Source organism: Eretmochelys imbricata, chromosome 20 (assembly GCF_965152235.1).
Source record: "Eretmochelys imbricata isolate rEreImb1 chromosome 20, rEreImb1.hap1, whole genome shotgun sequence".
NCBI lineage: Eukaryota > Metazoa > Chordata > Testudines > Cheloniidae > Eretmochelys > Eretmochelys imbricata.
The window spans coordinates 2,601,695-2,735,795 of record NC_135591.1 but is presented as its reverse complement, the minus strand read 5'-3'; the positions used below and the strand labels follow the sequence as shown (position 1 = coordinate 2,735,795).

The following is a 134,101-nucleotide window of genomic DNA, read 5'->3' as shown; positions in this document are numbered from 1 at the left end:
GGGCCAGGGCTGGGCTTGTGTGCAAGACTCTGTCCCACTCCTTTGCTATCTTGGTGCACCTGGCACAGAGGGGCAGGGCCCCGTGGGGGGTGTCAAGGCCAGGTGCAGCCTCACCACTGAGTCCATGTGTGTGCGTGGGGGGGACTATAGGGTGATTTGCCACCTCTGTGCAGCCAGTGGCCCTTCTCCTTGCACACTCATCTCCTCTTGCACACTTACCTACCACTGCCACACGGGAGGCTCCACATTTATTTATTGATAAATAAAATATGCAGAATTGTAAACTATTGTGCCCTGCATTTTAATTTTTTTTGGTGCAGAATTCCCGCAGGTGTAAACCTCACCCCTCCTGGCAAACTCTCCTTGCACACTTATCTCCCACAGCACATTCTCCCTTCACAGTCAAACCCCTTGCACTCACATCCTCCTCATTGCACACACATATCTCCTGGCACACACACATCTCCTAGGACACAACACTTGCACACTCATCTCCTCTTATACAATTGCCTATCACAGCACATACCCCTTGCACGGTCATCTTTCCTAGTAAAAAAACCTTGCACACACCCCACCGTTCTCCTTGCACGCTCACCTCCCCTTGCACACTCACCTCTCCCAGCACGCACACACACACAGCCCTTGCCCAGGCACGCTCATCCTTGCACGCCCCACGCGCTTTACTCTGCCTAGGGCTCTGGAGCAGTCCATTCCTGGGGTAGGGGTGTGCATTCACACACCCCCCTTCAAGGTGGTTCGCTCCATAATCCTGGGCCTCAGGAGGGAGGGGACTGGCCGGCTCTGTGCGGCTCTTAAAAGGGGCAGTGGCGTTATCCCGCTTTGTGGTCCCCACAGAAAGGGAGACCCTGATGGGGACATCCAGAGCGACCTCCCCTCCCGGGCCGGGGAGGGCAGGACTCCTGGGTTGTGATCCCAGCTCCGGGAGGGGAGTGGGAGCTAGTGGTTAGAGCAGGAGGGGGAGCCAGTACTCCTGGGTTCTTCTATCCCCGGCTCTAAGATGCGGCCCCTTCCCTTGTCCGTGCCTCAGTTTCCCCCCCTCCGGGGGAAACTCGCTGCTTTGCCCAGCCGGGCGGAACTCGCAGCTCCGATTTGCACATGCCAAGCGGGAGGGGGGCGGCTGTTGTTGCCCTTTTAAGGCCTGGCCGGGTTTCGGCGCCATCCGAGGCTCGGTGCCGCCGCGGGAGCCCCGGGCCGGGTAGGGGAGCGCGGGGGGCACCGGGCTTGGGGGGGCTGAGCCCGGGGTTTGGGGGGGTTCCCGGGGAGGGGGGCTGAGCCGGGGTTGGGGGGGGCACCGGGATGGGAGGGCTGAGCCGGGGTCCGGGGGGGGGGCTGAGCCGGGGTTTGTGCAGAGATTTTGGGGGGTAGATTTCTGGGGGGGTTGAACCAGGGTCTGTGCATTCAGAGCACGAGGCGCTGGTGGCAAGAACTGGTCCGTATTTTTCCTCCCGGCCTGGTCATCAGCTGCCCTCCTCCCCCCCAGAGGTGGCTGCCGTCTGGTGGGTGCCCCCGTGCGCGCCTAGCAATGGACAGTGTTGTGGGGGTGGGGGTCAGCCTGGGAGCCAGACCCTGCAGCTGCCGAGGGCTTTTGCCTGGTGTCCAGCGCCCTGCGGGGAGGCGGGGACGATTTAGGGTCCCCAGCAAGAGCGGACACCTCGGTAACGATTTCCAGCCAGTCCCTGGTTTTTCCAGCGCTGGGTCGGGGTGGGGAGACCCTCCCCATAAAACCTGAACCCCAAGTTCTCCGGCTGCTGGATGAGAGCAGGAGTTTCCCAGCCGCCTCCCGGGGCCCTCGAGCGGCGCTGGGCTCTCTGGGGCCCAGGGCTTGGAGCCCAGAGCACGTGTCCCCAGCACGTGCTGGGTCGGGTTCCCTTGACGCTCCCTGGGTGTCCCCCCGCGCCGGCCCGCTGACGCTCACCACGGCTCGAAGCGGGCTGGGGGGGCCGTGGCCCCAGCAGAAGGTGGCTTAGCCTTAGCGCCGGGCCCTGTGCAGCGGGGGTCTCTGTGAGGCTCATCTAAACCGGAGCATTGCCGAGGCGAAGTCTGGGAGAGAGCGATTGGTTTCACGGCCCGTGGCCCTGCGTGGCAGAAGGAATCCACGTAACCAGACAGGTCCCCCCCCATCCCAAGTGGGGATTGTTTGCATCCTTTATTATTTCATAATTTACTGGAGCGTCATCAAAACGCGGCTTTCCTCCCGGCTCTGGGGGGCAATCTGGCTCCGCCGGGCTCCCACAACCAGTCTGTGCCCTCCCTCCCTCCCTCCTGGGCAAAGGATCCCCCTTCCCCGTGCCCTAAAGACCAATCAATTCTGGGCCCCTTGACCAGTCGGGGCAGCAAATTCCAGAGGCTGGGAAGCATGCGAGGAAGCGGGGGGATAAATCTGGCAGTGCTGGTTCTGTCGTTGGGCCTGGTTCTGGTTCTGTCTGGGCTGGCAGCTGGCCAGCTGTGGGTCCCCTGGGTGTCTGGGGCCCTGGCTCCTTGCTCTCCAGGCCTGTTTGCAGATGCTGCTCCCCCCCCCCCCCCCCCGCCTTTGCTGGCAACAGCTCTGCCCTGCAGGGAGGGGAGTGAATACATGGAGCTAATTTAAACACCCCCCTATGACGAAGTGGGACTGTTCTTAATGTTTCCTCTGAATATTGTGGGGGTGCCTCAGTTTCCCCTAGCAGTTCATAAGTATCTAGGTGGTGGGGTAAGTGTGTATGATCATTGCAGAGCCCTAGAGGGGAGGTGTGTGCAGGGGTCTGGACACAGAGAATGGCCAACGCCCTGTTTCCTGGCAACTGATGGCCTGGGCCTTCCCCCCTGCAAGGGTTGGAGAACAAAGGAATCGGGTGACCTCCTGGCTATGGAAAGGGACAAAGCCCCGAGGCGGGGGGGGGGGGTGATGGAGAGTGAGTTAGTTGGGGGCTAGCTGGGGACGAGGAGTGAAGTGCAGTTATCTGGCTCACTGCCCCCCAATATGGAACAGCTGTGGGGTCCTGTTCTCTGCACCTACAGGCTCTGTGTTAGACCATGTCCCTGTCGTCTAATAAACCTTCTGTGTTACTGGCAGGCTGAGAGTCACGTCTGACTGCGGAGTTGGGGGGCAGGACCCTCTGGCTTCCCCAGGAGCCCGCCTGGGCGGACTCGCTGTGGGAAGCGCAGGGAGGGGCAGAGGAGGCTGAATGCTCCGAGGTCAGACCCAGGAAGGTGGAAGCCGTGAGAGCTGTTTGAGCAGCCTGTCTGCAGGGCAGAGAGGAGACTTCCCCAGAGTCCCTGCAGCTTCATAGGGAGCAGTTCCAGAGCATCGCCCAGGGACTCCGTGACACCCCCCGCCTCCTCAATTCAGCCCCCCAAGGCTGGTCTGGCCTCTGGATAGTCAAGGAGCCAGTGCCATGAGCTGCTGCAAGGGAGCCACTAGTGGACAGCCCCAGTGGACTGCTGGGGGCAGTTTCTTCCTGACCACCAGTTTGCTGCGTGCCCTGGAGCTGCCAGGTTGCTGGGCCTCCGAGAATGGGAATTTCTCCTCTCTTTGTCCTCAGGAGTGGCTCCCCCTGGCTCGCCGCTGCCCCGTGGGCACGGGGTCCCGGCTGCATGGGGAAGCTGCCCCAGTGTAAACCCGTCTTTTTAAAAACCGGTTCCGTTTCAGCGGCTTGAGGGCCCTCTGATCTCGGTTCCGCTGAAGCGTGTCCCCAGAGGGTTTGGACGGAACTGGTGCCGGAAGCGGCTCTTGGACCGGAACCAGAGCATCCTTCCAGGGGCTGGCGCCCGTTTACCTAACCTGCTTCGAGGCAGTGCAAGGTTTTCTCGTGGCAAAGGGAACTGGCCGGGGAGGCAGCTGGGTGGGGAGGCAGCGGAGATGGGGTCCAGATAGGAGCTGTCTCCCGTGGCCAGGGGCGGGGAGGGGGCTGCTGAGCAGGCTGGCTGCCGTGGAGCTGGGCCCATGTGCAGCGATGACGTCCGTGGCTCCGGTGCCTCGTGACCCATTTATTTCAGCCTCCTTGCTCAGCCTTTGTTAACGGAGCCGGGCTGGGGATGTGAGGCGGGGCGGGCGGCATGTGAGGAGAGCATCCAGCCCAGCTAGGTCCCTTACACAGCACCACATCGCTGAGAGGTGCTGTCTGTCACGATCATTCCCCCCCTCGCTGCTCCCCCAAGGCAGCAGAGGGCTGATTGTGGGGGGCTGGGAGCCTCTGGTGGGCTGAGGGGTAATTGACAAAGCAGGGAAGTGGAAACTGAGGCCAGCTAGATGTTAGAGGGCACCCCCCCCGCATCCAACTTTGCTTTTCCCCACTAGAAATGTTGGGTCAGGTCCCTAGGAATTGCCCTCACCCCAGCTGGAGCAGCCCACTAGGGGAAACTGAGGCTGGCTTTCTCAACAGGGGGATTGGTGAGGCTCCCTGGGAAAGGGGTGGGGCCCTGGCACCAGCCCAACCCTTCTACATGGGGGTTGGAAGAGGTGGAGGCCCTAGGGGAGGCAGGATGCCACGGCTTTCCGGGGCTACCTCTGAAACCCCCAGCCTTGAGCTGGAGGAGGCTCTGGGCCAGGGGAGCACCCGGGGCAGGCTGGTGTCTCAGCTGCTCTCCGGGGCTCAGACTGAAGTAGGAGGTAGGTGACCATCACCCAGCTGTTGTCTGTCTCGCTGCCTCATGGGGTGATTTAATTGGGGAGGAGGGGCTGGTCTAGTAGCTAGAGTGTGGGGGGGGCTGAGAGTCAGGACTCCTGGGTTCTCTTCCCACCTGTGTTCTGCTGAACTTTCCACAAATCCCTGCAGCTCCCTAAAGCGGGCGTAAATCCCCTCGCTGGGGGGGGTCGGCTGGTCTGTCCCCTTCCCAAAGCTCTCCAGGCTGGCACCGGTGCCTTTTGCCTGACTCCCCGGGCGCTGGGTGCCGCGGGCCGGCCCTGGCACGGGGCATCAGGCTGTGGTGTGCGCAGCCAGTGGGTGAAATACCAATCGTCTGGCCATGGGGAGGGGATGTCTCTGCTCCCTGACACAGTGACCCGGTTTAGCGTGGCCGGCCCCGCCCCGCTAGGACAGCGGCTGGGAAATGGGTTCGCGCTCGGGGGAAGTGGAGCAGTTGCATAAGTGAGTTAGGTGATGTGCGAGCTCCCGGGGGCGATGCCGGCGCACTGGGGAAGCGGGGGGCAGGGAGGGAGGGGACGCAATGGCTTTTTTAGGGCGGGCGCCAGCAGCAGAGAGTTAATCTGCCAGGATCCGTAGGACAGGTAGGGGTGTGGGCCAGTGCGGACTGGCGGAGCGTCAGCCCCGGGGCGGAGGAACCAGCTGGGCTGGAAGCAGAAAGGGGGTTGCAGGGAAAGGAGGCATGGCCCCCGGGGGCGGGGAGGATCCTGGAGCAAACGCTGCTCCAGACTGTGCAGCTTTTCTGCTGGTCCCTCGGCCCAGCCTGGCTCTGGCGGTCAAGGGCTCCGGTTGCTTCCCTCCTGGGCCCTTAGGGGTGCACACCTGTACTGGAGAGAAGGGGGGCTGTTCCCCTGGGGGGGGGTGTTGCTGCTGTTTGGGCCACCTACCTCCCCTGCCCGTTGTCGGGGGGCTGCCTTGGGTTGGAGCTCAGCAAAGGGAGGTGATGATGGGTATAAACCAGCCCTGGCCAGGCTGCATCAGCCAGGGAGCCATCCGGCTCGGTATCCCGTCTCCGCTGAGGGCAGGGGCAAAGGGCCCTGCAGGGGCAGCTGCCCCAGGGGCCGTTTCCTTCTGACCCTGGTAGTTAGTGGGTGGATTGTGTCCTGGAGCATGAATGTTTCTAGCCTGGCCAAAGCTCTTGGCTGTTTTTTAATGCCCGGTCCCGCTCCGTGCGTGACCTCGGTGATCTCCTGTGGCTGAGAGTTCCACAGGCTCGCAGTGCTTTGGGGATGGGGTAGGGAATAAATAGCCTTTCCTGTTCGCAAGTTTGAATTTCCCTGTTTGAAGGACAGCCAGGTTGTGACACACATAGCTAACAGCTAGGCCCCCAGCTCTGGGCAGGGAGTGAGGGGGTTGAGTGGGCAGAGTGCGGGACTGGGAGCCAGGACTCCTGGGTTCTTCCCTGGACTCCTTGTGTGATCTCAGGCAAGTCGCTTCCTCTCTCGGGGCACTGTGTCACAGTAGCACCTGGCTGGGGATGGGGAAGCATCCTGCCCCCGAACCACTGGACTGTGGGAACTGGCGGGTACCATGCTCTGGGCCTGTCGCGTCTGTGGGGACGCTTCTAACTTGGGGCGGGGGGTTGTTCTGCTGCTGGGCCCCAGCGTGGGGGAGGATAGGGGAAGCTGGAGGGGCTAGTGGGGCAGGTGAGAGGCTGGGTGTGGCATGGCACGAGCTGCAAGTGCCTTGTGCCCCCAGGCTGCAGCTTTCTGAGTGGGAAACTGAAGAAGCCTTGATGTTTGGGGAGGGGCCCTGTCCTGGTCTCCCCCACAGCCTTCTCCCTGCCAGCTGCCACGTGTCTCCATCTGCCAGGGAGCTGGCTCCGCGTTGCTTAGCGAGCCACCTGAGCCTGCTGCTTTCGTCCTGGTCTCTAGGGCACCGGGCGCTGCTTCCATAGCAATTCCCCCGCCGGCAGCTGGGCCGTGGCGGGAGGGCTCTGCCCCAGAGACGGGTGCCGTGGGCTGGTCCCCCAGGCTCCTGCTCGCTACTCATTCCAGTGCTCGGCAGCTCCCCAGTGCCTGCCTGTGCGACCATGTCCCATTCTCAGCTGGGTCTTCGCTTGCTGCTGGCTTCACAGGGAGCGGGGTCTAGTGGTTAGAGCAGGGGGGCTGTCAGCCAGGACTCCTGGGATCCGTCCCTGGCTCTGGGAGGGGAGTGGGGTCTAGTGGTTGGTGTAGGGGTTAGGAGTTGGGATTCTTGAGTTCTACACCCTAGCTGTGCTCCTGGATTGCTGCATGACCCTTGATATGTCACTTAATCTTGCTTTGCCTCAGTTTCCCCACTTGGTCATGGAGGGAGAGTGATTCCCCCCCCGCCCCAACCCCTCATGACTGCTGGCGAAGGGCTCGGAGACCCTGGGGCGGCTGGCGCTGTCGATGTGCGAAGTGCTGGAGTGAGGGATGGGACTGGCGGCTCCCGGCCTGGGGTGTGCGGGAGGCCTCACTGGCTCTGTCCTTGCAGATTTCGCTCTCTGTCCGCTTCCTCTTCTGGCCGGGCCGGGATTTATGGACTTGTACATGATGAATTGCGAGCTCCTGGCAACGTGCAGCGCTCTGGGCTACTTGGAGGGGGACGTCTACCACAAGGAGCCCGACTGCTTGGGTACACCGGCGAGGGGCCAGCCTGGAATGGGGGGCTGACTGTCGCTGAGGCTGTGGGGGGGCCAGTCCCTGGGTGGGAAGATCCTTGGCTCACGAGGCCGACCCGGGAGGGGATGGGTGGGTTCCTGATTTGGAGCTGCCCCCCCAGGACTCCTGGGTTCCAGTCCCCTCTCCTCTCCGTGCCTTGCTTTCACCAGTAAGGGGGTGCTGACCGACCCTTCCCCACATTTCCCCCCAGCATCACTGGGTGCTTGAGATCCTTCTTAAAAAGGTAGTGACCCCCAGCTCTACCCTTCCCCAGACCTCGAAGGGAGAAGCGCCCCGCCTGAAGGGTGTTTCAAAGCGGCTTTCGTCCCAGCCACTGTGTGGTCCCTTTCGATGCGCCCAGTTCTGGGGGGAGGAGACCGGCTGCTTGAGTGGGCAGGGCTGGGACTCTGCGTGCATGGGACAGAGAAGCCAGGCTGGGTGCTTGTGTGGGTCACGCCCTCTGCTCCCCCCCACAGAGAGCGTGAAGGATTTGATCCGCTATCTGCGCTACGAGGATGAGACACGGGATGTTCGCCAGCAGCTGGGCGCGGCCCAGATCCTGCAGAATGACCTGCTGCCCCTCATCGCCCAGTACCCGCAGGACAAGCTGCTCTTTGACGCTGTCGTCAGGTATGGCTCCACGGTGTCCACTCCCTGCCTGCGGGCTTCTCCGCCCGGCCCAGCATCAAGTCCCGTGGCTAGCGTCCTTCCAGGGGGTGGGGTTTTATAGCTACAGTGTCCACGCTGCTCTGGGCTCATATCCGAGGAGGCAGATGCAGGAAGCTGTAGGATCCTGTGGCGGGTAGTTCCGCAGCCTGGGACAACCTGTCTCCCCCACGTGGGAGCCTTGCCTGGGTCCCGAGGAGCAGAACTGTCTGCCCCAGTCCCAATTGTGGAGCTCCGGGGATGGGGAGGCGGCGGCGGTGTGGAGGGCTGGGCTGGGAGAGGAAGTCACACCCCTGGGTGCGTGAGCTGGGATTGAACCTGGGACCTCAGTCTAAATGGGTGCTAGCGGCCCAAGGCTGCAGCAAGCTTGTTGGCCTCGAGGGGAAGGGTCTGCCGGAGGCTCCTGCCATGTCTGTGTCCCTGTCCCCGCCCCCGTCTCCCCCGCACAGGCTAATGGTGAATTTGACCCAGCCGGCCCTGCTCTGCTTCGGCAAAGTCCCGCACGACCCCGGCTCCCGGCACTGCTTCCTGCAGGTTGTGTCCTACCTGCAGGCCTACAAAGAGGTGAGGCTGCCTGCCCTCTTTCCCCCCCGCCTCCCCTGGGATAACAGGGCTGTGGGGAAGGGGGGCAGCTGCCCCCATCCCAGTGAGGGGGTGAGCCAAGATCACCCTGTTAATTAAAAGTAGCCACCTGTCCCAGTCTGACGCAGGGCTGAGTGGGTGGGGGACGGTCACAGAGATCCATGGGTATTTCCAGTCCTGGATGCCCCCTTTGTGCCACCAGGTAGAGCGGGGCGGGGCCTCTGGGATTTGGAATGACTGGGAAATCCGTGTCCAGGTGCCCGGAGCTAAAATTGCCCTTCTCCGCCCCGTGGCTGGCTGCTTCCCCCCAGAGCTGGCCGCCTTTTCCCGGGGCTGCCTGCGCCCTGGAGCTGGAGGGGTGGGTGCAAGGCCTGTCTGCTCTTAGGCTTCCCCTGCTGGCTCCGCATCAGCCACCATCCCCCCGGCATCCCGGGGCCATACCCCTCCCGCCCCATGCCACGGGGGCCATTCTTCTCCCGGCGCCAGCCCCTTGCCCTAATGCCGGGTTCTCCCCGCCAGGCTTTCGCCAGTGAGAAGGTGTTTGGGGTGCTGAGCGAGAAGCTCTATGACCTGCTGCAGCTGGTAAGAGTGGCCCCGGCCTGCGGGGCCAGGGGTGGGCTGGGCTGGGGGTGGCAAGGGGATTTTCCCAGCCAGTTGCCATGGGAGTCAAGTGCCAATCCAAGCCGTGTAGCTTGGGCCCCAAACCTGCCTCCGGGGGCCGGGATGAGCTGGGAGGCAGCAGGTTTCGGGGGGCCCCTGTCACGTTCCGTCAGTTGCTTTCTCACTGGTCCCCGCCAGGACTGGGAACAGAGGCAGGAAGAGGACAACCTGCTGGTCGAGAGAATTCTGCTGCTGGTGCGGAACGTGCTTCATATCCCCGCGGACCCCGAGGAGGAGAAGGTATTGGGGGGGCTGTGGGGAGGCTGATCCCCCTGGTGGGCAGGGGAGGGGTCTCCGTCTCCTTGCCACGTGCGGCTGGCGAATGGCCAGGAGCCCTGGTGTGAGGAAGAGGCCTGGGGGGAGCTGCCCCCACGGGAGGCAGGGCGGAGGGGACTTGTCATCTCTTGCACCCGGTTCTCATCCCCCGGAGCCGCGTGGGGGGTGGGTCGCGAATTCCGGGATCTCCCCGCTAGAACGCCGTGCCCCCGGGGAAGGGTGTGGGGTGAAGCCAGGCTCCGCTCTTGTGCGGCGTGAGCTCCCCCCCCCAGAGGGCCGGGTGGCAGCCAGGGGAGGCTGGACCCTGGGGCCGAGCCCCCACGCTCAGCCCCACACCCTTCCCTGCGTGCCAGAGTGTGGATGACGACGCCAGCACCCACGACCGGGTGCTCTGGGCCATGCACGTCAGCGGCATGGACGACCTGCTCAAGTTCCTGGCCAGCTCCTCGGCCGAGCAGCAGTGGGCCCTGCACGTGCTGGAGATCGTCTCTCTGATGTTCCGGGACCAGGTGAGCCCGGGCGGGGAGCAGGGGGCCCGAGACAGGAAGGCGACCCCCCCCGCTGCCCCCCTGGGTTGGGAGCTGGCTGGATTAATCCACTTCCGGGGGGTGGGGGTGGGAAGCGATGTATATTTTGCAGGGGAGGGCCATACGGCAGCCAGCTGTGCCAAGGGGCTGGGGGACAACCCCTTCGTGCATGGGGGTGTTGGCGTCTCCCCAAGAGGCTCAGCATGGAGCCCCTGGCTTCTGGCCTCACCACCCCACCTGCAAGGGCTCTCAGCAGGGCCTGGTGCCTTCACCCTAACCCCCACCACGCCCCCCCAGGCCGGTGCAGCAGTGCCCGCTGGGATATGTAGTCCCCCAGGCCGGTCCCCATGGTAGGATGGGGAGGTCACCAGCCTGCTGTCCCAGCAGGATCCGGAGCAGCTGGCGGCCACGGGGCAGGCCCGCCCGGCCAAGGAGCAGGCGGCAGACGTGAGGGACCTGGAGCTGCTGCGGCAGAGGGAGCTGGCGGAGAGGAAGAGCCGGGTCTTCCAACGAGGGAGCAGGTGAGCTGGGGGCTGCGGCTGCCCTCGGAGGAGTGGGCTCGACACCGGCCTGGCCACATGGGTTTGGGGCTCCACACGCCATCTAGATCTCCATGGCGTGCTGTTTGTCCGATGGGCAGCCGCTAGCAGGGGGCTGCGGGTCAGGTTTAGGGGGGAGCCCAGGGCTGGGGTAGGAGGGGGCTGCAGGTCAGGGTTGAGGGGCGTGAGCAGAGCTGTTGGGAGGGGGGAGCCCAGGGCTGGCCTAGCCGGGGGCTGTGGGTCGGGGTTGAGGGGCACCAAGTTTTGCTGAAGCTGCTCAGGCCCACCCTTCTCATGCCCCTCAGGTGGGAGGGCACCACGCTCCTGTGGGCCAGAGGCTGCTGCCTTCTGGGGGCCGCTGCAGCTCACCTCCTTCCCGCTCACCCCAACCCCTCTCCCCCCAGGCACTCCCGGTTCGGCGGCTCCTATGTGGTCCAGGGGCTGAAATCCATCGGCGACAGGGACCTCGTGTTCCACAAGGGGCTGCACAACGTAGGTGCCTCCCCTCGACGCCTGGCCGGCCTTACCGGGGAGAGGGGAGCTGTGTGTATATTGGGGCGGGGAGGGCGGTGACAGATCGGGGAGCTCTCCCTTGGGGGCTGAGGAAGTAGCAGGGCCGGAGGAAGGCAGCAGAGACTGTTCCAAGGCTGTTTGGATCCCACGTGCCCCACGGCTGGGACATAGGCCGGACCCTGTGGATCTGTGACAGAGCGATCGGGCTGGGTGGGGGGGATGGTCCTCTCCTCACTCTTCTCCCCCTCCGCAGCTGAAGGACCATAGCCACGACCTGGGCAAGGAGCCACGGCGGGTCCCCAAGCGCAGGCAGCCGGCCCGGGAGGCAGAGCCATGCCGGCGCTCGGCCCTCAACGTCCGCCTCTTCCTGCAGGAGTTCTGCGGGGACTTCCTGGAGAGCTGCTACAACCCCCTCATGCACCTGGTCAAGGTGAGCCCGGACGGCGGTCGCAGCAGCACCGGGCACCCCCCGGCCCCGCCTGCCGGACGGGCGCAGCTGGGAGCCTCTGACCCCAGGCTGAGCAGCGTCCCCTGGCTTCTGGGGGGGCAGGGATGCAGGGGGCGAGGGGGGCAGCTCCGGGGTTGGCGATTCAGCATCACTAGCTCCAATCCCGTCAGCGCCCCTGAAGCAGCATGGGAGGGTCTCTTGGTGGGGGGGCTGGACAGGAGGGTCCCTGCTGGCCCCCCACCAACCTGTATGCGCTCCCAGGACCAGCTGCTCCGGGAGAAGAGCCAGCAACACGACGAGACCTATTACCTGTGGGCCATGGCCTTCTTCATGGCCTTCAACCGCGGCCGGCACTTCCGGCCCGAGCTGGTGTCCGAGACGGTCAGCGTCCGCGCCTTCCACTTCATCGAGCAGAATCTCACCGCCTATTATGAGGCCATGCTCCTGGACAAGAAGGAGGCCACGTCGTGGGCCAGGCGGTGAGCAGGGGGCCCGGCTGCCCCTCTCCACCAGGCCTGGGGGGCGCTGAATGGGACCGGAAAGGCCCTGTGCAGGGAGGGAGGGCGGTTTAGTGGTTAGAGCTGGGGGCTGGGAGCCAGGACTCCTGCATTCTATCCCTCGTTCTGGGAGGGGGCGTATAGTGGGTTAGAGAAGAGGGAAGGGCTAGGAGCCAGGACGCCTGGGTTCTTTCCCCAGCTCTCAACTCCGGGAGTCCTTGGTTGACTCCCTTCACCCTCTGCCTGCCACATTACCCTCCCCTGGGGGGCTAGGGATGCTGTGTCCTGCCACCCCCCACCTGAGCTAGGTGCCAAGTGCTGCTGGCCAAGGGGGGGGTGGGGAGGGCACTCTCCTGACCAGCCTCTGCTCCGTGCCCAGAATGCACCTGGCCCTGAAGGCCTACCGGGAGCTCCTGACGACGGTTCAGGAGATGGATCGCTCCCCAGACGAGGCCGTGCGGGACAGCAGCAGGATCATTAAGAGTGAGTGCAAGGCTGCTCATCCCCCCAGGGGCCAGTCCGCACCCCCCCCAGGGCACTCAGCGCTGCTCCCACATCGCAGGCCTGGGCCTTGGAGCCAGCTGGGGGGGGGGGGTTGCTCTCAACTGGGGCTCCCCAGCTATGATATGGGGCGACACGGTCATGGTGGCCCTGGGGCCGGATCGGGGCCAGTCCTGGCCCTGGGGCCGGATCGGAGCTGGCACCCCCTAGAGGAGAAAGGCCCGGTGCCCCATCTCCTACCCCCCTGAGCCAGCCAGTCCCCTGCCCTGCAACCAGATCGGGGACAGTGCCCTCTAGAGGGAACCCCCCCCTTCCCCTAGGCTGCCCAGCCCCACCAGTCCTGTGTCATCCCACTTGCCTGGTGGGCACTGCTCTCTCGCTCTTCCTTGCTGTGACAAGTGTTTCCCCCCCTGCCCCCCTCAGATAACATCTTCTACCTGATGGAGTACCGGGAGCTCTTCCTCGCTCTCTTCCGCAAGTTCGAGGAGAGCCGCCAGCCCCGCTCCTTCCTGCGGGACCTGGTGGAGACCACCCACCTCTTCCTCAAGATGCTGGAGGCCTTCTGCCGGGGCAGGAACAACCTGGTGGTGCAGGTAGCCGGTGGGGTGGGGCCAGGCTGGGCTGGGGGGAGGTGCTTCGGGGGTGTTTGTTTACCAGATTTGCCTGTTACTTTGGGGTACGCTCATTTATTAGGGTCACTCTTTTTGGGGGGGAGGGGTCTGTAATTTGTGTTCTCATATGGAGCTCCTCTTCTCCCTTCTGCAAGCCCCCTCCCAATGGCGCTATCCTACAGGACCGAGATCACACCCCCCCCACCCCACCCCGAGTGGACCGGGTCCATCAGCACTCACATGCTGACCCCCTTATATGTCCCTGGACTCGGTGGGCTGGGCCGAGCAGCACTTCCAAGCTGCCACCCTCGTATGCCCCAGGTTCAGCACGTCCCTATCCCCACTTTCACGTCACGATTGTTCTGGTAGTGACCCACTTGATGAGCAAACCCCACACTCTTTTTGGGCGTTACAAAGATCTTTAGCTTAGGTAAGAGAAGCGTGGCTTCAGAGTAAATGGGGAAGCTAAAAACACAAAAGAGTAAAGCTCTGAGAGAGAGAGAGGGGAAACAACCAGCTTAACCATAAAAGTTATTTATTGAATAATAGTGATAACCACACAAGGAGAGCCTAAACCAACATAACCGTTACATTATTAGTGATTACAAATGTCAGATACAGAAAACTATACCTGATCACACAAGTCAGGGTTAAAAAGTTATACCTGAGGTAGAAAAGAAAACGGAAAGAGAGAGAGCTGGGGTCTCACCACCCCATGAGGCTTGAACTGGTCGTGGTTCCCAGGTGATGGTGGTAGGTCAGGGTCCTGAGTGCTGGAGACAGGCAGGGCCCCCAGTACGATCAGTCCGGAGACAATGAAGTCCCAGTGGAACTGATGCAGAGTTTGGATCCAGGCATGAGAAAACTGACTGGAGTGTGCGTCGGGGTTTTTGTAGGGAAACAACCATGGTTCAAGGGAGAACAGAGATTTGTCTATAGGTAAACTCATGACTCAAGGGCTTTCTCTAGGCTAGACAATAGGGGCTGATCACTGGCTCTGAGTGGTGGTCCTTCCACGGAGCTCCCAATGCAATTAGGCTGCTTCAGTATTTTGGATATCAGTCAAGGATTCATGTCTAGAATTGGTCTGATAACTGCTGAGCTGGGTGTGTGCAGGCGTGGGTTCGTTCACATCTGGGGCAGAGATCCCCCATCATGCCGTGCTTCCCTGCTTTTCTGGTCCCAGAGTTCAGTGCGGTTCTTGCCTTGGAATCTCTGTTCTCCGTTCTGTCTGCTAAGGGAGATGCCTCCCTGTCCCATCTTCCATGCAGATGAGGCTAGGGCAGTTGCCTTAATCCTGTCACGAGGGGTCTAGGTGTGTCTCCCAGCGCCCTTCACTGCTCTCTGCAAGTCTTTTCCCTGATCGGTTTTGGCTCAAGCAGACACTTTGGGGCGGGGGGTGTCCTTCCTGAGTCACAGGCTGGATACTGCGCCCTGGTTCCCCAAGAACACAGAGCTGACTGGTATCGGGGCAGCTGCTTATTTGCCCCCCTTGGACAGGGGGAGGTGCCCCTGATCTGACACAGGGCCATGCTAACCCCTCTCTCCCGCCCGGGTGGGTACAGGGGGAGCGGGGCTGGCCCCTGGTTTGGCCCACGGCTCCCCATTTCCCGCCCAGCTGTGGCCAGTTTTCCCTTACCTCACGTGGCCAGCAGGGGGCGCTAGAAGCTCGGCTTCCTGTGTGCCTCGGGCAGGGGGTTCGGGTTCGTGCAGCCTGGGGTCTGCCAGCCGTTTTGGGGGGAGCATTGGGGGGGGGCTCTCACCATGCCGTCTCCTCCCTGCAGAGCAAAAGAGTGAGGAGGAAGAAGCAGCCCCGGGCCGGCCGGGCGGCCCCCCCAGCACAGCCCCGCGCCCCCCAGGAGCTGGAGGAGCTGTGGCCCAGCCTGGTGGAGCAGCTCGGCGCCTGTGCCCAGGTAGGAGGGGGCAGCAGCTGGGGTCCCTGCAGGGTCTGGGTCGGGGCTGCCCTGCGGGACCGGGCCCAGCGTGGCTTGGGCATCACCGGGAGCGTGGCCTTGTGGGCCTGTCGCATGCACAGGCCACGCCCTCAGGGGCCACGCTAGGTGGCAGGGGAGTCTGTGGGGACCCCCCCCCGGCGTGGGCATCTGGGGCAACCCTGAAAGGGCAGCTGTATCCTCATCGTGTTTGGGGGCAGGACGGGCCCCCAGGGGCCACGGTTGGCTGAATCCGTGGGGCAGGAGCGCTGCTTTGGTGGAGGGGGTGCCGCTCTGGGGGCCCAAGCCCAGTGGGGGTGGGGGGCCTGGTTCAGTGGAGGCAGGTGGCATTCTGGGGGGGCTGGGCTCAGGGGGCAGATGCCCCCCTGAATGGGGCCAGCCCCCCAGTGGGACATGGTGCTGTTCTGTGGCACTTCCCTGGGCAGGCTGGATCTGGCCCCTCCCTGCCAGGCGCTGAGTCACCCCAGCCTCCCCCCCACTTCCCTGCCAGGGGGCTGAGCCCCTCCCGGAAGATGTGGTCCCCTTCGACGCCGCCTCGGAGACCCCGGTGGAGGAGCAGCGAGCGGAGGCCATGGTGCGCATCCAGGACAGCCTGCTGGGCCACCAGGCGCCGGCCGCCCTGACCCTGCTCCGCTCCGCCAGGTACGGCGCCGGCCCCAGTGGGCGTGGCGGGCTGGGGTGGGGTGGGGACCCCATGCCCTGGCCGGGGGGAGCCCTGGCCGACGGGGCGTGCGGGGGGGGCCTCTCACTTCCCCGGCGCCCCGGCTTGACCTGCCTGTGTCCCTTTCCCAGGGAGGTGTGGCCCGAACAGGACGTGTTCGGCTCCCCGCAGGCGGCCCTGGAGGAGGAGATCCAGCTGCTGAGACAGATTCTCTTCGCTCCTCTTCCTCGTGAGTATCCTTGCCTGGGGGCGGGGGTCGTTTGGTGGGGGCTCCTCTCCCATCACCCCAATGCCCCGCACCCCACACACACACAGTCTGACGGCTCCAGCCTGGCCCCCAGCTGCAGTTCGCGTTTCCCTCCGGACGCAGCTGGCTGGCTCTGTCCAGCCATTCCGCCCCGGCCCCTCCCCGCTCAGCTGGGAGCCCCGTGTCCGCTTAACCTCCGAGTGCCTAGGCTGGGTGTGGGCAGGGGTGGTGATGGGTGGGCAGCCCCAGGGTAAGGAGCCGGCTGCGTGTGCTGTCATCGACTCCCTGGGAGGCCTCCCGTGTCTGGTGGCGCCGCGTCCCCGTCATCCCGGGGTGTCTGGACATCGCAGGGCAAGCGGCGCCTGAGGTCGAGGAGCCGGGGGAGGAGGAGGAGGAGGAGGAAGAGGAGGTGGAGGAAGAACTAGCTTCTGTCCAGGTGTCAGAAAAAGAGTTCAACTTCCTGGATTATCTGAAACGGTGAGGGGGGCGCGGGGGGGAGGTCGGGTCAGGGCTGCAGGGCTGGGACACGCTCTCTCACGAGCCCCCCGCCATGGAGGTCGAGGTGCCCTGGATCCGAACGCTGGGCGCACTGAGCCCCCAGGCTGGGCAGAACGTCTCCGGGCTGGCAGATGCTGTCACCGTGCGGGGTGACTCTTGAGCATGTGGAGGGACCTGGGGGGCAGGCAGGACTCCTGGCTTCTATTCCTGGCTCTGTGTGGCATTGAGCAAGTCGTTTCCCTGCTCTGTGCCTTGGTTTCCCCATTGGGTACAGGGAGGCTGAGCCCTGCTGCTTGTGTGTGGGGAAGGGGTGTCAAAGGGGCCCCGTCCCTCGGCTGAGCCGTCCCACCTGTATGTCGGGGGCTGGGGGGGCCAGGTTTGCCAGCGCCAGCGTGGTCAAGGCCTACGTCCTGCTGCTCCGCGGCTACCGGCAGAACAGCGCCCACACCAACCACTGCGTGGCCAAGATGCTTCATCGCATCGCCTACGACCTCAAGATGGAGGCACTGCTCTTCCAGCTCTCCGTCTTCTGCATCTTCAACCGCCTGCTCAGCGACCCCTCGGCCACGGCCTACAAGGTGAGGGGCCCCGGGGCAGGGCCCGCCCTTTGCCAGGCTACGCCTGCGTCGCCAACCTGCCAGCAGGGAACGGCCAAGGCCGAGAAGAGGGGCCTCGAACCTCCACGCTCCCGTGTCAGTTAGAGCAGCCTTGGGGCTGCTCTGAGCTAGGCCCTGCTCCCTGCAGGCCCAGGGAAGCAGAGAATACCCGTGTTGCGGTGCATAATCTTCCTCTCCCCTCTGTCACGTGCTCTGTGCTAGCCCATTGCGCTCCAGCTATGGAGATAACAGACCTACTACTGCTGCCCCCTAAGGGAGCTCCTCTGTTGGCTCAAGCGGTCCAGGCCCATGCGTTCAGTCCAGAAGGTTCCCAGTTTGGTGCTGGGGAAAGGGGGGGTGTTTATGGCGCCGTGAGGCCTCTAACCTTCCCCTGCCTCCCCAGGAGCTGGTGACCTTTGCCAAGTACGTCCTGGGCAAGTTCTTTGCCCTGGCAGCGACCAACAAGAAAGTCTATGTGGAGTTGCTGTTCTGGAAGAGCACGGCCACCGTGCGAGAGATGACCGAGGGCTACGGCTCTCTGCAGGAAGGAGAGGAGTGAGTCTGGGTTGGGGGCTGCCAGCCGGAAGGAGGCCCTGGGACAGGGTGGCGGTGAAGGGTCTAAGCCCCCTCTTCGTTACCTGTATTCTTGGCCTGGACCTGCTGCTACTTAGAGCAGCCTTGGGGCTGCTCTAGCTTATGCTCTGCTTCCCCTGGTGCAGTGCACGCTGTGCTAGGGCAGGGGAAGTGCTGACACCGGCTGCACACAGTCCCCAGGAAGCCCTGCGCACGGGGGTGGCTCTCAGGGGAGGGACATTGGCACCCCATTTAAGGCCAGATTGCAGGACGGTGACCCTATGGCCGGGCGTCCCTCCTTCCCCACCCCACGTGCTGCAGGTGGCTAAAGCCCTGGGGTCCCAGCTGGGGATGGCAGGGTCTCCGACTCCAGCAGCACCTCACCGGGTCTCTGCTTCCCCCAGCTCTGGTGCCCGGAGGGCCCCCAAGTGGACACTGCAGGAGGAGGAGGAGCTGCGGGAGCTGTACCTGAAATACAAGGGAGTGGAAGGTACCAGCTGTCTTGTTAATGACCTGCCAGGGCCTCTGGGTTCTGGGGAGTTGCCCAAGACTCACTGGGCCAAGCCAGGACTCCTGGGTTCTGTCCCAGCTCTGAGAGGGGAGTGGGGGCTAGTGGTTGGAACAGTGGGGCCTGGAACTCAGAACTCCCAGGTTCTATCCCTGGCTTTGCCACGTTGACCGTGAACTACTTTACCCTTCCCTGTGCCTCAGTTTCCCCCATCTGTACAGCAAGGGCTCTGTGACGTACCGGGGCACAGTCCAGACTAATGTGGGGGCGCTATCACCCCTGCCCTGCAACCTGGGGTGCCTCACAACGCCTTGCTCTCACAAACCTCCAGGGTACCAGCCGCCCCGTGTCTGCCTGTAACTGCAGCCTGCCAGTCACATGCCAAGGCAGCCCATGTACGAGGTGGATGATGGGGGGGGCGGGGTGACTAAAGGGGTCCCAGGCTCCCAGCCCTGCTCCGGGGTTGGGGGACAGGGAGTTGGGGGGCAGGGGGTGCCGTTTCTCGTAATCGCGCCCTGGCCTCTCCCCAGGTGCGGACGTCATCGGCAGCATCCTCGCACACCTGCGGGCTCCCAGCCGGACCCGGAAACAGGTCATCAAGCAGCTGGTGCGGCTGGGGCTGGCCGAGAGCGTGAAAGATTTCCCGCGGGAGAGGTGGGTGCCCCCCGCACCTCTCGGGAGCTGAACGGCAGGGCTTGGGGGGGGGGGGGGGCAAGTGGGAGCCCCGAGCCAGTCACAAAGTGAAAAGAACCCCGGAGTCCGTGCACAACCCAGACCTTGATTCGGGGACTCTGTGTGGCAGGGACAGTAAATCCCCTGCTCTCTGCATGGGGGGCAGGGGGGTATCCAAGGGGAGGTGGGCACTGTGGGGCTGGGGGGGGACTCGGAGCCAGGACTCCTGGGTTCTGGTCCTGCCTCTGGGAGGGGCGAGGGGTCTAGTAGTGGGGGGGGTGGAGGGCTGGGAGCCAGGACTCCTGGGTTCCATTCTCGGCTGATCCCCTGTGACCGTAGGGGAGTCCCTCCCTGTCCCAGCGCGGTGTGATCCGCGGTTGGGGGGCGCGGGGGCGGGGAGTCCCTCCTGCCCCTGAGTGCTCGTGTTCTGGCCCAGGAAGGGGACGCGCCTCGTGCTGTGGACGGAGGAGCAGGAGCTGGAGTTGCAGCGGCTCTTCGAGGAGTCCCAGGGCGCAGAGGGTGAGCGGGGACCGCAGGGGGCTGCCCCGGGGGGCAGAACAGGGGGTGGGAGCAGATTGATTTTGGGGGGGGGGGGGCCTCTGATCAGCTGGGGCTCATTAACCTCCTCACCCCCTCATATCTCTGCGCCCAGTGTGATAAAGGGGCTCTCCAGCCTGATGCAGAATCTCTCCCCCCCCCCCCCCCCCGGCAGATATCCTGGGTAACATCATGAAGCACCTCACGGCCAAGCGCTCCAAAGCCCGCGTCGTGGAGAAGCTGCTGAGCCTGGGGCTGGTGGCAGAGCGCAAGGAGCTGTACAAAAAACGCAAGAGGAAGCCTGGCTTGCCTGGCATGGTATGGCACTGTGTGTGTGTGTGGGGGGGGGGGGTTGCCCCGGCAGGGAGGGGCGGTCAGTGGGTTCCACCTTGCACCCAGGTCTTTGTGCTCACCTGGCTGTGTAGAACCATTCCCCTCCCGTTTGTGTGGGATGTGTTTCCGTGGGGCTGAGGCCCATGGGGGGGGGGGCTCTGAGAGCACCCCCCTGCCCTGGGGATCCCTTCCCCAATGGGTGAGGTTGCTCATTCCTCAGCCGAGAAGATAGCTCCCTGCTCAGCAGCCTTCTCTGGCTTCTCTGGAGGGTCCCCGAGCACTTTATAGACCTGCTCCCCGAGGGCGGGCTCCGAATTGTACGCACAGGGAAACTGAGGCACAGAGCTGGGGGTGTGACTCACATGTTGAGTCGGTTGCAGATCTGGGGATAGAACCCAGGAGTCCTAGCTCCCAAGGCCGTGCCCCGCCCCTCCCCCCGGCTCTAGCCCAGTGGACCCTACTCCTTTGTGATCAGATGCAGCTGAGTCTGGGCCGGACACCTTCTCATACCCAGCTCTCCCCCTCCTCCCCCTGATGGAGCCTGGGCAGGACCCCCCACCCTTTCCATATGACTTTACCGTCGCTCCCATCCCTTCCAGAGCGAGGACAGATCCCCATGGGGTGCGGCTGGCCGGGAGGACCCTGCGGAGGAGGAAGAGGAGGAGAGCGACAGTGAGGAGGAGGAGGCCTGGGAGGAAGGGGGCGCAGGCAACAGGGCCACGGAAGGGCCCAGGGAGCAGGGCACTGAGAACCAGGCGGCGCCGGAGCAGGACGTGCAGGGCCTGGCGCGCCACCTGAGGCAGGGAGGTGAGGAGAGCGCTGGCTCCCCCAGTGGCGGCAGGGGGGACTGCACTTGTGAGTGCCTCCTGCTGGCTTGGGGGGCATGTGGGCCGCTGCTTGGCTTGAGCGGATGGGGGCCACTGGGCCTCTGTTGGGGGTGGGATGGGGGGCAGTGAATGCTGGCTGCCTCGGCTCCCCAGCCCAGACACATAGGGGTTAAGGCCTCTGCCCGCACTGGCCCCCCAACTCCAGAGAGTGCAGCCCTACAGCTCCTTAAAGGGCCCCGTCCGCGTTCAGCCTGACCCCGTCTCCCCCGGGAGCTCTGGGCCAGGGCTGACCTGGCCCCACTGCCCGCTGGGAACCCTGGCTTGTGAATCTCCAGCTCGGTGCGGCGTTGTGTGTCTCCCCCCCCCCCCCCACCGCCCCTTTCCTGGGGGCCATCTCTCACCCCCGCCCTCCCTTGTGCCCGCAGGCCTGGCGGGCTCCTTGCTGTGGCTTCAGAACTGCCTGAACCGAGCGGCCGAGGACCGGGAGGAAGACGGTTAGTGGCAGGGGGGCAGGATCGGTGCTGGGAGGGCGGCGCTGGGCATGGCCCTGCTGCACTCGGGAGGTGCTGGCGGTTTCTCCCCGGACTCCGCACGGAAGGTCCTGGGGGGACGGCTGGTGAATGGGATCTGTTCCCTCCTGGGGGTGAAATGCGGCACCCCAATACCGGCTGGAGTGAGAGGCTCCTTGGGGCCAGCCCGGGGCATCGGGAGGGGATCCATGTGCATCTCTCCCCTACACTGCGCCTACGTGGGCCCCCCGAACCCCCCCCGGCACTAGCGCCCCCACTTGGCGTTGCCCAGTTTCGAAGGATCCCGCAGCTGTAGCCCCAAACCCCCATGTGTGGGGCGGGTTCATCCTCACGGCGCCCCCTGTCCCCAGGCACCACCCAGCCCGTGCCCTTGGTGCCACTCTTGGAGGAGAACGAGGACGCCATGGAGAACCAGGGGTTCCAGAAGCTGCTGCGGAAGGTCGGGGTTCGGGCCCCAGCTAACGAGCAGGTAATTACCTCCCCCCCAACACACACAAGGCGTTGTGAGGGGGGCTGGCTTGTGCCCTGGAGGGAGGGGAAAGGATTTTTTGTGGGGGGGTCCAATCCAAGTAGTGGCGAGAGAGGGACATGGGCGTAAGCACTGGGACGCCCCCCCAACCTGAGTGCCCCCTTCAGGCTGTGCTTGGCACTAATGCCCCACCCTCGCCCCCTGCAGGAATCCTTCTGGCGCATCCCGGCCAAGCTGAGCCCCGAGCAGCTCCGGCGCCTGGCTGCCTCTGTTGCGCAGGAGGAGCCTGAGGGGGAGGAAGGCTCCCCGGGGGGGCCGGACGCCGGCCCGGAGCAGAGAGCCCAGGCCCTGCAGACCTTGCGGCTGGCCAGGAGGAAGAGAGGGGCCCCAGCCTTGCCAGGTGAGCGATGAGTGCGGGGGTTGGCCTTGGAGGCTGCCCCAGGAGGCAGGGGACCGGCTGGGCAGTGGGGTGGGGGTACAGGTGTGTTGCTCAGTCCACACTCTCTCTCTCTCTCTGATGCTTTCACTTTCTTGTCCCGTTTCAGAGGAGGAAACACCTGGCCCCGAGCAGCCACCAGTTTCCCCAGGGTCTGATCTGCAGAGGTGAGAGTCAGGGGTGGTAACCTAACCCCCTTCCCGGGCTCTATGCCTACACAGGACTCCTGGGTTCTGTCCCTGGCTCTGGGAGGGCAAGTGGGGCCTGGTGGGTTGGAGCGAGTGGGAACTGGGAGCCAGGACTCCTGGGTTCTGTTTGTGTCTCTGCCTCTGACTTCTTATTGCGGGGCAGGGACATCCTAAGGCAGCGCCTCAGTTTCCCTATCTCTAACAGGTAATGATGTCCTATCCAGGGGGGTTGAAGTCTAGTGTTCACAAAGCACTGGGCTGGGTTGGAGCGGAGAGCTGGGGGTGGGAGGTGCTGGAGTTGCCCCTAATCCTTTCCCTGTCATTGCAGGGTCCGTACCGTCCAGTCGCAGCTGGGCCCCAAGCGGAGCCGTGTGATCCACAGCGACGACGACGAGGACCCCGAAATCCAAGGTCTCCGAGCGCCTCCCTCTGCCCATCCCTGCAGCCTGGCTGGCCCTGGGTGCAAGAGGCCCCCCTGCTCCCCATGCACACAGGATGGGGGATGAGTACTGGTGGCAGCTGCCATCCTGGGGCAACCCAGGGGCAGAGCCAAGTGGGGCCCCAGGTGCCTCCTGCTCTGGCAGGGGCAGGAGGGGGAGGAATAGCCCCTGGCTGAGTAAGATGGGCCACTCCTGGGGGGCTGATGGGCTGAGGGAGAGGGGGGTCGCCCTGAGGGGCAGAGAGAGGGGGGTTCAGCTGAGGGGGCTGAGCTGGGAGGGGTGTGGGGGACTCAGCCCTGAGGTCCCTTGTCTGCTCTTCCTTTCAGCTGAGGCACCAGCTCAGCCGGACCCCACCTCGGACAGGGAGGGGACATGGCCCCCCCGCCGGAGGAAGCGCCTGCGGATTGAGGAGGAGGAGGAAGATTAAAGGACCCTGGCCGGACCCGTGTCCCCCCCCCACCCCCCACCCCCCAGGCGAATGCTCCTCCAGGCTGCTCTCGAGGCGCCCGGCTATGCTTCAGACACTCCCCTCCACCCGTTGCTTATTGGCCGCACACAGACTGGGCTAGGCCGTGTCCGGCTGGGTGGGCCCTGGGTCCCTGTGCTCCTGTCCAGAAGAGCCAGAGCGAGCCAGCCAGGGAGGGCCTGTGTGCGGTGTCTGGTACGGGGGTCTGGATCTGCTGGGCCAGCATCTTGGCAGCCTGGCAGGGTGGGGCCTCTGGCAGATCAGTGGGGCTGGACCAGCCATCACCCCGGCTCGCTCAGGGGAGGGGCTGGTGTAGTGGGGGGTGTCCCATCTTCTCCCCCGGCTCATTAGCCAGCTCCCAGCCCCTGCTGCCACCTGCTTTCATGCTTTTCGGCTGCCTGCTGGGTACCCAGGGGCATTAACTCCCCTTGCCCCCCGCCCCCGGCTCCGGGAGCTCTCCCCATCTCATTCCTATTCCCCAGCCCCCTTTGTCGTTTGACTTCCAGCAGGAGTTAGCAAACAAACCAGGGGCTGGGTGTTGTGTCATTGCGAATGGGCAAAGGCCAAAATAAAACGGGCTCAACCTTCCCTCTTGTCTCCCTGCTGCAGTGGTGGGGGGTGGGCCAGGGCTGCTGGGGGTGGAGGGGACAGGGTATCAGGACTCCTGGGTTCTGGCCCCATATGCGGGAGGGGAGCAGAGCCCTGTTATTCTCACCCCGGCTCAGATCTCCCCTCCCTACACTGTCCTCAGACCCTAGGATGGTTCTCCTCTCCCCCCCATGCCTGCAGTGTCTGCTACCCTAGAGCCGGCTGGGAGGGGCCCTGGCCCAGCCTGGTGACATTGCACAGGGGGGAGGGGTCTTTGACTTTTTACCAACAGCTACAAAAACAAGGTGAACAGAGGCCCTGGCGTGAGCTCAGCCAGGGCAGGGACAACACCCGCGCCAGCCTCACCCAGCCCCATGGTCCCTGCTGCCCTCCCCTCCCAGCCCCATGGTCCCTGCCTGCCCAGCGGTCACCCTGCCAGGGCAGGGTCACCCTGCTGCAGAGAGAGCATGTGGGGGCTGCAGCGGGGAAGGCTGTCACGCCTGCCCCTGGGAGGGGGGAGCAGGGGCCCGAGGCTGTTGCAATCAGCTGCCTGATAAGGGATCACCTGGCCTGGAGACCTCCCCCAGGTGGCCTATAAAAGGGGCCAGGCAGGCTCTGGGCCAGGCATCCTGCCATCCCTCCCGGCGCCCAGGAGCTCCTGATCTCGTCTGTGCCCAGGTGAGCGGAGGCTGTAACTACCCCCCTGCCTCAGAGGTTTGTCCCCACTGCTCTCGCTGCCTGAGGCTGCTGAGGCCTGGGGGGGGCTGCACGTTTACACGAGGTTTTTGCACCAGGGTTGGTTGCCAAACCCCAGCAGGGACCGGTGGGGAGCAGCTCTGTCATTGGGGGCTGGGGGGGACTGCTATCGGTGTGCAAATCCATGCCACTGAGCTGGGCGTGGGGGGAAATGCCCTGTTTGCCCATAGGGGCGGAGGACTGGAGGCTGCCTGTGTCAATCAGACATGTTGAGCTGGAGGGGGCCTGTGTGGCTGAGCTTGGGGTGGGGGGGGCATTTTCCCGTTGCCCTGGGCTGCTGATGGTGGGGGCTCTTCTCCAATCTCAGGCAGCTCAGTGGGAATGGCCAAATTGGTGCCCACCAGCTTCACTGTTTCCTGGGGCGGGAAGAGAATTCCTCCCTGGTGCATTGTCCGTCCCACCCCCCCAGTTTAGTGCAGCTGCTGCAACACTGGGAAATGAGGACCTGCTTTGCTGTCTGAAGCCCCCCCCGTGCTTGGCTCCCGGGGCTCGGCCTATGGGCACCCTTGGGAATTCAAAGGGACTGCGGGTGCTCCTCAATCCCAAACTCCAGCCACCTGCTCTCCCAGGACTGGACTCCCCCTGTGATAATGATGCCTGATTCTTCGCTTGCATGTCCCACTGCAGATCTCAAAGTGCTTTTCAGTGGGGAAACTGAGGCCCAGGCCCAGGCAGAGCTGGAAATAGAAGCCAGGCCTCCCAAGTTCCAGGCCAGCGCTGTGTCTACCAGGCCATGCTGCCCCCCCACAGCTCTGCGGTCACCCTGACCCGCAGTCTCCTATCCCAGCCAGGCACTGCACATTTGAACCCTGGTCTCCAGAAGCCAAAGGCTGGTCCCTCGAGCCCAGTTGTGGGAGTAGCTGGCATCCCCTGCCAGAAGATCCCCTGCTGCAGGGAGGGGCTCCGGAGTCTTGTGTCTGTGACGTGTCCTCTTCAGCAGGGTCTGTGCTGCGCCCCCGAAAGACCGGCCCGCCATGCAACAGCCAGTTCTCCACTTCTGCCTGCTCCTGCTGTGCCATGAGCTGCCCGCCACACCGGGAGGCGCTGCTGGGACCGTCAAGCCCCCAGGGATAGAAGTGGCCCCCCTCCCCGCTTCTCCCAGTGCACCCAGCTCCCATCAGGCTGCTGCCAGGGTGCTGCTTGACTCCCTCCCAGGGCGGCTTCCCCAGCCAGGGCTCCCACGGGTGGGGGTCTCCTGCCAGGATTTGCTGCCCGAGGCCCTGGAGGGTTTCCCCCAGCTCCCGCCGCTGCCCCAGACCCTCATCATCGGGGCCTTAGCCCTCTCCCTTCAAGGGGCCGGCTGCCCCCGCCAGGCCAAGGGGCTGGTGCTGCGGCTCTATGGGACGGTGGGGGTGGATGATGCCAACGCACTGCTGCTGGGGATAGCAGGACTCCCGGGACCCCCCAGGAGAGGCGGGACCCCCCTGCTCTTCAACAGGGATCAGCTGGCAGGTGCGGGCCCCTGGCGTTGCTCGGGCCTGGCCCGGCTTGACAGCTCCCTGCTGTTGGGCCCGGTGGTCAGCACCCACGGCGCCTTCCCAGCTGCCGCCGTGGCCTGCCACAGGCTGGGGTCTGCCTGCGCCGGCGTGACCTCCAACGGGACCACCTCCTTCTCGGTGATCGGACAGCCTGGCGCCTACTCCCGGCCAGGCCACGGGGCCCAGGCCTGGCTCCACCGGTGCCGCTGGGCAGGAAGGAACCGGCGCGGGAGCCCGGAGGCCTGCAGCAGCAAGCAGGAGCGGAAGGTGCATGGCTTGCTGGAGTGGGTGCCCCTGGTCAGCACTTACTACAACATGGGCACCAGCATCTACTACGCCTTCCAGAACTGCACGGAGCTGGCCAAGGAGCGGGGCCTCGAGGCGGCCCTGGACCTGAGCTACGACGTCCTCCTGGGGCTCGTGGGCGGGCCAGCGGGTAGCTTGGGCCTCGGCATAGGCATGGGTCTGAAGCCGGCCATCAAAGTGGGGGTGCGGTCTCTGATCAGCTACTTCCGGCAGGTGGAGCCGTCCGAGGCCCTGCCCATGAGCTCTTCCAGCCCCGTCACCAGGGCCAGCTCCTTCGTGCCGCCATCGGTCTGGGTGTGAATAAAGCGGGGCGCTGCCCATTCCTTGAGCCCAGTGCTGGTGTCCATGATGGGGGGGTTCCGGGGAGGGGAGCTGGCTCACAGCCAGCCCAGCTTCATGCCCAGCTGTGGCCTCCATGTGCAATGAGTTTGGTGGGTCTCAGCCCCGGCCCTGGTGGCTGGCTCTCTCAGCCACAGTGGGCACGGGGGCTGGAGTCTCTCCGGCCAATTTCCAGCTCCCTGGGCGGTGCTCTGGGGAGGAGGGAAGGACCCCGTCCGCCACTTGCCAACTCAGCATGAGCACCTGTGCGTGACCTTGATAAGGGGCATGTGATCTCCGGCCAGGGTTTGCCTGACCCAGGGCAGCCAGCTGCCACGAGTTGAGTCTAAAGATCAGCAGGTCTCAAAGGTGCTGGGTGGCCAAATTTCTCCCAGATATCATATCACATAGAAGATTAGGGTTGGAAGAGACCTCAGGAGGTCATCTAGTCCAACCCCCTGCTCAAAGCAGGACCAATCCCCAACTAAATCATCTCAGCCAGGGTTTTGTCAAGCCGGGCCTTAGAAACCTCTAAGGAAGGAGATTCCAGCACCTCCCCAGGTGACCCATTCCACTGCTTCACCACCCTCCTAGTGAAATAGTGTTTCCTGATATCCAGCCTAAACCTCCCCCACTGCAACTTGAGTCATGAAGGACCCTGGGGTCAAATCGCCTCCTGCAGCCTGCCCAGTCCAGCCTCGGCCTGGCTAATGCAGCTCGGCATTCGCAGGGTTTTGTTACCAGCCAGGAAAGTGCAGGCTAGTAATTACAGCGGGGCAGTCGGAGCCAGGACTTCTGGGTTCTGGCCCTAACTTGGGCCCGTTTGTCAAGTGCTTTGAGATCCATGGCTGACCAGCACTAGGTACGCAAGGGCAGGGCTTGAAAGCAGTCGGCTGCCAGATCCCCCCCACCAGCAGGCAGGTGAACTCTGGCTGCAGGCGAGCAGGGGAAGGTCCTGGCCCCTTGATTTGGTGCCTGGGCCCGGTGCAGTGCATGGGCTCTGGGCACCCCTGCTGCTGCTGCTCCTCCTCCTCCTCCTCCTCCTCCTCCCCCCCTTCCCACCTCCACCCTTCCTCTCCCTGCTCCCCCTTCCCCTCCCTGCTCCCCCCCTCCACCCTTCCCCTCTTTCCTCTCCCTGCTCCTGCTCCCCCTTCCCTCCCCTCCCTGCTCCCCACCTCCACCCTTCCCCTCTTTCCCCTCTCTGCTCCCCCCACCCCTTCTTCTCTAGGCCACGCCCCCTATCCCAGTCCCCGCCTCCCGGGTGACGTGATTTCTGGGAAGTCGGTCGGCCTGCTCCTGCTTCGGGCTCGGCTTTTCCGCCCGGCGCCTCCCCTCCCACCGCTGCCGTCTCCACCAACCAGCGCCGGGCAGGGGCGGGGTCTCCTCCCAGACACGGAAGCGGGGCTCCCTGGGCGGCGGGAGGGCAGCGTGGTGCCCGGCACTGCAACCTGTAGGGACCTGGGAGCTGGTCCGGCGAGGTGAGGGGGGCGGGGCTGGCTCTGGGGGGCCCCGGCACTGGGGAGCTTGGGGGAGGGGTATCTGGGGGGCACTGGGGAGCTTGGGGGAGGGGTATCTGGGGGGCACTGGGGAGTTTGGGGGCGGGGCAGGGGAGCAGAGGGGAGGGGTTTCTGGGGGGCACTGCAGCGTTAGGGGGCAGGGGAGGGGTTTCTGGGGGGCACTGGGGAGTTTGGGGGTGGGGGGACAGGGGAGGGGTTTCTGGGGGGCACTGGGGAGTTTGGGGGCGGGGGGACAGGGGAGAGGTTTCTGGGGGCACTGCGGCGTTAGGGGGCAGGGGAGGGGTTTCTGGGGGGCACTGGGGAGTTTGGGGGCGGGGGGGCAGGGGAGGGGTTTCTTGGGGGCACTGGGGAGTTTGGGGGTGGGGGGACAGGGGAGGGGTTTCTGGGGGGCACTGGGGAGTTTGGGGGCGGGGGGACAGGGGAGAGGTTTCTGGGGGCACTGCGGCGTTAGGGGGCAGGGGAGGGGTTTCTGGGGGGCACTGGGGAGTTTGGGGGCGGGGGGGCAGGGGAGGGGTTTCTTGGGGGCACTGGGGAGTTTGGGGGCAGGGAGGGGTTTCTGGGGGGCACTGGGGAGTTTGGGGGCAGGGGAGCGGGGGGCAGGGGAGGGGTTTCTGGGGGGCGCAGGGGAGCTTGGGTGTTTCTGGGGCCACGGGGGAGCTGGGGAGGGTTCTGGGGGCACTGGGGAGTTTGGGGGCAGGGGAGCTGGGGGCACTGGGGAGTTTGGGGGCAGGGGAGGGGTTTCTGGGGGGCACTGGGGAGTTTGGGGGGTTTCTGGGGGGCACGGGGGAGCTGGGGAGGGTTCTGGGGGGCACGGGGGAGTTTGAGGCAGTGCAGTGGAGGGCTGCTCTCAGTGCCAGCTGATGAGTCTTTCAGCACCAGCGAAAGCCCACCCCATGGAGGGGGGGCAGGGCTGGCTGTCATGGTGCCCTCCCCCATGGGGCAGGAGCCTCCTGGCCAATGTTACCCCCCACCCTCACTTCCCTTCCCCAGGTCCCCCCACCTGTTTTGAGCCCCTGTGGGGAAGGGGGCGGGACGAGGCTGCCATGGCGGGTAGGGGTGTCATGGCATGGCCAGGGCAAGATGGCGCCGCTCTGGGCAGCGGCTGGCACCCGCCACCCCCTGGTGCGTAAGGCCCTGAGCAGAGCAGAAGTCCCCAGTGGGGCAGAGATAAGAAAAGTGCCCCTGGGGGATCAGGGAACTGAGTCTAGTTCAGTTTCCTTCTCCCCCAGGCTTCGGGTGATGCAGGTGGCAGCTGGCGACGCTGCCCGGCTCTGGCTGTGCACGGTGAGATCCCACCCATGGTGGGCAGCTGGGTGCCCCCCGCAGGGCCCCTCCCTACCAGCCCCCGGCTTCCCTTTGGGGAGCTCGCTGGGGAATCCCAAACGCCAATAAATGAGCCCCATTTCGCGGCCGGGTAGCTGGGACGGTCTGTCACAAAGCCGGCTCTGAACTCCTCGCCCGAGCCCCTAGGTGGGGGCAGAAATCCGCCTGGCGCTGCCCGGCTGCACCGAATCCCTCCTCTGCCCACCCCAAAGGGTTTAACCCCACGGGAGCCAAGCCCGGAGGGGAGCCGGCTGCGGGGGGAGCCAGTCTGGGGGGGTCCGAGGAGGAGAGGACGGGGCTTGTGCTCAGGCCCGGGGGGCCTGGGGTGACAGAGTCTTGGAGGCCAGAAAGTCCCATGGGGTCATCAACTGGGCTCGTGTCTAGTCAGGCCCAGGCCTGTCCCCTCCCTGGCGGATTGGCATAGAGGAACAAGGCACTTCAGGGCTCTGAACACGATTTGGGTCTTGCTAGGCAGGGTGTGTGGGGGGTGTGTGTTGGGAAATGGCTGCAAGTGCTGCGGGTGCCAAGCTGCCGGGAGCCAGGCCAGCGGAAGGAGGCTGGCACAGAAGTTAGTAACGGAACTAGGGGACATTTAGTGAGTTGCCCTTGACCCGGCCTGTTTCCTGCAGCCCCTGCTAGCCGAACCCTGGGCTCCCCCACAGTTCCAGTGAGCCGCTTCTGGCTGAAAGCCCCCAAGACTCCCAAGGATTTGTGCTGTTCATGCCTTTAAAGAGACAAACGTTTTCCAGCTCCACGGGGGCCCCAAAGTGAGCGTCTGGCTTTGCAGAGGGCCCGCAGACCCCTCTGAGTCAGGGCCAGTTGCGGGTGCTTTGCCGTAACTGGAGCACTCATTTCCCCGGCTCCCCCAAGACGTCCCAGCGTTAGGCCCCGGCACTCGGGGGCATAGGGCCTGTTGGGTCCCGGGGCTGCGGCTGGGGGCACATGGTTTGTTTTGGTACCATCTGCACCTGAGTCTTCTCTCCTAGTTTCACATCCACATGCTGCTGTTCGGTCGAGTTCTTGAACGCCCACGTGAACGAACCCAGGCTGGGGGTGGGGGTGGCAGCCCCTGCTGGCAGCGGTGGGGCGTCCCGGCCTCCAGGCCCCTACGGGCAAAGTGACAGGGAGACTGGAACGACCTGGGGGGCATCGGGTGCCCTCTGCCAACTACGCCAAATCACGCTGCGGCTTTGAATCCACCTGGGGGTTCCTTTTATGCTGGGCTGGCATCCAGGGCTGGGCTAGCAGGGGGCTGTGGGTCGGGAGTGAGGGGCACTGGTAGACCTGCAGGTGGGAGGAGCCCGGGCTGGATTCTTGCCCCTAAAGGAAACTAGTGTCTGTTTTGAGCTGGGAGTGCTGGGGGGGATGTCTCCAGCACCCCCTTTCCGTACAGAGCTGAGTCTGGTTCAGTGGCATCGTGGGGTCAGGGCCTGCGGGGGGAGCTGGGTTAGAGCCACCGGGCCAGCGTCTGATCCTGGCAAGGCAACAGCGGCTGTTTCCCATGGTGGCTGCGGAGCCGGGAACGGTGGAGGCGCCAGGCATGGTCCTCCCCGTGAGTCAGGGACATGGGGCCTTTCCCCTGTAGGGGGCGCTGGCTCTGATCTGGCCCCAGGGCGGGGACTGGCAGGTGGGGGAGGGGAATGGGGACACAGGGCCTTTCCCTTGTAGGGGGCGCTGGCTCCGATCTGGCCCCAGGGCAGGGACTGGCTTGCTGGGGGGGCGGAATGGGGCATGGGGCCTTTCCCCTCTAGGGGGCCCTGGCTCCGATCCGGCCCCAGGGCGGGGACTGGGGACACGGGGCCTTTCCCCTCTAGGGGGCACTGGCTCCGATCCGGCCCCAGGGTGGGGGCGGGGCGGGGGCTGGCTGGCTGGGGGTGGGGGGGATGGGAATGCCAACCACCAGAATAAAGCAGCACTAAAGTAGCGGCATCCACCAGCCAGGAGCAGCGGCCCCAGATGTGGTGAGCGGGGGAGGGTTCTGCCACATCTGGGCCTCTCTGTGGTTCTAAGAACAGCGGGTGTGGGGGGCTCAGCAGCCCCATGCCCCCAGCAGCTCGGGCAGCAGGCTCCAGGGAGGCAGGGGTTCAGCAGTGGCACAAAGGCATTTGCAGGTTTGTCCCTGGAGGGGAGCCAGGCCCTGACCCCTGGGGAGCCCGCATGCCAGTCCCCACCCTGGGGCTGGATCGGAGCCGGCACCCCTGAGAGGGGAAGGGCCCCGTGTCCCAGCCCCTGGCTCTGTTTCTGTGGCCCGGGGTCCTCCTCTTGCTGTTTCCTGGGCTGGGTGTGAAGGCCCTCCCCCCAGCTCACCTGCTGCCCTGGTTTGCCTTCCCAGAGGAGGGGCTGAGACGCCACGGAGGGCCCCACCATGGCCCAGTGGCAGGAGGTCCAGCTGCTGGAGAAGGCCTACCTGGAGAAGGTGCACGAGCTGTACTCGGAGGACCACCTGCCCATGGAAGTACGGCAATACCTGGCCCCCTGGCTCGAAGACCAGAACTGGTAACTGCGGGGCTGGGGAGGGAAGGGTTAACCGGGGGGGGAGTCGGCAGCTGGGATCCCCAGGCACAGGGGTTGTCTCAGCTCTAAGTGGGGGGGGTCTGATTTGGGGGCTCGGGGGTAGGGGAAAGATTCCCCCCCCCCCCCCGATATGAGGGAAGGGAGAGCAGGAGAAGGCAGGTGGGTCTCCAGGAATTGGCTCAGCTGTGGGCTCCCCCAGAGCATGCAGTCAACGACCCCTGGGTGCCTCTCCTGGCGTGGCCCCATGGGTCCCCCATTGGACTTGTGGGGAACAGGCAGGAAAGGGACAGCGCCCCCCACCCCTCCTGGGTCAGTGTGGGATCGTCTGGGAGCTGGCCGTGGCTGGGGCTCTGCAGTGCGCCCCCTTGTTCCTGCCCCAGGAGCCGGGCGGCCGAGCCCCACTCTGCCGAAGCCCACATGCTCTTCCACACCCTGCTGGCCCTGCTGGACGACCAGTACAGCCGCTTCGGGACCCGCACGGAGGACTTCGTGCTCAAGCACAACCTCCGCAAGTCCAAGCTCAACTTGCAGGTAAGGAGCGGGGCGCTGGGGCGGGGGGGGGTGTGTGCTGGCCTGCGGGGGGGGGGCAGGGTGCTTTACCCGGCCCCACTGACCCACCCCCCCCACGTTCTCTTCCAGGCCAAGTATCAGGAGTGCCCGGAGCAGCTGGCCAATGTCATTGCCAACCTGCTGCGGGAGGAAAAGGCCATTCTGAACCGGGGGCTCGCGGCCCAGCAGGCAAGCCGGGGGCGGGGTTTATGGTATCCCCCCCCCACCTGGCTTCCCGCAGCACAGCGCCCCCTAGTGCCATGTGAGGGCATCGGGGTCAGCACTGACTGCAAGGGGAGAGCGCACCCAACTTGGCTTGGCGCCCCCTGGCACCGCAAATGGGGAGAGCCTCCTCCCCGGCTCACTGCCATGAGGCCCTCTTCTCCCCCCGGCATGGGCCTGCAGCTGGCTCTGTCTGGGGGGGTGGGGTGGGGATCCCAGCCTGGGGCATGGCGCCTGTGAGGCTAAAAGGGGCCTGTCCCTTGTACGCCCCCCTGCAGGCTGCAGCTCAGCCGACCTCCGGTGCCCCGATGGAGACAGACCGGCAGCAGAAGATCGAGCGGCGCCTGGTGGAGACCAGGGCAGCGGTGCAGGTGGGTACGGCCCGACTATCACGTATGGGGCGTGGTGTGCTGCCCCCTTCCCTGCCCGGAGCTGGGGTTGAACCTGCGACCAGGTGGCTCCATCCCCCTAGGGCCCAGATGCTGTCCCAGTGCCCGGGCCCTAGGCGCTCCCTGCCCCTGAACCGGTTCCCTTGGCGCCCCCCCGCAGGAGCTGGATCGCGAAGTGCGGCACCTGGAGGAGCTGCAGGACACCTTCGACTTCCGCTATAAGATGCACCGAATGGTTGGTGAGGAGCTGAGCCTGGCAGGGCCTGGAGGCCGCAGAGTGGCAGGACCTGGCTGGCTGATGGAGAGGGGTGTAATGGGGCTGAGCAGCACTGGGGGCTAGGGGTAGTCAGGGGGGTGGGGGATCCCCTCTGCCTGCTGTACCCCAGCGTGCTGGAGCGGCCAGGCTGGGGGCGCTGGAGAGCACGACGGGTGAAGAGCTTTGATTTTCCCTTTAAATAAGGGCAGAGCCGGGCCCCGGGAGGGGCTGGGGGGTGACTCAGAGAGGAGAGCTCCTCCCCAGAGCCAGCGCTGCCCTGCCTGCCCCAGGGCCGCGTGAGTGGGCTGAGGCCTCCTGTTCTGCGGGCTGGGGTTCAGCAGGGGGCGCTCTCTCCTTGGAGTCAGCGCTGCCCCTGTTCCAGCTAGGGGGCCCGGGGCTCAGCAGGGGGCGCTGTGCGGCGCTAGGGGGCAGGTTCTGACCCCATGGCTGCCGTTCCTGTCCCCCCCCGACCCTCACTGCGCCCTGTCGCCATCTCCCCAGCAAACGGCGCTCCCGCCAGCCCCGAGCTGGCCCGCCAGACGGAGCAGCTGCAGGCCATGCTGAACAACCTGGACCGGAGCCGCAAGGTGAGGCTCCACACGGGGCCAGCCCCTTGCTTGGGGGGCAGTCCTAGCGGGGCTCCGTGGGTCCCTGGAGCAGCTGGGTCAAGGTGGCAGTCATCCCTTCCCCCACACACACACCTTCTCTGGGGGCTGGTTTCCTGGGTCCCTTCCCCACTGGGTCTTGTCCGGCTGTGCCTCAGTTTCCCAGGAGCTGCCTCCTAGCCGGCCTGGGCTCAATGTTGAGCTGGGAGCTGTGCACAGCCAGTCGCCCCAGGGGGGCTGGTATCTTCCCCATGGGGTTCTCCCTGTCGTCCTTCCCCCCCCCCCCCCACTGCACCCCCATTGTACTTAAAGTACTGCACAGGGTCTGTTCAGGGGGAATAAGGCAAAGTGTCACATTTCTTGATAATACATGTATCCATCAGCCCTGTGTGGTACGCAAATGATAGATATCTCTCACACACTCACTCACTCTGTCTTGTTGTTGTTACCAATGACTTGCTCCCCTTAACTTCACTGGCCAGGTGAGTTAGATGGGGGCGGGGTGGAGCTGGGCGACCGGATCAATGCTCCCATGTTGACAAGACGAGACCCGGGGTCCTCTCGAAGACACTTCACATTTATAGCAGCTTCCCCCTCCTGCAAATCTGACCCAGATGCAAAATCTGTGTCCGTGTCCCTTGGTCCTTTGTGCTGCTCCCTTCTGGGCCTCGTCCCGATGCTGTTCAAAGAGGGTGTCTTCAAAAGAAGGAGCTGGCTTCTAACCCCCCAAGGCCGTCACTATGTCGGCTGTTCTTTAGTGAGTCCACTTGACAAGTTGTGTTGGCCTGGGGTCTGGCTTCCATCCCCGCTCCAACCGTTGCAGCTGTCTGGAGGTGCTGCCTTCCACGCCTGGGTCATTCAACAGGGCAATTGATTAAAAAGCGGGGGGGGATCTTATTCTACTCCGAGCAAAAAGACCTTTTTTTAACATTATACCAGGGCTCAATTTAAAGTTTGCTCTATAAGGATCTGATACAAAGTTGTAGGAAAATAGAGACATAACACAAAGTCATATGAAAGTTATGTGAAGATGCTTAATGCAGAGATTTATCTCACCCCCCTGCCCTCCCCCGGCTGAGCTAGCAGGAGCCGGTGGGGCAGGGCCTGGGGCCCCTCGTGGGTCGCCCGGGGTCACAACGGACACAGTCTTTCTGGCAGGACGTGCTGGCCCGGGCGCAGGAGCTGCTGGGCCGTTGTGAGACGCTGCGGGATTTCCTGCTGGAGGAGCTGGCCGAGTGGAAGGAGCGGCAACGGAGGGCCTGCCTCGGGGCAGCCTGCGACACCAGCCTGAGCCGCCTGCAGACCTGGTAGGGGGCGATTGGGGGATGCTGCACCCCCCCTTGGGAGTCTGGGACCCTTCCACCAGCTGAGCGCAAACCCCCAGCTGGCTGTACGGTCTGTAATTCGAGGTCCCCAAGCCAGAGACAAAGGTGAACCCCCCGGTGTCCCAGCCAGCCCCTGGGGCTCTGCAGCCTGTCTCCCCACCTGGGCGAGCCTCCCTCTGCACAGATGGTCCGTGATTGCCCCAATATTCAGGTGACTCCCCGTCCCAAAGGACGAGGCACGTCCCCCACATCCATCGGCCCCTAGATCCGGTCCCAGCGCCGGCGGTTTTAGCCAGTCCTGTCCGAAAGGATCCTGCCGTTGATTAGGGAAGAGAAACGAGCGAGTGATTGCCTGGGGGGACGCGGGCCACGCGGGCGGACACAGACACAGCCGTCCCCTTAGTCCCCTGGGCCGGCTCACCGGGGGTCTCTCGGCCGCCTTGTGCGTATCCCGCTGGGTGACGCGGCTCCCCGGCCGGCCACGCGTCCCAGAGGGTCCCCCCACCCCGGGCTGACCCGGCTCCTCTCCGCCTGCAGGTTCACGGCGGCGGCCGAGGTGCTGTTCCAGCTCTGGCGCCTCCTACGGGCCCTGGGTGACCAGCACGCCAAGCTCACCTACCTGCACGACCCGCTGGAGACACAGCGGCCCCTGCTGGAGAGCCGGCTGCAGGAGCTCCTCTCCTGCCTCTTGAGGAGGTGCTGGGGGCTGTGCCCAGGGGAGGGGAGGTGGGGGGCCTGCCCCATAGGAACCTGGGGGGGGGGGGCTGGCGCATGGAGGAGCAGGGGCTGCCCTTAGGAGCCAGGGAGGGGGTGGGATGATGCGTGGAGGAGTGGGGGGCTGCCCCTAGGAGCATGGGGGTGCATGGGTGGCTGGTACACGGGGGTGTGGGGCTGCCCCTAGGAGCGAGGGACGGGGTGGGATGACGTGTGGAGGGGCCATGGGGCTGCCCCTAGGAGCGAGGAGGGTGGGTGGGGGGGCGGCCCCACAGATGCATGGGGGAGGGGCTCCTTGGTGCAGAGACCTGGCCTGCTCAGGCCAGAGGAGAGGGGGGTTATTGGGCTATGTGGTATTTGGTGGGGGGGCGGAATTGAAGCGAGTTGGGGGGCACCTTGCGGAGCTAACGCCTCTCCCACCCCCCAGTGCCTTCGTGGTGGAAATCCAGCCCATCATGCCTTTCCCCAACCAGAGGCCCCTGGTTCTGAAAACTGGCAGCAAGTTCTCCGTCCGCGCCAGGTGAGCCCCCCCCACCCCAGCCCGTGGTGCCCCGCCGGTCCCCAACCATCCTGCGTGGGGGGGCTGGCGCTTACTCCACAGCCTTCCCCCCAGGGGCGGGTCCCTGCTTCTGGCCCTGGCAGGATGGGCCCTGTTGGGAGCAGGTGCTAGAGGCTGAGGGGAGCTGAGCCCTGGGGGCAGCGTGCCCCCCCTTCCCCCATGCAGGCCATGTGCCCTGCTAGTCCAGTGGCCAGGGCGACAGGCTCTTCTTCCCCGCAGGCTCCTGGTCAAGCTGCAGGATCGAAGCCATCGGCTGGAGGCGAAAATCATCCTTGACCAGTGAGTCAAGTCCGCCCCCCCCATTCCCCCCCGTGAGGGCCTTAACCCCCTTCCCCCGGGGCCTGGAGGCCAGCCCAGTCGCAAGGCAGGGGGTGGGGGCCAGGGGTACAGGGAGCTCTGGCTGGGGGAGGGGGACAAGGAAACCCTGGTTGGGGCTGGGGGAGCCCGGGGTGGGGCAGGGTCCCCGGTGAACCAGTTGATTACTGATGGTGTCCTGTCTTTCCTCCTGCAGGCATCCCCCCGATGTGAAAGGGTGAGAACCAGGCCAGAACCTAGGAGAAACCTGGGGGGATGGACCGACTGGGACATGGGGCCTTTCCCCTCTAGGGGGTGCTGGCTCCCATCTGGCCGCAGGGCAGGGACTGGCTGGCTTGGGGGCAGGTGGGGGAACGGGGCCTTTCCTTTCTAGGGGGCACCAGCCCTGATCTGGCCCCAAGGCAAGAGGCAGGGATCCAGTTTGTTCCCGGCACCAGCTCTGCTCCAGCCGAAGTGCCTGGGGCTGAGAGCTGCCCTCTGGCCAGCAGTGCCCCCCATACGCTTGGCCTAGGGCTCTTACCCAAGAGAGCCTGGAGAGAGAGCATTTACTGGGCGTCCACCATCGGGGTCTCTGGCCCTGCCCCGCCCAGCGCCTTACTCCCATATGACGGCCAGGACTCGAACCCGGGTCTCTGAGCCAGCGTGGCACGACTGCCCTCACGGCCCCGCCCCTCTCGCTTCTCCCCGCAGGTTCCGGAAGTTCAACATCTTGACATCCACCAGCAAGACGCTGGTCCAGGACGATCCGCAGATGGAGGGGCTGGTCTGCGACTTCCGATACATAGTATGGGCCAAGCGTGGGGGCCCAGACACCGGAGTTCCCAGCTTGGGGAGGGGGTGGGATGGGGAGCCCGGACGCCTGGGTTCTCAGTGGACTGGGGAGCAGAGGGCGGGTGGGGTGCGGAGCTTGGAATCCTGGGTTCTCAGCTTGGGGAGTGGGAGTGGGGAGCCAGGACTCTGAGGTGGGGGAGCCTTTGGCCCCGTGGCCCCCCTGCTGCGGGCTGGGCTGGGTGGGCAGGGGCCAAGAGCTGACTCCCCCCCCCTCTCCTTTGCAGTCACTGAAGGACCAGAGGGCCGGGGCCTTGGGCAAAGGCAGCAAAGGTGCCAGCGAGGTGGGTTTCCTGCATGTGCCCTGCTGGCCAGTGGCGGCCCTGGCACCTACAGAGCCACGCCTGGCTCTGTGGATGAGGGGAAAGCGGTGGACGTGTTGTTCCTTGACTTTAGCAAAGCTTTTGACACAGTCTCCCACAGTATTCTTGTCAGCAAGTTAAAGAAGTCTGGGCTGGATGAATGGACTATAAAGGTGGATAGAAAGTTGGCTAGATTGTCGGGCTCAACGGGTAGTGATCAATGGCTCCATGTCTAGTTGGCAGCCGGTGTCAAGTGGAGTGCCCCAAGGGTCTGTCCTCGGGCCGGTTTTGTTCACTATCTTCATAAATGATCTGGAGGATGGTGTGGATTGCACCCTCAGCAAGTTTGCAGATGACACTAAACTGGGAGGAGAGGTAGATACGCTGGAGGGGAGGGATAGGATACAGAGGGACCTAGACAAATTAGAGGATTGGGCCAAAAGAAATCTGATGAGGTTCAACAAGGACAAGTGCAGAGTCCTGCACTTAGGACGGAAGAATCCAATGCACCACTACAGACTAGGGACCGAATGGCTCGGCAGCAGTTCTGCAGAAAAGGACCTAGGGGTGGCAGTGGACGAGAAGCTGGATATGAGTCAGCAGTGTGCCCTTGCTGCCAAGAAGGCCAATGGCATTTTGGGATGTATACGTAGGGGCATTGCCAGCAGATCGAGGGACATGATCGTTCCCCTCTATTCGGCACTGGTGAGGCCTCATCTGGAGTACTGTGTCCAGTTTTGGGCCCCACACTACAAGAAGGACGTAGAAAAATTGGAAAATGTCCGGCGGAGGGCAACAAAAGTGATTAGGGGACTGGAACACATGACTTATGAGGAGAGGCTGAGGGACCTGGGATTGTTTAGTCTGCGGAAGAGAAGAGTGATGGGGGATTTGATAACTGCTTTCAACTACCTGAAAGGGGGTTCCAAAGAGGATGGATCTAGACTGTTCTCAGTGGTAGCAATGACAGAACGAGGAGTAATGGTCTCAAGTTGCAGAGGGGGAGGTTTAGGTTGGATATTAGGAAAAACTTTTTTCACCTAGGAGGGTGGTGAAGCACTGGAATGCGTTACCTAGGGAGGTGGTGGAATCTCCTTCCTTAGAGGTGTTTAAGGCCCGGCTTGACAAAGCCCTGGCTGGGATGATTTAGTCGGGGATCGGTCCTGCTTTGAGCAGGGGGTTGGACTAGATGACCTCCTGAGGTCCCTTCCAACCCTGATATTCTATGATTCTGTGACCAGCCCCAGGGCAGAGCTGGGTGCGGGAGGAGAGCTGGCCCTGGGTTTATTGGTGACCGCCCCCCCCCCTATGCTGCCCCCTAAGGGCTGCCGCCCCACATGGGTCTCACTGCTGCCCCTGGAGGTGCCCAGCCCCACTTCAGACCCTCTGGGTTATGACTTCCCTTAACAAACCTGGACCCAGTGCGGTCACCCCTCTGCGGGGACCCCCTGGGAGGCACTGAAACGCCGGGGGGGCCAAACCCCCGCGGGGCCAGGGGCAGGCCATCCCGTGTGGCCAAGAGGGGTCTGGGGCCGGGTGGGGTTGGGACCCTGGCTGACCCCCCCCCCCCCCCCGTCTCTGTTGCAGGGCCTGCCGGCTGTCACGGAGGAGCTGCACCTCATCACATTCACACTGGACTATAAGTACCAGGATCTGGTGCTGGAGCTGCAGGTGGGCGAGGGGAGGGCCTGAGTGGGGGCGGAGGGGGCATGGGGAGGGTGGTCTTGTTCCCTCTCCCGCTGACGGCTCTCCTCTTCCCCCACACAGACATCGACCCTGCCTGTGGTGATCATCTCCAGCAACAACCAGTTCTCCAGCGCCTGGGCCTCTGTGCTCTGGTTCAACATGCTCAGCCCAGACCCTAAGGTGAGGGGCTCTCCCCCTCACACCCCAGCAGGCCAGCGGCACAGCTGCTCTGCGCAGTTGGGGACTGTGGGGGGCCGGGGTCAGGACACCACAGTGGGAGGAGGGCCTCTCTTCCCCACACGCGGTTCGGCCCAGGTGTGGGGATCCCCTGGCAGCCACGTCCCTGTGGCCCATATGCCCCCCCCATGCCGCTCCAGCAGCGGGGCCCCAATCTGGTTACGGGGCGCCCCAGCCCCTCCCCCTCTAAACCCCGCTCTCTCCCCACAGAACCAGCTGTTCTTCTCCGCGCCGCCGGCTGCCTCCTGGGCCCAGCTGGCCCAGGTGCTGAGCTGGCAGTTCTCAGTCGCCACCAAACGCGGGCTGGATGAGGACCAGCTGCACATGCTGGCGGAAAAGCTCTTTGGTAATGGCCCCCCCGAGCGACAATGGGGAGAGGGGGGAGTCAGCACCTGGCTAGCACCCCTATCGGCTACAAAGCAGACTCCCCTGGGCGGGAAAGGCCCAGGCCTGTCCCAGCCGTAGCCCATCACCGGGGTCTCTGGGCAGCGCTGAGGGGAGGGTGAGCCTAAAGGGAAGACCCCCAAGTCCATGGGGCTCAGAGCAGCTGGGCCAGATCCCCTGGCCTCTGTGCTGCCCCCTCCCACATGTGTGGAGCGTGCAGCGAGGGTGGGAGGAATGGCACAGGGCGGGCAAGGACACCTGGGTTCTCTCCCAGGTCTGACCTTGGGGGACTCGCTTCTCCTTCCTGTACCCCACTTTCCCCTCTGCAGTGTCGGGGGGGCAATTTTGACGGGATCCCCGGGGTGCAGCCTGGGACTGTGGGACCCCAGATTAGTGAGTTCAGGGGTTCAGGGGTATCTCCCACAATGCCTTGCTGGTGACAAGCAGCAAACCCCTCCAGGCGCTCAGCACAACGGCACGTGGGGCCCCCCCACCCAGCTAGACTGTGTGGCTGCTCCCAGAGCCCCTCGTGAATCACACAGGGAGAGGCACCAGCCGAATCCGCCCAGCTCCCAGCCTTGCACCCCAGGAATATATCGTCCTGCTCTGCTCAAGACAAGCTGTGCCAATTTATTTATTGGCTCCCCACTTCATCGATGGAAAGTGGGCGTACGCCAGCCTTTGCAAACCCCCTACCAAACACCCCAGGCAAACTCACTGGTAAAGATAAACAGTTAAACAAGTTTATTGACGACAAAAGAGATCTTAAGTGATAGGCAAAAAGTCAGGGTTCGTTACCAAGAGAAAATCAAACGCTGGCTATAGCCGTTCATAGTATGCAGATTTCACCCCTGAAACCTGGGCCAGTCTCCTCTGCTGGAGTCTTCAGTCTTCTGAGCATCCTTGTTGCTGGCAGCGTAGGTGGGGGCAGGAGAAAGGCCCAGCATGGCCCCCCCCTTCTGTTTTGTACCCTTAGTCCAGGTGCTTGGAGAACGCAAGTCCAGCCATGTCTGGGGGGCGTTGCTGAGTCCCCAGGTGAAGCAGTACCCGAGTGTCTCCCCTGTGCTGAGTCACTGAATTGTAACTTCTCTGCTGGACAATGGCTGGTGATGTCCCTTCAGCACCCACCCGGGTGTTCGTTCCCCCCCTTGTCGTTGTCTCTGGGGAGTTGGTATCTCCCACAGCATGTCCTAGTGACAACCCCACAACACAACTCTGATTTCCTAGGCACTGATGATACACACATGTTTAACTCGAACAGTGGCTTTCTGCAGCTCGTAACCTTGCCCCGATCCCTCCCACGGCCTGCTTTCTACACAATATCCCCATTCAGTGTCGATGCGGAATATGGGGGTTACAGGGTGCTCCCCTGAGTATAGAAAGTCACAGCGATGGTCCCTGCTGGGGGGGGGGATGAGGACCCCACAGAAGCTGTGTTAATTCACCCTGCAAATATCTCCCCCCATTTTCTTCCCCCACCCCCATCTTATAGGGCTGGAAGCCACCCCCGCCAGCACTCTGACCTGGGCCAGGTTCGCCAAGGTAAGCGGCTGCTGAGTGACTGACTGGTCCCCCCCCCCGCCCCGCCCCCGGAATCCCCCTCCCCTCAGCCTTTCGCCTCCTCTCTGCTGCAGGACAACCCACCCGTCTTCTCCTTCTGGACCTGGTTGGACGGGATCCTGAGCCTGATCCAAGAACACCTGGCTCAGCTCTGGAAGGACGGGTAGGGGCTGGCTGGGAGGGGATGGGGATGGGGAGGGGGATGATCTGAGCAGCGCGTGGGGTGCCTACTCCCCTGTGTGGTCAGACCCAGAACTGCAGCCCCCCCCCGCCCCCGGTTTTCCCCAGACCCTGAACCTGGGGCCAGCGCAGCCCATTATGGGGGTTTGAGTGGAAGGGGCAGAGGAGGGTTTAAGGGAGCAGCTTCCCCCCCGCCCTGGTAAAGGGGACAGGGGCTGTGCAGCCCTGGCGGAGCGAGGACCCCAGATGCTGAGCGTGGTGGGGAGGGGGCGCCGGGGGGCCTCCGCTGGGGGCCCTGCCAGCGGCTGACCCGGGCTCCGCTCCCCTCCAGGCACATCATGGGCTTCGTGAGCCGCAAGCGGGAGCGGCAGCTGCTGAAGAGGAAGCAGATGGGCACCTTCCTGCTGCGTTTCAGTGAGAGCAGCCGCGATGGCGGCATCACCTGCAGCTGGGTGGAGCCCGGGGAGAAAGGTGGGTCTGCCCCAGGGCGCGGCCCCCTGCTCTCCAGGTCTGGAGCCAGGCTCTTCTGGCACCAGGCACTTGCTCTAGGGAAGAGAACCCAGGAGTCCGGGCTCCCAGCCCCCCTTCCTCAAACCCCTGGACTCGACTCCCATCCCACAGCTGGGAAGAGAACCCAGGAGTCTGGGCTCCCAGGCCCCTGCACCTCTCACTGGGTGCCAGTTATCGTGGGGCAGGGGCAGTGTTACCTAATGGTTGGATTGGAGCATTGTGAAGCATTGGAGCATTGTGAATCTGGACTCCTGGGTTCTCCTCCCGGCCCTGGGAGACCTTGGTGCAGCCTGTCCTGTCTCTGGGGCTCTCCCTTGCAGTGACACACCCCTCCCCTCGCTGAGCTGACCCCCCCCCCCCCCAGGTCAGCCCAAGGTCCGTTCCGTGGAGCCCTACACCAAGGTGGAGCTGAAGTCGCTGGAGCTGCCGGACATCATCCATGACTACCAGCTGGTGGCCGCCGAGAACATCCCCGAGAACCCCCTCAAGTTCCTGTACCCCAGCACGCCGCGGGACGAGGCCTTCGGGAAGTACTACACCGAGAGGAGGGAAGGTACCGGCCGGTCGCCTCCCCCCGCGGGCCCTGCTAGCCCAGCCCTGGGTTCCCCCCGCCCCACCCACAGCTGTTCCAGTGCCCCTCACTCCTCCCAGCCCCGGTACAACACTCCTCACCTAGGCCACAGATAGAATAGGTAGAATTGGTGACCAGCTGGTTTGGTAGCGGGGGTTGGGAGGGTCTTTCGGGGGGGGGCAGGGGCATGTTTCTGCCTGGCTCCCCTCTCTCTGACCCCTCTGTTCTCCTTTCTCCCACCAGTGGACCTGCTGGAGCAGAAGAAATACCTGAACCAGCGTCTGATCAGAGTGTCCTCCAGGTGAGGGAGCCGGACGCCGGAGTCCCTGTGTGCTGGCCTGCCCCAGCCCTTCACAGGAAGTACCTGATTTCTCCCCCACCCCATCCAAGGACCCAGCCCCTCTCCCTGGCCGGGCTGCCCCGCTGACCGCAGGAGCTCCCCTGGGGCACTCCCAGCTACACCCTCTCCCCTCCCTAGTCTCGGCTACGCAGCCCTTCAAATCCCCCCACCCGCACCCCTGCAGAGCGGCTCGAGATGGGCCTGGGTCTTGGGGGCTGGGTGGGGTTGCCCCATTCCTGAGAGCTCCCCACCACACACTCACTAAGCCAGGTGCCCCCTCTCTTCCTAGGCAGCCCAGTGAGCCGTGGCTCCCGGAGGGCATGGTGGAGGCCTCCCCTGCAGCTGTGGGGCCGGGGCCCGATCAGCTGGAGGTGCTGGAGCTGGGGACCGATCAGCTGGAGCTTGGAGCCAGTGGGCTGGAGGTGCTGGAGCCGGGGGCCAGTACTCAAGAGGTGCTGGAGGCTCTGGAGCAGGAACTGGACCTGATGAGGTTTGATTCGGCTGGTGAGTCTCCAGTTCCCGCCCTGGGGGAGGGCACTTGGCACCAAGAGGGTGGGGGGAGTAAAGAGGCCAAACCCCTCCCCCCAGCTCTGCCGGTGCCCCTCACTCCCGACCCGCGGGCCCCTACGCTCCCAGCCCTGGCTGTGTCCCATTTCCCCAGGCCCTGCGGCCCCCGGCTCCCCATGAGCAATGTTCCCTCTAATTTTTGACAGGCCCTGTGCGCAAAAAATGTCTTCTGTGCGAATTGTTGTGGGCGCCGTGTTTCGCCGGGTGCGCGGGGTTTCGGGTCCGTGCGCGTCCACACGGGCACAGCTTCGAGGGAACCGTGCCCATGAGCCCGGCTCCCCTTCTCTTGCAGGCTCCAACATGCTCCGAGGCGGAGACCCCTACCTGCCCCTGCCGGACGACGTGCCCCCCCCGGTGCTGCCTGGCAACACCTTGTTCCTGGGGGCCAACGACTTCCCCCTGCTCCAGGTCGACTCCAAGGACTTCCAGTGACAGCGTCTCCCACTGCTGCCCCATCACTGCGGGGACTCGGAGGCCAGGGCCTTTTCCCGAGCCCCACTGTGTATTGGGGGGTGGCCCTGGCTCCGCCCTCTCCCGGTCTTCCGGTTAGACCTCGGGGCATCAGTGAGGCCGAGGGGGTCTGGCCCAACCCCTGCCCATCCTGTCCATGGGAGGTGAAAGCCCCTGGACTCTGGGTGTGGGGCTCTCAGCCTGAGCCTACAGCTGGGTGCCTTGCCCTAGGTCCTCGCAGGTGTGGGGGGGAGTTTTACCATAGCACCCAGGAGTCCAGGAGTGGAGCCACCCTGTGAACTCCCCCCATGGCGTAGCCATGTCTCCCCATCCTGCTCGGGCTGGAGCCCTGGGGCCTCTCGTTGGCGTGGAGGTGGGGGGCTGTGGTTCTCGGGCCTTCCTGGCTAGGGGGGTTCTGACCTTAGTGCTGAGGGTGTGGGTGGCTTTGCCCCCCAGGGGCCGTGAGACTAACTCTCTCTCTCTCTTGTAAATAAACCTCCCCTGCCCTAGCTCACTGTGGGGGGGGGGCCCTCCGGGAGGGGAGGGAATCCCCTGAACTGTCTGCCCCCGTTATGTGGGGGCCCTGTGTGGGCCACACCCTCCTGCTGCCAGGGGCTGTTGTGCTCTGTGTGGCCACCAGAGGGCACCACCCCCTCTCCTACTGTTCCCACCACTCTCTTCTCCCCCCCTGCCGACAGATTACAGGGGAGGGGGTCCCCCCACCTGGAGCGGAGCTACTGGTCCTTCGCTGAAGCGGAGCTCTGCTCCCCCTAGGCCAGGAGCAGGGCCCTGGCTGGCTCCTGAGGCCCCCATGCTGGGCTGGTTCCAGGGCAGGGGGGCCTGGAGCTGGAAGTGGGGAGGAGCTAGGAGGGGTGTGTGCGTGTGTTACCAGGTGGGGGCCCCCCCAGGGGGTGCACTAGGGGCTGGGACTGGCTTGAGGCTTCCCAGGGCATCCAAGCTGGGACCAGACCCCAGGCATTCTGCCCCTCACTCCATCCGTGTCCCCCCTGCCCCTCAACCATGCTGCTTCCTCCCGAGGGGGTGTGGGGGCGAGCAGAGCAGGGAGGACGATGCTCCTGGTGCCTGCCGACGGGCAGAAGCCCCTTCCCCTATAACTGCCCTGGGGGGGAGGGGTAGCTCAGTGGTTTGAGCATTGGCCTGCTAAACCCAAAGTTGTGAGTTCAATCCTTGAGGGGGCCCTATAGGGATCTGGAGCAAAAATTGGGGATTGGTCCTGCTTTGAGCAGGGGCTTGGTACCAGATGACCTCCTGAAGGCCCTTCCAACCCTGATATTCTGTGGGAGAGACTCTGGCCCATTCCCGGGGAGCTGCTGCTGGGGGGCTGGGGTGGGGTGGGGTGGGGGGTCTCTGAGATTGTACTGTCCTGATCTGCCTGGCCCAAGGGGGCCGTGGCCCTTGCAATCCCCTGCTTCCCCATCCCGGTGCCAGCCACGTGGCTGGGAATTGTTCATAATATTTTGTATGACAACTGTGTGTGCCTCAGTTTCTCTATGTACTGCATCGTTAACTAGGTATGCGGTAGGGGAAAGGTTTACTCCTTGCAACGACCCAGGCGTGACTGATGCCTGGCTGGTGGGGCCTGGGCCCCTTGCCCCAGAAGACAACGGCCCAGACATTTGGATCCTAGCAACTAACAACCCCAGTCGGCCGATCCTCTGCAGAAAGCCGGCCAGGTGGGACCAGCTGGAGAACAAAGAGCCGAGGAGGAGAAGGGCCAGGTGCAGAGGTTTGCCCAGGAACAGAAGAAAGGACTGAGGCGGGCCAGGGGCCCCTGTTAAGTGCGGGCTCGTGGAAGCCGCAGACTCTTCGGGGCTGGGGCTGAGGGTGTTGGGCCCTGGCCTGACCCATGAGGACTTTCCTGGGACGTTCCCCTTCTCTGTGCTGCCGCAAGGGCTTTCTAGCCGTATAATAAACCCCCCGAACACCCCGAGGCATAGACCGGTCTGTACACGTCAAACCTTTTACTAGGCACTTGCGGCTGGGGAGCCGATAAATAACATAAATAGCCACCCGGTGGGGGCATAAATACACAGCGGCTGCTCATAAATAACCCGCTGGCCGGGCAATAAATACGGGGGGGGGTTACAACAACCATAAGAGTCCAGAAGTGGGGCTGGGCTCGCTGCACCGGCCGGGCGGACAGGAGCCGGGGGTCCGCTGGGGTGCAGTCGGCTCCGTCGCTCCTGGATAAATGCTCCCCCTCAGCTTAGTGGGTGGCCGCGCTGTGGGCAAAGACCCGCGCCATCACGGCCGAGAAGGAGCAGAGCTGGCGGAGGATCCGGTGCTGGATCAGGGGCCGTTCCCAGGGCTGGCTGTGCGGCGGTGGGGTGGCCGACCCCTCGGCGAAGCTGCCGTTCTGCTGGGCGAAAGGACAGCGGGGTTAGGCTGGGCCCCGGCCCCGGAGGTAGAACCCCCCCCCCCCCGGCACAGGCCTTGGGAGATGGCACTGGGTGCTTGGTGGCACCCAGGCCTGGAGGGAGCCAACAGGGGCTCCTGGCTACCGCTGGGGGGTTATTCCCCACACCCCCACTGCCCTGCGTGGGCCCCAGTTCCCCCACCCCCAGCCCAGCGGCTGGTGGACCCCAGGCCATGGGGCCCCTCTCACCTGGACGAGGCTGGTCAGCTGGGCCAGGGCACCCTGCAGCGCGGCCATGGGGCTGTCAGCTGGGCCCCTCAGCTCGTCAAAGACGTCGGAGCCCAGCAGGGCGCGGTAATGCCGCAGGGCCTCGTGGATCCGGCGCAGGCAGCTCTGGGGGCGGGAGGGGGGCATGAGGGGGTTTCGGGGGGGTCCCCCACATCCCTGCTGCTCCCCACCCACAGCTAGGGACTTGTTCCCGAGTCCAGGGGGATTGGGGCTGGGGGAGACCCCGGCCCAGCTATGGGGGAAGGTCAGCAGCCCTCCCCCCCCCCCCCGAGGTCCCCCTCATTATGGAGGGGGGCTGAATGATTATTTTCTACATCTCTCTCCTTCCCTGCCCCCCAGCTCACACATCTGCCCTTCCCTCTCTGCCCCCAGCTCACCTGTCTGTCCCGCCCCCCCCACCCACGGGGCCCATCTGGTTGGTACCTGGTCAGAGCCCAGCTTGTCGGGATCGCAGTTGTCGCTGCATCGGATCTTGGGGGTCAGGTCCTCGCTGGGCTTCTCCTCCACCAGGTGCATCTGGTTGGGAGCAGCAGAGCTGGGGGTCAGCGCGGCCTGGCACTGGGGGGCAGCTGCCCTCCCCCACAGCCCTTCACTTCCATCCATTGCCCCCCACCCCGTCCACAGCCCCCCCCTCCATCCATCACCCCAGCTGCCCCCATAGCCCCCCATGTCCATCCATTGCCTGAGCCATCACCCCAGCTGGCCCCTCACATCCCCCCACTTCCATCCATTGACCCAGTCACTCCCCCCAGCCCCTCCCTCCATCCATCACCCCGGCCGCCCCCCCACCTCCGTCCATCGCTCCAGACGTCCCCCCGCCCCCCATTCAGCTGCTGCACCCTACTCTGTGCACCTGCCCCTGCTCGTCCCCCCCCCCCACACGCATGGGCCCAAGGCTCAGGGGGTCACCCCCTAGAGAGATGCAATACCAGACCCTGTCCCCCAATTATCCCAGGCTGGTGCTCCCCAGCCCCTGAGATCCCAGGAAAGGCCCAGCTCAGAACTGGGATAGGCCCGTGCGCTGGGTTTTTTAGACACGTTGTGAATTTTTGGAGCTGCTTCCTGGAAGGGGGGAGGAATCGCCCTCAGGGACGTCCCTGAGCGGCCAGGTGAGGGGCTGGCGGGGAGCCCTGACTCGCCCCAAAGGGCCTAATGGGGCACCAACCCCCAAATACCCCTGCCCTAAAGGAAACGGGGCCCTGCAGCTGTCTGTCCCTCTGTCATTGGGCACGTCCCGCCCGCAGCCTGTCCACATACACCCCGTCTGTCCGTCCGTCACTGGACATGTCCCGCCCCCTGCCTGTCCACATACACCCCGTCTGTCTGTCCGTCACTGGACATGTCCCGTTCCCCCGCCCCCTGCCTGTCCACATACACCCCGTCTGTCCGTCCGTCACTGGACATGTCCCGCCCGCAGCCTGTCCACATACACCCCGTCTGTCTGTCCATCACTGGACATGCCCCCCACCCCCGGCCTGTCCACATACACCCCGTCTGTCTGTCCGTCACTGGACATGTCCCGTTCCCCCGCCCCCTGCCTGTCCACATACGCCCCGTCTGTCCGTCCGTCACTGGACATGTCCCGCCTGCAACCTGTCCACATACACCCCGTCTGTCCGTCCGTCACTGGACATGTCCCGTTCCCCCACCCCCTGCCTGTCCACATACGCCCCGTCTGTCCGTCCGTCACTGGACATGTCCCGTTCCCCCACCCCGCCTGTCCACATACGCCCCGTCTGTCTGTCCGTCACTGGACATGTCCCGCCCCCTGCCTGTCCACATACACCCCGTCTGTCTGTCCGTCACTGGACATGTCCCGTTCCCCCGCCCCCTGTCTGTCCACATACGCCCCGTCTGTCCGTCCGTCACTGGACATGTCCCGCCTGCAACCTGTCCACATACACCCCGTCTGTCCGTCCGTCACTGGACATGTCCCGTTCCCCCGCCCCGCCTGTCCACATACACCCCGTCTGTCCGTCCGTCACTGGACATGTCCCGTTCCCCCGCCCCGCCTGTCCACATACACCCCGTCTGTCCGTCCGTCACTGGACATGTCCCGCCCGCAGCCTGTCCACATACACCCCGTCTGTCCGTCCGTCACTGGACATGTCCCGTTCCCCCGCCCCGCCTGTCCACATACGCCCCGTCTGTCCGTCCGTCACTGGACATGCCCCCCCACCCCCGGCCTGTCCACATACGCCCCGTCTGTCCGTCCGTCATTGGGCATATCCCGCCCGCAGCCTGTCCACATACACCCTGTCTGTCCGTCCGTCACTGGACATGTCCCGTTCCCCCGCCCCCTGCCTGTCCACATACGCCCCATCTGTCCATCCGTCACTGGACATGCCCCCCACCCCCCGGCCTGTCCCCATACACCCCTCTGTCTGTCCATCACTGGACACGTCTCGCCCGCAGCCTGTCCACATACACCCCGTCTGTCCGTCCGTCACTGGACATGTCCCACTTCCCTGCCCCCTGCCTGTCCACATACACCCCGTCTGTCCGTCCGTCACTGGACATGTCCCGCCCGCAGCCTGTCCACATACACCCTGTCTGTCCGTCCGTCACTGGACATGTCCCGTTCCCCCGCCCCGCCTGTCCACATACACCCCGTCTGTCCGTCCGTCACTGGACATGTTCTGCCCACAGCCTGTCCACATACATCCTGTCTGTCCGTCCGTCACTGGACATGTCCCGTTCCCCCGCCCCCTGCCTGTCCACATACACCCCGTCTGTCCGTCCGTCACTGGACATGTCCCGCCCGAAGCCTGTCCACATACACCCTGTCTGTCCGTCCGTCACTGGACATGTCCTGCCCACAGCCTGTCCACATACATCCTGTCTGTCCGTCCGTCACTGGACATGGGCCCCCCCCCCGCCTTTCCACATACACCCCGTCTGTCCGTCCATCACTGGACACGTCCCGCCCGCAGCCTGTCCACATACACCCTGTCTGTCCGTCCGTCACTGGACATGTCCCGTTCCCCCGCCCCCTGCCTGTCCACATACACCCCGTCTGTCCGTCCGTCACTGGACATGTCCCGTTCCCCCGCCCCCTGCCTGTCCACATACGCCCCGTCTGTCCGTCCGTCGCTGGACATGTCCCGTTCCCCCGCCCCCTGCCTGTCCACATACGCCCCGTCTGTCCGTCCGTCGCTGGACATGTCCCGTTCCCCCGCCCCCTGCCTGTCCACATACGCCCCGTCTGTCCGTCCGTCACTGGACATGTCCCGTTCCCCCGCCCCGCCTGTCCACATACGCCCCGTCTGTCCGTCCGTCACTGGACATGTCCCGCCCGCAGCCTGTCCACATACACCCTGTCTGTCCGTCCGTCACTGGACATGTCCCGCCCGCAGCCTGTCCACATACACCCTGTCTGTCCGTCCGTCACTGGACATGTCCTGCCCACAGCCTGTCCACATACATCCTGTCTGTCCGTCCGTCACTGGACATGTCCCGTTCCCCCGCCCCGCCTGTCCACATACACCCCGTCTGTCCGTCCGTCACTGGACATGTCCCGCCCGCAGCCTGTCCACATACACCCTGTCTGTCCGTCCGTCACTGGACATGTCCCGTTCCCCCGCCCCGCCTGTCCACATACACCCCGTCTGTCCGTCCGTCACTGGACATGTCCTGCCCACAGCCTGTCCACATACACCCTGTCTGTCTGTCCATCACTGGACATGCCCCCCCCCAGCCTGTCCACATACACCCTGTCTGTCCGTCCATCACTGGACACGTCCCGCCCGCAGCCTGTCCACATACACCCCGTCTGTCCGTCCGTCACTGGACATGTCCCACTCCCCTGCCCCCTGCCTGTCCACATACACCCCGTCTGTCCGTCCGTCACTGGACATGTCCCGTTCCCCCGCCCCCTGCCTGTCCACATACACGCCGTCTGTCCGTCCGTCACTGGACATGTCCCGTTCCCCCGCCCCCCTGCCTGTCCACATACACCCCGTCTGTCTGTCCATCACTGGATATGTCCCACTCCCCTGCCCCCTGCCTGTCCACATACACCCCGTCTGTCTGCCATCACTGGACATGTCCCGCCCGCAGCCTGTCCACATACACCCCGTCTGTCCGTCCGTCACTGGACACGTCCCGCCCGCAGCCTGTCCACATACACCCCGTCTGTCCATCCGTCACTGGACATGTCCCACCCCCCCACCCCCCAGCCTGTCCACACCCCCTCCTGGGGGCTGCCCAGGCAGCAGCCAGGCAGGTGCCCCCAGCTGGCTCGGCTCTGCCTGCCCTGCAGGGGTCAAGCCCATCCCCGTGGCCTCAGCACTTCCCAGGCTTTATCCTCTCAAGCCCCATGAGCAGGGCAGGGCCGTCTGCTGGCTGGGACCCTGGAGCCCCCCCACCACACATCTGCCTCCAGCCGGCAGGGGCTCCCCTGCCCCCCTCTCTGGCCCCCCGTAGACCCCCCGTCAGTCCCTGCCCGGCCCCGCTCACCAAGCTCATGTGGCCCTCTATGTCCCAGGCCAGCTTGTTGACCCGGCTGGAGAAATCCCTGCAGAGCTGCCAGTCGGGGCCGGGTGCCCCCGGCAGGACCCTCCCCCGGGACGCAGCCAGCAGCCCCAAGAAGCAGAGGAGGGCGCCGGGCCAGTGGCTCCTGAGGCTCTGCATGTTGCCGGGTTGCCCTGGGTTGGTGTGTGGGGCGCTGGGCTGGGCCCCGGCTATTTATGGCTCTGCAGGTGACTCAACGGGCAGGTGGGGTTTCCCCTGGGGCGGCAGGTAGCACCCCCGAGGGATGGTGTCAGTGGCTGAGCACGATGTCATCACCGCCTGGGCCGGTTACTGCGAAATCGCTGCCTCCCCGCGAAAGCAGAAGCGATACTGGGGGGTGGGTGGGGGGGAGCGGGACCCAGGGATCACGCCAGCTCCTCGGCTCCCTGTGGCTCTCCACCGAGAGCGACACCTGATCTGGGGCGGGGAGGGGGGCAACACCGGGCAGCTCCCAAATCCCCCTTCGCGCCCCCCTCCCCAAACCCAAACCCAACAAACTCCCAGGTATTTTCTTACCGCTGCGTATGTCATCCCAGAGTCAGCAACGGGCGCCAGACCCCCGGAGTCCTGGCCCGAGCGCCCTGCTCTAAGTACTAGACCCCACTGCCCTCCCAGAGTCCTGGCTCCCAGCCCCCCAATTCTAATCCACCAGACCCCCCACACCTCCCAGAGCTGGGGCCAGAACCCAGGAGTCCTGGCTCCCAGCTTCCCGACTCTAACCACCAGACCCCCAGCCCCTCCCAGAGCTGGGGAAAGAACCCAGGAGTCCTGGCTCCCAGGCCCCCGACTCTAACTCACCAGACCCCACTTCTCTCCCAGAGCTGGGGAAAGAACCCAGGAGTCCTGATTCCTGGGTTCCTGTACTGACCACTGGACCCTCCTGCTCCCTCTCAACTCACCCAGTTGTGCGCCCACCCTGGCTGAGCTTGTCAGGCCTCAGTTTCCCTGGCACAGACAAGTATTGGGCAGGGCGCCCTGTTATTTGGGAGGGATGTGGTTGAGAACCCCAGCGATCAGGCGGGCAGGGCACTGGGCTGATTGCGTGAATGTCTCCCCAAGGCATCAAACGTCAACCCACAGTAACCCCCTTTGCAATGCTCACTGCCCAGCGTGGGGCGGGCCAGGAGTGGAGGGGGCTCTCCCATGGGGAAGGGAGTTGGCGGGGGGGGGGCTCATCCCACCAGCGGGGAGCTGCGCTCAGTTTAATTTCAAACCAAGGAGGAATGAGAAAAAACCATTGAGGGCAGGGGGCAAAGGGCATTGCCTTGGGGGGGGATGCAAAGAGATGGGGCCCAGGGAAGGGTGGGGGGCAAAGGGATGGGGCCTGAGGGGATGGTGCGTGCTGAAAGGATGGGGTCTGGGCCGGGCGGGGCAAAGGGATGGGGCCCAGAGGGGGTAGAGGGGCGAAGGGATGGGGCCCGGGCGGTGGGTCCAGGGGTCGAAGGGACAGGGCCGAGGGGGGGGGGGCGCCCTTGAGCAGGTGGCCAGGGGGCGAAGGGACGGGACCCAGAGGGGGTGGGGGGGGTGAAGGGACGGGGCCTGGGGAGATGGCGGGTGCTGAAGGGATAGGGTCTGGGTCGGGGTGGGCAAAGGGATGGGGCCCAGAAGGGGTGGGAGGTGAAGGTATGGAGTCCGTGGGGACAGGGGAAAAGGGACAGGACCCAGAGGGGGTGCGGGGGGCCCAGGGGCAGGGGCGAAGGGATGGATTTACTGGGGGGGCAGCAAAGTGGCAGGGCCCTGGGGGCAGGGCGTCCTGGGGCGGCGGGGGGATGACACCTCCCCTGGTGAGAGGGATCTGAGAGCCACATGGCTGGTGGCTGGCACTGGATGGGGTGGGGGGCTCAGGACGATACCATCTCAGAGACACCCCCCCGAGCCCCCGGGACCCCCCACAGGCTGCTCTGCTTTCACGCTGCCCTGGGACCCCAGCTGATGCCTGTGGGGGGGGGGCCCGACCTAGCCGTACAATGCGGGGATGTTGGGGTTAGGGCTTTCCCCCGCCGCAGAGGCAAGTGGGGCTGGTGGGGGGAGCAGAGCACTCAGTCTATGGGGGGGATGCCTGCTTAGCATGGCGGGGGGGGGAGCTGGAGACACCCCCCCAGTGAGCCGGGCATTCCAGGCCTGTCACAATCCAGGAATCCTGGGCGCCCGCCTGGCGAGGAAAACACAGCGGGGCCGGCGCCCGTCAGGGGCGGGCGAGGGCAGAATGGGAAGGAGACACTTCCTCCCGTGGCAGCTGCCAGGATGGGGTGGGGGGGACAGGTTCCCCTGGAACCATGGGCAGGTGAGGCGCCAGGGACCGGCCTTCGGGCACCTGGGCACGGCCGGGGCCAGGCACTGACTCCGGGTCCTTGGGGGGCCTTGGGAGGGAGGGGGAGGGGGAAATCTGTGGGTGGGGGGGAAGCACAGGGCAAACACCAAGGCAGTGCGGGGTGGGGGGAGAAGAGGGAGCACAGGGAGGAGGCTCATGGGGGGGCTGGGGGTGAGAGGAGGATCACGGGGGGTGGAGGGGCAAGGCGGCATGAGTGGGTCAGGGAGGGGATGGGGAGCATGGGGGGCAGAGGGGTGAGGGGGGTGTACAGGGGCACAGGGCGGGGAGGGGGCACATGGAGGGGCTGAGGGGTTAGAGGGGGGAGCACAGGGAGGGGAGGGGGCAAGGCGGCATGAGTGGGTCAGGGAGGGGATGGGGAGCATGGGGGGCAGAGGGGTGAGGGGGGTGTACAGGGGCACAGGGCGGGGAGGGGGCACATGGAGGGGCTGAGGGGTTAGAGGGGGGAGCACAGGGAGGGGAGGGGGCAAGGCGGCATGAGTGGGTCAGGGAGGGGATGGGGAGCATGGGGGGCAGAGGGGTGAGGGGGGCGTACAGGGGCACAGGAAGGGGAGGGGGCACATAGGGGGGCTGAGGGGTTAGACGGGGAGCACGGGGGGTGTGCATGGGGGGGCTGAGGGGTTAGAGGGGGAGCACAGGGAGGGGAGGGGGTACATGGGGGGCTGGAGGCAAAAGGGGGCTCACGGGGCCTGAGGGGTCAGGGGGGGCTTGAGAGGGCACAGGGAGCGGAGGGGGAGCATGCGGGGGCAGAGGGGGGAGCATGGGGGACACAGGGAGGGGAGGGGAGCGCGGTGGGCCCACAGCAGTGCCAGGCGGGAGCCTGTTGTCCGGCCGGGCTGGGTGCAGAGGGCTCGGCTGCCCCACATGCTGCCCCCTCCCTCCCATGCCCCCCCCCCCGTGCCCAGTGGCAGACATGTCCGTGCGGCTGCACCCTGCCCAGCCTCACGCCCTCGCCCGTCAGCACACGCCTTGCCCTCAGCCGCCCGCTGCCGTGTGCCGGCCACCCCACAATCGGGGGGACCCGGGGGGGCTCGGCCCAGCGTACCTCGCCCCCGCCCTCCCTGCCAGGCTGGCGCCCGGCCAGAAAGGAATTCTCCCGGGGAGGCCCCTGCCTTGCCAAGCGGTGGCTTTGGTGCTTTGGCGGCCCCGTGTCACTGCAGGGCAAGTGGCCACAGCTGGCACCACCAGGGGCTTCCCCCTTGGTGCTGGAACCCCTGAGGCTGCCGCAGCCAGGGAGAGCCTCGAGGGAAAGAGTGGGAGGAAAAACACCCGCCTTCCTAGAAACCCAGCCGCCCTGCCAGGAGTGTCCAGCCCCTGCGCGCGGCCGGGGGGGGGGGAGACCCCTGCCCCCCCCCCACTCCAAACCGCCACAGCCCCGCCCCCTTGCCAGCACCGGCCCTTGGCCCCCAACGGCACCCGGCTACGCGCTGGCCGCCCCAAGCTCTGGGGAGGACCGGGAGCAGGGGCAGGGAGCAAGGACTCGTTAGCGCTGCGGGTAGGGGGCTGCTGTGCTGAGCAGCACCGGCCTTGCGATGTTTCCTGACCGTCCTTGCCAGCTGGCAGGGCCCCAGGAGCCAGCGAGCGCCGCTCAGGTGCGGGGTGCAGGGGGGAGGAAGAGGGGAGGGCGCAGCTGACGGATCTCATGGGATTTCCAAGTGGCACACAGCGAAACCCAGCCCCTCCCCACCCGCCGGGCGCAGCAATCCCGCATTGCACAGGAGCGTACTGCACGCAGCTGTGAAATCCACGGATTGCAACACAGCCCTTCCCGAGCCCCGCAGGGACGAGGTGCCAGCTGGAACGAGACCCGGGGGATGGGCCAAGGGGGAGTTTTCTCTTCCCAGGGACTCTCCCAGGCTTTGCCCTCCCGGTGCCCCTTGGCGAACAAACCCCACTCTGGGCAGTGGGGCAGCAGTCGTGAAATGGGTCTGGCCTAAACGGCCCGCCATCCTGGCCTTGGGGGACAGAATTGGGGGGGGGCGGGGCCAGGCCTTGAACCCCTCGGGGCTCCCTGTATTCTGGGGCCTGCCCGGCCCCCCACCCAGAGCAGCCGCAGGGCCGTGGTGCAAAAGGGGAAATGGGATGTTATAGTAGAATGACTTCCCTCTCTGGGTTTTTATCAATGGGCTCGCTGATCTCGGCAGGCATGGAGGGGGAAAGCAGGGGGAACGCTATGAGGCTAGGGAAGTGCGTAACCTCGACCTCGCGCCATCGGCCCGGGGCAAGGCTGGAACGCCAGCATGGCCCGGCACATTGGTGCCGGGGCTGGGCGGAGTGGGCTGGAGAGCTAGATGGGCCTATAGGGAGATACAGATTAGAGGTGTATGGGGTGAGAGAGAGAAACTGGCTCTTTGCGACCAGCACCCGACCAGCCTGTGGGGTGGGGCTCTGACCTGGCCCCTGCGTGACACCACCACTGCCCACCCCCCAGCCTGGAGCCCCTGGGGCTGTGCCGTCCCCCCACCCTAGACTGCCTGCTTTCGCTGGCGGCGCTTGGGGTCCACAGTGAGTTTTCTGGCACCTGCTTCTGCTTTCGGTGTGGCCAGGATCGGTGGGGCTGAAGAGAGGGAGAGGAGTAGAGAGAGGGAAAGTGGGCGATGGCTGGAGTGGGACTTATGGAGACCGGTGATGGAGACAAGAATATCTAGAATAACCATGGGAGGGATTAAAGCCATTAACCAGTGCTCTGGCTGTGCTATAAAGCCTCCAGCTCCAGGGCAGGACCTGGCCTTTACTCTAGGGCGGGGCAGGGGTAAGGAGGAACCTTCCCCTGGAGGCCAGTGTCCCAGAACCCTCTCCTGCTGGGTGTCTTGCACCTCGCTCTCGGACACGGGTTACCAGGCCAGCTGGGCCCTTCGCTCAGATCCGCCACAGCACCCAGACACCAACTCACTGAACCTGTTGCTTTGATCCAATAGACGGGTGAGTGACACGTCTCTGGGGGCAGCTCCAGCCAGAGCCTGTCCCATAGAGTCATCCTGGAGTTTCCTGCCTCCCTGGTCTGTCAGGTGGGGGGATTCCCTGGTTTCTCTGTGGGCCAGGAGATCCAGCAGCCTAGAGACACGGGAAACCCAGCCGGCAGGAAGGTCCTCAAGGTATTTAGGCACCTAACTCCTATACGCCTTTGAGGACCAGGGCCTCAGGGCTAAGGACACCCTTGCCTTTGTCCCTCGGAGCAGCTCTTTTCATCCGAGTAGGTCCAGGGGGCAGCAGGGCAGGCAGGATGTGGTCTGAAATCGGACGAGGTGTCAGGGACGCACACAGCTAGGGAAACTAGGCCAGCAAAATCCAGTGCACAGCCACAGATTGGTGTCAGGCAAGGAAGGCATTGCATCTCTCTCCCCAGCGGACGGGTTCCAGTGTGGACCGAACCACAAGGCAGGTGTGGAAGGAGGAGGGGCTGGTATGTTCAGAGCCGCGCTTGTCGGCTGTTTGCCTTCGGCCCAAAAGGCTCCTGGATTTACAACCTAGATTTACAGTTTGCAACTGACGACGCCTATCAAATATTCTGTACAACTCTCGGTTCAGGGCAGCCCTAGGGCCGGTGAGATCCAGGGGGTCAGTGGCCCTTTCTGGCTGGAAACTATGGATCATTGGAATGAACAATGAACACAGTCTAATAGAGCACAGCACAGAATGTTAACGCAGAAGACAAGTTCTAAAGCTGCCTTCCAGGGTCACCAAGGAGATCTCATCCTTCTTGACACTCGGGTGGCTAACGCCCATGGGAGTTAAAGCCCTCTGAGGATCCGGCCCTCGGTACCTGCCACCGGTTGACAGAAAGCAGAGATTTCCTAGGAACTTCCTTAGTTGGCTTGAACATTTTGTGTCAGTAAATAAATAACCAGAAGCCCTGATGTGTTCTCCGGACGCCGTGTGTATGGAAGGAATTGTAAATAAGTGTCTCCCAAAAATGAAGGCAAGTTTGTAATAACCAAAATTTAGACTAATAACTAAATACATTGATTAATAACTACGTACACATCACTAGTGAGGTCCCTCCTCTCCCTCTGGGGCATGACACCCCTGGGGGTGGGGAACAGCTGTTAGGAGTTACCAACAATCGGCCTCATTGTATCGCTAAAAGGGAAGGGATGGGAAGGGGGTCCCAGCATGGAAAAGGTGGCAAACCACCACCTTAGAGCAACAAACCTGGGTTCCTTCTGAAGTCCTAGACATGTCCTTGGAAGCTGGGATGGATGCTGGTTTTTTTCAGGGGTTTGAGAGACCTAAGGGGCCAGCGCATGAGCTCAGCTCTGCTGGTGATTTTGAAGGCGCCACTCTGGGCTTACAGCAGTGTCAATGAGGATGAGAATTTGGCTCAAGAAGGGTCGCGACCTAGAGCGGCCGTGAGAGGCTAGTGAGAGGCTGCTCATTTTAATAGCCCATCTCTCTGCCTGGTAAAGGTGTCTTTGGGTGGATGTGACGAGCTGCTCGGTTGATAGGGGACATGATTAGATAGATAGATTGATGGGTGTGTCTGGAGATAGATAGATAGATAGCTGGGTGTGCATGGGGATGGATGGGTAGATAGATAGATTAGACTGAGATCCTTCACAGGACCAGATATGGGCGATTTACGTCCCAGGGACCAGGTGAGAAATTTGCCCCACGCTGTGCCTCAAGGCTGCCCTAGAGAGGCAACCTCTAGAGGGCAAGTTTGGCATTCATGGCCCATTCATCCCCTGACCACTTTGCTGGGAAGAAGGGTGGAGGGCTGATGGGTGTTAATTCAATGGTGGGTAATTGTTAGGGAGACATGACTGAGACCCACCAAACTCATGTCACAGGGGGCTCCCAGCTCGGATTTTGGCAGTAAGGACGGCCCCATGAGATGCTGCCTTCTGGACTTGCTGTGGGTTTCATGCTCCCTGGGGCTCCCCCATCTCGCCTTCCAGGGACGTTTTTGTTTGGGGGGGGTTATATATAGTTAAATGCCACTATCCTGGAAAAAATATAGAAATGGAAAGTTACTGGGGCATGGGAGAGCTGGGGAGAGCTCTGGGGATGAGGGTGCTGCTGGCCCTTTAAGTCTTATCGGACTCGCAGCCGTTAATCCAGGGGCTCGGCTCGCTCTGTCCCCTCCGCCCGCCCGTCCTGTTCTCTCTACCAAGCTTGCGCAGGCCGCTCCAACCTGTTATTCCCGCCTCCGCCTCTCTCTGATTGGCTCTCGCCCGTGAGCGTGCCCTCTCATTGGTAGTCGCGCCTGCCAGGCGAGGGAAACGCTTAGCCCGAGGAGTGGTTGAGCGGGCGGAGCCAGAGGGGCTGGAAGTTGCCATGGCGGCGGCTTCGGCCCGGGCGGGGGGCGCAGCGACCGGTGGCGGCGGCTGCTGAGGGAGGGAGAGAGAGAGAGAGAGAGAGAGAGCCGGGGCCATTTACCCGCCACCGCAGAGCAGAGGAGGATTCTGGGTAACGCACCCCCGGGCAGAGGGCTGTGGGTAATTTGGCTGCGGAGCAGAGGAGGATTCTGGGTAACGCACCCCCCGGGGCAGAGGGCTGTGGGTAATTTGGCTGCGGAGCAGAGGAGGATTCTGGGTAACGCACCCCCCGGGCAGAGGGCTGTGGTAATTTGGCTGCAGAGCAGAGGATTCTGGGTAACGCACCCCCCGGGCAGAGGGCTGTGGGTAATTTGGCTGCAGAGCAGAGGATTCTGGGTAACGCACCCCCTGGGCAGAGGGCTGTGGGTAATTTGGCTGCGGAGCAGAGGAGGATTCTGGGTAACGCACCCCCGGGCAGAGGGCTGTGGGTAATTTGGCTGCGGAGCAGAGGAGGATTCTGGGTAACGCACCCCCCGGGGAGAGGGCTGTGGTAATTTGGCTGCAGAGCAGAGGATTCTGGGTAACGCACCCCCCGGGCAGAGGGCTGTGGGTAATTTGGCTGCGGAGCAGAGGAGGATTCTGGGTAACGCACCCCCGGGCAGAGGGCTGTGGGTAATTTGGCTGCGGAGCAGAGGAGGATTCTGGGTAACGCACCCCCCGGGCAGAGGGCTGTGGGTAATTTGGCTGCGGAGCAGAGGAGGATTCTGGGTAACGCACCCCCGGGCAGAGGGCTGTGGGTAATTTGGCTGCGGAGCAGAGGAGGATTCTGGGTAACGCACCCCCCGGGCAGAGGGCTGTGGGTAATTTGGCTGCGGAGCAGAGGAGGATTCTGGGTAACGCACCCCCCGGGCAGAGGGCTGTGGGTAATTTGGCTGCGGAGCAGAGGAGGATTCTGGGTAACGCACCCCCCGGGCAGAGGGCTGTGGGTAATTTGGCTGCGGAGCAGAGGAGGATTCTGGGTAATGCACCGCCCGGGCAGAGGGCTGTGGGTAATTTGGCTGCGGAGCAGAGGATTCTGGGTAACGCACCCCCGGGCAGAGGGCTGTGGGTAATTTGGCTGCGGAGCAGAGGAGGATTCTGGGTAACGCACCCCCGGGGCAGAGGGCTGTGGGTAATTTGGCTGCGGAGCAGAGGATTCTGGGTAATGCACCCCCCGGGCAGAGGGCTGTGGGTAATTTGGCTGCGGAGCAGAGGAGGATTCTGGGTAACGCACCCCCCGGGCAGAGGGCTGTGGGTAATTTGGCTGCGGAGCAGAGGAGGATTCTGGGTAACGCACCCCCCGGGCAGAGGGCTGTGGGTAATTTGGCTGCGGAGCAGAGGAGGATTCTGGGTAACGCACCCCCGGGCAGAGGGCTGTGGGTAATTTGGCTGCAGAGCAGAGGATTCTGGGTAACGCACCCCCCGGGCAGAGGGTTGTGGGTAATTTGGCTGCGGAGCAGAGGAGGATTCTGGGTAACGCACCCCCGGGCAGAGGGCTGTGGGTAATTTGGCTGCGGAGCAGAGGAGGATTCTGGGTAACGCACCCCCCGGGCAGAGGGCTGTGGGTAATTTGGCTGCGGAGCAGAGGAGGATTCTGGGTAACGCACCCCCCGGGCAGAGGGCTGTGGTAATTTGGCTGCGGAGCAGAGGATTCTGGGTAACGCACCCCCCGGGCAGAGGGCTGTGGGTAATTTGGCTGCGGAGCAGAGGAGGATTCTGGGTAACGCACCCCCCGGGCAGAGGGCTGTGGGTAATTTGTCTGCGGAGCAGAGGAGGATTCTGGGTAACGCACCCCCCGGGCAGAGGGCTGTGGGTAATTTGGCTGCGGAGCAGAGGAGGATTCTGGGTAACGCACCCCCGGGCAGAGGGCTGTGGGTAATTTGGCTGCGGAGCAGAGGAGGATTCTGGGTAACGCACCCCCCGGGCAGAGGGTTGTGGGTAATTTGGCTGCGGAGCAGAGGAGGATTCTGGGTAACGCACCCCCGGGCAGAGGGCTGTGGGTAATTTGGCTGCGGAGCAGAGGAGGATTCTGGGTAACGCACCCCCCGGGCAGAGGGTTGTGGGTAATTTGGCTGCGGAGCAGAGGAGGATTCTGGGTAACGCACCCCCGGGCAGAGGGCTGTGGTAATTTGGCTGCAGAGCAGAGGATTCTGGGTAACGCACCCCCCGGGCAGAGGGCTGTGGGTAATTTGGCTGCAGAGCAGAGGAGGATTCTGGGTAATGCACCCCCCGGGCAGAGGGCTGTGGTAATTTGGCTGCAGAGCAGAGGATTCTGGGTAACGCACCCCCCGGGCAGAGGGCTGTGGGTTATTTGGCTGCAGAGGATTCTGGGTAACATACCCCCCGGGCAGAGGGTTGTGGGTAACCTGGCAGCAGAAGCAGGATTCTGAGTAAATGAGCAGAGGCTTCTGGGTAAGAATCACTTTTCTCCATCTCCACAGTTGTAACTGAGATTTCAGCACTGGGTTATAAGCCCCTTTCAGCGTCCAAAGGTAGGGTTGAGCCTGGCAGGTCTGTGGCCTGTTGCGGAAGGGTAGGGGAGCTGACGTGTAATGAGCAGGTTGCGTTGGTTCTCAGCAGGCAGGTGGCCATGTTCTAGTTACCCTGTATCCTTGCTGCCCGCCTCAGCGGAGGGACCAAGTACTGACGAGGCCTGGGAACCAAATGGACCTTTGCAGAAGGGGCTTGTGTGTGGCTGGAGCAGCATTGTCAGCTGCTTGTGCTCCAGTAAGGGGAATCAGGTCACATGCTTCAGGATCTGATCCACTCCTTCTCCAGGGTCAGGAAGCAGTCGCTACCCACCTCTGCTGTCCAGCCTTGCCCAGCTGAATCCCACTCCCCTGCTGCAGTAACTAGGCTGCTCTCAGTTAGATGCAGCGACTCTTTATTGTTACAAGGTCTGCCAACGTCTAACCAAGGTCCTCTGGTGTCTGTCAAAGAGCCAGATTCAGTATTGTGCTATGGCCCACTGGTTCAAAGGCATCTTGGTGATACCCCTGGCACAGACAGCACCTGTGCCCGGCAGAAACCAACCTTGGCACTATCTCTGCAGCAGGCTGGGTCCAGGGGCCTCTGTGGAGTGGATTTAGGCCAGAGGAGGCAGGGGATGTGGTGGGGAGGAGTCGTCATGGCTGAGGTGGAATGGGCCCAACAGGAGTGCAGGTTACCCTTGATTGTGCCAAGGGCCTAGCTGCCTCTCCTCCACCTCAGTGCAGAGCTGAATACACCTTTCCCAGAGCACTCTGGGCCCTTAATGACAGAAGGGCAAAGAACCCCTCGCTAAAGGACCTGTCATCATCTATCACTCATAGATTTCATATTAGAGGTGAGCTAAATACTTACCCTTCCTAGAGACCTCATAGGCCTTTTCCATTCTGATGCCCATAATGCTATATTTATTCCTAGGGGAATTCTGCGCTACTGCACATGCGCAGAATTTATGCCCCCCGCAGATTTCTTTGCTTCCCTGCAGAAAAATGATGAGGAAGCAAAGGGAAGCCACAAAAGCAGTCATGCGACCCTCCCCAGCAGTATGTTTTGGGTGCCCAGGGCAGCCGGCAGAGAGGTAAATCATTGTGGGGGAGGGGGCAGGACTGGGGAAGACCCAGCTGGTGGCTCTTACCCTGCACTGGGCTCAGCTGCTAGTCCTGGCTGGGCTGGAGAGGACAGGACTTCCTATTCCCCTACGCAGCATCCAGGGTTTATCAGACCCGCCCTCAGATTTCTCCCCCGGCTGTAGGAATCTCTGCAAACTCCGCCTCCCCCATGCTTCCTGCACCCATTGCTCCTGAGCTGGAGGGGGAGGGATCCCTGTACAGGGAACTGCTCCCACATCCACCCAACCCCTGTGCATCCAGGCTGCCTGATACCTAGACCCTCCCGCCAAGCCTCAGCCCACTTGCACCCAGACACCTCCCCCCCCCCCGATGAGCTCCACTCTCCCTGCACCAGGACCACCCTGATGAGCCACTGGCACCCGGATCCCCACCCTACTGAGCCCTGACCAGCTGCACCTGGATCCCCACCCCACTGAGCCCCACTCCTCCAGCATCTGGACCCCCCACTGAGCTCCCCACACTCAGACCCCCGTGCTGAGCTCTATCCCCCACACACCCAGACCCCCCTGCTGAGCCACAACCACCTTCACCTGCCTCCCCCCCCATGCAGAGTCCCATTACTGTTGCACCCAGATTGCCCCACACAGAACCCTCTCAACCCACACCTGGATCCCCCTACGCTAAGCCCCTCCACACTTGGATCCTGCTTTGTGAGCCTGCCTGCTTAGACCTGGTGCACCTGGCACAGAGGGGCAGGGCCCTTGGGTGTTTCTGGGGCAAGCCCAGTCCTTGCCCTGTGTCAGGGTCGAGTGGAGCCTCACTGCTGAGTCCGTATCTTGGAGATGGGGAGGAGCTGCACGGTGATCTCCGACCTCTGTGCAGCCAGTGGCCTGTGCTCCCCAATGCCATGCTGGAGCCTCCACATTTATTTGACAAATAAAATTTGCAGAATTTTGCAGAATCTTAAAATACTGTGCGCAGAATTTTTATTTTTTTGGTGCAGAATTCTTAATTTTTTGGCACAGAATGCCCTCAGGGGTAGATATTAGTTGCTAAGAACACAGGGGCCTTTGTGTTTCTGATTTGCCCATTGTTTTAAAGGGAGACATCCAGTTTCACCATGAATTTTGAAGGTCTCGACCCTGCCCTTGCGGAGTATGCACCTGCTCTCCACCCAGCCCTGGATCCAGTCTTGGACCCTCACCTCAACCCCGCCCTGCTGCAGAATGTGGAGCTGGATCCGGAGGGGGTGCCATTGGAGGGCATCCCGGTGCCGGAGTCGGTGCACATCATGGAGGGCATGTACTCGGAGCTGCACACCGTGGTCTCCGAGGTGGGGGTACCCGTCTCCGTCTCCCATTTCGATCTGCACGAAGAGATGCTCTGGGTGGGGAACCATGGGGTAGGTGGTGCTTGGGGTTCCCTGTGGCACAGCCGCCTTGGGGAAGGGGGTTGCTGTGGTTTGGATTAGTCACTTGTCTGCTCTGATTTTATACGCTGTAAGGTTTTTGTTTCCTCCATGTGTCTTGGGCCATTTTCCAATGAGGGAAATGACTGAAGGATTCTTCTGGGATGTGGGGATAAAGGCGAGGGTGTGAGACTCAAAACAGAGGGGCTGATCTCTTCTCCCTATGTTTGTCGGGCGGTGAGTGGATGAACCGGTGAGACAGATGAGAATCCCTCTCTGGATACTGGAGTAGAATGTGGGATGTAGGGCTGGAAGGGACCTTATTGAATCCAGTCCCCTGCTATCACAGGCTACCCCATTGTAAGAGTCTTTGCACCAGAATAGACCAACGCTCTGTCTAGTCTGGTAGCCCTTCCTCCCTGCCGTACCACGACACAGCATTGGTCCATTCCACCTCCCTGCTCTAGTGCAACAGACCATTTTATCCTCCCTCTGTCCCTCACCCCTGTTCTGTCATGTTGTCTGACTTCCTGTGGTGCCCCTAATCATTTCAATACCTGATTTATAGCCTTGACCCCATCTGCATGCCATCCCCCACTCATTCCCTCTGCCCTGCTGACTCCAGCCACCCTCCTCTCCAGAAGGGATACTTTTCCCGAGTGTGGCAGCAGCAGCAGTCTGGGCTGGTCTGCCTGCCTCACTGATTCTTCATTCCCCCTTTATTAGAATGTGGCTGAGTGCCCATCCTTGTACGCACTCTTCTACCAGAGAGTCCCATTCCTTCTCCCTTTCCCTGGCACCCCTCCGGTACCCACGGTTCACACTTCCTCTGCCCGCTTTCTCATTGTAACGTCCCTGCTGCTGCAGCAGCTGAGGGTCGGGCGCGTTGTGTAAAGGGGTGACTTGATCACAGTCTGTAAGTACCTAGGTGGGGAAAAAATATTTGATCAAGGGGTCTTCAGGCGGGCAGACAGAGGTTAAGGCAATCCAGCGTCTGGATGCTGCAGCTAGACAGGAACGTAAGAACATCAGAATGGCCACACTGGGTCAGACCAAAGGTCCATCCAGCCCAGTATCCTGTCTACAGACAGTGGCCAATGCCAGATGCCCCAGAGGGAGTGAACCTAACAGGTAACGATCTAGTATCAGGGGGTAGCTGTGTTAGTCTGTATCCACAAAAACAACAAGGAGTCCGTTGGCACCTGAAAGACTAACAGATTTATTTGGGCATAAGATTTCATGGGTAAAAACCTCACTTCTTCAGATGCATGGAGTGAAAATTACAGATGCAGACATAGATATACTGACACATGAAGATAATGATCTAGTGATCTCTCTCCTGCCATCCAGCTCCACCCTCTGACAAACAGAGGCTGGGGACACCATTCCTTACCCGTCCTGGCTAATATCCATTAATTGACTTAATCTCCATGAATTTACCCAGTTCTCTTTTAAACCCTGTTATAGACCTAGCTTTCACAACCTCCTCAGGCAAGGAGTTCCACAGGTTGACTGTGCACTGAGTGAAGAAGAACTTCCTTTTATTTGTTTTAAACCTGCTGCCCATTAATTTCATTTGGTGGCCCCTAGTTCTTATATTATGAGAACAAGTAAATAACTTTTCCTTATTCGCTTTCTCCACACCATTCATGATTTTATAGACCTCAATCATATCCCCTCTTAGTCTCCTCTTTTCCAAGCTGAAAAGTCCTGGCCTCTTTAATCTCTCCTCATATGGAACCTGTTCCAAACCCCTAATCATTTTAGTTGCCCTTTTCTGAACCTTTTCTAATGCCAGTATATCTTTTTTGAGATGAGGGGACCATATCTGTACGGAGTATTCAAGATGTGGGCGTATCATGGATTTATATAAAGGCAATAAGATATTCTCTGTCTTATTCTCTATCCCTTTTTTAATAATTCCTAACATCCCATTTGCTTTTTTGACTGCCGCTGCACACTGCATGGATGTCTACAGAGAACTATCCACGATGACTCCAAGATCTTTCTCCTGATTAGTTGTAGCTAAATTAGCCCCCATCATATTGTATGTGTAACTGGGGTTATTTTTTCCAATATGTATTACTTTAAATTTATCCACATTAAATTTCATTTGCCATTTTGTTGCCCAATCACTTAGTTTTATGAGATCTTTTCGAAATTCTTCACAGTCTGCTTTGGTCTTAACTCTCTTGAGCAGTTAGTATCATCTGCAAACTTTGCCCCTTCACTGTTTACCCCTTTCTCCAGATCATTTATGAATAGGTTAAATAGGATAGGAATGCACACATTCTGAACAGTGAAGTTAATTATCCACTGGAACAACTCGCCAAGGGTCGTGATGGAATCTCCATCCCTGGCAATTTTGAAATCCAGGTTGGATGTTGTTCTAAAACAAATGCTCTGGTTCAGAGAGGAATGAGTTCAGGGCAGTCCTGTGGCCTGTGCTAGCTGGGAGCTCAGACTCGATGATCACAGTGGGCCCGTCTGGCCTTGGAATCCGTGCATCGGTGGCATCAAACTGCATTGCGTTAGCATGAGGATGATGAGGTGTTGCGTGTTCAAGAGTCCACCCCAGGCCGGCCTTTCCTTTCCGCTTCATTTCAGGGTCACGCCACCTCGTTCTTCGGCCCGGCCCTGGAGCGCTATTCCTCCTTCCAGGTGAGCAGCAGCGATGACATCCGTCAGATCCAGAGCCTGGAGAACGGCGTCCTCTTCTTGACCAAGACGAACCTCAAGTATATGTCCCGTGGGGGCCTGACCATCTTCGACTACCTGTGAGTTTCCTCCACAGGGCGACAGCCTGGCTGTGCTGACAGAGAAGGAAAGCCTCATGCTGGCCCCATAAGGATCCTCTCTAGGCCGAGGAGGGAGCCCCATTCAGTCCTTGGCCTAACGGTGATGTGACATGGGCACTAGGAACTCCTGCAGCTCCCTTTGCACAGGGGAAGGGGAAAAGCTCCCATACCAACACTGACTCGGTCCGGAGTCGAACCAACTCGGACCGAGTCTGTGCTGGGGGGGAGGCGTACCCACCCCCCCTCTGCACGTGGCCCTGCTGGGGGGAGGTGCACGAATCAGTGTGTGTCTGAGGGCAGGAGGGAGGCCTGGGGTGCCCAGAGCCGAGCAGGAGAATGAGGTTTTGTTCTCTCCCTTTCCGTCAGCATGGACGAGAGCGAGGATGTGCACAGCCTGCTGCTGACAAACAGCAGCACCCTGCTGATCGGGGGGCTGCAGAACCACGTGATTGAGATCGACCTCAACACTGTCCAGGAGACCCAGAAGGTACCAATGGCCTCTGTTTGTGGGCCTGATCCTGAGGGGTACTGAGCACCCTGGCATCCCATTGGCATGCATGGGAGAGGCAGGTGCCTGGCGCCCCTTGGGACTCTGGCCCCGCTGGGTTTGGGGGGGTATAGCAGGGAGAGATCTCTCTGACTCCTATTCTGACATATTCAGCTTGTCCCAGAAGGGCAGCGGGGAGGGGTTCCACATGCCTCCTGCTAATGCAGAGGCTGCTGCTAGGCAAGAACCTCTCAACGACCCTTTGTTTGCAGATCCCTGACCCCTGTGTGCAGGCTGGTTAACGAATAAGGAGTGCTAGCCCCACTAAACAGCAGGGGAAACTGAGGTACAGAGAGGGGTCTGTGACAGAGGGAGGGTTAGAACCTAGGAACCATGTCCCCAGCTTTAACCACTAGTTCACTCTGCCTTCCCCCTGGGCTGTGATCAGGCTCTGGTTTCTGTGCTGCTAGGTTCACAGCCCCGGAGGCCAGCTGCCCTCTCCTCTGAGGGTGAGTATCTCCTCCTCTCTTCACCCTTTCCTTTCCAGTACACTGTGGAGGTGCCCGGCGTCACCATCCTGAGGCAGTCCAACCGCTTCTTCTTCTGCGGACACACAACGGGGAAGGTACCCGCAGTCCTGCTCCTGCCTGTTGAGTCTTCTCCCAGCCAGGGACTCTGACCGAGGAGCTCGAGCCGTCTGTGAACAGGATGATGGAACGTGGCTGCCTGCCATAGGAGGGACCGGACTGGCTGACACCGGAGTTCCCTTCCAGGGCTGCGTGTCCAGCTCTGGCATAACAAAGCGCTGTCTCCTCTCAGCTGCTCGGGGCAGGCGGCTCAATCTGGGTCACCAGGAGACTGAAGTGAGAGGAGTGTATGTTGCTATGGCACTGCTCCCCCCGAAGGGCACCAAAGCACTTCACACAGTGGCCTTCCCGCATCCTTTGGCAGGGGGCAGCAGCTGATGGTGGAGAGAGGGCTGAGATGCTGAGTCTGAGCCCTGCTCCCGTGCCAGGCAATCATGGAAGTTCCCATGTATTCAGTCTGTCTTGGCTACTGATCTGCCCCCATCGCCGTAATGTCAGCACCTCACCGTGGGTACTGTGTCCTCACAGGGCTCTTACCCCTGAGGTGCAGATGGACACAGAGAGGCTAAGGGACTTGCCCATGGTCGCAAAGGCCCAGGAAGTCTGGGGTGGATCAGGGCCTTGAACCCCAGTCTCCCAAGTCCTATGCTAGTGCTCTAACCACTGGCCCTTCCTTCCTCTCCTGTTTGTCCCCCTGTGATCTCCTGGGACTAAACAGCCCCCAAGGGCCTCCCTGCCTCTGTTCCTATTACCAGTGCTTCCTTTGTGCCACCCCTTAGGTGTCCCTGCGGGACCTGCGCACTTTCGCTGCGGAACATGAGTTCGACGCCTACTCAGGCAGCCTGTCGGATTTCGACGTCCACGGCAACCTGCTGGTGACATGCGGCTTCTCCAGTCGCATGAACGGCCTGGCCTGCGACCGCTTCCTGAAGGTGTACGACCTGCGCATGATGCGGGCCATCACCCCGCTGCAGGTCCACGTGGACCCCCTCTTCCTCAGGTTCATCCCCACCTACACCTCCCGGCTGGCCATCATCTCCCAGACAGGTAGGCGGTTCACCTTAGGCTCCCTAGCCCTTGGGTTTTATCTGGATCCTGGGGAACGCCAGGTTCGAATCCAGCAAGGTCCGTCTCAGCCCTTGTCTGGCAGCTCAGCGGAGTGTCTTGCAGAGCTCAGAGAAGGGATCCTTGTGTGTCTGGCCTGTAAAGTGAGGTGGGATCTCTGGATGGAAGCCAGTATAGGACCTTATCGGCGTGAGATTTGCTGAGAGTTCTGTGCTGTGCCCCCTCCCTGAAGCCTCTCTGCTCTTCCCGTCAGGTCAGTGCCAGTTCTGTGAGCCCACAGGCCTTGCCAACCCCGCTGACATCTTCCACGTCAACACGGTGGGGCAGCTGATCATGACCTTTGACGTGTCGGCCAGCAAGCAGGCCATGGTGTTTGGCGACTCGGAGGGCTGCGTCCACCTCTGGGCCGATTCGCCCGAGGTCACCTTCAACGCCTACTCCCGGGAGACTGACTTTGCCCTGCCCTGCATGGTAGACACCCTGCCTCACCTGGACTGGAACCAGGACCTCATGCCCCTTTCTCTGATCCCCGTGCCACTGACCAGCGAAACACTGCTGTCAGACTGGCCTGCTGCCAACTCTGCCCCTGCGCCCAGGTAACTCATCAGGGCTCTCGCAAAAAGCATGTAACTAGCCTGTACAGCGCAGAGCTTCCCGAGATGGCAGCCCTGTCACTTCAGACTTGGTTCCCTTTAGCTCTCCTGAGCCAGGCAGGATTGGGCCAGGTCAGGTATTGAAGGGGAAAGAGTAGGGGGCTTCAAGAAGTGGTATTGACCAGGGTGGATTTGATTGAAATCAAATTGATTTAAATCATGATTTAAATCACTAGTCAGGAAGGCTTGATTTAATCATGGTTTTCTACATAAAAGTGCATTCTCGTTGGTTGTCATAACCTTAATATATATTCTTCATAACTCGGAGAGAGATGTAGGATTCATTTTAGAAGGTACACACTATACATTTTGAAACAGATATTTATTTTGAAAACTTTTCAGATTAGTTTTACAGCTATATGAGAAAATGAAGGATTGTTTGGTTATTTCATTTACCAAAGGTAATTGAAGCAGATATTTATGAAGTCATTGGGAGATGAACTGTCTCCATTTCAATAGGTTAATCATTAATTTTTGGAGGATTTTCTTGCCATGCTGGATTAGGAGGAGAACATCACCAGACAGATATTTAAATTGTTTTATTTAACTAAAACAACAACGTTAAGTATTCTGGATTTTTTTTTTTCCTTCAATAGCAAACATATAAAATTGTAACAAAACAAGCATATGTCCCTCGCATCTCACATTTTATCTCCAGACTTCTTCTCCTGTCCAGATCTATTCCGCCCCCAACAATCTTCTATTAGTTGAACTTTTTGAAACTTTGCGCTTTTAGAAGAGGTAAGGGATTGACTCTGTGTACACAAATTTGCAGAGGACAATAGAGTTGAGGTCTGTTATTTCTCACCCCCCTCTCTCTCTCTCTATTTATTTATTTTATTTTAAAACATTTTTGCTGTTAACAAGCATGTTACCTCTGGAGACACAAATCCATAGTTTGAGAACTGCAAAACTAAGCATCTCTGATGGTATCTTCTAGACTGAGCACTGAGTCCCATTGGGTAGATAGAAAGATTAACCTAAATAATCTCTACAGAAGCCTGTGGAACCCCATAAGAGTGGGTCCCTAATCCGTGAACTATTGGAACTCATTTACAAAACTTTTTTTAAACATTACATTAACATATTGTCTCATACTATAGAATTAGAATTTATAATCCCTATTCAATGATGAGAGATCTTTGAGCTATAATGTATCTTAATTAAAACTATCTTTAGACAGGTTTTTCCCTCAAAAAGAATTTTATCAAAAAACTCTGATTTAAATAAAAAAAATCATTGATTTTTATCCACCCTCGTATTGACGATCCAAGAGGAGACATTCCCTCTGGAGTCCATACCGAACCAGTGCCCCACCGTTATGCTAGGGGCTGCTGCTGCGTTGATGAGTTGTAATTCTGAGGTCCTGGTTGCTTGTGGTCATGGGAAATCCCATGGCACTTCCTCAAGAATCAGGGTGGTGCCCTGGGCTTCCTGGTCAAATTCCAATTTGTGTAATTACATTCTGTGTATCTAAATATCCCCTTCCCCATTTGGCCGGCTTTAGTATTCTTCTTTGGCTCTGTCCTAAATTGCTGTACACTGCAGCTGCTGCGTTCCACCCCATAGGCAGCTGACTGGATGCTGCAGTAAGTTAAACGCCATGCTCCACTTGGTGGTCTGGTGGCGATTCGCCATGACACCGAACCCCTCACCCATTAGCCCCCTTGCTGGCCTTGGCTATAGAGAAGCCAAGGGTTGAATGCATTCCAGGGAACAGTCCTGTCATCACTTTGGGTGGGAAGGTGGGAGCCAGTGTCTGGGGTGGAAGTTTGTACAGCTGCTCTCTCTGTTCCGTGAACAAATACAGGACTCGAGTGACCAGGGCTGTCAACCCAGCACCTCTGGCTGGTCTTTGAGTTGTGCTGTGTTTTGTAGGCGGGCCCCACCTGTAGACCCTGAGATCCTGCGCACCATGAAGAAAGTGGGCTTCATCGGCTATGCGCCAAACCCAAGGACCAAGCTCCGGAACCAGGTGTGCGTGCGCGCGGGTTTGAGTGCTCAGCCTTTCTCTGCCAGCTTGGGAGACTGCCGTGATCTCGTGTTGCTGAGCGTTGTTTGAACAGCTGCTGTGTTTCACCCCAGAGGGGGCTGCGTTTCAGTGGCGGGTGAGGTCAGCTCTGTGTGTTAATGTGGAATGGGATTCGAAACAAGTTACTGGTCTCGATGCTGGGGTAGATGAGGGAAGTTCTGCATCCCGGGCTATACAGGGGCTCTGACGAGATAATCTAAGGTCCTTTCTGGCCTTCACCATCATGTACCAGTCACAGATGTTTTCTTCTGCAATGTAACAGCGTGACCTGGCCTCTAAGGGAGAGGAGAGAATACCCAGGGGCAGACCAGCACAAGAGAGTTCTGGGCGCAGTTAGTATGTGCTCCATACTATGAAAAGGTCTGAGGACCCCAATGCCGGGGGTTCCCTAAACCAACCCTTGGCAGACCACTGCTCTGTGTTGTTTGCATCAGCAGTTCCAGAACAGTTTAAAACAACACCAAGAATAAGAAGAGGAATGAGGAGCTTTGTCTAGGTGAAGGGAAGTGTCCTTTCCCTCTTTTGCTTTAGTCCTTCGCTCCGTTGGTTGATCTGGGCCCCGGACCCAGCTCGGGGGCCGGGCAAGGTTATGCGTTGTTTGTTTCGCTGGATGCTTGCTCCAGACAGACTCGGCCTCAGCATTAAGCTGCTTTGTCCCTTTTCCTTCCTGCCTCCCTCAGATCCCGTATCGGCTGAAAGAGCTGGACAACGAGTTTGACAGTTTCAGCCAGGTCCCTGAATCCCCAATTGGCCGGGAAGAGGAACCTCACCTGTACATGGTGGCAAAGAAATACAGGAAGGTCTGACTCGCTACATCTGCCAGAGGGGCTTGGGGCTACGAGGGAGTGGAGGGGCAGGTGAAGATATAATGAGCTGTCACAGGAAGATCAGCCAGATTTGGGTAGAACAGAGCTAGTGCCCCAAGGGTCATGTGTGAACAGCCCAGAAAGGCAGCCTCCAGCCCATGCGGCTCAGTGGGGTGGCCCAGCTCCCGCCCCGCAAGATCCCTTGCTGTCCCAAGGTGCCTATACAGACAGCGGGTCCCCCTCCAGGCAGGAGGATAAAAGAGTGGGCTGGAGTCAGCATTTCTCACTCGTGGTTTGATCCTGAGTGGTGCTGGGTGCCTGGGAGAGGTTCACATTGACCGTCCCGGGGGTCTGACTCGTGATGTGTTAGAATCGCTTCTGATTGTGAGTGCTTGTGTATTGGGGTGCGCTCGTGTCAACGCGTGTGTATTCACTGAATGCTCCCGCACACACAAGTGCTTGTGCAGGTGATTGTGTGTTGGTGCAACAGACCAGCTCGGGGCCAAGGTTTTCGCTTGTTTCTGAGGATTCCCTTCTCTGTCCAGGTCACAATCAAATACTCCAAGCTGGGCCTGGAGGACTTCGACTTCAAGCATTACAACAAGACCCTGTTTGCTGGCCTGGAGCCCCACATCCCCAACGCCTACTGCAACTGCATGATCCAGGTGAGACTGGCACCCAGCCCCTCCCCTGCCAGGGCTTGCTGCGGCCTTCCAGCGCACCCTCCTCACTCGCCCTGCTGCCGCCTCCCCAGGTCCTGTATTTCCTGGAGCCCGTCCGCTGCCTGGTCCAGAACCACCTGTGCCAGAAGGAGTTCTGCCTGGGCTGTGAACTGGGCTTTCTCTTCCACATGCTGGACTTGTCCCGGGGGGACCCGTGCCAGGTACGTGGGGAGCAAATGCCAAGCAGCAGGGCTGTTGGGGAAGGGGAGGGTGCTTCTTGAACAGGGTCTTGGGCTGTGACTGTGACTTGGGGCTGCACCGGCAGGGACTCGGGGGAAGCAGCCGGCGGCGTCTCGCTTTGCTGGCGGATGAGATCCCCAGGGGTTTAGGGGCAGAGAGGGAGGGCACTTGGCACCATGCGGAAGGGACCACGTTAAGGAATTTGGGTAATGCCATCTCTCTCGTCCCCCCCCACCCGCCCCAATGCTCCAATCCTTCCCCTCCCACAGGGAAGCAACTTCCTGCGTGCCTTCCGCACCATCCCAGAGGCGTCCGCCTTGGGCCTGATCCTGGCCGACTCCGATGAGGCCACGGGCAAAGTGAACCTGGGCCGGTTGATCCAGAGCTGGAACCGCTTCATCCTGACGCAGCTTCACCAGGAGACCCAGGAGCAGGAGGCACCGCAGGCCTATCGGGGTGTCGGCAGCAGGTAACCCCTTCCCCCTGCACCCGCTGCTTGCTGGGCTAGGAGTGGGGGCACACCGCCCGGGGGTGGGGTCTGTCTCCTTCCTTAGAGGCTGTATCGGGGGGGGGCCCAGTCAGCCAGAGTCTGGTGTGGAACAGGCTGCGGGAGCTGGGCACAGTGCTGGCTCTCCCACAGCCCGTGCTGGTCCGATCCCGGGCACAGAGCCAGAAGTGGACCCAGGCCACCGTGGGTCTGACCCATCCTATTCACTGACCCCTGACCTCTTGTCACCCCTCCGTGGCTGCCCAGGGGGGTGACTGGCCGTGTCACCACTGAGAGCTACCACTGAGTCGGCTCCAAACCCACGCCCACTCCTTTGGGTTTTCCAGGATCCTGTTGGCAGCTGCCACCTTCAAGTGCCCGGCCCAGGAAGGGCATGTAAGGGCTTAATGCCACGCTCTCGCCCTGCTGGGCCTCGAAAGACTCCTGAATTATCAGCCCCCACCCCCGCTGACCCGGACGTGCTTCGTTTGCTCCAGCAGCTTTGGGTCGTCGGGGGACTCGGTGATCGGGCAGCTCTGCAGCTGCGAGGTGGAGAACTCCAGCATGTGCCGCTGTGGGAAGGAGACGGTGCGAGTCTCCTCCACGCTGCTCTTCACGCTCTCCTACCCTGAGAGCAACGGTAACCTTGAGGGGCGAGGGGTACGTGGAGAGGGCTGGGGGGAGCGGGACCAGGAGTGGATGGTGGCTACCTTACGTCTTGTAAACCAGGGCACAGCTGAGGCTGGCTCGATCTTCCTTGGGTTCAGGAGGCCAAGGGGGACTTTTAACCCCCATCCTGGTGGGCCCCACCTTTAGCAGATTGCTGTCCCCACTGTACAGACACCTCTGGCCAATGAAAACACTCATCACCTGCTGCACCAGCCTTTATCAGCACAGGCAGCTGGGGCCCAGCGTGCTCCGTCCTGCAGTGATCCCACTCCAGCTGTCCGGTCACCCGTGAATCACTTCCAGCTCCGGGGACAGAGTTTGCCTGGGCTTTGTTGCTCCTGAGGAATGGGTCAGAGCCCTTGTCCGGAGTCTGGCAGGTCGAATTTACATCTGGGCTCAATCTCTAGGGATTCCTCTTTTGATAAAATGAAATTGTTCTCCTCCCCCCACCCCCGCCACATCTGCCCTCAGATAAAACCAAAGATTATGAGTTTGCCCAGATCTTAAAGAGGAGCATCTGTCTGGAGCAGAACACCCAGGCCTGGTGCGAGAACTGTGAGAAGTACCAGCCCACGGTGAGTTTGGGAGGTGGCCACTCGCTGCCTGCATATCCCCTTCATTGTGGGCATCAGCTGGGCAGGGGTGGAGGGGTGGAGCTGGCGAAAGGTCCCTGCTCCATTAGCCTGGGCGATAGTCTCCCAAGGGAAGCGGGGAAAGCCCTGTCTCAGACTGGACATTGCAGAGAACAGTCCAGCGTCTGAGGGACTAGATGGGAACAGTCCGGAGGGGCTAGACTGGGAGCTGAGTTCTGAGCCTAGCACCAAGCCCGACGCTGGCACGGCAGCTTCAGGCAAGCCACTTCCCTGCTCCGTGCCTCAGTTTCCATCTCTGTGAACACGGCTAATGCTGACCCACCTGCAAGGGGAGTAGGCAGCTCAGTGGGCGGAGCCTTTGGCAGAGGAAATTGACAGACGGAGGCGCAGTACTAGTCTGTTTCCCATCTTCCCTTCAGGGCCACTGGCAGTGCCCCTCACCCACCCGCCCTCTTTCTGTCTGTCCTAATAAAGGTCCAAACACGGAACATCCGCTGCTTGCCTGATGTCTTAGTCATTAACTGCGAAGTGAACAGCTCCAAGGAGGCCGATTTCTGGAAGACACAGGCGGAGGTAGGGGAAATGTTGTTTGGTTGAGTGCAGGCCGGTCTGTTCTCTTGACAGCCGCAGGTCACTCTGTGCCCAGCTCGGTGCAGGATCTGCTGGCAGTTTGTCCACAGTGCGGTCACTGGGTGCGACTGCAGGAGCCTTCATCTAGCTAGCTCAGGGGCTGGAGTAGCAAAGTAGCAGCGCGGTCTGGTGGCCCGACTAATTGCCCAGGGCCTTGGCCAACTGGTACAGCCTGGGCTGCAGCGTCCCCTGCAGCACCTTCCTCGCTAGTGCGGCTCCGTCGACACGAGCTGCCGTTGCTTCCCGTGGCTGTCGGACAGACATACCCTTAGAGGGATTTTCTTTGATCGTTATTCAGCAGCGTGAACTTTCCAAGGATCCATAAATCTTATTCCTAACCTGTCCTTGTTACCTTTGAAAGATCCGCTTGTGGGTGATCAGCCTTTGAGCATTATCTGTGTACTCGAATTCCAAACACGGTTCCCACACCTTCTAAACGCCTCTTTACTCTGCCGTAAGGCTATCTGCATTTTGTCCACTGACATGATTTCCCACGTTTTGTTTCTCCGTGCCACTAATATCGGGGGCTCTGTCCTTTCCCAAAGGCCAGCTGTCACCAGCTACACATTCGTTTCAGAAGCCTGTCTCCTGGCTCCTTTGCTGATGCTTTTGATCTGTGTTTTGTTGCCAGTATGCCTTTAAAAAAACAGTGATGAGGAAAGGAGGCCTCGAAATCCCCAAGAGCAAAGAGATCTCTCTTGGAGAATGGTAGGTACTTGCTGGCAGAGGACAAATGGGCTTTTGTCCATCTTAGAAGTTTTGCCATCTGGATCCTTCCCATGGCCTCGGAGAACTTGGTGCTGTTTCTCATTTGATAGTGATTTCGTCTTGCCTGTCTACAGCACCTTACGTCCCAAAACGCTTTTTAAACTGAACCACAAACAATGCACACTGAAATGCAGCCACCTCTGGGCTGAGATGCAGCAGCTGCTTAACAGCACTGAGCAGCACCACCCAACAGTATAGGAAATGCATGAAGTGAGGAATCTGCCCAAGGAAATTGTGGGAGCAGAATGTAATTCATGTTTGCAGGCTTAAGCCCTGTGTAACGCTGTGTTGTTAACATTTACCTCCACTGGACGGGCCAGACACTGAGGGAAAAGTGCCCTGTGATCCTTTCTGACCATTAGCATCGGGACCTTGGCTTTACATCTCCCCTGTGAGGGCCCCATAACCTTCAGCAGCCTGAAGTCACCCTCTGGCATCAGTGGAGTTACACCAGGGGTGAATTTGGCCCAGAGGCAGAGCTCCTGCTGCCTGTTCCACTCCCTTGGTCTCTTGCAGACTAGGCAGGGCAGACTAGATTTCCTGGTGATCACCCTCCTCCACTGCTTTGACCATCTTCAATTGGCACCATCTAGCCTCTCTCCCAAGAGGTCAGGACCGGATCCTTAGCTGGTGTAAATCAGTGCAGCTCTGTGGACTTCACTGGCACCATGCCGGTTTACCCCAGCTGGGGATCCCGGCCCTCAGTGTCCGAAACTCCCAGAACTTCTCCTCTCCCTCCTGTGTTCAAGGTCTGGAATTCCCTGTTGTCCTTTCCTGGCAGGAAGGACCTGGGGAACGCCGAGGCGGGGCACTCGTACACCTCCATCGAAGAGCTGAAGAACATCTGGATTCCCCATTCCATCCGGATGAAACTGACCAAGAACAAGGAGCTGGATGTCTGCAACTGGAACGAAAGCAACGAGGTAATGCGTTCCCTGGCTCTGCTGGGGTCGAAAGTCCGTCAGGCAAGGTCAAGGGCAGAGAGAGGGAACTGCTGACCGTGGCCACGCTTGTATGGGGAGCCAGCGGGCTCCCCCCAGCACGAGGGGGTTGGAGTGCCTGGAAGGTTGAGGATGGAGTGGAGATGGAACTCACTCACCGAAGTGGGTCCCCCTTAGCCAGGGGCCTGCGTGCTGGGGAGCAGAGCTGTGGAGGCCTGAGTCACCTTTCGCTGGTGCCACGGGACCGCTTTGCCCCCACTGGCCTGATGGCAGAACTTGGGCACGGTTGGGAGCGGCTCTGGCTTTGCCAGGCTCTGCGGGTTTGTGTTGCAGCCGTGGGAGCTGCCTCTGCCAAGGTGATTTCCCTTGACCCATTGCACAGGCTTCCCCTGTCCTGAGCTGCGTCCATCCTGGCCCAGGTCAGCCAGTTCTCAGCAGATTCACATAACCGCCGGGGGTGGGTTCTTCCTTGCAGCTCAGCTCATCCGATGACCAGGACTCAACCTACACGTACGACCTGGTGGCCACCGTTGTCCACGTTCTGGACTCCCGCACTGGGGGCAGCCTGGTGGGGCACATCAAAGTAGGGGAGACGTATCACCAAAGGAAAGAGGTGAGCGGGCGAGCCCACCTCTCTCCCAGCCGCTCACTCAGACCCCAGCCCCACCCTGGGGGAACCTCCTCTTGGGTGGGTTCTTTCCCATGAGTGTCTCAGGAAGGGGGACGTGTTCCAGAGGGGATAGTGCCTGGGCCCTGGGTAACAGCTAAGAAATACAGTGCTTGACGCAAGCTTACGGACCAACCCTGCCTCTCTCTCACCCCCAGGGGGTCACACACCAGCAGTGGTATCTCTTCAATGACTTCCTCATCGAGCCGGTGGACAAGGTAAGGAGCCTCATTCCGGGGGCAGCCCGAGAATCAGAATTGTGGCACCGTGCGACCGGTCTGGCCAGAGAGGCAGCGTGGCCTAGTGTGCAGTTCACTGGTCTGGGGCTCAGGGTACCTGGGTTCTCTTCCCAGCTCTGCCACTAACTTGCTGGGTGACCTTGGGCAAGTCACGTCCCTGCTCCGTGCCTCAATTTCCGCATCTATGAAGCAGGAATAACGCTCCTGACCTCCACTTTCAGATCTGCTGAGGAGAAGAGCTAGGAGTTGTAGTTAGGCCAAGCCAGGTGTAGCGCTCGGGAGATCCTGGTTCAGGCTCAGTCCTGGCTCTCCTGCTCCTGGTGCCAAAGAGGCAGCGGGATCAGCCCACAGCGGCCGGGGGAGAGGCTGCTGTTGCTGCTCAGCGCTGCTGGTTGTGTGTTTTACCGGATGCTGCTGCTGGGATGTGAAGGGGGAGGGGAAAGGCATAGACTTGGGCTTCCACCAGCCATCAGCCCCCGTGGCTGTAAGTTGTCCTGTCTCCAGCTGCCCAGCGTGAGACCTGCCCATTCCCAGCTGGCCACAGAGACGATGCCCGCGCTCCTCATCGAAGGGTACCAGGGAGAGAGCCAAAAGGAAACCTAGACCCCTGTGTAGCCCACGTGGGTGGTGGGGGCGGTGCGTGACGCCTGTGGTGGGACTGTGTGTTTCTATGTGGCAGAGGGCTGGGGGTCTGAATTGGGGGTGGGGGAAGATGGGTCCGGGACAGGGACGGAGAGCGCCCCCTGTTGTGATTCTGCTGGCGGGAGGGCTGGATTTACCCCTCCCCCCCCCAATTCACAGAATCCTCTTTAGCATGTGGGCGCTTAAACCTTGTTACGTTCTGCTCTGTCCTGCTTTGTGGGTTTTGGGGGGAGGAAGCCCTTCTCGGAGCTCAGCCCCTGCCGGGCCAAGGCCCCCCAAGTTGTCCGTACACACGTCCCTCCCTCTGTCGCAGTGTGAGGCGGTGCAGTTTGACATGAGCTGGAAGGTGCCTGCCATCCTGTACTATGCACGAAGGAACCTCCACGCCAAGTACAACCTGACCAGTGAGTGTCCGTGCGGGCGCAGGGCGGGGTTACGCGTCGGGGCCGCGTGTGTGGAGCCCTGGGGCTTGCCTTCGCTGCCCCGTACTGCTCGGGTTTCCCCACTGGGGTGAGAGCAGCCACAGAGTGGAGCAGCAGCTGAGAGGTTGTGTTAAGGTGATTGCCTGTAAGTGTGTCCCTGCTGTCTAATGAGCTCTGCCCTGCCTGACCAGCCAGATCCAGTTTAAAGCACCACTTCCCTCGAGCTAGAGATTTGTGTGTGGAGGGGAGTTGGGTTAGGGGCAACCCCTGGGTCATTCATGCGAAGGACAAGCCCCTAGCGAGAGGACATTAGGGGTAGCCCAGAACCAGGAAGTGAAACTGACCAGTCCAGCTCCACCCTCCCAGTGAGATGCCGCACAAGGAGCAGACAAAGCAGCCTGTATGGTGGGAAGGGGGCCAGACCCCTGCTGGTGCAAATCAGCATCGTTGACTTCAGGGGACCTACGTCGTTTTCACATTCTCTCATGTGTTCAACGATCCCCTAGAACGGCTTCTGCCAAGAGACAAAGAATGGTCTCTAAAGGCCCCCGGAGCAGGGCAGGTCTGTTGGCTGCAGGGGGGAGCCACCCCACCGAGAGCCTCGCTTGCCCTGTCCACGTGGGCTGGGCCCCCTCAGTTGGGCACGAAGCCCTGCGTGCTGGGTTCGCTACCATAGATATTGATGCCTTTTCCGTCTGTGCACCTGGTTCTCCCAGCCCTGGTATGTGGCTGGTCGAGGGCAGGAGACCCGGCCGGGGCCATACAGGCAAGGCAGCTGGAATTTCTGTGTCCATCTAGGCCCCAGCTCCACACCCCCTCTGGTAGGGCCGTATCATCAGCACCCTCAGAAGCTTGTGTGTGACCCCTTAGAAACAGGTGCTGATTTTTGGCTGGAGGACGACGGTCTCTGGCCCTTTCCCTCTGGAGGGCATCGTCTCCTTCACGTGCTCCAGCTGCTCTGAGTGCCAGGCAGCACATGGGATTCCAGCCTGGCCTTTTCTGCTGTGAATCCAGCAGCCAAGCGCCCCGTCTGACGGAGCATTCTCTCTTCTCCACCCTTCCCCCTACTGCCTCCAAGTCAAGAACCCGATCGAGGCTAGCGTGCTGCTGGCCGAGGCGTCCCTGGCTCGCAAGCAACGCAAGTGCCATGCCACCTTCATCCCGCTCATGCTGAACGAGATGCCCCAGGTGGGCGACCTGGTGGGGCTGGACGCCGAGTTCGTCACGCTTAACGAGGTAGAGGCCGCAGCCAGGATGGACGCTGGTGTTTCGATGAGGGGGGTCGGGAAGGGGCCGGGTCTGGAGCCATTCTGCTGGGGTCTAGCAGTGGCCAGAAGAAAGGGCCATGGGAATTCCTGATGGCTGAGGCCTGGCTCCCTGGGGATGGGGCAGCGAGGGCTGGGGGGCTTCCTTTGCCAACGGCTCCTTTGACCCTGTGCAGGAAGAGGCAGAGCTGCGCAGTGACGGCACCAAATCCACCATCAAGCCCAGCCAGATGTCCGTGGCTAGGATCACGTGCGTGCGAGGCCAGGGCCCCAATGAGGGCATTCCCTTCATCGATGACTACATCTCCACCCAGGAGCAGGTACCTGCCCCTGCCCTGCCCTGCCCCACTCCAAGGGGGGGTCGGCCACCTGCCTCACCATGGGCTTCCTGGCTAAGGGGGGCTCCCCTGACACTGCCTGCCCCCCACCAGGAAGTCACTGCTCCCCACCCCCCACTGCAGTCACCAGGTGGTCCCCGGCCCTCTACCCACCAGCCAAGTCACCAGCCTCTCCTTGCCCTGCAGTCACCAGCACACACCCCCACGCACGCCCTGTGATCACCAGCCCCTCACCTTGCAGGTGGTGGATTACCTGACCCAGTACTCAGGAATCAAGCCGGGCGACCTGGATGCCAAGATCTCCTCCAAGCACCTCACCACACTTAAGTCCACCTACCTGAAGCTGCGGTTCCTCATCGATGTCGGGGTGAAATTCGTGGGCCACGGGCTGCAGAAGGACTTCCGGGTCATCAACCTCATGGTGACTTTCCCTTTGTAAAAGCCCGGGACATTTCTCAGCCCCTGCAGCAAACGCACCTTCAATTCCCTTCCTAAGTGGAACTTTCCTCTCTCCCACTGGGGGTGTGCTCGCAGAACCCGGGGTAGGGGGATATGGGTGAAGGACTGAGCAGTGTGATTGCCAGGGGAGGTGGAGTTGTGTCTGGGGTAGGGGTGATGATGGTGTGTGGGGGACAGGTTGGGGGTGGGCTGTGTGGGCGGTGGGTGGGATGGGGGAACTAACCCTGCGTAACCTAGGTGGTCAGATTCTCTCTGCTCTGCCAGGTGCCCAAGGACCAGGTGATTGACACCGTGTATCTGTTCCACATGCCGAGGAAGAGGATGATTTCTCTGCGCTTCCTTGCCTGGTACTTCCTGGGTTAGTGGAAACGCCTAGATCGCAACTGGCCCAGCCAGGCAGGGCTGCACCGGAGCCCCAGATGGACGCCGGCCCCATGGCCCGGGTACAGGGCAGCACTGGCTGCTTGTGGTGTCGCTCAGAGACGAAGGGCACCTCCAGCCCCACCCTGCTTCTGGAACTCTGAGCTGGTCTGGAACTGGGGACGGGGGCTGCTGCTGTGGGTCGGGATCGAGGGGCATCAGTAGAGCTGTGTGTGGGGAGGGCAGGACAGGAGGGGCTGGGGTTGAGATTCGGCCCATCAGCAGAGCTGGATGGGGATGGGAGCAGGGGGCTCCCAGTCAGGACTGAGGGACAGTGACCCCCTGTATTCATCAGCAGGAGGGGGAGGAAATCCCCTTGTGTGGGTTGGGAATCGGGGCGGGGGCTGTAGTGCCCTCCCTGACGAACCCTCCCTGCATCCCCCAGACCTGAAGATCCAGGGCGAGACTCACGACAGCATCGAGGACGCTCGGACGGCCCTGCAGCTCTACAGGAAGTACCTGGAGCTGAGCAAGAACGCCACGGAGCCGGACGACTTCCGCAAGGTGCTCAAGGGCCTCTACGAGAAGGGCCGCAAGATGGACTGGAAGGTGCCAGAGCAAGACAGCCAGAGCAGCCCCAAAAGTAAGGTGCCGCCCCTCCTCTGTGTGCACGGAGCACACCCCCCGGAGCACCTGCGCTCGCAGGTCTCCCTCCATTGCAGAGCGGAGACCGAACCTGCAGCGCTCAGCGGGGTGAGATCCCACAGCGGCAGGCAGGAGCAAGCGTCCGCCCGCTCTGCTCCTCTCGCTGCAGCTCCGTGCTCGGCGCCTCCAGAGCCCTGGATTCTGTCCGAACACGGGGCGGTGACTCTAGGCAGCTCCCCGCTCCTGTGCGCCCCTCCCGCTGCACCGGGGCGTGGGGCCTGGCGCGAGCCCCTTGGTGACCCGCACGTATTTGTGTTTCTGGCAGATGCTGCGGTGTTCCCGGCCGTGCTAACTCTCTGACCTGGTGAGACCCCGCTCTGTCCCGCTGCGCGTTCTCCCAGGAAGGACCCTCCTCCACTCAGCCCCGGGCTCCGACCGCTCTGTGACCGCAGATCACACAGAAAAACAAATGTGGATTTCAAAACAAGGGACGAGGCTGATTTTCAGCTGGCAGCCAGGCGCTCACCAGGGAGCCTGACCCCATGCAGGAGCAGGTCTACCTGCTGGCCAGGATCCCCCTTCACAGACCGTCACTGCTGGGATGGCTCCAGAGGGCCACATCTGCCTCCAAATCTCCAGCCAGCTGCCCCGTCGCCCTTCCAAGCAGGGACAGCTGACGCACCATCGCACGTGCACACGTCACTTCCTCAAGCGCGCTCAGGCCCTGCCGTGCCGGGGCGATCGGCCCATCTCCCTCGGTGCTGCGGCCAGGCACTAGGCCCCTGGGCTTTTAGGGTGTTTTATATAAAAGCTGTGTGAAGCAGGGAGGGGTGGGGATTGGCATCCAGAATTTGCTTTGCTAGAGGGCCCCCCCGAATGGGCGTGTTGCTGTGTCGTCTTGTTACCAGCCTGTTGCTTTGCTGAGGGGTGGATTGTTGAGGCAGGCCTGGTTGCCACCTCCTTGAAGACTGGCTGGATAAACTCCTGGAGCGTTAATGCCAGCAGGACCGGAGCTGCTCAGCGAGTTCCCTGAGCACCTCCCAGACTGTGACCGGCCCCAGCCCAGTGCCCGCTCCGGAGATAATGTCAAGTGGATGAGCGGCAGGCCAAAGAAGCCCTGAACTCGCATCGTCCCGCCATCAGCACCAAGAGGCACTGGTGTGTAGGGATGCCGGGCTGTACAGGGTTGCCAGTCAGAGCAGCAGCGCAAGGATCTGCTCCATCCACGCTGGGCTGGCAGGATCCCACGTCGATCCCAGTGGGACTTGGCCCTGGGATCAGTGGAGTGGCCCCTGCTTTGCCCCAGGACTGGCTCTGTCCCCTTTGCACCCTCTGGTCTTTTTAACTCCCCCTCCCCTTGTATTCTGCAAGGTCTGAGGTGCGCTCGGCGATCTCTGGCATGTACCGAATACATAAAGTGGCCAGCCGGTGCCTTCAGCATCTGCCTGTGGACCTGTCTCCTCCTTTCTCATTGGTTGGTAGTTCTGCCCTGGCCTTTGCCCACTGCTGATCCCAAAGTGCTTTACCGGGCTCCTCCCCCCTGATGTTACCCTCGCCTCGGACAGAAGAGGTTGGGGGAGTCACTTATCCCCCTAGGTCATGCTGTGAGTCAGAAATTGAACTCAGAATCCTGCTCCAGCCACTTGACCACGCTGCCTCTGCTGTAGCAGCCAGAACAACGTAAGGGGGCGTGTAATGAGTGGCTACAGCTGTGTTCACCCCCACGCCTCTGTGTTTGTCTGCACTGGGGGGTTGTGCAGACCCCTCATGTGGAGAACGTGCATGGGTGTGAAGAATGCCTGGCTCTGTGCTCCACGTGGCTGCATTGGTTCCAGTGACCCCTGTGCGGAGGAGCCCTGGCATTCCTGCTTTGAAGACATCCCGGTCGGGCGAGTCCTGCTCCTGCCATGGCCGGGAGAGTAACGGCTTGGGTCTGGGACCCTCCGTGGCTCGCGCTGCAAACCCAGGTTCTGCAGAGCGAACAAGGGGATGGGAATTCCTGCTCAAAACAGCCCCCGTCTCCGCGGACATTCAGAGCAGCGCACAGGGAGCCAGCCTGCCAGCTCCCAGCTGAGAAAGGATCCATCCCCACAAACAGCCCACAGTGCTTCCCCGAGGTGACAATCCCTGTCCCCACCACCACCAACTAGGCGACCGGTGCCTTTAAGGTCAATGGGACGAGATGCTCCCCAGCGCGAGGAGTGAAGCCCCCCTTGGGGTGGGGGGGAACTGAAGCGCAGAGGAAGGAGTGGGGAGACGTTTACAGGTGAGCCAGCAAGTCTGAGGTGAGGGGAGGCTCTTCCAGACCTCACGGTCTGCAGAGCAGGAGGCCCCCCCTCATAGGCGGGGGGGAGGCAAGGAGAGGGAGCTGGTGCAAATCTCCCAGAGTTTAAGAACCAGGAAGCAGGGCTGAGCTGGCTGGGAGGTGATGCAGCCACCTCGGGGGGGGGGGGGGGGGACAGATCTTGAACAGTGTCCAGCGCAGAAGCAAGGAGAACAAGACTCCTGCATGCAATTAAAATTGGAGGGGGGGCAACGAGTTCAGAATGTTGTCACCAGTGCTGGACTTTGGCCAGGCCAGCGGGGTTAGCGCCTGTGGAAAGCCCAGCAGCCCGGTTGGGTTTTTGCATTTCCCTGGAAACACGCCACCTCACAGCATCCTGGGGCATGACTCAAAGGGAGGCAAGGAATCACCTACTGACTCAGCAGCTTCCCACCATCCCTGGGTTTTCCCCACTGGTCTCCCCTCCCCAGTTAGCTCCCGAGCTGGGACAGCCACCAGCTCTGTTGGGGGGGCTGGGTGCGTGGATGGCTCCAGACCCCCTGCCCCAGCTGGAGCTGCTATGGTCCCTAATGAACTAAGGTGGCTCTGGGCACATGGCTGGGGACTGTTGGCAGGAAGTTTTTTGCTGAGACAGCAAGGTTTTGTGTCTGTCACCTTGGTTAATGCAGTCACTCTGACATGGGCAGGGGGCAGCCGAGCGCGGCGGAACGCTCTGTGTCTCTCCCAGGACAGAGACGCTGCAGATCCACCTGACAGCAGGAGCGTCAACCTGCCTCGAGCATCCCGGATCGCTGCATCAGAACATGGCAGCCATCCAGGTGAGCCTCTGGCCTGTCTCCTGAATTAGAAGCCCCTTAAAAATGGGGACTCAAGAACCCCCCCAGTTTTAGTTCCTGGGGGGGCCCCTGTCTCCAGTGCATTGGGGCTGCATGATCTAACCCTGCATGGGGAGCCCAGTGCCCCGGTTGGTGTATTAGCCGGCGAGCAACAGCACCTGGCTGCCCTGCCCGGAGATTCAGGAGCGGCTATAGCCCAGGGCTCCCAGGGGGGAGCACGTCCCCCTGAAAACTGGCTGCTCTCAATGCAGAGGAGGCAAAGTGCCTGTCGGGATGATCGACTCCAGCACAGCCAGGGCAGAGTCATTGCCAGGGCTCCCTAGTCCCCTCTCCTGCTGCATTGGCACTCGCTAGCCATGGAGCATCCTAGAGACTGGAGTGGGCACAGACAACAGGGACCAAGGAAAAGGAGGAAGTCTAGTCATTGGTGCAGACTGGCTGGGAGCCAGGACTTCTGGGTTTTGGTGGTGGCTCAGGGCGGGGAGTGGGGTCTAGTGGTTAGAGCAGAGGGGCTGGGAGCCAGAGTTCAGTGATCCGGCTTGATCTGCTGCCAGGAGGTGCCCACTTCCTTCCCCATGACCTCAGAGCAGGGCTGTGCCCCCATGTCCCCCCCAGCCCCACACCCCCTATACCCTTCTCCCAGCTGCAACCCCCACGCCCCCTCCCTAGTCCCACACCCCCCCATGCCCTCCCCTCATCTGCAACCCCCACAGCCTCTATACCCTTCCCCCAGCTGCAACCCCCACGCCCCCTCCCTAGCCCCCACACCCCCTATACCCTCCCCTCAGCTGCAACCCACACACCCACTATACCCTTCCCCCAGCTGCAACCTTCACGCCCCCTATACCCTCCCCCCAGCTGCAACCCCCACGCCCACTATACCCTTCCCCCAGATGCAACCCGCACGCCCCCTCCCAGCCCCCCGCCTCCCTATAGCCTCCCCTCAGCTGCAACCCGCACGCCCCCTCCCAGCCCCCCGCCTCCCTATACCCTTCCCCCAGCTGCAACACTCACGCCCCCTATACCCTCCCCTCAGCTGCAACCCGCACGCCCACTATACCCTTCCCCCTGCTGCAACCCCCACGCCCACTATACCCTCCCCCCAGCTGCAACCCCCACGCCCCCTCCCAGCCCCCCGCCTCCCTATACCCTCCCCTCAGCTGCAACCTGCACGCCCCCTCCCAGCCCCCCGCCTCCCTATACCCTTCCCCCAGCTGAAACCCTCACGCCCCCATACCCTCCCCCCAGCTGCAACCCCCACGCCCCCTCCCAGCCCCCCGCCTCCCTATACCCTCCCCCCAGCTGCAACCCCCACGCTCCCTATACCCTTCCTCCAGCTGCAACCTGCATGCCCCCTCCCAGCCCCCCGCCTCCCTATACCCTTCCCCCAGCTGAAACCCTCACGCCCCCTATACCCTCCCCCCAGCTGCAACCCCCACGCCCCCTCCCAGCCCCCCGCCTCCCTATACCCTCCCCCCAGCTGCAACCCCCACGCTCCCTATACCCTTCCTCCAGCTGCAACCTGCATGCCCCCTCCCAGCCCCCCGCCTCCCTATACCCTCCCCCCAGCTGCAACCCCCACGCTCCCTATACCCTTCCCCCAGCTGCAACCCCCACGCCCCCTCCCAGCCCCAGGGGTCGGTCCCTCCGCCCAGCTGTGTAACTTCCCTGCCCCGCCCATCCGCGCAGGCCCCGCCCCTTGCCGGGCTGCTGCTCGCGTGGAACCCAACGCCACGCGAGCTGGGGCCTCGCTGTGCGCCCGGGGTCCTGCCGCCGCCTTAGCTGCCCTTAGCGGTGCCTGTGCCCGGCCGCCCCGCCGGAGGGGCCCTGGCAGCCGCTGCCGGAGCCGGAGCAGGAGCCGGAGCCGGCCCGGCCCCGCTCCTCACCGGATCCCCGGACTGGGGTGGCGGCGGCGGCGGCGGCGGGAGCGCGGCGGGTCAGGCGGGCGGCGGGGCAGCCCCGGGGGGCGGGGCTCGGGAGCGGGCAGACTCAGCGCCCGCCGGGGGAGCGGCGGGGCCGGGACAGGTCTCAGGTGCGGGGCTCTAAGGGGTCCCTGTAGGGTGGGGGGGTCCCTTTCGGGGAGAGGGGTCCCTGTAGCGGGGTGGGGGGCTCTATAGGGGAGAGGGGTCCCTGTAGGGTGTATGGGGGGCCCTGGGTGGGGGGCTCTAGAGGGGAGAGGGGTCCCTATAGGGTGTGGGGGGGGCTCTAGAGGGTGTGTGTGGGGGCCCTGTAGGGTGTATGGGGGGCTTTAGAGGGGAGAGGGGTCCCTATAGGGTGGGGGGGCCCTTTCGGGGAGAGGGGTCCCTATAGGGCCTGGGTGGGGGGGCTCTATAGGGGAGAGGGGTCCATGTAGGGTGGGGGGGCCCTGTAGGATGTATGGGGGCTCTAGAGGGGAGAGGGGTCCCTATAGGGTGGGGGGGCCCTGGGTGGGGGGGCCCTTTCGGGGAGAGGGGTCCCTATAGGGTGTGGGGGCTCTATAGGGGAGAGGGGTCCATGTAGGGTGGGGGGGGCCCTGTAGGATGTATGGGGAGCCCTGGGTGGGGGGCTCTAGAGGGGAGAGGGGTCCCTGTAGGGTGTGTGGGGGGGCCCTATAGGGTGTATGGGGGGCCCTGGGTGGGAGGCTCTAGAGGGGAGAGGGGTCCCTATAGGGTGTGGGGGGGCCTGGGTGGGGGGGCTCTATAGGGGAGAGGGGGCCCTGTAGGGTGTGTGTGTGGGCCCTGTAGGGTGTATGGGGGGCTCTAGAGGGGAGAGGGGTCCCTATAGGGTGGGGGGGGGCCCTGGGTGGGGGGGCCCTTTTGGGGAGAGGGGTCCCTATAGGTGTGTGGGGGGCCCTGGGTGGGGGAGCTCTGTAGGGGAGAGGGGTCCCTATAGGGTGTGGGGGAGGGGCCCTGTAGGTGTATGGGGGGCTCTAGAGGGGAGAGGGGGCCCTGTAGGGTGTATGGGAGGACCTGAGTCTAGGGTGCTCTAAGGGAGTGTGTGAGGGGGGGCTCTAGAGGGGAGCGTGGGTCTTTATACAGGGTTCTATAGGGTGTATAGGGGCATCTGGGTTGGGGAGTCCCTATAGGGATCTCTGTAGGGTGTATGGGGGTCCTGGGCGTAGTGGGTATCTAGGGACATAACAGGGAGCTAGAGAGGTCTCTTTGGGGACCTCTGGGGGATACTGAGGGGGCAGAGTGTGGGGGGCGCTGGCAGGAAGTGGGGCACACTGGGGAGTAGGTTACAGAACCATGGAAAGAGAGTGTCAGCTGGCCCCCCAAGGCTCCATGATGGGCTGCTGTTCCCTTCTGTCCTGGGGGGATGCTGTGACTCCCCGGTGCCCATCAGCCCCAGGGCTGGTGGAGGGGACCTGTGGGCACTTTCTCCATCTCGCTAGGTTCTGTAGGGATGGCCCGGGGAAGGGCCACTGACCGATCCCAGTAACCAGCAAAGAGCAGCTACAAACTGCCAAACCCTGTGGCCTCCGGCCCGCCGCACAGTCCCTGTTTTGTGCTCACAACCTGAGCCCAGCAGACAAACAGCTGCTCCTTGGAGGACCGCTTTGAAACAGGGAACGATTGTGCCACGGAGCCCTTGGCACTGTAAATGCTGGCCCGGCATGATGGGTTGAGCTGTTGGGGCAGGAAAGAGCAATTCCTAGGGCAAATCTACCCGGGGGGGTTAAACAGGATCTGATAGGGTGGGAATTTTAAATGCTGTAGTTATATCTCTGTTACTCTGCTGTAGCAGGGTCCTTTCTGGTTTAAGCTAAATCAAAGAGAGCCATTCTCAGGCTGGCGTAAGCATGGAGGTTATAATGGTATACCAGTAAAATCAGACCAGTGTTCGACATGGCTCCCGGGTAGACGAGCCCCTAAAGGGGCTGCTGTCGGAACCGGGAGGGATTCGCTGTAGCAGAAGCAGAGTTTGCTTTGGGTTTCCACAGAGCGCCTGCTGGACCCCTCGTGGCTGAAAGGAGGAGCTGTGATCTGGAAGCACTGAATCCTTTTGGCCTCTCTGCAGGTCACTGTGCCAGCCTGCGGGGAAGATGAATGGCTGGGTTTCTCACACGCTCTGCCTGTCCGTCATCCTGGTGTCCCTGTTGAACAGTGTCCTTGCTTGGAGTAGTCAGGATCTCCATTGTGGAGGTAAAGGGAGCATTTCCAGCTCGGTTGCTGTGTGACAATCGCACCCCATGCCTCAGTTTCCCTATCAGCCAAATGGGGATCGGGTTAGTTAACGCTAAGTAAGTGCAGATTATTGTTAGAGGAGCAGATCCTCTCTCAGGCTCTGACTCCCATTGGGCTAGGCACAGTGCAGACCCTGAGAAGGAAACCATCTTGTTAGTGACTGTATCAGGGTCAGTTGCTGCTCCCAGACGGGCGATGCACTGTTGAACTGTTGTTTCTGACCTGCCCAGGGCTGCAGAGGGCAGGCTGGGTAACAGCCGTTTGCTTCTCTCCATCTGATTCACCATGTTGACTAATGCAACTGATTTCTCTCTCTCCTCTCTAGCTTGTCGGGCCCTGGTGGACGAGCTGGAGTGGGAGATCTCCCAGGTGGATCCCAAGAAAACCATCCAGATGGGGTCGTTCCGTATCAACCCGGACGGCAGCCAGTCGGTTGTGGAGGTAGGGTGTCTTGCACTTACCCAGCCGGGTACCTCTCTCCAGCCCTGGGGCAGCAGGAGTCTCTGAAAGATCAGGTTTAAGAGAGGGGAAGGGTGGATGGTAAATTGACAATAAAGCCCTGCTGGAAGTAGCAGCCACGTGTTGTGGGGAGAGGGATGGAGAAGGGAGTGGGTCCTGAAGATCCCATTTCATTAATTTTCCTCCCCCAGAAAGACTCCAAGGGGGGCTGAGGCACCCACTGGGTGCTGTTAACCGCGGAAGGGGGGTTCCTCTTCTGATTGGCGGCACTGGAATGTGAAGCCAGTTTGTGAGGGCTGAGAATGGCTTCTCTGTAGTAGCGGCTCTTGCCCTAGGGAAGCAGCGTTGGCTGATGTAGCAGGGGGCTGGCACCCAGGACCCCTGGGCTTTTCTGTTCTCTGGAGAATTTGTGGGCAGGGGGTGGGACTGGGAGTGGGGACTCCTGGGTTCTGTGCAGAGCTGCCCCCCTGGCTCGCTGCGTGACCTCGGCCGAGTCATTTTGCCTCTGTGTAGAGAGTGGATGGCACCGTCGCCGCTCCCAGGGCGGCTCGGCCAACGCTTGCAAAGCACGGTTACGACCGTGTTGGGGCTCAGGTGCTGCGGCTGTCTCGTGGGTGAGTGGCACGGTGAATGCACTTGGCGTAGCCTGTCAGATCACTGTGGTTCTGCCCAGGTGCCCTACGCCAGATCCGAAGCTCACCTGACGGAGCTGCTGGAGCGGGTCTGTGAGAAGATGAAAGAGTATGGGGAGAAGGTGGATCCCTCCACCCACCGGAAAAGCTACGTCCGCGTGATCTCCCATGACGGGACCAAGATGGACCTTTCTGAGACCAAAATGGACGGGGACGTGACGTCCCGCCTGAAGTTTGCGGTGAGTGCAGAGGCGCTGGGCGTACGTGGGGCTCCCCTGACGGAACTCAGCTGCCAGTTGAAGGGGGGACCTTGATGACTTTTGACTCTCAGCTGCAGTAGCCCCCGCCGTGCTGGTGCTGGGTGGGAGACACCAGGCTGCTCTCACTAGCTACACCCTAGTGCTTAACCCTGACCCCTCTTCCTGGACTGCAGAGCGCTGACACCCCCCCCTGCAGCCTGACCACTGTGCTTTGCCACCGCAGAGCAGGCCATGGACTGGTGGGGCTGCTCTTTCTGTGGCTGGGGCTGTGTCGAGCAGGGCCCAGCCGTGGTGTCTCCTCTCTGTCACTGTTGCCGTGGCTGCCCCGTGTGACCCGCTCAGTGCTAGGGAAGGCAGGATGCAGGTTTTCTGACCCTCTCCGGACCCTGTTGCAGTGCGAGAGCATCGCCGAGGAGTATGAAGATGAGCTCATTGAATTCTTCTCCCATGAGACCGACAACGTCAAGGATCGGCTCTGCAGCAAACGGACCGGTAAGTGAGGGTCCCCTGCTGCTTGGGGTGGGGGGCTAGTCAGCCAGGGAACATAAGAACAGCCAGACTGGGTCAGACCAATTGTCCATCCAGCCCAGTATCCTGTCTACCGACAGTGGCTCATGCCAGGCGCTTCAGAGGGAATGAACAGAACAGGGAATCCTCAAGTGATCCATCCCCGCTCGCCCATTCCCAGCTTCTGGCAAACAGAGGCTAGGGACACTTCAGAGTATAGTTTTGCTAATAGCCATTGATGGACCTATCCTCCATGAACTTATCTTTTTTTAACCCTGGTATACTGGCCCTCACAACATCCTCTGGCAAGGAGTTCCACAGGTTGACTGTGCGTTGGGTGAAGAAATACCTCTTTTTGTTCGTTTTAAACAAACGGAGCCTGGAGGCTTTCGCTCACCTCTAGATGGCTGCCTGGAGGCCAAGCCCAGTCAGCTGTCACCACTCTAGAAGCGAAATACACCCTTGAACAGGGCAGAAGCCATTGCCAGGGCACAAGGAAGCGGGGTGCTGCCACATAAAGTATTTAGCCCGGATACCATGGCTGGTCCCCTGTACTCAATCAGTGTTATTCCCCACTTCCCATCATGCACCGGTGCTGCAGCATTGCTGGAACAGGGTGACTGCTGCGCTCCAGCCCAGAGGAAGCTGCCTTCCAGCGATGGGGAAAGTGTTCCCTCTGCACCAGGGTCCATAAGCTTCACTGAGTCGTGGAATCACCCACTCCTGAGGCCTGGGAAGGCAGCATGGTGTTGGACTCCTCCGCGTCACCTTCCCACAACTGCACCTTCCTTGGCCAGTTCTTTTCCCCCCAAGATGTCGATTTAAGGCACCCCCCTTAGGCTTTTTTTTTTTTTTTTTTTTTTAATTTGGACAGTCTCCTGTTTTATGCTGGTTCTCGGAATCAGTGAGTTCATTAAACAGCCAAAACAAGAAGCATGCCGCTGAGCTGCGGTGACTGTTGAAAGCTGTGGGGCTTGCAAGTCTGTTCTGATTGATGATCACATGGACGAGGTCCTGGGCTGGGACTCAGGAGACGTGGGTTCAATTCCTGGCTCTGCTGTAGACCCCGTGCAACCTTGGTTGAGTCACTTCACCACTCTGTGCCTCGGTTTCCCCATCTGTAACACAGGGATACCACCTCTCTGTCGTAGAGTGCTGGCTAACTCCCCAGATACTCTATTGAGCGCTGTAGAGAAGCCATTACAAAAAACTATTCATAATCCAGAAGGAAAGTAAGAAAGGAAGTAATGATACTTAGCTGTTACCCAGCGCGTTTCGTGCGTAGACCTCAAAGCCCTTCACAAAGGATAGCCAGGGCCATTAGCCCATTTTATAGATGAGGAAACTGAGGCAGAGTTACGTTGACTTGCCCAGTGTCCCCCAGCAGATCAGCGGCTGGGCTGGGAATAGAGCTGAGGTCTCCGTGTAGTGCCTTACTCACTGGACCCTGCTGCTCCAGGCTCTTATCCTGCAGCCGCTGGGTCGCTTTCTGTCAGGAAGCTGTTTCAGGTAGGCTGCGACTGGTCCACTGATGGGATCTGAGTCTAACTTCCACTGTCTTATGCATTTGTCAGTAACTTGCCCTCCCATCCCCTGGCCTCTCCTCGCCTTTGGAGTGTCAAACCCCCTCCAGAGACCTGTTGGGGATCTGGTGCGAGTGCTCTGCAGCAGTGTCCCGGCTCCTTGGGCTCGCTGCTCCCACCAAGGGCAGCAAGTCAGAATGTCATGCTTCCTTTTCTAACTGCCTGCAACTTTTTTGGGAAACTCCAGCTTGTGCCAAGCGTTCCTGAGGCAGGGCCAAGGGACAGCGGCTCCTCCCACAACCAGCCCAACCTCCTTTGCGCCGGAGATTCTCATTGGCTGCCAAAAGCAGTAACAGGATTGGAGCAGCCAATTGCTGGGTGCTATTCAGGGACTGGTCTCCCCATCCCGCTAAGTTATTTTTGGATGGCAGCCCTGGGTGCCGCCTGACCTTTGTTCGTTCTTGTCCAAGCTGTTGGAAAGGGACTCTGGCTTTACACCTCTGTCCTCTGATCTCCCTGGACCTGCACACCTGATCGCTCTGCATGCCACAGCGATGTGTCAGTCTTCAGCAGAGAGCGCCTGCCATCTGCCCTGTCTGGGTCACAGGCCGACCTCAACACCTCTGTTCAAACAGCCGCATTTTTCATTAGCCACTAACTAAAGTGTGTGTGTGTGAGAGAGAGAGAGAATGGTCCCTCCTCCAGTCAGTGCTGTGCCAGCCAGTCCCTGTTCTCTGGCTGGCAGCCAGATCTTTCAGTCCTCACCTGAGCAACAGCCTTGTCCTGGGGCTGCACATCCAGCCGGCCCCTTACCTGCTCTGTGCTTCAGTAAATGGCTGAGAGTCGGAGGTTGGTCTCCTGTGCCCTCCACCTCTAAGAGGGATGATCTGCCTCTGGAAAAATGAACGAGAGTTAAACTCCGGGTCTTAAATTGTTGACCCCATGGCCCCTTTTACAAGCGTCAGGATGTTAACCCGGTGTCCTGGCCCCCTCCCAACTAGGCAGTTATTTTCCACTGACCTACCGCTCCGTTTCATTCACATACAGATTGCTGCTTTCCTTTCAAGACCGAGGCCACTGTGTGATACTGTATCATGTTGAACAGCTGTTGCATCCCACCCTAGAGGTGGCTGCATTTCAGTGAGGATGAAATTATCCTCCAGGTAGATTAAGTGCTTTGGTGTGAAAAATGCTAGAAATGCTGCGGTCAACAAAGCGGCTGTGAGCGGGTCTGTGGTGTTTGGAATAATACAGACTGAGGAGTATGTGGGAATCATCTCACAAGTTAAAAGGGACAAGGAAGCTGCAGACTTCCCAGGCCATGAGCTGCTAAGGCAGTTGGAAAGGGACATGCTTATGGTAGCTGCTGTCTGTTTCCTACAGTTGAATAGAAATGTTACTGAAGATCTGATTTGGAAACCGAATCAGCTTGAGGACTGGCAGCAAAATACTTAGACTGTAAACTCTGGGGCAGAGCCAGTTGTCTTCAGGTGTAGGAAACTATCACAAAGGGACCTGATCCCTGCTTCCAGGTGCTACCGTAATGTAAATAATACAGGGACATTCAGTGAGATCGAAAGGTACAAATTCCTAGCTGAGAAAAGGAAGTACACACGGCACAGTTAGCTGGTGGAACTCACTGTCACAAGACCTGACTGAGGCCAAAAACAAGATTCCGAAAGGGATTAGACATTTGACATGCTACAGAGACCAGCCAGAGAGAGGTCAGAGCCAGTTCCGTAAGGAACGTGAGCCCTGCTGCTTCACTGCACAAACCAACCTCTAACTCGCAGGGGGTGGGGCAGGGGGGTCAGGAGGGGATTGTCCCACAACTGTCTCCTGCAGGGTTCTTATCCTTTCTCTGGACCTCGGCTCTGATCCAGTCTGGTAAGTCCCTTGTTCTAACGGCTTGTGCTCCTATGCGTAGATCTGTGCGACCATGCCCTGAACATCCCCCACGATGAGCTGTGAAGTGCAAAGGCCTGGATCAAACTGGACATCCCCTGCAGTGGACTCCTCCCCTACCTGCCGGCATTGCCCTGGGAACCTTGCTGGGTGTCCCCTGGAAACCCCAAACTATGCCTGGGGAGGAAAGCAGGACAGAAACTTCCTTCAGAGGGAAAGACGTTGTCCTTCTCCTGCCCCTCGGGATCGCTTGACTTCCCATCTGCTTTTAGGCTGTCGATGTTTCCTCCCTCATCCCTTCCCCGAGGAGATGGACAGATGTGCCTGTAGAGTCCTGAGTCTGGATTTGACCCCTCCTCCCCCCGCCCACCTACTCTGGTGCTTTTACGTCTTATTTATTTTGGTTGTCTTGGGGTGGGAGTGTCAGCTGATGGGAAGAGGAAAGGGGACCAGGAACCGGGTTCTGCTCCAGCTCTGAGAGGAGATGCTCTCTGGGGGGCAGAGCCAGGCATGGGCATCAGGACTTCGAGCTGTAGAAGGGCTGGTGGAGTGAGACCTCCCGGGTTTTATTCTGAGCAGCAGTGTGTTCTAGGGGCTACAGTGCTAGAGCTGGAGTCAGGACTCTGGTTCTGGTCTGGCTCTGCCACTGTCTCACCGTGACCTTGGGCAACTCACTTCTCTGTGGCTGTTCTGAAGGGCCCAGGGGAAGGGGACCGCACAGAGACTTCACCGTCATCCGTCCAAAGGGGACACTTCCAGCCACCAGCAGCAGGAGCAATGAGTATTGAGCTCAAATGACAGCCGGTGAAGACACGGCCGAGTCGGCGCTCTGCTAGCAGCCTCTGCACGCGCAGGGTGGAGGGATCCAGTTTTCCAAGGGGAGTCGTGCTACTTTGAAGGGCTTGTTTTTAAATGTCTCAGGTCTGTTTCCTGAGGACTTCTTTCTAGGCTGCAGATTGCTGTGGTCTCCGTCAGAGGGCAGTAGAATAAACCTCTGGCCACACTGCAGTTGGAACTGCTCGCAATGGTCCTGTTTCCCTGTGCAATGAGGGGTAGGGGTGATTAGTCTGAGCAGTGGGTTCTGAAGGGCCCTATGGCGCTTAGTCCATGGGACAGTTTTCAGCACTGTATCCCTGTCCACGCCAGCCAGGGCTAGCAGCGGGAAGCTGTTAGCAGCTTCAACTATCCTGTGGCAGCGTAGCGAATACCGAGGCGAGGGCAGTACCAGTGTTAGGCAATGCCACAGACCAGCGATTTGCTCCTGCTCCAGGCATGGGCGACAGCCGCCATCTTGGGCAACGGCGGGGCTTAAACCAGGGCTCTCCTGAGCCAGAAGCCTCTACAGCTTGAGCTAAAGAGGCAGGCATGGCAGCTGAGACCCGAATCCTCTGTGCAGTAGGGGACGTCGCACACGCAGGAGTGGCTAAGTCCCAGGGCAAAGGTGCTGGCTCTGTGGAACGTTTCTTGAAGGGGTTGGGGGGGTGCAGGGCTTCTGCAGCTTTACTGGCAATCAGCTGCTTTAATGGCTGTTAAGTGACACACACACACCCCCACCCCCATCCCCCCCTGGTGCCCAGGCTGAGGAGGGGGCGCGCCTCCCACCCCATCCTTGCTGGGGATGACCGAGTGAAAGCTGCTGCTAATGGGCCCCCAAAGGACCAGCTCTGACCAGGGGCCTGTGATGAACATGGAAAAACTCAGGCACATACGACCTTTCCCTGGCCAGTGGGGCAGATGCCCAGGGTCATGTTCACCAGGGCAGGTAACAAGGGTCCCTTGGTCCAGTTTTCACTGGAAGTGAACATGGCTGAAGCACAAGGAGCTTGGGGTTGGGTTTTTTTTTTGCCTTTGGGACCTACTGCACCAGCCCAACCCTCCATTTATGCCTTGTTCCTGGAGTGGGGGAATGCAGGCCCTCACCCCCCAGTCCTACTTCCTCCCTGTCCCCTCCCCTTTGCTCACTGCTCCAGCTCAGCTACTGGCATTAACTTGACCCTCCCCTGCTGGAGGGGCTTGCTGGGCTGAGGAGGTTTGTGGGCTCCACAAAGAGTTTAACAACCTCATGTTCCAAGCTGGGCCTCCCCCTTTGTCAGCAACGCACATAAAGGCAATGAGCCTTTCACTGTGGCCAGTGGCTGCCCTAAATCATTTGAAGCAATAGGCTTCTCAAGGCTTGGCTGCTCAGTGTGGGGTAATTGCCTGCCAGAGTAGGGGCCCTTGGAAATGACAGGACTCCCAGGGGCACTGCACAGCCCTGTGCTGGCTCGGGGTTGTGGCTGCACCATCAGCCACAATTTGGAGTGGCTCTGTAGGGCCTCTGGGCTGGTGCCTTCAGTTCCTGGCTGTTCAGGGAAGGGTTGAGCAAAGGAAAAAGTCCTTCCAGAGGCCAGTCCTGGGAGGAGCTCTCTTGCTATTAACCTTGAACAATAGCCAAGGTTGTCTACGCAGCTGTTGTGCACATTTGCCTGCCTGAGGGTTAGCACTAGATCTGAGCAGCCCCAGCTCGGGTCGCTTTGACCTGCTTGCGGAAGGGGTGGTGGTGTTCAGCAGCTCTGCTCTCCAGAGGTGCTGGCCTGACTCGCACCCGAGCCAAGTGTCTGTCTGCAATCGCATCTGGGCATGGAGTGAGGCTCGCCCACCCATGCAGGCTCAGTGACCCTTCCAAGGCTGTTTATGCCCTCATTTCCCCAGAGAGCTTAGCCAGTGCCAGATGCGCAGCAGTTTAGCACTTTGCACCCATAAAACAATAGTTTAGTGTTAGCATTCAACACCCCAGTTCCCCGAGAGCCTTTTTCCTCTCTGGACTGACAGCAGGTCGCTATGGTCCCTGAGCAGCTCTCTTCCTCGCTGGTTTGCTGCCGTAGTGTCAGCTGTGATTGTGGGCTCTACCACTTTTCTATGCCTGCTGATGGATGCGGGGGAAGATGACTTCTACCAGCAGCATGTCCAATGCTCCCTGACCTCGCCACAGGGGCCTGCCCCCTGTCTCTTGTCAATGGCTCCTGTCCTGCTCTCTCAACTGCCAAGTTTAAGCAAATATTTGAGACATGAACAAATATTGACCCTTCCACACACCAGAAACGACCCTTTTCCTGAGAGAGCGTGTGACTCGGGAGACAAGGAGTAGGTTGCCGCATGTTTCACTGCAAGGTCATCAGGCCAGGGCACCAGGGATTGAAAGTCAAGATCAGCTGATGGGAGCTCTGGGCATGGATCTGGTGGCTCTCAGCCAAGGTCCTAATGGGGCAGGTCTCGCTGTCACAGAAACCTTCCCCTGGCTGGCGGAGAGGATAAGGTCTGAATGGACCATGGAGATTTAACTCTCCCCACCCACCTCCAGCAGTCGGGTCGTTCCAGCCCCCAGCTTGTGTGTGTAGCCTGCCCTTCCTCTGCCCACGGTTCCAAGGTTGCCAATCACCTCCAACTCCAGCAGCCTTTTGCTGAACCTCCCACCCTGCCCCGCTTCCATAGTCTCGTGATCAGTGACCCAAGTTCTTTTTTGGCCTCTCCCCTTTTCAGGAGCTCCTTGCCCAAATACACCAGCAGGCTTTGCCGGCCCAGGATGGACTGAGAAATTAATAGAAAACTTCATAGCTCCAACTATTTAACCCGCTAATCCAGCAACCCCAGCACGGCAGGGGGTTCAGCATGTCTTATAGCATGTGCTAGTAGCTGGCACTGAAATCACCGTCTTGGGGGAACGCAGATCCCCGTCAGCTCGGGGAATTACCCCACTTATGCAGAGGAGGAAACCGAGGCACAGAGAGACAAACCAGTAGCAAAGGCAACAGCAGAGTTAGGGACAGAAGCCGAGTCCTGGCTCTCTAGACCCCACTCCTGGCTATAAATCCGATTGTGAGAGAGGGCTCAGACTCGCATCAGGATCAAGCCCACGCCCCACCCTGCTTTACTCAGTGAGTGTTGGGAAAACCCAGGGCGGGTCCTTATGGAGTCCTAGGGGTTGGAGACCAGATCATCCACAATCTAGGTAGGCCCAGAAAGAGCAGTTGTCCTCTCCCTTTGTCTCCCCAGGCCCTCAGCGTCAGATGCTCTCAGCTGTGGTCAGAGGCCACAATAAAAAGCCTCTGCACAGAAGGGTGCTACAAACATTCCCTGGGGGAGAGGAAATTTGGAAGGGTCCTGCTGGAGTGGGAGATCAGTAGGTGGGTGCAGCAGAGATGAAGTAGCCTTGCAGCAAGTGGAATACCAAACCTGATGGTTTGATCCAGGACAGCAGTGGAGTACACTGGGCTAGACAGAGGCCAGCAGTCAGATCTGTAACTGCAGGAGACTTAACGATTTACGATACCCCGTTTCACCTCCCCACCAACCCTCTGTCCTGTCATGTGTCTGCCACATGCAGCGTATCAGACCATATGGGCAGTGCCCTTGGTGTCATCTCAGTGCATTGCCCAGCTTAGCACTGAGCCGCAGCGTGCTCACTGGCTGATGCAGACTCTGCTCGGCACCACTAAGGACAATGCACTCAGGAAACCCCAGTCCCAGCTGCATCGGTCCAGGGGAGGAGAATCCCCGAATGCCTCCGAGCTCAGGTGAGTTGTTGAAAATCAAGCTGTGATTTTTCCAGCCTCAGATGGGGACTTGCACTCGGGACCCTAGAAATGGGGCTTCGCGCTCTGTTCTCCAGGCGAGCATGTGACTCAGGAGTCATGTGTGCATGGAAAGGAGACCGCTTGGACTCCAGCCTGTTCTCCCAAAGCTGTGCTGGCTCTGAGGGCTGCAGCTTTCAGTCCATAAGATGGGCATACGTGGCACTGAAGATGCAGGGAGGAACAGGCACCAGTTACATTTGTAGAGTCTGAGCCGTAAGGACCATATTAATAACTTACCAGAAGCCAGACAAAACTGCGTGCTCCAGAATTAAATGTCTTCAAACTTAGTTCTTTCTCATCTTTGTATCTTGGCTGATTTTCCATTGCAGTTATTCCACTTTATCCAACTCCAGCGGTTACGGGCCAAAGGGTGAATCTTGGCTGCATTTTAGGACTATGTGACACAGCGGGCCTACTCTCATATAAGTCCCTGTTGCTGGGATATGGAGCTAGTGCAGGTCTGACTTTAGCTCCCCAAATATGGGCCTATATTTTTAGAGACAAAGGCTGTGAATTCTGTTTCCCATGCTGCTAGTGATTAACTGGCCACCTGGGAGAGCATTACCTGAAGGTTACTCAGAGACTGCCTCTAGACAGCATTGTAAGGAGTGTCGTTACCTGTCCTGGTTTTTTTCCAGCTTTGGCCTTGATTCAATCAGTGTGCTCCAAGTTTTGCAGGGCATTGGTGGGAGGCGCAGGAGGAAAGGGATTATCCCCAAATGATGTGAGAAATTCCCTGTCAGAGGGGGTTGAGGCGTGGCGTGATGACATCACCACACGAGGACATCATGTGACACAACATCTTGCATTTTGACACGACGGGCACTTCAGCAGCACGACCGAGTGATATCCGCAGGTGCTGCCCCGTGGCATCTCGCTGTGTCTCCCATAATGCTTTGTCACCATATCCTCACCTGACGCCATTGTGCATCTCAGCGCCACAGCGAGGCTCTGAGGGGATGCCGTGTCATTCGCCGCACCACAGCGAGGCTCTGAGGCGACACCGTGTCATTCGCCGCGCCACAGCGAGGCTCTGAGGCGATACCGTGTCACGTGCCGGGCCACAGTGAGGCTCTGAGGCTCCACCTTGATACTTCATCTTGATGTCATGATGCCCTGAGGCGATGCCGTGTCATTCACTAAGACACGGCCAGGCCCCGAGGCCACGCCGTGCCGTTGGCCGCCCCGTGGCCAGGCTCTGAGGCCACGCCGTGCCGTTGGCCGCCCCACGGCCAGGCCCCGAAGCCACACCGTGCCATTGGCCCCCCCGTGGCCAGGCTCCAAGGCCACGCCGTGCTGTTGGCCGCCCCGTGGCCAGGCTCCGAGGCCACACCGTGCCGTTGGCTGCCTCACAGCCAGGCCCCGAAGCCACGCCGTGCCGTTGGCCCCCCCGTGGCCAGGCTCCGAGGCCACATCGTGCCGTTGGCCGCCCCACAGCCAGGCCCTGAAGCCACGCCGTGCCGTTGGCCGCCCCATCGCCAGGCTCCGAGGCCACGCCGTGCCGTTGGCCGCCCCACGGCCAGGCCCCGAAGCCACGCCGTGCCGTTGGCCGCCCCGTGGCCAGGCCGTATGACTCGGCCCGTTCCGGGCTGAACTGAATATACGTTGCCCCTTCCACCCTCCAGCCCAGCCCGGGTGGGGGAGGGGAGGGGGCAAGTCCCATTGGGTTACACTGAGTTTTCAGGCATTTGCTTTGGCCACCTATACCCAGTCCCCTCCCCCCGCCCACCCCCGCGAAGGCCCCGCCCGTCTCGCCACCCCGCCCAATAGCCGAGCGCGGCGCGGCCGCGCGGGGGCGTGGCTATGCTAATGACCTCCCCGCCGGGGAGGGGGGGGCGCCGTAGCCGCCAGCGCGCTCCACTCTCGCCCCCCCCCTACTCGCTGTCGCGCTCGCGAGGACCCCTCCTCCCCCCCCCACCCCGTGGGCGCCGCTCCCTCCTCGGCCTCCTTCTTCAACCTTGGTCCCCGCCGGCCCAGGCCCCCCGCGCCCGGCGGCTGCAGCACCCGGCTCCCCGCCGCGCCCGGACCCCGGCTCCGCTCGCCATGACCTTACTGCGGGCGGCCGCGCGCCTGCTGGGCGCCAAGGTGGGCTCGCGCCCGGGGCCGCGCGGGGGGGGGGCTGTGACCGGGGGGGGGGGCTGGAAAGGGAGGGGGGCCTCTCCCTGGCTTCCCAGGGGCCCCCGCGTGCATGGGAGGGGGGCTCAGCCGTGCTCCAGGCCGCCCCCCCGCCACGGAGTTTGTGGGTGATCCCCCCCCCCCGCTGCAGACACGCACCCCTCCCCCCTGGTGTGTGTCGGTGGGGGGGGGGCCCTGCACACAGCGCATGGCCGCTCTGCTGCCCCCATCTCTGGGGAGCCAGCTGCCCCCCCCCCCCCCGAAAGGCTGAGCTCTCCCCTTCCTGCTCCGGGCTTTGAGGGGCGTAAAGGGCCATGGAGCCTCCCCCCCCCCCAGCTCTGTGCCCCCCCGGCCGGCCCACCGCCACTGAGGCCGAAGGGCTGACTGGGAGTTAGGGGTCGGGGACCTTAGGGGCTAGGCTGGGCTTTCCAAGGGGCCGTAGGGTGACCAGACCGCCCATGTGAAAAGTCGGGACGGGGGTGGGGGTAATAGGTGCCTATATAAGAAAAAAGCCCCCCAAAATCGGGACATCTGGTCACACTAGCTCCCTGCAGCCCGGTGGGCCCCAGCGGGGTGTAGGGTCCGTGGGGGGAAGCCGATCTCCACGGGCCCGGTAACTGCTGGGCGACCTGGCCCAGTCGGAAAAGTTCCGTTTCTCGCACCGCATTCGGTGGGGCGCCCGGAAGAGGTGCTAAATGGTACCCGCGGCGTTCCCTGTGAGCCGAACGAAGGCAAGAACGCTCAGCCGCCGTCTTCTGCGGGCCTGGTCGTGTGCTGGGTTCCTTGGGCTCCGCAGAAGCAGATCATTGCTAGCGGTAGCGGAGCGGGAGGAAGGCTCTCTGACGGGAGAGGGGCAAGGGCGGTGAGGCAGTATCTGTTATTGGACCAACTTCTGTTGGTGAGAGAGACCAGCTTCTGAGCCGCACGGAGCCCGTCTTCAGGTCAAATTCAGCCAGTGTGACTTGGACTCCCAGCCAGTTGAGTTTCATCACAATCCACTTGAGCAGCTTATTGAGTAACACTTCTATGTTTGGATTAGTTTGACTTGCTCCCAGCGTTTCCAAGGGTGTTCTACTTGGCTCCTTCGTGGTGTTTAATCACTGAGGATCAAAAATGCCAAGCAGGGAGCTGTTTGGGGCCTGGCTGCTGCGGGGGGGGTGGGATCGGAAGTTTCGTCTGCACAGCCAGGCAAGTGAGCAGAGGAAGCAGAGCGACCAGTCCTAGAAGGCTAAAATTAGCACATTCTTCAGTCTTTGAAACAAAAGCCAAATGAGCCAAGCTTATGGTGACCGGGGTAAACCCTTCGGCTTTATTCTTCTAATCCTGTCTCTCCTTGGGTCTTGCTTTCAGTTGGTTGCAAAAGGAGGGGGAAATACCACCTTTGTTAATGTACAGGGGTGTCCCTGCACTCCTTGGGAGTAATTGCACCTTCCTCACTGCTAATTCTGTTACGTCTGTGTCGGGTGATTTAATGTAATACCTGAATGCTGAGCATGAGAACAGAATATCAAGCGTGATCGGGGTGGGGTGTGACTGGAAAAACGCTGGAAGCAGCAGTTGTATCCAGCTGTTTAAGATGTGGCATATGTTCATAGTTTCTGTCTACAGGTGCCCGGATTTTGCCCATCTGAGGGCCACATTAACATCATGCCAGGAGACTCTCCGCCCTCCCTGACAGTCACCCATTGCAGCTGCCTGTCTTTAATACAGAGGTGTGACCTCTGGAAGGAAGGCCCAGGCCTGCAGTGCTCCATCTTGATCCAAGTGGCCTGGCTGCATTGCATGCTGGGAGCCATAGTTTTGGGCTCTCTCTCTCTCTCTCTCAAAGATGGAGGAGGCCGCAGTGTAGAAGCCTGGGATACTTTGGCTGCCCTGGCCTACTAAGACCTCACAGGTGAGGAAAGCAAGAACTTGGATGAGATTTGCTAGCGACCAGTCGTGCGTATCCCACAACGTCAGGCACCAGCAGAAATGGCTCAGGATCTCATTCCTCGTTAGCTTGTGTTCTGTGCGGACAACTCCTGTATGGCCTGATTAGGAGCTGGCAGCTTTTAAATGCCAAACGGAATGTGGAAGGGGGAGATAAAAAAAACATGTCTGCAGTTGAGTAACTGTTCATAGAATCATAGAATGTCAGGGTTGGAAGGGACCTCAGGAGGTTATCTAGACCAACCCCCTGCTCAAAGCAGGACCAGTCCCCAGTTTTTGCCCCAGATCCCTAAATGGCCCCCTCAAGGATTGAACTCACAACCCTGGGTTTAGCAGGTCAATGCTCAAACCACTGAGCTATGACCCCCATTGTAAAAACCCCACCTGTTCTTGAGCAACTAAACACTTGTAGGCCTGAGACACCTGCCCAGCACCTCCTGGGACTGAATTTGCTCTGCTTTGCTAACACAGCTTTGTGGCTTTACCCTCCCCACTCTCCTTCCCCACTTAGGCAAGTCCTTGAATAGTTACATAGTTCCTGGAAATTAACCTCTGAGGCAGGTTTGTACTCAGGAGATGCAGTTTCGCCCAGTGAATAGGACACTGGGGTGGGAGCCACGGGCCCTGGCTTTGCCACTGACTTGCTGTGTGACCTTGAGCAAGTCACTTCCCCTTTCAGTGTCTTGGCTTTTTTCCCCTTCCCACCCATATCTGTCTAGATTGTGCTGTAAGAGCCAACGGGCCTCTCAGCACTACAAATAGATCACCCTAACCTTCCCTGGGGAATGTTCTCCGGAGCGTGCCAGGTCCCTCTGTGGCGGTCACCCGAGGAGCTGGAAAGAGGTGAGATAACAGCACTATTTAGCACCCAGGGCTGCACAACTGGGAACTGGGCTCGAACTCTCCACCTGTGAGCTCCTTCGGTCGGAGCGTGCATTGTCGTGGCTGGTCTTCCTGCGGCCTGGCAATGTGGAAGTCCATTGGGAGGAGGGATAAGATGCTTGGGGGGCGGGGGGGAGTGTAGGAGGGGATGAATAAGAGGACTGGGCAGGAGTCAAACTGAAGCTCGGAAAGCTAAACCTTGCCAGCTAGCCTGTGGTGTGTGTGAGGTCTCTGACTGTGCATAATTTAGTGGGTAAACTCCCCTGTGGGCCTTCTGACCGTAATCTGATGTTGCCACCTCTCCACCAATCGTTCCTCCCCTGGAATTGCAATAGTGGGGTTCCATCACCAGGAAAAGGTTAAAGTGACGCTTGCCTCCTTTAGCCTTGTGATCTCCCATTGGACTGGGAGTGCTGGGCTAAAGGTCAGGCTCTGGAAGAGGAGAGCGGTGTTTCCAACAAGAATTCAGAGTTACCAGTCCAGGGACTCAAATTCAAAGGCAGCCTCTGACACTTTAAACATCTGTACAAGGAAAGGGGGTGAAAATGAAGCCATGGCCAACAGCGCAATGATCCTTCCTGGGGGTCTGGACTAGAGTAATGACGTGGGGTCAGACTCTATGGAATTGGAGGTCGCAGGGCTCTGCGAAGAGGTTTGGACTTCAAGGTCCATGGCCTTGGCAGAAGACGTGCGCCCTGCATTAGGAAGGCGGTGCCTGCCAGAGGGCTGTCTGCAGCTGTTGGGTTGCGGGTTCCAGCTGTGAACTGACAGTGTCCGCCATGCTGCCTTATGGAATTTGACCTTGGGATTCCCAGCAGAGCTTGGGATGGAACCCAGGAGTGCCGGCTCCTAGTCCCCTTGCTCTAAACTGTGTGGCTGGCCCTGCCATATGCAGACCAGCAACGCGTGGCCAGGCTACGTGCGAGGTGGGCGTACAAAGAACACTCCTGTGGCCCTAGGAGATGTCCGTCTCGTATCCTTGTTGGGGGAGCAGGCTCTGTTCTAACTGTCCTATTGTATTGTCAGGATTCACACGGAAGGGGACTGAGCTCAGATATACTTACAATTCCTCTTTGCCTTTTAACTGGAACCAGAAACTAATTATCAGTGGTAACCATAACAGCCCTGAGTGTTTCCTGCTGATGTGATCACTTTAATCCTCTTAGCGAACCACGCCCTGGGCCTGAAAAGACTCCTCTGTAGGCTGCAAGTGGTCCCATTTCACACGCCCCACTCTGTCCCTTGCGGCCTTCTACGCCGGCACTATCTTTCCGTCCAGTGACGCTATCGGAGCTTCTGAGATCCACCTGCAACGTGGTTCTTGTTGTGAGGATTTGACTGATGTCCGAGAAACAGCCTGGGCTAGTGGGTAGGGCACCAGACTCGGAGTCTGGAAACCTGAATTCTGTTCCCAACTCTGTCGCTTTAATCTCTGAAGCACTGTGTTGCTCTGGAACTGTCTGAAACCCTGAATAATGATAAATCCCTTAATTGGAGAGGGTTGGAAACGGGTTTCCCCTCCTGCTCCTCTACCCGTTCCTCTGGGAACCTGCCCCTTGCAGGGTGGACTGAGCAAAACAGGCTGCGGACTTGCTTGTTTTACCACTGCCCTGGATTTCCTTGCTTAACTCCTCGGAAGGTGACGGCTGCTGCCCTGTCCTTTTGTTGCCCTGCTGCGCTGATGGATTGCTCCATACAATGCTCAGCCCTGCAGCTGCTGCTTGCTCCAGGTGTGTCATCCCCTGTACCCATCCTGGGGAGGAGCGGGGAGTGGGCTGGTCCATTCAGGTCTTGGCGTCTCGGCAGCGACTGCCCACAAAGGAGGTCAGTTGGAGTGCGTCGTGCCGCGGGGCTAAATCTTTGCAAGAAAGCAGCCTCTGGGTGGAGGTCTTTGGGGGTGGGGGGGGGTGCTGGGCGTGGGGGAGTTGGCCCAGAACGCGTTCCTATTCAGCTAATTCTGGCTCTCCCATAATGAGACATCTGTGACTCTTTCGGCTTCTTGTGCCGCTCAGCTGGTTGGAAAGAGAACTAGGAAACCGGTGCAAAGCTCAGTGCTGTTAGCTGCTCTGGTTGACAGCGAGAACGGAGTTTCATTCCTAGTTCAATCTGGGTTTTGTGGGTCTATCGCTTTGTGCCATCTGCTCAGCTCACACAGCCTTTGCAGCAGGGCTCTGAAACTGCCGAATCTTCCCAGCCAGCAGGACCGAGCAGGGGGAAATATGAGTCACTTCATAGCTATGCCAGCGCCGTCCCTCAGGGACCTTGTGTGTGTCACAGAATCCACTGTCTGGTGTGGGGGGGACCGAGTCACAGCACATGGGGACACAGGTCTTGTCCCATCAAACTGCAGCATGGCTGAGTAGCTGGGCCAACGGCAGCAGCTGACCCAGGGTAGGAGGCAGCTTTGTCTAATTGCTAAAGCAGGGCATTGAGTCAGAGCCAGGCTTCTATTCCCTGCTCTGCCCTGACTGGAAATGTGACTTCAGACCAGGCCCTTCCTGGCTGTGATGTGGGTGGATATTACCCCCCCACCCCCCCGAGAGCCCCGGGATGGAGCTAGCTGCAAGCTGTTTAAAACTAGCTGTGCCAATGTGGTGTGCCCCCCACTCCGGTGGCTTGAGCCCAAGGGTCACCCTCCCGCTTTCTTGCTGGAGGAGACACCCAAGGAGGAAGCTGTCTCCAGGCTAACATTGTGCTTGACGCTGGCGTGGCCTGTGGTGTATCTGCAATGCAAGACTTTGCACTATGCCTGGCGGGTGAATCACTGACGGGGACCTGTTCCAGGCTAGCAGGGAGGGCTGGGCTCAGACTGGGACGTGGCTCTTTGTCCCAGTGTTCACCAACAACTGCATGACACTGGATGGAGGGAAGCCGGCGGCTGCCCCCTCTCTGGCTGTTTGCGTTTGATCCTCAGGTGAGATTGCAGGGCCCTCCGGCCCCGCCAGTGTTGACAGGGCCGGATGGCAGCCCTCTCCCAAGGCTAAACACGCTTGCGTTCGTGCTGAGCTGGGGTCGTGTCTGTTGGGCTGTTTTGCAAGGCCAAGCGTAGGCTGGGTGTGAGGGACGGTATCTGGAGTTCCCTGGGGCTGCCAGTGGAACCATCCACTCCTTAGCGTGGAGCACAGCTGGTGTTGGTCTTGCTGCTGGGACTGAACGAGATGTAAACCCAAGAGGCCCCGAGCAGCACGGCACAAAGGGACGACTAGTGTAGCCTGCAGATGCGTCCAGTCTCCTGGCTTTGTGACCCCCTGCAAAGCTTGTCAGTTCCAGCCTCTTGGTGTGTTTCAGTGGGTCACCTTTCAGGCTGAGCTAGACCAGCGCAGAACCTCGATCCTTTAAATAAAAGCACCTGTTTGCATAAGAGGGTGAGCTCTGGGCTAGGAGCCAGACTCCGGGCTCTGTTCCCCACACGGCCGCGTCACCTCTGCGTCAGTCACCCCGTCTGTAAGGAGAGAGAGCGCGCTTGATGGCTGTTGTAAGGTTAGACGTGAGGATGGTGTTGCTACGAACGTCGTCAAGGAGAGAAGTTGGAGATTGCTTCTCATAGCGAAGGGAATATCTGGGTCACGGCTGCTTCTATCCACCCGCTGTCTGCAAATATAACCCGCACCGGCTCCCTTGTGCATAGGTCAGAGTGCCTCCAGGTCCGGGGCGGGATGTTTGCTGCTTCCATACACCCTGTGCGGCCTGTTCTGGGACCCACGCCACTGGTTTGAAAGCATTTTCGGTTTGCTCAGAACAACCTCCCTGAACTTGGGCATCTGATCTGGGACCAGCTGCTCCCATTCCAAGAGGAAACCAGACTAAGTTATTCCACCTGAGTTCTCCTGTTCAGCCAGTAGATTGGAGCAGCCCGGTGGGAATACTGCCACGTCTCGGTGTTGTGTCCCTCCTGGCAACTCGCAGTAGTCTGGCATCGGACCCTTCTGGTCCACACTGACAGCGGCTGGATATTGAGTCCTGGGTTTCTAGATACTAACTGGCCAAAAGTGATTCCTCCTTTGGGCAGCCGAGTTAAGAGCTGCCTCCGTCCAAGCTGAGGTTTGCTTCTTGGTCTCCCCGCAGTGTGGGTGCAGTTAGATTGGCACAGAAGGAAATAAGCGATACCGGTTGCCCCCTCCCCCCACCACCACTTGGGTTGTACTGACAGACCTACCCTGGTGGAAAACCAGCATGTTAGGCCAGGCCCAACCTGTCTGCAGTGGGGAGAGAAGATGGGCACAGAGTGAAACTTGCAGCTTCCATCCTCCCTCTCCATTTACAGCCCAGTGGAGGCTAGACTCTCTGTACCTCTCCCCGCCTAGAGCAGTGGTACTCAAAGTTCAGTGCACCACGATCCCCTTCGGACAGCAAAAATCACTACATGACATGGAGGGGGGGGGCCCTCAGGCTTTGGCTTCAGCCCCAGGCCCCAGTAAGTCTAATGCTGGCCCTGGTGACCCCATTATAATGCAGTCGTGATCTGCTTTGGGGTCCTGATCCATGTTTTGGGACCCGCTGGCCTAGAGCCTAGGGTGACTTGACCCACCACATGGTCTCAATATCTGCTTTAGCATGGGGTCTCTGGAAGTGTCCCAAAGTGCTGCTTATCTTCCCTAGTGTTCTCTTGGACCTGGGAGCAGATAAGCTCCTGAGACAGGTTCCCACCCTCTCTTGGCTTGGAGAGGACAAACCTTGGTCCCATCTGTTCTGAATGGTCAGCATAAGCCCCTGCTTGCTGCTCTGAACTTGTTTCGGGAATGGCTGATTTGTCCGTCCCCCATGTTGCAAAGCATCTCCCAGTGCTCGGTCTGGGGCTGGGAGAGGTTAATGCTTGGGCTGGGAGACGTCCACAGAATGTGTGACTCCCTAAGGGGCACTCACTGACCCAGGGCAGTCTCTTTCACATGCAGAAAGTGCTGGGCTGGCTACAAGGGAAAACATGCTAGACTAGTTAGGCGGGGAAAATGCCACTTCTCCCGTGCAGGCCAGCTATGAGGCCTGGCTTCCTGGGCTCAGAAGCCGTCCCCGGATGCTCCGCACCAGAGCAGGAGCGTTGAGTCCAGGCAACAAGACTGGAGCTTCTAAAAGCTCTGCCCTAGGAGTTACTGTGGGGCAGGAGCTCGCGATCCGTGGTCCCTTCTGGTCTTGGAATTGATGACTTCCACCCGGCTCCTCCTTGGAATTTACCTTCCACCTCCCTGGATCCCAGGTGGCTCCAGTTTTCCATATTGCTACTTTCACCGCTGTGTGAAAGTTCCTCTGCACTGTGACCCAGCTGCTGTTTTCCACCCCAGAAGTGGCTCCCTCTTAGGGCAAGTCTACACTAAAACGCTGCATCGGTGCAGCTGTAGATGCTCTACGCTGACAGGCGAGGGCTCGGTAGCTGTGGCGATGGGAGAAGCTCTCCTGCCGACCTAGTGCTGGCTACACGGGGCGGGGGGTACGTCGATATAGTGACATTGCTCGGGGTGTGGATCCCCGCCCCTGAGTGACGAAGTTACACTGATACAGGTCTGTAGCGTAGACCAGATCTAAGTGGCTGCTGATGTTATCCCAGTGTCAGTTTCTAAAGCCCTTGGACCCCCGTTCACACACAAGGCGTGGCATGCATGTTGAGATGTTTGCATAGCTGGGATTATTCCACTGTTTCCTGCAACTAAACAGATTCCCTGACTAGCTATTCCTGGCGGTTTTCCTTGCACCGCTTGAGGCGAGCAGGATGTTCCAAGCCATTGAAGGAGGGAACAGCAGAAGCCATCCTGAGTAGCATCCCAAACTAGCCCGTTGTGTACAGAACAAATAACCAGGGTTTGTTTTTTGTTTTTTCCCAGCCGCTTGCGCCGAGAACAAAGCTTGTGCCAGGATTTTGGCATTGCCTGGCCAACTCGAAACACTCTTGCTTGTGTGGGTGCTGCACTGAAGTTCTGGATTTGCAACAAGAACTCTGACTCCAGCAGCAGCCCCAAGCTCACGGGAGCAGGCAGCAAACCTGTCTGCTTAGCGCTTCCCGGATGAGTGTGAAGTGAACATTTTGTCACTGAAAGCGGCCTGGCCCTTCTGGGAGGAGAGCTGCATTCTCCAGCTCAGCTGGGTCTAAGAACCAACCCTCTGAATGGAGTGGAACAAAGGCCCTGATTGACTTTCTGTCAGCGGGTCTCTGCCTTCAAACTGCAAGTCACTTCTGGAAAGCCTGCTGTGGGGCGGGATCCCAGAGAAAAGGGCCCCTCCTTCCCCAGGCGTGCTCTTCCCATAGCTGCAGCACAAACCCATGGCTGTATAGCCCCGTGGCTGGGTCTGCACAGCTTCGTACCAGGTACTGCAGGTGCATGGAAGCCACAACTGGGTTGCGTCCATGGCTAGGCATGTTCCTCCGTCATGTACGGTGGGAGATACCCATTAACTGTGCCTGAGCCCCACTCGGTCCCCGATTCCTGGCTCAGCAAGAATCTGCTTAGGAAAGTGGCTGAAAACTGAAGGGAGGGGCGTTACTAGTGACTCAGTGTGCTAGAATAAGTGAAGGAACCCGCATCTCATTAGCCAGCTCCTGAACGTAACTAGCCTTGTGTTGGGGGCCACTTTGTGTCATTTAAAGGCAGCATTTCAGTCCCTGAGTGATGTGCTCCGAGGGTAAACGGCAGCTTCCGGAAAGATTTCAATTTTTCTCCATAAGCATGTGTCTGCATTTTACTAAACCCAGGCGATGTTCTGCTAACTGGTCCCTACACGGGCAATGGGCAGCCCTGATCTCTGGTGCTCAGCTGTTACCCTGCAGTGTTGAAGGGCCCAGCCAGTCTCTCTCTCCCTGCTCCGATTGCTCCAGATGCAGCCTGCAGGTATTCAAGGCCACTCACCCAGCAGGATTGGCTGGTTCTGAACCCGTGTGGTGCCCTCCCCCCACCCATGCCTACGCCAAGCCAGGAGTGACTCATGCTGCTCTCTCAGGGACCTGACGGCGTGCAGCTGTAACTGACAGCAATGATCCCGCTCCCTCCCCTGCCAGCTCTTGCCAAGCATTGTGCGGATGCTGCTGACACGCTAGTGGGGGTGTGGCGAGGGCATGCCCCTAACGGGAGCGTGGTGGATTCATTCACTCTCTCCAGATGGAGCGAGAGGTGGAAGCGGCTTTCCTGGTGTGTGATCCGTGCAAAGCAAAACGAAATGCCCCGTTTCCTCCTGGCCTGGCGTCGCTGATCCAGAGAGGAGGCGGTGGAATTTAAATGTGTTTTCTTTGTCCGGTGCACCCGCCTCCTGGACAAACTGCTCTGGCTCCAATAACTCCCTGAACTGGAGCTCTGCTTCCGCATTCACACTCTGACTCCGGCTCTTACTTGGCTCCCAATCAGTGACCTGCTCAGAGCTGAGCTGTCTGATTCTCCTGCTTGCAGCAGAGAGTGCAGAGGGAAATATTGGGATGGGGGGGCGTGGCGGGGGTGGAGCCATGAGGACACCCTGGTATGATTGTTTCCCTGGTGGTGTCAGCCAGGTGATACTGACCTGCCTAGTGCAACGCTGCCGTAGGCTGTGGATCTGACGCTCCATGTCGCTGCCAGGCTAATGCATAAGAGGCCCCCCTCTCTCTCTCTCTCTCTCTCTCTCTCTTTGCAGAATGCACCATGTATATTCTTCACTGCCCGACACGCCAGCTCTACTTCCACGGTAAGTAGAGACCTCTGCCTCTCGCCTCGGGGGGTGCACGTCTGGGGAGAACTGTCCTTGGCTTCTCCAGTTCAGCGGCTCCAGCGCCGCTCACGTCCTCGCCCCAGAGGGAAACCGTCCCAGAGCCGCAGTTCTAATCCCGTCACTTATAGGTCGCTGTCTGGCCTCCTTTGGAGGGATTTCTGTGCAACACAAACCAGAGATCCTGACCGGCTCCGAGGCACAACGGTTAGCGATGCTCAGCTCCGCCATGGCGTTAGTGCTGCCCTCACCAGCTTGTTTGCTTCTCCCCCCAACCGCCAGAACCTGAAGGACGTCCTTTCCAACTTGGTTCCCAAGGAGCAGTCAAGAATCAAGAGCTTCAGGCAACAATACGGCAACACGGTCATCGGGCAAGTCACTGTGGAGATGGTGAGTGTGGCCGGCACGGGCCGGCGCTGGAGGGATGGCTCATGGAGAGCCAGCTCAGTTGGGGCTGGCGCTGGGCGGCGTGGGCCCCTCCTTGATCTCGCTCACCGTCAAGGGAGTGACCTATCCCCACGAACCCCTGCGTCAGGCCGCTGGCCTCGCCCAGTGTCGCCCCCTCCCCACCTCGCTGGGTCAGTTCCACGGGCTCCCTTTCTTCCTGGATGGGCCCCCTGGGGGGTGTGATCTGGTGCCCCGCCCTGGCGGCGGCCAGTCGCTGCTGCGTCGAAGCAGTGTGGAAGACCCCTTGGTTCGCAGTGGCCCAGAAACACTGCTCTGGGCTGGGCACTCTCTCCTGCCCATCGCTTGGTGCCTGGAAATTGAGGTGCCATTGCCCTGCCCTTGGCAAGCCCAGTGTGAGATGGGAGCTACCCAGGCCCGGTGTGGACGTGGGGACCGTGGCTGCCCAGAGGCCTCCCCTGGTTCATAGGGCGCAGGCTGGCGGCCCCGCAGAGGCAGCTGGGGCTGTTGCACTAACACAGCTGGGCCTTTAGCTCGGGCAGGAGACGCTTGTGGCGTTTAGCTCCAACCATCGGGGCTGCCGGAGACCCAGCCAGGCTGTTCAGAGCAGCCCTGGGGTCCGCGTGAAGCAGAGGGAGCTGTCCAGCAGCCTCTCTGCCAGCAGCCTCCTGCCGGGCCCGAGCCCAGGCCAGCAGAGGAGCGGGGCTGAGGGGAGAACGGAGCCCTGGCTTCAGGCAGCCGACTGGGTGAAATCAGCGCTGGTGCCGAGAGGGGCTGCTCCGCTCCCCGGCAGCGGGGAGCAAACTCCGGCCATTCGCGCCAGCCCTGCCAGGTTAAAGGTGGCCTGGCTGCAGGAGAGGGAGCGTTGCTCCGCTGAACCCCACTAACTGCCTCCTGGCTCTGTCCATTCCAGATCTACGGCGGGATGAGAGGCATGAAGGGGCTAATATACGAAACCTCTGTCCTGGACCCCGATGAGGTAAGGCCTTCCCCGCCCCCCCACCACCCTCCCAGGCCGCCCCCTGCCCTCAGAGACTGATTCCCTTCTCCACCCTTCTCTCCAGGGCATCCGCTTCCGTGGGTACAGCATCCCCGAGTGCCAGAAGCTGTTGCCCAAAGCCCCGGGAGGGGAGGAGCCCCTGCCTGAGGGCCTCTTCTGGCTGCTGCTTACCGGAGACATCCCCACTGCGGAACAGGTGAGGTGGGGGGCTCTGGCCGTGGCTTTGGGGTCCATGACTTAAGCCCCAAACTCTCATGGCCTCGCCAATGCTGCTGCAGCCTGTTCTCTGCGCCACACCTGGCCTGGCCCGGCAACCCCTCTGTGCTGCGTCAGGCGGTGGATCCCCGGCTAACCCCGTGGCGCGTTTCCTCCCGCAGGTGAGCTGGGTCTCCCAAGAGTGGGCCAAGCGGGCGGCTCTGCCCTCCCACGTGGTGACCATGCTGGACAACTTCCCTACCAACCTGCACCCCATGTCCCAGCTCAGCGCCGCCATCACGGCCCTCAACAGCGAGAGCAACTTCGCCCGGGCCTACTCCGAGGGCATCAGCCGGGCCAAGTACTGGGAGGTAGGGGGCTAGGCCAGGCCCAGCTGGCCCTCCCTGCTGCCCACGTTTGGGCCACAGGGAGCGTCCAGGCTGCGGCTCCCAGAGGGGCGTCTGGCCTGCAGCTGGCGAGAGCCAACCTCCTGACACCAGTGGCTGGAAGCTCGAGGGGCGGCGTGGGTGGATCTGGGGCCAGGGCACAGCGGGCTGTGCTGCTGACTCCCTCTGGGGCCTTGCCCGAGTTAGTTTCCCCCCTGCCTCAGTTTGCCCACCTGTACAATGGGGCTAGTGCTGGGCTGGAGGATGGAGCGACGTTTGCACAGGGCCGGCTGCACTTGTCCCTGTAAGGCAGCCGAGCTGGTTTCCTCTCGGCCCAACCCCCACCCCATGGCATCCGAGCCGAGAGTCTCTAGTCGTGTACCGGTGTACTGGCTGGCCTGTCTGGGCGGGTGAGTCTGCTACTCCCTGTAATTCCCATGGCTGCTCCTTCTCACTGCCCTCCAGCAGCTGTCCCTGCCCTTTACCATCCGTCTGAACTACCCAATTTCCCCTGCACCTGGCACGGTTGGCACCTCCCCTCCCCCGCCCACGGCTGGGTAAAGCGATCTGCTCGCCCAGGGTGGCGCGGTCAGGGGCCTGGCTCTCCATTTCCTGCTCAGAGCACTGGGACATGTCGGGATTTACAAAGGTGTGATTTTAAACCCCCAGCTATAGACATGGGCTGCCACGTCACTGAAACGCAGCCACCTCTGGGGTGGGACAAGGCAGCCTTCAAACAGCGCTAGCCGGGACAGCGCGCGTGGCTGTGAACGGCCCAAGGACGCTGCGCCGCTGGGCTCAGTGAGCAGCCCGCCCTCTCCCGTCCCTGCAGTTCATCTACGAGGACGCCATGGACCTGATCGCCAAGCTGCCTTGCATCGCCGCCAAGATCTACCGCAACCTGTACCGCGAGGGCAGCAGCATCGGGGCCATCGACCCCAGCCTGGACTGGTCCCATAACTTCACCAACATGCTGGGCTACACCGACCCCCAGTTCATCGAGCTCATGCGGCTCTACCTCACCATCCACAGGTGAGACCCCTCCGGGGGGCTGCGGCTGGGAGCGAGGCTGGCACGGCGGACGCTACGTGGGGACGCCCTAGAGAGAGGCAGGAGCGTCCCTGCGTGGGAGGAGGAGGCTGAACTCCAGAGCCCTGCAAACAACGCAGCGGGGAGCCCCTGCCCCGCTCGGCAGAGCTCGGACGGGCCAGGCTCCAAGCAGGCAGGGGTGGAACTGGGGCGGGGCTCTGAAGGCTGCAACTGCTTTCCAGGGGGGCTGGATCCAGCCTCTCCATCCCACCCCCCACCCCCGAGAACAGCCGCTACCGGGCCGGAGCTCTGGCCAAGGGATCCCTCCCCCACAGAGGGGGCAGGGTGTCAGTGTGCTGGGCACACAGGGGCTGTGCCAGGCAGTTTGGGCCCCTCTGAGCCACCATCCCTGCTAGCGGCCCTGCCCAGCTTGGCACAGAGAGGCAGGGGCTGGAGACGGGTGTCCCTTAGAGCAGAAGGGGCCAGGTCAGGGAAGCAGCCGTCCCTACTGACCATGGCTCGGAGCCACCTGCACTGTCCTAGGGCCGCTGCTGCCCCCTGCTGGTTGGGAAGTTGGGGCTGCTCAGTGGGCCGGGTGGGCTGGCAGTCCCCCGGGTCAGGCAGTAGGTCGGCTGCTAACGGTCTCCTCTCTGCAGCGATCACGAGGGCGGGAACGTCAGCGCCCACACCAGCCACCTCGTGGGCAGCGCCCTCTCTGACCCATACCTCGCTTTTGCCGCAGCCATGAACGGCCTGGCTGGGCCGCTGCACGGCCTCGCCAATCAGGTAGGGGTCGCATCGGCTGGGGGCGGGGAAAGGGAGAGGGGGACACGGTCCCGGCCTTACCCCCGTGTCCTCTCTCTCGGCGCGTCCTGCAGGAGGTCCTGGGGTGGCTGACGAACCTGCAGAAGGAACTGGGCCCGGACGTGTCTGACGAGAAGCTGCGAGATTTCATCTGGAACACGCTGAACTCCGGCCGGGTGAGTCCCCCTGGGCTGCGGGAGCAGTGCTGAGTCTGGGCGGCTGCCCCCACTGACCCCCACTGGCAATGTGGGTCATGACTCCCCCCCAGTCAGTGCTAACCCCAGGCCCTCCTGTCGCTGCAGGTGGTCCCTGGCTATGGCCATGCCGTGCTGCGGAAGACGGACCCCCGCTACACCTGCCAGAGGGAGTTCGCCCTCAAGCACCTCCCCAAGGACCCCATGTTCAAACTCGTGGCGCAGCTCTACAAGATTGTCCCCAACGTGCTCCTGGAGCAGGGCAAGGCCAAGAACCCCTGGCCCAATGTGGACGCGCACAGCGGGGTGCTGCTCCAGGTAAGGCGCTGGCCTGGGGGCTGCTAGTGGGGGACGGGACTCCCCACCAAGCCGGGTCTGGCTAGGCACCCCGCCCAGAGCCCTGCTCTGACCTGGCCCCTCCAGCACGCCCTCCCTGGGCTCAGCAGTCGAGACTCTGAGCCCCCTGTGGCGTGGTGTCCGGGCTGAACTTCCTGCTCCTCCCCAGACACAGCCTGGCACTGGGGTTCTGACCGCCCGGGAGCCAGAACAGCCCAGCCACCAGCTCTGCTCCTGCCGGGCTCAGCCACTCAGAGGGCAGCCCTGCCCCCCGGCCATCACTCCCCAGTGACCACATCCCCTGAGCATCTCCCAGGCCCAGACCCTGGGGCTGCCCCCGCGGGCAGAGGCCGGACTGCTCGGCACTGGCCTGAACCCCCTGCTCCACTCCTCTCCCCTCTGCAGTATTACGGCATGAAGGAGATGAAGTACTACACTGTGCTGTTCGGCATCTCGCGGGCCCTGGGCGTCCTGGCCCAGCTCATCTGGAGCCGGGCGCTCGGCTTCCCGCTGGAGAGACCCAAGTCCATGAGCACGGACGGCGTCATGCAGCTCGTGGGCGTCAAATCGGGTTAAAGAAAGGGATGGGGGGAGGGGGAGCCCGCGCTTGCCAGTTGTCCAGGGGACGTTTAAAGAGACAGTACACCTTTTCCCTTCCAAGGGCCTCGGCCAGACGCTAGAATTAAACCTTTCTCTGAGGCACTGACCGTAAGTTTCAGGTTATTTATGGTGTAAATTTAAGATTAAAACAATCAGCCCCCTTCCCCTCCCCTCTCCCCCCACCGCCATTAGCGGCACCTCTGTTAAACTCCTGATCCAACCAGAGCCCAGCAGCTCCCCTGGGAACCCCCGCCCCCCGGCACGGGTTGGAAACCCGCATGGCTTTCTAGGCCAGCCCGCGCTGTTCCCCGGCCAGGAGAGGAGGGTCCTTTCCCAATCATGTTGTACCGTACTGAGCGCTGCCTTGTCCATGGCGCAGACAAGCTCCTAGGCCCAGATCAAACCAGCTTCCTTCTGCTTGCTTAGTCCCTGACCCAGGGCCAGCTGTGGGGTGTGGGGTTGGCATGTGAATGCTTGAATCACTTCCTTTACCTTTGGTCCTCCTCCTCCTACCACCTTGAGTCTTGGGCCCCAATCTGCAGGCTCCATCTGGGGCATCTCTGGACTTTTCCTCCTCCAAGGGGCGGGGGCAGGGGCATCCTCGATGTACACTGGGGGTTGGATCCTGCCACACTGGCATTGCTGGCTGAGACTGTCTCCTTGCTCCTAGCAGGGGGCAGGTCTTCCCGTGAGCCCCACGGCTGCCGAACGGGAGAGTGGGGCAGGGCAAAGGCTTCCCTGGGAAAGTCTGCGAGTGGGTTTCCCTCTGCGTGGCGTCCATGCCAGAGCCGTGGGGCTTAGCCTGGCCAAGCGAGGACGTGATTTTCTGAGCAGCCATCAGTAGCCATGGGGCAGTGTTGCTAGCCACCTTCTTTTGAGCAGTTGCAGTGCAAAAGTGAACCTGGCTCCTGTCCTTTCTCCCGAGGAAGGACGCGATACACTCCTCCCCTGCCCCAGTTCTCTGTGTGTTTTGTGTGAATTCTCGTGTCCCCTAACCGCCCCCAGGGCGCTGGGTGGGCTCCGGCCGTGGCCTGGCGCGGCCTGCAGGTGGCTCTGTACAAAATGCAAAATAAATGTTTTTATTAACAAAACTGCTTCCCCAGTGTGTCATAGGCGCCAGCGGGTGGGATGCAGCCTGGGCCTGCCCACGGGGCGGGGGGGTGCCCCACTGCTGGGGAGGGTCCCTGGGGTTAGGACCCTCAGTTTAGGTGTGATTTCCCCGAGTGGTTCTGTGCCTTATGCCACCAGCCAGGCCCTGAGCAGCGCAGCGTGCCCCCCATCGCACCTGCAGCCCCAGGGAAAGGGGGGGCCGGGGCAGCCTCTGGAAATGAGCAGTGCTGGTCCAGGGGCCATGTCCCTCATGTCCACACGAGGGCGCCATTATCCTTCCCAAGGCTGCGTGGAAGGAGCCTCCTTCCCCTGGCAGCCCTGGGCCTGTGGGGGCCGCCTTGCCTGGCAGCTGGCCCTGGCCGAGAACAGCGTGGGCCTGGCATTAGGGCCTGGAAGTTAGGAGCTCAAATACTGCCCCCAGCAGCCAGGGCCGGTTGCTAACCTGGGGGGGGCAGGATGTAACTGACTGTCCACCAGCCCAGCCTAGGGTTAGCAGAGCTGCCCCCTGCCTGAGCAGAGGTCCTTGCTCCACCCCCAGCCTTTCCTGGCCCGCCCCACAGGGCAGCTTGGGGCCAGTTCCAACAGCCAGTTGTGTGCCTGGGGGGGGGGAGGAAGCTGGTGCCACCCCCCCAATCCTGCAGGAAGGGGGGGGCTTCTGTTGCCCAGGGGCCCCCAGCCATCTTTCCACAGCTGCTAAGCCCCTAAGGGGGTCCCCACAACTCCCCCGTTCCCTGCTTCCAGGGGTTGTGACTCATCCCAGGGTCCAAGCAAAGCTGCCTTTTCCACCCCCCCTCCAACCCACGTGAAGCTGGGCCAGGGGCAGCTGTGCAGGCTGAACGGGGCTCCCCACGTGAAACAGGCGTGTCTCGCCCAGCATGGGGCGGAACACGAGCAGCCGGTCCCAGCTCTCGTTAGGCTGGGCCTGGAAAGCCACGGGCCTGCCCTGCAACCAGGCCTGGGCCTGCCGCGCTGCCAGGGGCCGGTGCTTTCCCCAGTCCCCGCTCCATGCCCCTGATGGGCACTGGGGGAACGATGCTCCCAGAAGGTGCCTATGGGGGCAGGGGCGAGCTGGGGCCAGGTGATGCCAGAAGAGCCAACCCCAGTGCCAGGGCGAGGTGTCAGCCCTGCAGCTGCTGCCATGTCCGGCATTTCAGAGGGCAGAGCCTGAGCGCTGGGGCAGGAAGGGCCCAGGAGCAGCCCCCACCATCCCAGCTTGGAGGGAGGCACCATGCCCTTCACCCAAACCCAGCTCAGCAGCCGGCCTTTGGCTGGGATTTAATGCAGCCTGAGTTGCGGCATTAGGGCTGGGGGGCGTGTGCATCAGGCGGGGGCTGAGCTGGGGGAATTGCACACAGCAGGGCTCTTGCATTTGTCCCGGCCCAAAATGTTTCCTGTCTGCCGGCTTGTCTCTGTCTCCCCTCATGGCTAAGGTGGGCCAAGGACCCTCCAGCTGCGGCAGGCCCCGCACATGGGCTCAGCTTTCCCCGTGCCATGGCTCCGTCTCGTGGCAGACGGCCAGGATGCGACAGCAGCGGATCCATTGCTCATGTTGGTGCTGCCCCCATCGCACTTGGACCCCAGCGGGGCTGGGCAGTAGCCTGCTGGCGCCAACACAGAATGAGCCTGGGCGAGGTCGAGACCCCCTGCGCTGAGGGGCGAGGGGAGGAGTCCTGCCTGGAGATGGGGGCTGGAGAGACCCACACCACAGAAGGCACCACCCCAAGAGTTGGATTTGCACCCAGGGCTGAGCCCTGCTGGTAGGTGCCGAGCGATGCAATCCAGCCCCCTCCTCACTCCCTGCTGGGGGGCTGCCCTGCCAGGCACGCTCCGTCCCCCAGCCTGCTTTGCTGCAGGCAGCCCTTAGGGAGCACCTCCAGCTGGTGAGGGCCTGGGCAGCTGCTGGGGAGTCTGGGACGTGCCCCGCTGTGCCCCGCTGTGCAGTGGGTGCCCGGGGCCAGGGAGTGCTGGGCACAAGGGCAGATGAGGGGCAAAGCCAGGTGCAGCCATGCTGAGCGGAAAGGGCCCGGCCAGCAGCGGGCCCACAGGGCTCCACTTACCCTCTGCCCCGAGTCCAGCCCGGGTGGCCCGCAGGAGACAACCTCTCGGGTGATACTGACCGGCAGAACCCAGCCCCGGAGCCACCGCAGACACCCCAAAGGAGGCGGCGATCCCACTTGCCAAATGCTTTTTATTGGCCTAAAAAACCCACTTCTCTGGGCAGAACATTTCTACAGTCTCTGGGATGGAGACCAAAGTCCCACACACAGCACACAGAGGGGTCGGCTGCGGCCCAGCCCCCAATGGAGGCTGGGGGGTGTTTCCCCCTCACCCCTGCATCAGATTGATACGCCCCCCCCATGTGCGTTTCTCTCGTGAGCCAGCTGAGGCCATGAGGGGCAGAGGGCAGCCTGGGGGTCAGGCTGATAAGGTAGCAGGGCAGAAGGCACGGCTCAGGGCAGGGCCCAGCTGCAGCCCTTGATCAACATCTCCTGGCCCCAGGGAGCGATTTGGAGACGGGGGAAGCGGGTGGGGGAGCCCGGCTGGAAGCAAAGGATTAAGGGTGGGGCAGGGATTCAGGCAAGAGGCCTGGAGCAGATGAGACATTCGCCTGTGGGCAGGCCCCAGGGCTGCTGCTGGACTCCTCCGCCCATGCAGTCAGCCCCTCGGGGGGCCAGGGCTCCTCATGGGGCAGCACACACCCCAGGGCAGGTTGGCACCTGGAGGGGAGGAGGTGATTCTGCTGCAATGGGTGCAGGGTCTCGGGGGGCAGAGGAGGAGGTTCCTGGCTCAGAGAGCGAGGGGCTGGCTACCCCCCAGTTCTGGAGACAGGCAGGTCCCCCCAGAGGCCATTCAAGCCCTCACTGTGGTAATGAATCCTGTGCCGGGGGCATTTGGGCTGAACGAGAAGCGGGTCCCAACCGCCCCCTGGGCTCCTCCCCCTTCCATCACTGCCGTGACCCACCTGCTGCCACGCTCAGGGCATGGGCCCCGGTGCCAGCTCCCCCCAGAACCCGAGGGGGAAGCTCTGAAAGCACTCTGCGCCTGGCCTCTCGTGCGAGGCCAACGTGCAGCAGCCGGGATCCTTCCCCCACTCTGTGCACAGTTACTGCTGTGCCAGCCCAATGCGGCAGGACCCACGCCGGGCCCTGGGGCCAGTGATTCTGCCCTCCTCCCCCGCCCGCATGTGCAAAGCGTGTCTTGTATGTAACGCCGGCTCCTTTGCACAGCAGGGGGGCCGGGGCGCAGAGTCTGCGGCGAAGCAGGCCTCGCGGCGCTGGGCCTGGGGGCGTGGGGAGGGAGCCAGGCTCTGCTCCCCACTAGCCAGCAGCTCCCATGGGGACAGAGGTGGCCGCACGGGCTGGCTGTGGCGTGGGCCACACTTTGAGCTAAGCTGCAGCTGCTTTTCAAGGTGACAGGGCCCTTTCTAGGCAGGATCCTCTCCCCGCCCCAGCACTCTGCACGCTCCATGACCTTCCTCCCCTGGCGGAGGACAATGGGGCTCTGTTCACTTATCTCCCGCACCAGCCACGGGGCACGCTCCCCAGACAGAGCTGCTGTGTGCCTGGGCTGGGGGGGGGGTGAACAGCGGTGTTCTCACCCCCTCCCTGCCCTGTTCACCACATGGCTGGGGCACAGCCAGAGGAGCAGTGCTGGCCAAGGACGGCTCCGCTGTGGGGCCGCAGCCCCTGGGAACTGGGGCCCTGCTCCCCCTGCCTAAAGCCTTCCACTGCCAGCCAGAGGGGAACCCCCCCTGCACACATCTCCAGCTCCTGATGATGCCCCACGAAGCCTCCAAGCTTGCTCCATCATGGGTCCCTCAGTCCTTATTTCCCGCCCGCGTGGCTCTCCCAAGGGAGACGGGGGCCAGGAGCCCGAGCAGCCACCGGGGCCTCCTTCTTGGGCGAGAGCCGGGGCAGCGCTATGGGGGCCAGGTGTAGCCATGCCATCTCCCTACCCAGGGAGTGCTCCCGCCATACAGGGCGAGCTCAGCGGGATCCCACCTGCCAGGCTTGTGGAGCAGCTGCCAGCTGAGTCCCACGCTGGCCTCCTGGCACTTGCCCCTCGCCCTGCCCTGGCTGGATTGCCCATTCCCGCTCTCTGCCGGGGCGCCAACCAGGCTGCGTCCACGCCCCCGCCCCCTTCCGCAGGCCCCGGATAATGCAACACTTGCTCTCAGCACTCACTTCCAGACCAAATGTAACTCCCCTCTTGCTCCCACCTTCCTAAGAGTTGGCAGGCAGCTACTGTAACGTTTGCTCAGCCCTTTGTCTGTGCTCAGCACCCCCTGGGATGGGGAGAAGTTTCTGATCCGTTCCACACACCCCACCCCGCAAAGGACCGCAGGCAGGCGAGCCGAGACCCTGATCGTCCAGTCCACGTGCGCATCGCCAGGGCCCCGCCCCTCTCCCCAAGGCCTGGGGGAAAGGCAGTCCGACCAAGGGGGGGGCTGGCACATGCAGGCCTGCTGATTTGTGCTGCGAGGGCTGCGCAGAGGGAAGGACGAGGATTCCTGCAGATCAGCAAGGGGCAGGGATTGCTCTTCCCTGCTCGGAGGGATTTTAAACAAGACCCCCACCCCCAAAATAAAATAAATTTAAAATAAAAGTTAGCTACAAAAATATGGAGCCCGGCGGGCAGATGTGGTTCTTCTGTGCAAGATGGCAGGCCTGGGGGACGCTCCGGGGCAGCCAGACCCAGCCACTCCAGGTACGTCCCCATTCTCGGCACAGCAGATAAATTAGAGAGACCGTCAGGAGAGGTGAAATCAAATAAATAGTTAAAAAGGCGGCGGGAGGCGCTTGGACGCCCTGCCCGCCGCCCCGACAGAGTCTGCACATGCGGCCCCGACCCCCTCACGTTTGGTGAACTTCGTGAAACATGAGCTCCCGGGGGATGCGTGTCTCCGGCCCGAAGTTCTTAGCCGCCCGCCGCTCGAAAGCGGCCACCATCTGCTTGACCACCTCGTCGAAGAAGACCGTGGCAAGCTGCGAGTGCAGCAGGGAGCGGAACTCGAAGGAGATCTGGGGAGGAGAGAGAGACGAGGGGCTGGCAGAGCAGGTCAGGCCAGGACAGAGCCCTCCCCTGAAACAAAGGGCTGGGGGACAGGGGCTGCCGGGCTGCCCATGTTCTGCAACACCCAGCGGGGAACCTGCCATCATCGGCAGCACGCAGCGAATAGTCACCTCCACACAAACCCCACGGCCCAGGTGGGGAAACTGAGGCCGAGAGGCTCACACAGCAAGTCACTGACAGAGCCAGGAGGAGAACCCAGGAGTCCTGACTCCCCGCTCCACCAGGCCCTGCCTCTCAGACAAATGTGCCCAAGTGGAACATTTGCTCTTGCCTCTCTCTCCCTCGAGACACGAAGAGCAATCGCTCGCTCGGTGGCTGACGGCAGCATTTCGCGCCCTGCTTACCTCCCGGCTCAGTCTCCTCCTGGAGGCTAATGACCTGGGGACAGGTGCTTCTAACCCATCCATTACACAGCATGGGCTGGCTGGCAGCCACCTCTCTGGTCCATCCCCAGTGGATTCACTGTAGAGATGGCCCCGCATGGCGACAGGGCGAAGGTTGTGGGAGGACCCCTTGGACGGGGCAGGCCAGGGGTGGGGCTTACCGAGAAATCCACTGTGCAGGTGCGGGGGTAGCCTGGGATGCCAGGGCTGAAGCGCCAGCTGGTCTCCAGATGGTTGAAGAGCCTCCCGTCAGTACAGATGGCCTGAGAAGGGACAGCAGGAGCATCAGTCGAGGGGCTTTGCTACCAGAGCACTGGGAAGCCAGGCTCCCTGGGCGGCTGAGTGCCCCCAACCCCGCACATCCCTCATGCTGAGAATCCCTGGGTGCTCCCCGGCAGCCTCACCTTGACAAGGTGTGGGCGCACCAGGGTGACAATGGACGTGTATCGCTCCAGGACGGGCGGGAAGCCCACTTCCAGCTGAGCCTTCACGTGGCCCGTGCGCTTGGAGACCACCACCGACTTCTTGCACCAGGGGACAAAGTGCTTGTAGTCATCCACGTTGGACACCACCTCGTACATTTCCTGCATGGAGTACCTGCCGGGGGGAGACATCTGGGCTGACTCAGAGCTGCCGTCCTGCAGGCACAAGGCAGCGCGGGGGCTCGGGGACGGGCTAGGGAACCATTTGCCTCTGCGGCGCCGGTTCAAAGCCGGCTCAACTCCACTGCCCCCAGCAGCTGGTGCCATCCATGGCCCCCCCCACAATGTGAAATGAGTTTCATGGGTCTCAATCCGGTTCGGGGTGCACGCATCACGTCACAGACAGGTCAAGGGTTGACTGAGGCCTGGAGACCAAACTCCCCTTTTGCCACCAGCGCTGGGGCAAGCAGGTGAAGGACACAGCATGCTGGAGTGTGCAGGGCAAGCCCCTAGCGCACTCATTCCAGCCCTGCCTCCACCCCATCCCCCTCTGGGGGAACACAGCCAATGCCACTTACCCTATAATCCTCCGCTCCGAATACTCCTTCCTTTTGTTGGTGAAAGGCCCCGTGAGATTGATGAACGTCCGGCTGTGCTGGGTCCAGTCCAGGCTGTTTAGTGCCCAAGGCACCCGGCTCAGCAGAATCCCACAGAGAGACACGGCCCTGCAACTGGAAACGGGTCGGGATTAGCAGAGACCGACCGGAGCTGGCTTGGCCAGGCAGAGGAAAGGAGTGAGGGCTACTCCCTTTGGAGAGGTCACCTGATGCTGAGACTAGGTAAGCTCAAGGCCACTAAACGCAGAGTGGGGCCGAGGGAGACGAAGCGGACGAAACACCCTCCCCAGCCAGGGACAAGGGGATTCCCTCTCGCATGCCAATCCCATTCCCCTGGGGATCTATCGGCCCCTAAGTGCTGCACGGCCAAGCTGCATGCTGTGATCTATTCACCGCTCCCATGCAGCCACCGCTGGGTTGGCACCTGGCAGCGGTTTAGTGACTCAGCAACTCTACCAACTAGTTTGTGGCAAGGAGCGACGCCGACTCCCATATCACAGTGACGATTCCGCCTGCTCCCACCAAGGGGCTGTTTAATGAGCTACTCCTGGGGGAATTATGCGCCACATCACATGCGCAGAATTTATGTCCCCCGCAGATTTCTTTGCTTCCCTGTAGAAAAATGACTTTCTGATGGGGAAGCAAAGGGAAGCCACAAAAGCAGTCATGCGACCTGCCTCATCAGTATGTTTCAGGTGCCCAGGGCAGCCGGCAGAGAGGTAAATCACTGTGTGGGGGCGGGGGGGGCGCTGGGGAAGACCCAGCTGTGTGGCTCCTACCCTGCACCGGGCTCAGCTGCTAATCCCAGCTGGGCTGGGGAGGATGGAACTTCCTCTGCCCACCATCCAGGGCCATGTCAGACCCACCCCCAGATTTCTCCCCCAGCTATAGGAAACGCTGCAAACTCCCCCCTCCCCCACCACACTTCCTGCACCCATCACTCCTGAGCTGCAGGGGGAGGGATCTCTGTACAGGGAACTGCTCCCGCATCTGTCCAACTCCTGTGTATCCAGACCCCCTCATACCCAGACCCTCCTGCCGAGCCTCACCCCCCTCACCCCCAGACCCCCCCCCCCAACAACAAGCCCCACTCCCCCTGCACCTGGACCACCCCGACAAGCCACCCACACCTGGATCCCCACTGTACCAACCCCACTCCCTCAGCATCTGGACCCCACCACTGAGCCCCCCACACCCAGAACCCCCTGCCAAGCTCTATCCCCCCACAGCCAGACCCCCCCGCCCCGAGCCCCAACCACCTTCACCTGGACCCTCCCGGCAGAGTTCCATTACCGTTGCACCCAGAGTCCCCCAACAAGCCCCTGTGCATCCAGATCCTCCCACACCTGGATCCCCCAATGAGCCACATGCACCCAGATTGCCCCACACAGAACCTTCTCAATCCACACCTGGATCCCCCCCACACTAAGCCCCTCCACACTTGGATCCTGCCTTGCTGAGCCTGCCTGCGCACACCTGGTGCACTTGGCATGGAGGGGCAGGGCCCTGGATGTTTCTGGGGCAGGCCCAGTCCTTGCACTGTGTCAGGGTCGAGTGCAGCCTCACCACTGAGTCTGTGTCTCGGGAGAGCTGCACGGTGATCTCCCACCTCTGTGCAGCTAGTGGCCTGTGCTCCCCAATGCCATGCTGGAGCCTCCACATTTATTTGACAAATAAAATTTGCAGAATTTTGCAGAATTTTAAAATATTGTGGGCAGCATTGTTATTTTTTTGGCGCATAATTTTTAATTTTTTGGCGCAGAATGCCCTCAGGAGTAATGAGCACAAGTGACCCAGACCTGAGCTTTGAAGTCTGATCATCTGACACACGGAACTGGCCGGGAGCTCTGGGATCAGCACTGTCCCCGAGGGGAGAGCGTCCCCTGCTCCATCACTCACCCAGCTCCCTGCAGCACAGCGCTGGAGCGGGGTCAGCCCTGGCTCAGACGAGAGCTTGCTCCCACTAGCTCACTTGCCCTGCTCCCAGCCAGCAGTTCATGGCCTCAAACAAGCCCCCCATGGTAGGGCAGGGCGAGCGGCTGGCGGGGAGGCCTAGCGGCTGGCGGGCAGGCCTGGCTCTCCTGCAGGCCTCTACGCTCAGACACAGTGGCAATTTACTTCACCTCCTGTTTGTGCTTACTCAGATCTTTGTGGAGGCAGCTGGGGAGGGTTCCAAGGGCTCCCACCGAGAGAGACCCTGACCTTCTTCTCCCTGCTGCAGATCACCTGCTGCTGAGTCAAGAGGCAGGCGGCCCCTCCCCTGTGCCCAGCCGGCCTTATGCAACAGCTGCCATTAACCTGCCCATCAGGAGGGCAGCTCAGAGCAGGAGGAGGAGGAGAGATTCATTCACAGGAACAGCACTCAGCTGAGCTGGCAGAAAGCCAGTAAGGAGTGGCAAGCCCTTGGAGCCTGGAACCAGATGGGACATGAGGGGCGGGTGCCACTGGGAAGGGCCCGCTATGAGGCACAGGGACCACGCTTGCCCATCTCCTTAGTCAGGGTGGCTGGTGAAACACAGGGCACCCTGCTGAGCTCTGCCCTCCTCCGCGTCAATATGGAGCACCGGTGCTGTGAACACTGGCACCGATGTGGGGGCAGAGGGTATCTGGATTTCTTGAGAAGGAGAGTGGCAGGGGAAGCAACGTGCCACCCTGGCAGGTTTCCTCCGCTCTCCTGCAGGCCCTGTAATATCACCCTGCTGGCACCAGTGACCCATCGCTGCGTAACCATACCCGTCGGCTATGCTGCCAAGCAGAGATTTCAGGAGGAGGAGCGGTAGCCAGCGTTCTAAACCCTGGCAGGATGTCACAAGGCCCAGAGGCTTGGTTTGCCCTGCCCTGTCTGGACGTTAGCAATGCCTGGCGCTTTCTGAAAGAGCAGCGATTGGCCAAGATTTCCTCTTGGATCCACAGCCCTGGCTGCTGCTTCCCCAGCATGGCCACCTTTCAGCGGTCTTCGGCGGCTCTGGTATCTTTGGATGAAAGGCGCTCTGGCAAAACTGGGTCATTGACAGTAACTGTGGGCTGGTTAGGACCTATTTATGCTGGGTTCTTTGGGTTCTTCTCCATGACCCTTGCAAGGCGAGTCAGTGTTATCTCCGATTGATAGATGGGGAAACTAAGGTACTGACTGAAAACAGGACTTATCTGCCAATGTCACACAGCCTGTCAGAGGCATAGCTCACTACCCAGGTCATGCCTCTAATTCCCTTGTATCCCATTCGGAGTTTATCCTCTGGACCTCGCCCCCTGATGAAATTTCAGCTGGTGCTTTTGTTCCTTGATCCCCACAGCCTGGCACGCCAACCAGAGACAAGAGGAGAATCACAAACACAGACGGGAAGCCAGCAACATGTGACCTCTCTCCCGCAAACAGTCCAGAGGCAGTTAACAGCCCTCGCACCCTTGCCATTGGAATGTTTGTGCACACCAGGAGCAGGCTTCCGCTCGTTTCATTGGCAGGCTGGGGATCAGACCCACCCTCAAGCAGGGTCCCGCTTTGAGCTGCACTGGTGGCGTGGTTGGCCTCCCACAACAGCCTGGACAGAGAGTTGATTTCCCAAAACCCCCAAAAAGAAAAGGAGTACTTGTGGCACCTTAGAGACTAACCAATTTATTTGAGCATGAGCTTTCGTGAGCTACAGCTCACTTCATCAGACCCCCAAGTCAGCGTTGACGATCCAGAGTGAGACTGTGAACACTCCCCCTTCTTCCCCACTTGACACAGGTGCTGGAGCCAGCAACAGACCACTCAGTGCTTTACAAACACTTGCTGGTCGTCACCGCCCCTTCTGTGCAGGAGGTGACTATACCCAGCTGGGGAGACTGAGGCACAGGGCGGCAATGCAACTCGCCCACGACCAGGAATAGAACCCAGGAGTTCCTGACTCCCAGCCCACAGTTCAGACTGGTCGGGTTTTATCCCATTGGTTAAATGCCAACAAACAAAAAGTCCTGAAGTTCACAACCCCACAGCAAGCTTCCGAATCGGCTGGAAGGGTGGCAATTGGACATTACAAAGACAGTAGGAACGAGATTCAATCCTGCCTTCAGGAAGTTCCTTCCAACACCCCGGCAGCTTCCACTCAGCACAATCAGGTCACATTCCATCATCACTGGAAACTTTCCACTCAGGCTGTTCACTTGGATCTATAAATATATGTGTCTGAAAACAGGTCACTCACCCTCTTCCCCAGAGGCACGAGCAGAGGGGAAAGGTCTTTCTTTTCCAGTGTTCTGGGGCCACTCCAGGCTCAGATAGCCCGATGCCCCCTCTCCTTCCAGCGCAGAGGAAAGTGCAATGGACGTTGCTGGGGGTTTGGATTCGGTATCGCATCTGAGATCTACATGAGCCTAGAGATCGCCTGGGCCCCCTCAGCCCTGCCTGAGTGGATGGACAGACTCTCCAGGGGACAGACTCCAAGCTCAGAGCCATATCTATGCCTGACGCTGTGCAGCAGAGGACAAGAAGAATTCATGCAGCAAAGAGCACAGCCGTCAGCTATTTGTGCTTTGCCAGCCTTCCCATATTGTGTCTCAAAGCAAACACACTCAAATATTGCCTGCAAGGTGCCACCTCCTGTTATTTATTCTGTGCAGATGCATAGGAGAGGACTGCTGCCCTGAGGAACACGGCATCTCTTATACCCAACACGCCAGTGGCGAGCAGCCGCCCTGGCTCCGTTTCAAAGCTGTGCACAACGCCACTTAAACTCTCTCCACTCCAAGCTCTGGAAGCGTCCCCTGTGCTAACGGAGGGATCTGAACTTGAAAAGCACCTACACTTATACCCCAGCTCCCACCTGCCAAGAAGCAGGACTGCTCTGCCAGCCCCAGGCATTGCTGACAGACCAACGCATTGTAGCAACTTCCCGGCACGGCACCTCCCACCAGAGGTCATCGCTGGAGGAGGTGCACGCCCTCAAGACTTCCAGGCCTTTTGAAAGGGAGGACATTCATTTGCAAAGCCTGGGCAAGAGGGGACACTGAATTCAGACCATCAAGTCAAGTTAACATCGTGTTTTCCGACTGAAGAGAGACTTTTACAAACTGCCATCTCTGGCAATCGCCCATTAACTAGCACCTGATCGCAGGGTTGCAGCCATGCGATTAGAAACTTGCAAAGGAGGTCAGCTGCTGAATTTGGATCCTATTTCCTCTTCCTGCAAAGCAGGACACTCTCTGGAAGGCTCATTACAAGTTATCATAACATCTTCCATTGCTAAAAAATCCAGCACCAACCTCCCCTACCCTGAAGGGTAAACCTAAAGGGCTGGTGCCATCCAGCAAACCCCAGGGGCTAGGGCTAGACCCATCCTTGCTTTAGTGATGCTAGATCCCATTTAGACCCAGCAAGTTTTACTAAGCCAGTGGTTGCCTGTGCATGGTGCCTGGTCCATAGATCACCCGTGGCCTATCAAGCCCTTGCAGCTAGTCTTCAGCCAGCTAAGGCGATTTACTGGGGTGTTGCCAAGGGTCTGCAGCCAGCTAGCTGCTCACATCTGGCTCTTTGGTTCCAGATGCTAAATTCCATTAAATGAAGCGAAGTGTCCGGGAAGAATTCCCCTCGCGTCACCGCTTCCTATGGACAACCACTGAAGTTGCCGCAGAGACGCTGGGAGGGGAGCAGTCCACAAGACCATCTCTCTGGCAACAGGTGCCCCGGGGTGTGGGCCGGGTCCCCCAAACTTAAAACACCAGCTTCTCTATCCAACCCAGCCCAAGCCCCCACAGGACATGAGCGGCCCTGGCCGGGTCCCCACTGCCTCTTCCGGCGCACCCAATGCAGCATAAAAGTGTCTCCCTCCCATAGACCCCCCTCTCTGGGTCCCTCCCCCCAGAAACCCCCACTCTGGGCTCCTCCCCCCAGAAACCCCCCTCTCCGCCCCCATGGCCCCTCCCCCCAGAAACCCCCTCTTAGGGCCCTGGTCCCTCCCCCCAGAAACCCCTCTCTCCGCCCCCATGGCTCCTCCCCCCAGAAACCCCCACTCTGGGCTCCTCCCCCCAGAAACCCCCCTCTCCGCCCCCATGGCCCCTCCCCCCAGAAACCCCCTCTTAGGGCCCTGGCCCCCCCCCTCCACCCCCATGGCCCCTCCCTCCAGAGACCCCCTCTTAGGGCCCTGGCCCCCATGGCCCCTCCCACTCTGGGCCCCTCCCCATAGCCCCCCCCTCTGCCCCCATAGCCCCTCCCCCCAGAGGCTCCCTCCATGAACCCCCACTCTGGGCCCCTCCCCCCGGCGGCCCGCTCACCTGCCAGGCGGGGGCGCTCCCGGCCGCAGCCCCTGGCGCGCCCCCAGCCGCAGCAGCGCGCGCAGCCGCCTGGCCGCCATGGGGGAGGGGTCTGGGCTCCGCGCTCCGTCCGCCGCAGACACCGGCTCCGCCGCGCTGGACTCCCCCCTCCCCCACGACGTCACCGCGTCACTATAGAGCCCACCGCGTCACAGCCAGGGGGCGGGGCGAGACGGCACAGGGAGCTGGGCGGGAACCGGGAGGGCGGGGCGTACCGGTACCGTGGTGCGTCATGGGGGTTGTAGTTTCCGGCGTTTTTAAGGTCTGGGCGCCTGCGCTCTGCCGCCCGGGGCTTCATGGGAATTGTAGTCCCGCCGCCCTGAGGCGCCATTGGCGTTGTAGCGACGGCCCAGGTGCCTGATGGGAATTGTAGTCCAACTGGCAGGCAGGGCGGGTCCTATGATCAAGGCAGCCAGCAGCCCGTGGCCAATAGGCTGATGGGATGCAAAGTGACCTCATGCATCACGTCATAGCACGACACATTTGCATCATCGCCCCAGGATGCATCACCCTGCCGCATCATCCCATGGCAACAGGGCCTCGTGGCCCCGCTGCGCCATGCCCCCACACGTCACCGCCCCGTGCCCTGCTGGGACACAGCAGCACATGCTCATACGTCGTCCTGACCTCACACCGTGACATCGTCGTGCTGCAACCCGACATCACACCTCACTGCCCTAGGGGGTCGTCCCGCAACGTGGCACTGCCCCGGGGCATGTCGCCACGCTGCTGGCTTTCCCCCAACGTGTCAATCCACCCTGGGGAAAAGCTCACCGCGTTCAAATGTCACCTGTCACAATGACACGTTTTGACAGGGCATTCCAATGTTGTCATATGAAAGCTGACACATGGAACTGAGCATAAAATTTATCACAGCTCATCAAAATATCATCATGTCATCATGATTACTTATTATTTGTATTTTCACAATGGGTAGGAACTCCAGTCATGGACTAAGGCACATCAGGACATTGCTGTGGCTCAACGCAACGTCATCAAACTCAGGATGCTCATCATTGTATACCATCCTCTGATCACACCAAGAAGCCATGTCATGACATCACAACACAACATCATCACACCTCAAACCAACATAATATTATAATGAGCTTTTCCCCAAAGTGAGTTTTGGACCCAGGGGCTTTCTTGCAGGATCCTAGAAATCACCCTAAAAAAGTGGCCCTGTCAAACCACTTATCCATGTTGGATCTTTCTTTGACTAAAATCATAGTAAAATATACTTACTGCTGGACTCTGGTTTTGCACCATGAATCTCAAAGTGTTTTACAGACTAATACTGAAATCAAAGTCTCAGAGTCCTCTTGAGAGGGTTCAAATTATGATGCCCATTTTATAGATGGGGAAATTGGGGCACAGAAAAGTTAAGCAACCTGCCCAAAGTAAGCCTGTGTCACCGCCATGAACAGAACCCAGGAGTCCTGATTCCTAGATCTATGCCTTAGCCACAAGCTTAAGCAATATATCATGGGACTGATTGGCAGTTATTGTCTAAACAGTTCCAGCTGTCCCTCTATTTTCATCATCACAATGGTCCCTTTTGATCTTGAAATCTATGAATCATCTCCCTAATTCCATCTTCTTTTGGGGAAGCCAGTTACAAAAAACTCCTCAAATCCCAGCTCTCAGAGAATTGTGCTAGGAACCCCCCCAGTTTTGCTTCCTTTGCGGACAAGGTGAGAGGAGTAGAGGCTACCCCACAAAGCCTATACTGTACAAACGACTGGCAAACGGTTGTGAGTAGTACACTGTAAAACACAAGACCAGTGATCTTGTGCTGCCATGAAAGGTCTAGTTCCACTGCTTCCTCCTTCAGGTAAATATTTCACTGGCGAAAATGTCAACAGCTGCTCTTTATGGCTTTTCAGCTCTATGATTTCACCTTGATTTCACTGTTAGGTAACACTTGGCTAATTGCAGGTCCAAAGCCATGATAAAAATAGCCCTGCTACACTATCAACAGCACAAACACAGTCTCCTGGCTCCTGCTCTGAACTCAGTTCAACCAGGGATCAAAAGTAGAGCCCGTAGTGAAGATGCCACATTAGCCCCCAGCCTACGTCCCCTCCACACTCCATAGCAGTCAAGGTAAATATGTCTCTGGATGTTATTTCAAGACATGGAGGTAGCAATTTAAAGCGGTGCCCTGTTGTCCCTCCCAAACAGTGACAGACAGGAAAATTAAATATAAACACCTCGTAACTGCAGAAAACAATTATTCAGCTCATCTTGTTGCACTGATCATTTCTTTGTTTAAACAAGTCCTTTTCTTCAAAAGGCTCCCAAAAGTTGCCCTGACAAAAGCCAGATTAGCAGCTTCTTAAATCCATCCTGATCTTTAGCTGGCTGGTGGAGACTACAGATCCCAACATGCAATGCTCCACATCAAGTTAAGCCTCATAGCCACATGGCCCACTGGAACCTGTAGTGTCCCCAAGGTCAAGTGGTAAAGATTTGTGAGCCTCTTTGGGGACCTTGGTTCTGGCGGGTTTCGGATGCACATGAAGTCGCTATCAGAGTCATCCAGAAATGCTTATGTGAGGTTCTGCAGCACCCTTTTGTTATTATGATTCATTATTTGTTAAGCAAAGACAATGTGTTAGGCGCTGTATAAAATACAGGTCTCAAAACAATCCCTAGCCTGACGAGCCTACGATATAACAGCCCAATCCTGAAAACATCTTCAGGGGCAATGCATAGTGCATAGGTGGAAGCATTTACACCTGGGAGTGTGTGTTTGCAGGATCGGGACCTAAAAGACAGGCACAGAAATGAGAGCAGCCACTAACTGCATAGCCCAGAGGAGGGAATGGATTTTAGTTTTGTTTAACAGTTAATTTCTTGTGGGCATGATGGAAGCAATGGGATTTTAGGAG

At 60.9% G+C, this 134,101-nt stretch overlaps 7 protein-coding genes across 22 annotated transcripts; 5 read left to right on the top strand and 2 right to left on the bottom strand.

Annotated features, from left to right (window-relative positions):
* Positions 1–1,117: 1,117 nt before the first annotated feature.
* TIMELESS (timeless circadian regulator) lies at positions 1,118–23,611 on the top strand. Of its 2 annotated transcripts, none has more exons than XM_077838990.1 (30): positions 1,118–1,216; positions 7,104–7,244; positions 7,747–7,900; positions 8,386–8,500; positions 9,038–9,100; positions 9,317–9,418; positions 9,808–9,963; positions 10,369–10,502; positions 10,925–11,012; positions 11,287–11,463; positions 11,743–11,960; positions 12,358–12,461; positions 12,903–13,072; positions 14,875–15,003; positions 15,533–15,684; positions 15,835–15,932; positions 16,301–16,427; positions 16,825–17,026; positions 17,448–17,599; positions 18,022–18,107; positions 18,656–18,779; positions 19,234–19,316; positions 19,510–19,652; positions 20,267–20,474; positions 20,920–20,988; positions 21,375–21,493; positions 21,701–21,893; positions 22,039–22,096; positions 22,446–22,528; positions 22,884–23,611. In XM_077838990.1, exons 2-30 carry the CDS (start codon positions 7,148–7,150, stop codon positions 22,982–22,984), a joined length of 3,705 nt encoding a protein of 1,234 aa, XP_077695116.1. In that variant the 5' UTR covers positions 1,118–1,216; positions 7,104–7,147; the 3' UTR covers positions 22,985–23,611. The 2 variants fall into 2 exon arrangements, with proteins under 2 accessions (XP_077695116.1, XP_077695117.1); XM_077838991.1 differs by having other exon boundaries at positions 1,140–1,216; positions 10,366–10,502.
* Positions 23,612–27,886: 4,275 nt separating this feature from the next.
* Positions 27,887–46,333, top strand: STAT2 (signal transducer and activator of transcription 2). Of its 4 annotated transcripts, none has more exons than XM_077838996.1 (24): positions 27,887–27,947; positions 31,642–31,805; positions 32,204–32,354; positions 32,463–32,561; positions 32,873–32,965; positions 33,144–33,222; positions 33,741–33,826; positions 35,003–35,151; positions 35,707–35,865; positions 36,311–36,403; positions 36,662–36,721; positions 36,954–36,974; positions 37,448–37,541; positions 37,813–37,869; positions 39,475–39,558; positions 39,655–39,753; positions 40,021–40,156; positions 41,687–41,736; positions 41,829–41,917; positions 42,266–42,405; positions 42,809–42,997; positions 43,259–43,316; positions 43,645–43,859; positions 44,215–46,333. In XM_077838996.1, exons 2-24 carry the CDS (start codon positions 31,675–31,677, stop codon positions 44,352–44,354), a joined length of 2,472 nt encoding a protein of 823 aa, XP_077695122.1. In that variant the 5' UTR covers positions 27,887–27,947; positions 31,642–31,674; the 3' UTR covers positions 44,355–46,333. The 4 variants fall into 4 exon arrangements, with proteins under 4 accessions (XP_077695122.1, XP_077695118.1, XP_077695119.1 ...); XM_077838992.1 differs by having other exon boundaries at positions 34,991–35,151; XM_077838993.1 differs by lacking the exon at positions 27,887–27,947 and adding an exon at positions 29,177–29,270 and having other exon boundaries at positions 34,991–35,151.
* A 266-nt stretch (positions 46,334–46,599) lies between these two features.
* On the bottom strand, positions 46,600–51,669 carry IL23A (interleukin 23 subunit alpha). The gene is made up of 4 exons (XM_077838882.1): positions 51,496–51,669; positions 47,461–47,553; positions 46,999–47,142; positions 46,600–46,749 (listed from the first exon to the last, which is right to left on the bottom strand). The coding sequence occupies exons 1-4, from the start codon at positions 51,667–51,669 to the stop codon at positions 46,600–46,602; spliced, it is 561 nt and encodes a 186-aa protein (XP_077695008.1).
* A 7,482-nt stretch (positions 51,670–59,151) lies between these two features.
* On the top strand, positions 59,152–84,037 carry PAN2 (poly(A) specific ribonuclease subunit PAN2). 9 transcript variants are annotated; one of them, XM_077838980.1, is made up of 26 exons: positions 59,152–59,287; positions 63,834–64,134; positions 66,748–66,917; positions 67,305–67,425; positions 67,973–68,050; positions 68,792–69,059; positions 69,331–69,673; positions 71,609–71,705; positions 72,443–72,562; positions 73,114–73,233; positions 73,323–73,451; positions 73,740–73,939; positions 74,455–74,597; positions 75,098–75,201; positions 75,694–75,792; positions 76,481–76,557; positions 77,399–77,540; positions 78,034–78,171; positions 78,384–78,443; positions 79,420–79,510; positions 80,607–80,764; positions 80,970–81,113; positions 81,373–81,552; positions 81,855–81,948; positions 82,396–82,593; positions 82,921–84,037. In XM_077838980.1, the coding sequence occupies exons 2-26, from the start codon at positions 63,853–63,855 to the stop codon at positions 82,953–82,955; spliced, it is 3,591 nt and encodes a 1,196-aa protein (XP_077695106.1). In that variant the 5' UTR covers positions 59,152–59,287; positions 63,834–63,852; the 3' UTR covers positions 82,956–84,037. The 9 variants fall into 9 exon arrangements, 7 of the variants coding, with proteins under 7 accessions (XP_077695106.1, XP_077695110.1, XP_077695109.1 ...); XM_077838984.1 differs by lacking the exon at positions 59,152–59,287 and adding an exon at positions 61,377–61,392; XM_077838983.1 differs by lacking the exon at positions 59,152–59,287 and adding an exon at positions 61,439–61,451.
* Positions 84,038–84,143: 106 nt separating this feature from the next.
* Positions 84,144–96,182, top strand: CNPY2 (canopy FGF signaling regulator 2). Of its 3 annotated transcripts, XM_077838988.1 has the most exons (7): positions 84,144–84,861; positions 85,566–85,697; positions 89,715–89,839; positions 90,207–90,322; positions 91,014–91,211; positions 91,628–91,724; positions 95,190–96,182. In XM_077838988.1, the coding sequence occupies exons 3-7, from the start codon at positions 89,740–89,742 to the stop codon at positions 95,231–95,233; spliced, it is 555 nt and encodes a 184-aa protein (XP_077695114.1). In that variant the 5' UTR covers positions 84,144–84,861; positions 85,566–85,697; positions 89,715–89,739; the 3' UTR covers positions 95,234–96,182. The 3 variants fall into 3 exon arrangements, with proteins under 3 accessions (XP_077695114.1, XP_077695112.1, XP_077695113.1); XM_077838986.1 differs by lacking the exons at positions 84,144–84,861; positions 85,566–85,697 and adding an exon at positions 87,690–87,747 and having other exon boundaries at positions 89,638–89,839; XM_077838987.1 differs by lacking the exons at positions 84,144–84,861; positions 85,566–85,697 and adding an exon at positions 87,694–87,747.
* A 5,506-nt stretch (positions 96,183–101,688) lies between these two features.
* Positions 101,689–118,405, top strand: CS (citrate synthase). Of its 2 annotated transcripts, none has more exons than XM_077838208.1 (11): positions 101,689–101,865; positions 112,294–112,344; positions 112,648–112,755; positions 113,684–113,749; positions 113,835–113,971; positions 114,153–114,336; positions 115,184–115,383; positions 116,037–116,166; positions 116,259–116,360; positions 116,487–116,696; positions 117,120–118,405. In XM_077838208.1, the coding sequence occupies exons 1-11, from the start codon at positions 101,824–101,826 to the stop codon at positions 117,288–117,290; spliced, it is 1,401 nt and encodes a 466-aa protein (XP_077694334.1). In that variant the 5' UTR covers positions 101,689–101,823; the 3' UTR covers positions 117,291–118,405. The 2 variants fall into 2 exon arrangements, with proteins under 2 accessions (XP_077694334.1, XP_077694333.1); XM_077838207.1 differs by lacking the exon at positions 101,689–101,865 and adding an exon at positions 111,345–111,521.
* Positions 118,406–120,592: 2,187 nt separating this feature from the next.
* Positions 120,593–131,314, bottom strand: COQ10A (coenzyme Q10A). The gene is made up of 5 exons (XM_077838674.1): positions 131,169–131,314; positions 124,881–125,033; positions 124,285–124,477; positions 124,042–124,143; positions 120,593–123,445 (listed from the first exon to the last, which is right to left on the bottom strand). Exons 1-5 carry the CDS (start codon positions 131,246–131,248, stop codon positions 123,278–123,280), a joined length of 696 nt encoding a protein of 231 aa, XP_077694800.1. The 5' UTR covers positions 131,249–131,314; the 3' UTR covers positions 120,593–123,277.
* Between the last annotated feature and the right edge of the window lie 2,787 nt (positions 131,315–134,101).

Coding starts and splice junctions, on each gene's coding strand:
- TIMELESS (XM_077838991.1), top strand. CDS start 7,148: ATGGACTTGTACATGATGAATTGCGAGCTCCTGGCAACGTGCAGCGCT. Junction 8,501..9,037: donor ACCTGCAGGCCTACAAAGAG/GTGAGGCTGCCT, acceptor TCTCCCCGCCAG/GCTTTCGCCAGTGAGAAGGT. Junction 18,780..19,233: donor AAAGATTTCCCGCGGGAGAG/GTGGGTGCCCCC, acceptor GTTCTGGCCCAG/GAAGGGGACGCGCCTCGTGC.
- STAT2 (XM_077838992.1), top strand. CDS start 31,675: ATGGCCCAGTGGCAGGAGGTCCAGCTGCTGGAGAAGGCCTACCTGGAG. Junction 32,355..32,462: donor AGTCCAAGCTCAACTTGCAG/GTAAGGAGCGGG, acceptor GTTCTCTTCCAG/GCCAAGTATCAGGAGTGCCC. Junction 37,870..39,474: donor GCAGCAAAGGTGCCAGCGAG/GTGGGTTTCCTG, acceptor TCTCTGTTGCAG/GGCCTGCCGGCTGTCACGGA.
- IL23A (XM_077838882.1), bottom strand. CDS start 51,669: ATGCAGAGCCTCAGGAGCCACTGGCCCGGCGCCCTCCTCTGCTTCTTG. Junction 47,554..51,495: donor TAGAGGGCCACATGAGCTTG/GTGAGCGGGGCC, acceptor GCTCCCAACCAG/ATGCACCTGGTGGAGGAGAA. Junction 47,143..47,460: donor ACAAGCTGGGCTCTGACCAG/GTACCAACCAGA, acceptor TCCCGCCCCCAG/AGCTGCCTGCGCCGGATCCA.
- PAN2 (XM_077838978.1), top strand. CDS start 62,688: ATGCGACCCTCCCCAGCAGTATGTTTTGGGTGCCCAGGGCAGCCGGCA. Junction 68,051..68,791: donor GCGGACACACAACGGGGAAG/GTACCCGCAGTC, acceptor GCCACCCCTTAG/GTGTCCCTGCGGGACCTGCG. Junction 71,706..72,442: donor GGACCAAGCTCCGGAACCAG/GTGTGCGTGCGC, acceptor TGCCTCCCTCAG/ATCCCGTATCGGCTGAAAGA.
- CNPY2 (XM_077838988.1), top strand. CDS start 89,740: ATGAATGGCTGGGTTTCTCACACGCTCTGCCTGTCCGTCATCCTGGTG. Junction 89,840..90,206: donor TCAGGATCTCCATTGTGGAG/GTAAAGGGAGCA, acceptor TCTCCTCTCTAG/CTTGTCGGGCCCTGGTGGAC. Junction 91,212..91,627: donor CGTCCCGCCTGAAGTTTGCG/GTGAGTGCAGAG, acceptor ACCCTGTTGCAG/TGCGAGAGCATCGCCGAGGA.
- CS (XM_077838207.1), top strand. CDS start 111,360: ATGTGTCTGCATTTTACTAAACCCAGGCGATGTTCTGCTAACTGGTCC. Junction 112,345..112,647: donor ACGCCAGCTCTACTTCCACG/GTAAGTAGAGAC, acceptor CCCAACCGCCAG/AACCTGAAGGACGTCCTTTC. Junction 113,972..114,152: donor CCCACTGCGGAACAGGTGAG/GTGGGGGGCTCT, acceptor CCCGCAGGTGAG/CTGGGTCTCCCAAGAGTGGG.
- COQ10A (XM_077838674.1), bottom strand. CDS start 131,248: ATGGCGGCCAGGCGGCTGCGCGCGCTGCTGCGGCTGGGGGCGCGCCAG. Junction 124,478..124,880: donor TCGGAGCGGAGGATTATAGG/GTAAGTGGCATT, acceptor TCCCCCCGGCAG/GTACTCCATGCAGGAAATGT. Junction 124,144..124,284: donor TGCGCCCACACCTTGTCAAG/GTGAGGCTGCCG, acceptor GTCCCTTCTCAG/GCCATCTGTACTGACGGGAG.